This window comes from Uloborus diversus, chromosome 1 (genome assembly GCF_026930045.1).
Source record: "Uloborus diversus isolate 005 chromosome 1, Udiv.v.3.1, whole genome shotgun sequence".
NCBI classification, from domain to species: domain Eukaryota; kingdom Metazoa; phylum Arthropoda; class Arachnida; order Araneae; family Uloboridae; genus Uloborus; species Uloborus diversus.
The window spans coordinates 3,741,282-3,885,460 of record NC_072731.1 but is presented as its reverse complement, the minus strand read 5'-3'; the positions used below and the strand labels follow the sequence as shown (position 1 = coordinate 3,885,460).

Here is a 144,179-nt window from a genome sequence, read left to right as displayed (position 1 = left end):
TGGAGCAGTTTATACGTTTTTAAAGGGCTGCATGAAAACAAGCGTAGATAAATGAAAAAGCGTATTATAATAGATATACACACAAACCTGTTTTTATGCGGTGGATGGTGAACGCATAATAAAAAAAAAAATCGCACAAAAAACAAATTGTTCGAAACTTTACGAGTAGCTTTAAAAAGTTGTTCTCGCAACACGGTTTAAAAAAAAAAAAATTAATTTGAATTTTGACATCTTGAATTTAAATTATGTTTTTCGCAATCACGAGTATGTGTATGTAGGCGTGTGTGTTTGTGTGTGGGGGTATGTGTGTGTAGACGTGTGTGTTTGTGTCTGTGTGCTGGCATAAGTGTGTGGGTAGTTGTGTATATGAATGTGTGTGTGGGGGGGGCATGTGTATGCAGGCATATGTGTTTGTGTCTGCGTGCAGGCATGAATGTGTGGGTAGTTTTGTGTATGTGTTTGTGTGTGTGTGTGTAGGTGTATGTGTGTGTATGTATGTGTGCGTGTGTGTGTAGTTGTGTATGTATGCGCGTGTGTGTAGGACATGGATGCAACCTGGAGACGGTTTTCGCTATAGGAGCAGCATCGTGAGGAGCCCGTCGTCGGTGATGCTGCAGAGGATGGCGGTGGGAAAATAAAATGATAGGACATCAAAACAGTCAAGTGAGAACAATAAGCAATCGTGATTGCTCAAAAAAAAAAAAAAAAAAGAAATATGTGGTCTTTATCCACCGCATAAAAAAATCTCACATAGAAAATAACCCAAAAACTTACAAAAAATTTGTAATATTCAAACGAAATTAAAATAAACCAAGGGATGATAATTTTTGCAGAGTAGTCGGGCATAATTTCCGGAATAAGGAAGTTTTTGGGAGGTCGCAGTGACTTCCCATCGGGGTGCTTATGTCGTCACTTGAAGGTACTACCTCGCTTTCGTCAATTGAATCCCAATCTGGTTGAAATTTTAATGTACCGCACAAAAAAAAAAAAAAAAAAAAATCGCACAAAAAATAAATAAATAAATAAATAAATAAAATAAACAAAAAAATTGATTTGAATTTTGATTTCTTGAATTCAAATTATGTTTTCCGCAATCACGAGTGTGTGTGTGTGTATGTAGGCATGTGTGTTTATGTGTGTGTGGGGTGTGTGTGTGTTTGTGTGTAGGGGAGTATGCGTATGTGTGTGTAGGCATGTGTGTTTGTGTCTGTGTGCAGGTATAATTGTGTGGGTAGTTGTGTGTATGAGTGTTTGCGTGTGGTGGGGAATATATATGTGTTTGTAGGCATATGTGTTTGTGTCTGTGTGTAGGCATGAGTGTGATGAGTGTGTGGGTAGTTATGTGTGTATGTGTAGGTTTCTGTATAAATGTGCAGGTATGTATGCGTGTGTGTGTATGTATGTGTTTGTGTGTATGTGTTTGTGTGTATGTGTTTGTGTGTATGTGTTTGTGTGTGTATGTGTCTGTGTATGTGTGGAGGTGTATGTATTTGTGTGTGTGTGTGTGTAGTTGTGTATGTATGCCCGTGTGTGTAGGACATGGATGCAACCTGGAGACGGTTTTCGCTATAGGAGCAGCATCGTGAGGAGCCGGTCGACGGTGATGCTGCAGAGGATGCTGGCGGAAAAATAAAATGATAGCACATCAAAACAGTCAAGTGAGAACAATAAGCAATCGTGATTGCTCAAAAAAAAAAAAAAATCGCATAAAAAAAGACCGCATAAAAACAGGTTTGGGTGTACGTTAGTATGCATAGAACTCTGCAGAGCCCGATATAAAAAGAAAATACATAAATGATTAAAACGTATAAACGGTGCTTCACTGTATATCCAAACTTTCTGAAAATAGCACCGCGTCTTGCGAAGGTGTGCCAGAAATGAGTATAATTAAAGATATAACCAGGGTTGCCAGACGTCCCGGATTTCAAGGGACTGTCCCGTATTTTGAAAAATTGTCCCGCGTCCCGGAGACCTTCCATACGGGGCGGCTAAAATCCAGTATTCCAGTTGATAACAATATTTTACAGAACGAGACATTATTTTAAGAGAAAAAATAAAGTAAACAAAAAATGTGAAATAATGAGCAATAAGAAAATCATGCGGAGTAAACAAAAAAATTGTTTTCGTTTTGATTAGGTTTGTATGTTTTTGTTACAGCGACAGATCATGAGGATCCAAATGGTTGCTTCCTCTTAGTTCAGTGACTAATATTGGAAATATATCTCTGCGCATGAGTCGTCATTCGCAAAACGATTTTTATACCTTGATAGGCAACATTTTGTGAGGTTCAATACTTTGTTGAAATTCAGTTTACAATAACGGCTCAAAAATAAGTCCATCCTCCGCCCCCCCCCCTTTTTTTTGCTCCTAGAAGCCTGTCCCGTATTTACTGTTCCTAAATCTGGCAACCCTGGATATAATCGCTCTTATCGTCTGCTCTCGTGTCAATGCTCAGAAAGCAGCTGTCGGAATTATTGTGCTTTTTTGATCTCGTTAAAAATGGCTGTCCGCAACGAAAAGAAGAAGAGAAAGAGACATCAAACTCAAATTAAGAACGGATGCGAATGTCTTGTAAAGGAAGCGTCGGGGGTCTAAATCAATCCTCCGAAAGGAAATAATCTTATCAAGGGTGTTGCGGTGTTTGCGTACTCGATAGCATTAAAGTGAACTGTGTCTTCGTAAATAACAAGAAGTTCCGTCCAGAGCTAGATGAGCCTACTTTCTTGTATACAAACATCGACTTTCTAGATGTTCTCTTAATTGGCTGATTAGCAAATTAGCTTAATTAACAGATTATATCAACTAAAGCTGCCCCACCCCTCCACGATTTCAGAAAAAAATATGTCTCCCTCATATAAAAATAAATAAATGAACAAAGAAAGTCGTAGCACTTTTCAAGCAACGCGGCTAATGTATTTCGATACAAAAAAAAAAGAAGTTCCAATTGGTTTCAAAATAAATAAATACATAAATTAACAAAAACAAGAAGTTCCGTCCAGAACTAAGCAAGCCTACTTTCTCGTTATACCAACATCTGACTTTCCAGTATCTAATCAATATTCTCTAAATTAGACAAGACTGCAAACTATCACACATGCTTTTTTAACATGTTTAACTGATTTCCAACAAACTATACCTGGCTCATCTGATGAATTGTATACGTAGAAAATAAATAAACGAACAACAACTAGTAGCACCTTCTAAACAATTCAGTCAATGTTTTTTTTTCTTTTCACAAAAAAATCTTTAATCGCTGCCAAAAAGAAAAAAAAACAATAAAAAGTCCATGAAATTGTATACATTATATTAAATAATATTAATAACAATAATAATAATAAAAATAATAATTGTTTCTTAATTCTGTAACTTTTTTAACTCACGGCATTCTTAGAAGAATTAGAACACGGCATCCCAGTTCATCTCTGTTATATTAGGTAAGTGCACCAAATAAAGCCATTCTAAGTGCATAACCTTATAATATATATGATTATAAATGTGTATAATAATATTATAAACAAAGATTCATCATATTATAATCATATTATAAACAAGATTATAAATGTGCATAATATATATGATTGAATTGGCACCAGCTTTTGCATATTCATCACATGACTTATATAAAAAATGAGAAGAAAAAAGTGAGCATTTTAGTTTCAGTTATGTTTTTTAGCAATTTTGAAAAAGTAGGGCGATTTGGCGATTTCATCTTATTAGAAACATGGGTCCATAATAAAGCCAATTCTGGACAAAAATTACTTCAAGCAGAGTTGAAGACAAGGAAAAAGAAAAAAGGTTACGATATGCTATCAAATAAAAAAGAATAGAAAAATTCTTTAATATTAATTATAAAAGCATATTTAACCACATTTGATAACTTCAAAAACATTACCAAAAATTCAATGTTTACTTCCATGGAAAAGAGAAAGATCGGTCATCATATTCGGGACAACTGCTAATTTGTAATCTTCTGTTCGTGCACTTATGTGCAATACTGAATCATATACTGCATCCGATACTCCCGAATCCTGTAAGGACACCGGACTGCTAATAAGGAGACCCATGGTCTTTTTGGGCTACAATCTACTTTTTTTGCTATCAAATCACGGGACAAAATGACGGTACACAACATTTTTCTTTTCAATTCGTCAACTACATAAATTGGGCTTCAAGAGCAATTAACAACGTTTTTTATGCCATGAAACTACAGTGAGAGTTATGAAGAAACAAAACTTACTGTAAAATAAGATCAAGCACATGTAAAAAATTTTAGTGTATGTCAACACCAAAAATGGTGGCAACTACTTTACACCAAGTGTCGTGTAGTGAAACACCACAGATAATTTTTGGTGACCAAGAATAATCTGTGGTGTTTCACTACACGATACTTGGTGTAAAGTAGTTACCACCATTTTTGGTGTTGAGATTATACACTAGTTTTTTTTTTTTTTACAGTGAACATATTTTATACAAGTTTTAATTTCCCAATTGATTATTAACAACACAAATACATATAACTATTTTGTATATGAAAGTAGTAGCCCTGCCACTATAGTAGGCAGAAGGAGGAAAACAACTCAACAGTCCTGAAGAGGGCGTGGTCGTCCGCCATCTTGGATTTTTCTCGTAATCTTCTACGAGGGTATCTTTAGGATGACGTCACTGATTTCTCGTAGTCTTTTACGAGGGTATTTTTAGAATGACGTCACTGATTTCTTGTAGTCTTTCACGAGGGTATTTTTCGGATGACGTCACTGATTTCTTGAAATCTTTTAGGAGGTATGATGACGTCATCTATGACGTCACGCTTTTGAATCATCCGCCATCTTGTATTACGTCATTTAACATGTTTATTCATGTCTTAATTTTAATGTATTAATTAATGTAAATGTTAATTTTTAATTATGTAATTAATTCGCCCAATTTATTTTATTAAAATTATTCTGAAATATTTAAGAGGGTATTATTCTAAAATGCGCTCCCTGGGATTTGAACCGGGAACCTTTCGCTCCGAACGAGGAGCGCTAACCACTAGACAAGACTAGGCAGTTAGTAGGAAAGGATAATAAAGCTTTAAATGGATAACTTTCAGCAGTGGCGCCATCTATTGCAGGCTGTGAACAATGAAGAGATGTTATTTTTTGAGATGAGCAGAACGCTGCATGATAGGAAGACAAATATGTGGAAATATTTTGAAGTTATTAAATTTTTTTTAAATAAAGATGGTTGAACGATGGTGGTGCCATCTATCGGAATTTCTATGACTTTTTTTGTAACTTATGTTTCATTTTATTTATTCATATATATTTATTTTTGTTGAAATAAAGAAAAAAGAGTTTTTTGTTGCGATTCGACCCTGGTACCTTGAGGTTACATAAAGGATCCATAGATGATTGGCGCGCGCTTTACCAATCCTGGCGACTTCGTGCTATGTATGTTATTTATGAAAGACTTGAATGTATTTTCTGTAAAACAAAGTTTAATGACGTCAGGGTGTAGAGTGTGCGGTTGAAAAAAAAAAATATTCATGACTAGACGTGTATTTTTTATGTAACAAAGTATTGTGTTTTGACAAATTATTTTATGCTTGAGTTTAATTTGAAAAATTGGAATAAAGTAGAATGTACGGTACTCTAATTTTGGAACACAAATGTATTTAATTCCATTATTTATATGCTTTTTCCCACTTCTATCAAAAAGGACTTTACGAATCCCGAGGTTTGATCTGCTGATCTTTGAGCATTCGCTATTATTAGTAGCAATTATACAATTTAGACCAAGAAGCTTTTATCTCGTTTCATGTTACAGTCGATCTTTGGAATCATTTTTTTTTAAAGAAAAAGTTAAACTTATATTATCTGAGGAGAAATTAAAATTTTGTATTCTTAAAAAAATTTCATTTTAACAATAAATCAGTATAAAGAGGTAAGCAAATGTCTAGAATTTTTAGTAACAGTCGACTTTTCAGTAAAAAGAAAACATATTTTTTTAACTTGGATTAAAATGATTCGGTAATTTAGCTATGAGTATACAACTTTAAGAAATTAAGGGACATTTTCTTCCGAATGATACTATTGATGAAAATAGCTTTTAAGGTATTTACACCCTAGAATTTAGGTTTTATTTTGGGGGAATATATTAAATTGATAGTATATGGACAGTAACAAAAAAAAAAAATAATAAATAAATAAATAAATAAAATCATGTAAATTTTTAGGTGTTTTTATTGTTCTGCTACTTTTTCTATAATTGAGTTGGACATTCACAAAAAAAAAAAAAAAAAAAAAAAAAAATGTATAAAAATTTTAACAGGTGATCTACTTCAATTTTTTTTATATATATACTATATATAACTGTATGATATATTATACTACTAGCAAGAAGGCATATTGTTGTACTAAAACACAACAAAGAAAACTTCGATGTATTTCAAGACTGTATCTTGCAACATGTATAATCATAGTTGTTAAAACTGATTCTGCCCGTTCACCATAATCGGGGAATGTAATTGTGTTCTCATTCTTGAACCAATAATAAGTTTCAACCCATTAATAAAAATATATCCATCATAAAATATAAATTTCTCATAATTTGTACTTACACACACGCACACACAAAACACAATGGCATATACAAACGCACTGGAGCAAGCACACACACTGGCACTCATTCGCACACACAAACCCACACACAGAAACAGGTATAAATTGCTTGATTGTACACATTAAAGATAATTTATTTTCATAATAATAAGCACATTATGTCACTTATTTTTTCCGGACTTAACATTTTTAAGTGTAAGTATTTTCTATTCATTTCACTAATACATATTTATACTACATATTTATACTCTTAATCTTTTAAATTCAGAAAAAAAAAAAACCCAACATATGTTCTTATGTATTATAGATACATCAAAACTTTTAACGATACTTTTAATCATTAAAAAAACTTTTTACTTTTCAAGAACTTAGGGTTGCAACGAATGCAATCTCCGTCTCTTTGATATTTAACGTATTATTAAAACAAAATAAATAGTAATTCGCATTGGGACGTTAATTTTAATGCATAGAAAATATTCAACAAATAGATCTGTTAAAAAATACAAACATTGGTAAACATTTGTTTACCCATTTGCTTGCTTTGCACTGAGGATGGAGGCTATTGCCTCTGAAATATGTTTGCATTTCAAACTTTCCAATCTTTTATTTGTGCTTTTAAACGTTGTTTCATTACTTATATCTCAGTAGATTTGTACTTGTATATTGGAACAATAAATACGAGTTTTTCGCAGATTACTGCATAGGTGCAACTTTTATTTGTTTTAATATCCTGGCTATTGTAATTGCTTACTATATTGATTATTCATACACTATGGAAATGTAGAGAACATTCAGGAATATTTCAAACTGACCCACTGAATTAAAACAGTCACTAATTTTGTCATTAAAATGTACGAATGCTAAAGAGGTTTAAGTATTAATTTGCAAAAATTAGGAACAATAAATTTACAGAAAACATTAGGAAAATTAACAAAAAAGAATCATATAATGTTAAAAAGAAACGTTTATTGATTAGTTCCCGGTTTCACGCAAGGGAAATCATGCGAAAGTTTTCTAAATTGAGAAAAATAACATTAGTCAAACGATAAAGTAATGAATTCGTAGAGATTTTATGATTTCTATTCTTCCATAATACGCTAGAAAATACAAACATGCATACACTATTACATCATCACGTACCTAAAGTTGTAGAAAATTAAATCAGAAAAAATCATAAACTTGTAAACTTCCAAGTGGAAAAAAACTTGGAAATTTCGAAACAAAATTAACTGGTAAGCTTACTAGCGTAAAATCTTAAAAATTTGGCATATCTTCACTTGCTAAAAATTCTTTTTTAGCCTACTTTCCCAGTAAAAGTCAGAAAAAGAAGAAAAAAGCATGAAAGAAGGCTTAATGCATCTTAAAAATATCGTAAAAAACAAAAAAAAGTCAAAAATAAATAAAATAATTAAATAAATATTGAAAAATTAAAAATTGGAAAGTAGGGTATTGAGATGGGGAAAAATGTCTGTCGGTCTGTCTGTCGGTCTGTCTGTCTGTCGGTCTGTCTGTCTGTCGGTCTGTCTGTCTGTCCCCCCCAATAACTTTTGAATGAATAGTCCGATTCGAACAAACTTTTTTTTGTTCGAAAGATCTCGGCGAGGACACCTCATTTCCATATTTCACTTTTTGATTTGAACTATTTTTTGTTCAATTTTGAACAGTTCAAAAAAACTTAACATTAGCGCCTACGGGGAAATTCAAAGCAATTCCGAACTGTGAGGCGAATTTGCTTCAAACAAACTTTGTAGGAAAAAGCTTTTGATAAAAACTTGTATATAAGATATCTTTTTGATTTGAACAATTTTCCGTTCAATTTTGAACAGTTCAAATCCCTTAACATTAGCGCCTACGGAGAAACTGAAAGTCAATGTAGATTCCGTACTTAAAGGCGGATTTACTTCAAACAAACTTTGTTGGAAATAGCTCTTGACGACCTACTCCCGACTCCGACTCCGAGAATTTAGGGGGACCTGACACCGACTCTGACTCCTGTTCCCGACAATTAATCGGACTCCGACTCCCCGACTTCGACTCTGACTTCGTAGCTTTGGCAAACATTTATACACGGAGGACAAATGACTGACTCCGATTCTTGGATATTCGACTCCGACTCTTTTATCCCAAAATGAGATTGACTCCGACTCCGACTCCGCTGCTGTGGTTTTAACTGTGAAATAATTATTGTTGATATGATTTGTTTTTATTTTCACGCTAAAGTTTTAATTTAGGTATTTAGTTTTCGGTGAATAAACTCGAAAAATATGCGCAGACGATTTTTTTGTTTTTTTTTTGGCAATGAAAATTATTTCTTTAAGTTGACATTTTTTTTTTTTTTTTTTTATTTTGGTAAGTGCATTAATTCGTTTAAAAAATTATTTTCGGCAACAGGGGAAAAAGAAACGATTTTTTTTTATATGATGTATTTATTTTAATGAACTTATTATTATTTTTTCGTTTTGAAAGCTGTTTAAAAAAAATTTTTAATGGAAAGAAGTGTATTAGCTGCTTTGTTTAAAAGGTGCTGCTATTTTATTTGTTCGTTTTTTTGAAGAAAAGTAAGGAATATTTTATTCCTAGAAATCAGCTTAAAATATTAAAAAATATATGTTTGAAAAAATTTGCGATTTTAGCTATTTTTGAGAATATTGATCAGGTACTAGAAAGTAGTGTGGGTATACGGGAAAGTAGGCTCGTCTAGTTCTAGACGGAACTTCTTGTTCTTTTATGATTTCATCAATGTAATATTTCTTCATTGGCTGAAATGAGTTCGAATAATTCTACTTTCCGCATTTTTTTATGATGTGGAATATGCTCTTTCTCCAGCCAGGCACACATTTTATCTTTCTTTGAGCTCTTAGTTGGTATAGGATTCTGCACTTTTGAATGATAAGCTGCATTATCCATGACAATGACTGAATTATGTGGAATATTTGGCAGCAGCTTCTCAACGATCCATTTTTAGCCTACTTTCCCAGTAAAAGTCAGAAAAAGAAGAAAAAAGCATGAAAGAAGGCTTAATGCATCTTAAAAATATCGTGAAAAACAAAAAAAAGTCAAAAATAAATAAAATAATTAAATAAATATTGAAAAATTAAAAATTGGAAAGTAGGGTATTGAGATGGGGAAAAATGTCTGTCGGTCTGTCTGTCTGTCCCCCCCTAATAACTTTTGAATGAATAGTCCGATTCGAATAAACTTTTTTTTGTTCGAAAGATCTCGGCGAGGACACCTCATTTCCATATTTCACTTTTTGATTTGAACTATTTTTTGTTCAATTTTGAACAGTTCAAAAAAACTTAACATTAGCGCCTACGGGGAAATTCAAAGCAATTCCGAACTGTGAGGCGAATTTGCTTCAAACAAACTTTGTAGGAAAAAGCTTTTGATAAAAACTTGTATATAAGATATCTTTTTGATTTGAACAATTTTCCGTTCAATTTTGAACAGTTCAAATCCCTTAACATTAGCGCCTACGGGGAAACTGAAAGTCAATGTAGATTCCGTACTTGAAGGCGGATTTACTTCAAACAAACTTTGTTGGAAATAGCTCTTGACGATCTACTCCCGACTCCGACTCCGAGAATTTAGGGGGACCTGACACCGACTCTGACTCCTGTTCCCGACAATTAATCCGACTCCGACTCCCCGACTTCGACTCTGACTTCGTAGCTTTGGCAAACATTTATACACGGAGCACAAATGACTGACTCCGATTCTTGGATATTCGACTCCGACTCTTTTATCCCAAAATGAGATTGACTCCGACTCCGACTCCGCTGCTGTGTTTTAACTGTGAAATAATTATTGCTGATATGATTTGTTTTTATTTTCACGCTAAAGTTTTAATTTAGGTATTTAGTTTTCGGTGAATAAACTCGAAAAATATGCGCAGACGATTTTTTTGTTTTTTTTTTTGGCAATGAAAATTATTTCTTTAAGTTGACATTTTATTATTTTTTTTTTATTTTGGTAAGTGCATTAATTCGTTTAAAAAATTATTTTCGGCAACAGGGGAAAAAGAAACGATTTTTTTTATATGATGTATTTATTTTAATGAACTTATTATTATTTTTTCGTTTTGAAAGCTGTTAAAAATTTTTTTTAATGGAAAGAAGTGTATTAGCTGCTTTGTTTAAAAGGTGCTGCTATTTTATTTGTTCGTTTTTTTGAAGAAAAGTAAGGAATATTTTATTCCTAGAAATCAGCTTAAAATATTTAAAAAAATATGTTTGAAAAAATTTGCGATTTAAGCTATTTTTGAGAATATTGATCAGGTACTAGAAAGTAGTATGGGTATACGGGAAAGTAGGCTCGTCTAGTTCTAGACGGAACTTCTTGTTTAATAACATTTTTGAAACTTATGAATTTTGAACTTTTCAGTTACAAATGTACAACTTTTAGAACTTTGTAAACTTAAAGAAAATATACAAATGAATAAAAATAACTTGCAAGCTTCGAAACAGAAAAACTTACAAGCACGAAAATTTTGAAAACAGCATAGCGAATTGTTTTTGAACCATCAACATCCATAACCCGGCTAAAATTTGCAGGAGCCAAAGAGGAGAAAAATTATCAATAAAATTTAAAATAAGTTGTACAAAATAATGTGCAACAAAAGAGTGATACAACAGGACTATACGACCTTGTCCTATGGGTACTAGATTTTTTTCGTGAAAGTTCTTCTTTTAATAATAATTATTATTTATTTCTTTATTTTTTTAAACATTTTTCAGGTTTTCTCTAAATTAACCATTTTTGTAAATTACGCTTTAATATATTCAAAAATACATCAGCATAGTGCTTTTTGAAGACAGGAGACTTTACCATTTTACTTTCCCATCTACCAAGTCAAAACACAATTTGCCGAATTTTCTTTAAAAAATCTTATTATTAATGTTTTCGAACTTGTATTTTTTCACAGTAACAAAGTTTTTCACTATAAGTTAGAATTTATTAAAATAGTAACCATTCAAGAGTTAGGTTTAATTCATTTTAATTAACTCATACATTTTAATTAACTCATATCATTTTTTTTCACATTCACAATTATTTTATTTAACCTAATCATTTTCTTACCCATTTTATTATTTCCACGCATTTATTAAACTTGTAAACTAATTCACATTAGTACATTCGACATAGTTAGATTTCTTAACGCAAGGGCTTTACAATCTACAAACACAATTTTCCGAATTTTATTTAGAAAATCTTATTTCTAACTTGTATTTTTCACAGTTGCAAAGTTTTCCCCCTCTAATTAGTATTTATTGAAATAGCAACTGTTCAAGAGTTAGGTTTAATTCGATTTAATTCTTATTAATTAATGCATATTATTTCCTTCATATTCACAATTATTTTACTTAGCTTAATCATTTTAATCATTTTCTTGCCCATTTTATTATTTTCACTCATTTATTAAACTTGTAAACTAATTCACATTAAACATATTCGCCATAGTTATTTTTCTTAGCGCAGGAGACTTTACAATCTACAAACACAATTTACAGAATTTCACTTAGGAAATCTCATTACTAATGTTTTCAAACTTGTATTTTTAATTAATTTATTTATTTATTTATTTGTTTTTTCACATCACCAAAGTTTTTTCAATAATGTTAGATTAGGGAAATTGCAGCTTTTCAAGACTTTGATTCAATTCTTTTCAGCCAAATTTACTTTCTCCGTTTTCAATATAATTATTTCATCATTTTCAATGTATCATTTTATTTACACAATTTGACGATTTTAACTTAAAAAATCTTATTATTAGTATTTTCGAACTTGTATTTTTCACAGTAGCAAAGTTTTTTCACTCTAGTTAGGATTTTAACAACTATTCAAAAGTTAGGTTTAATTCGATTTAATTAACTCATATTATTACTTTTTTCATATTCACAATTATTTTATTTAACTTAATCATATACTCACCCATTTTATTATTTTCATACAATTACTGAACTCATAAAATTCATTACGCTTTAATATATTCAAAAATACTTCATCATAGTTCTTTTTTAACACACATATCATTTTCCAGAACACAATTTATCGAATTTCACTTAGAAAATCGTATTATTAATACTTTCAATCTTGTATTTTTTACTTTATTCATTTATTTATTATTCTTTCACAATAGCAAAGTTTTTTCCAATCAAGTTTGGCTAGGGAAATTGCAGCTTTTCAAGAGTTTTACTCAATTCGATTTAATTCATTGAATTGACACAGATATTTTTTTCCTTATTCGCAATTATTATTTTTAACTTAATCGTTTTCTTATTCGTTTTACTACTTTCACGCATTTATTGAACTTACAATGTAATTTACACACTGTTATGTTCGAAATACTTCATTATTATTATTATTACCAATATTATTTTACCATCTACAGACACCATTAACAGAGTTTTACTACAATATTCAAAAATCTAAGTAAACCTAATGTTTTTCTGAACTCACATTTTTACTTTGTGTATTTTCCACACTACCAAGATTATTCTTTTCAATTATTCGAATCAATTTAACTCATTTAACTAACGCAGATTTTCAAAGCAACTACAGAGATAATTTATGACTTTCAAATCAGAACGAATACTCAGAAACGATATTTTTACGAAACTTAAGTAAGTAATTTCAAATGCTTCCAAAGCGTTTTTAGACTATACTTAAACATAGAAAGTCCTGGCGAAAAGATATTAAAGTTTGTTCAACACAATTTTCAACTTATTACAATTATTATTTCCATAATCACTTTTAAGAATTTTTCAATTGAACATTGAAAATATTTTAATACAACTTAGGCGTGAATCGGTGTCGCATGCGGGAAAAATTATTTCAGTTATGACTGTTGGTTTGATTGAAATAAGGGCTGAATTGAGGTTACAATATTTTGATGTAGTGTATTTGATAACGACTCACAGTTTGTAACTTCTTTCAGTACTTTTATAAAAAAAAACATCATTTCAGCAAACTTGGGGTAAGTTTCAAATACACTACATCAAAATATTGTAACCTCAATTCAGCCCTTATTTCAATCAAACCAACAGTCATAACTGAAATAATTTTTCCCGCATGCGACACCGATTCACGCCAAAGTTGTATTAAAATATTTTCAATGTTCAATTGAAAAATTCTTAAAAGTGATTATGGAAATAATAATTGTAATAAGTTGAAAATTGTGTTGAACAAACTTTAATATCTTTTCGCCAAGACTTTCTATGTTTAAGCATAGTCTAAAAACGCTTTGGAAGCATTTGAAATTACTTACTTAAGTTTCGTAAAAATATCGTTTCTGAGTATTCGTTCTGATTTGAAAGTCATAAATTATCTCTGTAGTTGCTTTGAAAATCTGCGTTAGTTAAATGAGTTAAATTGATTCGAATAATTGAAAAGAATAATCTTGGTAGTGTGGAAAATACACAAAGTAAAAATGTGAGTTCAGAAAAACATTAGGTTTACTTAGATTTTTGAATATTGTAGTAAAACTCTGTTAATGGTGTCTGTAGATGGTAAAATAATATTGGTAATAATAATAATAATGAAGTATTTTGAATATAACAGTGTGTAAATTACATTGTAAGTTCAATAAATGCGTGAAAGTAGTAAAACGAATAAGAAAACGATTAAGTTAAAAATAATAATTGCGAATAAGGAAAAAAATATCTGTGTCAATTCAATGAATTAAATCGAATTGAGTAAAACTCTTGAAAAGCTGCAATTTCCCTAGCCAAACTTGATTGGAAAAAACTTTGCTATTGTGAAAGAATAATAAATAAATGAATAAAGTAAAAAATACAAGATTGAAAGTATTAATAATACGATTTTCTAAGTGAAATTCGATAAATTGTGTTCTGGAAAATGATATGTGTGTTAAAAAAGAACTATGATGAAGTATTTTTGAATATATTAAAGCGTAATGAATTTTATGAGTTCAGTAATTGTATGAAAATAATAAAATGGGTGAGTATATGATTAAGTTAAATAAAATAATTGTGAATATGAAAAAAGTAATAATATGAGTTAATTAAATCGAATTAAACCTAACTTTTGAATAGTTGTTAAAATCCTAACTAGAGTGAAAAAACTTTGCTACTGTGAAAAATACAAGTTCGAAAATACTAATAATAAGATTTTTTAAGTTAAAATCGTCAAATTGTGTAAATAAAATGATACATTGAAAATGATGAAATAATTATATTGAAAACGGAGAAAGTAAATTTGGCTGAAAAGAATTGAATCAAAGTCTTGAAAAGCTGCAATTTCCCTAATCTAACATTACTGAAAAAACTTTGGTGATGTGAAAAAATAGATAAATAAATAAATAAATAAATTAAAAATACAAGTTTGAAAACATTAGTTATGAGATTTCCTAAGTGAAATTCTGTAAATTGTGTTTGTAGATTGTAAAGTCTCCTGCGCTAAGAAAAATAACTATGGCGAATATGTTTAATGTGAATTAGTTTACAAGTTTAATAAATGAGTGAAAATAATAAAATGGGCAAGAAAATGATTAAAATGGGCAAGAAAATGATTAAAATGATTAAGCTAAGTAAAATAATTGTGAATATGAAGGAAATAATATGCATTAATTAATAAGAATTAAATCGAATTAAACCTAACTCTTGAACAGTTGCTATTTCAATAAATACTAATTAGAGGGGGAAAACTTTGCAACTGTGAAAAATACAAGTTAGAAATAAGATTTTCTAAATAAAATTCGGAAAATTGTGTTTGTAGATTGAAAAGCCCTTGCGTTAAGAAATCTAACTATGTCGAATGTACTAATGTGAATTAGTTTACAAGTTTAATAAATGCGTGGAAATAATAAAATGGGTAAGAAAATGATTAGGTTAAATAAAATAATTGTGAATGTGAAAAAAAAATGATATGAGTTAATTAAAATGTATGAGTTAATTAAAATGAATTAAACCTAACTCTTGAATGGTTACTATTTTAATAAATTCTAACTTATAGTGAAAAACTTTGTTACTGTGAAAAAATACAAGTTCGAAAACATTAATAATAAGATTTTTTAAAGAAAATTCGGCAAATTGTGTTTTGACTTGGTAGATGGGAAAGTAAAATGGTAAAGTCTCCTGTCTTCAAAAAGCACTATGCTGATGTATTTTTGAATATATTAAAGCGTAATTTACAAAAATGGTTAATTTAGAGAAAACCTGAAAAATGTTTAAAAAAATAAAGAAATAAATAATAATTATTATTAAAAGAAGAACTTTCACGAAAAAAATCTAGTACCCATAGGACAAGGTCGTATAGTCCTGTTGTATCACTCTTTTGTTGCACATTATTTTGTACAACTTATTTTAAATTTTATTGATAATTTTTCTCCTCTTTGGCTCCTGCAAATTTTAGCCGGGTTATGGATGTTGATGGTTCAAAAACAATTCGCTATGCTGTTTTCAAAATTTTCGTGCTTGTAAGTTTTTCTGTTTCGAAGCTTGCAAGTTATTTTTATTCATTTGTATATTTTCTTTAAGTTTACAAAGTTCTAAAAGTTGTACATTTGTAACTGAAAAGTTCAAAATTCATAAGTTTCAAAAATGTTATTAAAAAAAGAATTTTTAGCAAGTGAAGATATGCCAAATTTTTAAGATTTTACGCTAGTAAGCTTACCAGTTAATTTTGTTTCGAAATTTCCAAGTTTTTTTCCACTTGGAAGTTTACAAGTTTATGATTTTTTCTGATTTAATTTTCTACAACTTTAGGTACGTGATGATGTAATAGTTTATGCATGTTTGTATTTTCTAGCGTATTATGGAAGGATAGAAATTATAAAATCTCTACGAATTCATTACTTTATCGTTTGACTAATGTTATTTTTCTCAATTTAGAAAACTTTCGCATGATTTCCCTTGCGTGAAACCGGGAACTAATCAATAAACGTTTCTTTTTAACATTATATGATTCTTTTTTGTTAATTTTCCTAATGTTTTCTGTAAATTTATTGTTCCTATTTTTTGCAAATTAATACTTAAACCTCTTTAGCATTCGTACATTTTAATGACAAAATTAGTGACTGTTTTAATTCAGTGGGTCAGTTTGAAATATTTCTGAATGTTCTCTACATTTCCATAGTGTATGAATAATCAATATAGTAAGCAATTACAATAGCCAGGATATTAAAACAAATAAAAGTTGCACCTATGCGGTAATCTGCGAAAAACTCGTATTTATTGTTCCAATATACAAGTACAAATCTACTGAGATATAAGTAATGAAACAACGTTTAAAAGCACAAATAAAAGATTGGAAAGTTTGAAATGCAAACATATTTCAGAGGCAATAGCCTCCATCCTCAGTGCAAAGCAAGCAAATGGGTAAACAAATGTTTACCAATGTTTGTATTTTTTAACAGATCTATTTGTTGAATATTTTCTATGCATTAAAATTAACGTCCCAATGCGAATTACTATTTATTTTGTTTTAATAATACGTTAAATATCAAAGAGACGGAGATTGCATTCGTTGCAACCCTAAGTTCTTGAAAAGTAAAAAGTTTTTTTAATGATTAAAAGTATCGTTAAAAGTTTTGATGTATCTATAATACATAAGAACATATGTTGGGTTTTTTTTTTCTGAATTTAAAAGATTAAGAGTATAAATATGTAGTATAAATATGTATTAGTGAAATGAATAGAAAATACTTACACTTAAAAATGTTAAGTCCGGAAAAAATAAGTGACATAATGTGCTTATTATTATGAAAATAAATTATCTTTAATGTGTACAATCAAGCAATTTATACCTGTTTCTGTGTGTGAGTTTGTGTGTGCGAATGAGTGCCAGTGTGTGTGCTTGCTCCAGTGCGTTTGTATATGCCATTGTGTTTTGTGTGTGCGTGTGTGTAAGTACAAATTATGAGAAATTTATATTTTATGATGGATATATTTTTATTAATGGGTTGAAACTTATTATTGGTTCAAGAATGAGAACACAATTACATTCCCCGATTATGGTGAACGGGCAGAATCAGTTTTAACAACTATGATTATACATGTTGCAAGATACAGTCTTGAAATACATCGAAGTTTTCTTTGTTGTGTTTTAGTACAACAATATGCCTTCTTGCTAGTAGTATAATATATCATACAGTTATATATAGTATATATATAAAAAAATTGAAGTAGATCACCTGTTAAAATTTTTATACATTTTTTTTTTTTTTTTTTTTTTTTTTGTGAATGTCCAACTCAATTATAGAAAAAGTAGCAGAACAATAAAAACACCTAAAAATTTACATGATTTTATTTATTTATTTATTTATTATTTTTTTTTTTTTGTTACTGTCCATATACTATCAATTTAATATATTCCCCCAAAATAAAACCTAAATTCTAGGGTGTAAATACCTTAAAAGCTATTTTCATCAATAGTATCATTCGGAAGAAAATGTCCCTTAATTTCTTAAAGTTGTATACTCATAGCTAAATTACCGAATCATTTTAATCCAAGTTAAAAAAATATGTTTTCTTTTTACTGAAAAGTCGACTGTTACTAAAAATTCTAGACATTTGCTTACCTCTTTATACTGATTTATTGTTAAAATGAAATTTTTTTAAGAATACAAAATTTTAATTTCTCCTCAGATAATATAAGTTTAACTTTTTCTTTAAAAAAAATGATTCCAAAGATCGACTGTAACATGAAACGAGATAAAAGCTTCTTGGTCTAAATTGTATAATTGCTACTAATAATAGCGAATGCTCAAAGATCAGCAGATCAAACCTCGGGATTCGTAAAGTCCTTTTTGATAGAAGTGGGAAAAAGCATATAAATAATGGAATTAAATACATTTGTGTTCCAAAATTAGAGTACCGTACATTCTACTTTATTCCAATTTTTCAAATTAAACTCAAGCATAAAATAATTTGTCAAAACACAATACTTTGTTACATAAAAAATACACGTCTAGTCATGAATATTTTTTTTTTTCAACCGCACACTCTACACCCTGACGTCATTAAACTTTGTTTTACAGAAAATACATTCAAGTCTTTCATAAATAACATACATAGCACGAAGTCGCCAGGATTGGTAAAGCGCGCGCCAATCATCTATGGATCCTTTATGTAACCTCAAGGTACCAGGGTCGAATCGCAACAAAAAACTCTTTTTTCTTTATTTCAACAAAAATAAATATATATGAATAAATAAAATGAAACATAAGTTACAAAAAAAGTCATAGAAATTCCGATAGATGGCACCACCATCGTTCAACCATCTTTATTTAAAAAAAATTTAATAACTTCAAAATATTTCCACATATTTGTCTTCCTATCATGCAGCGTTCTGCTCATCTCAAAAAATAACATCTCTTCATTGTTCACAGCCTGCAATAGATGGCGCCACTGCTGAAAGTTATCCATTTAAAGCTTTATTATCCTTTCCTACTAACTGCCTAGTCTTGTCTAGTGGTTAGCGCTCCTCGTTCGGAGCGAAAGGTTCCCGGTTCAAATCCCAGGGAGCGCATTTTAGAATAATACCCTCTTAAATATTTCAGAATAATTTTAATAAAATAAATTGGGCGAATTAATTACATAATTAAAAATTAACATTTACATTAATTAATACATTAAAATTAAGACATGAATAAACATGTTAAATGACGTAATACAAGATGGCGGATGATTCAAAAGCGTGACGTCATAGATGACGTCATCATACCTCCTAAAAGATTTCAAGAAATCAGTGACGTCATCCGAAAAATACCCTCGTGAAAGACTACAAGAAATCAGTGACGTCATTCTAAAAATACCCTCGTAAAAGACTACGAGAAATCAGTGACGTCATCCTAAAGATACCCTCGTAGAAGATTACGAGAAAAATCCAAGATGGCGGACGACCACGCCCCCTTCAGGACTGTTGAGTTGTTTTCCTCCTTCTGCCTACTATAGTGGCAGGGCTACTACTTATGAAGATTCTCACCTTTTTATTTTTAATACGAGGAATGGACATTTATGCCTATAAGTTATTCAAAAAAGTATCTTTTAAAAACACTTAAGAAAACAAAAATTATCTGTATATTAAAACAATAAAATTAACACTTTTCAAAAAACAACATAAAAATGGAACAGTTTAAGATTTCAATCAAATTTATTCAAGATTTCTTAATCAGTCTTAAAAGTCTGGTATAAATAAAAACGAATTACAAAAACAAGCAGAATATAAAAATTTCAAAAATCACCATACAATAGCGATCAAGTTTCTCGCTCCTCAAAAAAGTTATATTACAAAAAAAAAAAAAAAATGTTTACTAGGCCTTACCGTTTTCCCGGAGAGCGCGCCACACACATACACACACAAACATGTTATTTTATTATGAATTGATATACCGTAAACCCAGCCGTAAAGCAGCCATGTTGAAAATGGCTGCTAAAGTTGTAACGATCATTCATAAAATAATATATTCGTTAGTTTATCTTTCGGATGGACTAAAGACTTTTCTAACAATGGTGCAAAGTAGCTTTGGTTTACGGTAATTGACATTTCATTACAAATAAAATTTAACCTACCTTTTGAAAACTTATATCCTGTGCTTACGACGATTGTGTGTTGACGACATTGCAACGTGCTTGAGACTGCTTAATGTTACGTGGCCACCGGCTGTTTTCCAATCTTACACCAAAGTTGGTGTCAACGGATCCTCAAATGGTGTTTGCGCATGTGACGTAAGTGCAAGAATTCACCAATATCGGTGTTTGGTTTCAGTTACACCATTTTTGGTGAATGGGAAAGCTAGATATGGTGTTGACTTGAAATAAAGCGTTGATTTGCACAATTTTTGGAGTTTCTTAACACCAAACTCGGAGTATCATTACACCTCAATTTTTACAGTGCAGTTTTGACATCACTCTTCATTATAACTTTTGCTACACTGTTGTCTAGTAACTAAAAACTATTTTTGATAATGCTTTATCATCAGTTAGGCTTTCTGATGATGATGAAGTCACATCTAAGCGGAGTTTTTGTTATGCTACATCATAAAATGGAGCGTCTGGTGACCTACATGGTTTTATTTGGTACACCCAGATTACATGCATATTGATACCATATACTCATGGAAACTTTCTGGCACCCCATTCATCCTCCTAAGGCACCCCAGGCTGCCGAGGCACCCAGTTTGATAACACCTGGTTTAAGCTCGTTCTTCCTGTATTGTAAAAATAAAGCGTCTCCGGTTTTTTTAGAATCTCGGTTTTAGATGTGTGTTACAAATAGCTTATTTGATTCGCTAAAGTTATGGAGTGCGTGCGTAAATGCTATACAGTGGAGTCCCGACTTACGCGAGGGATGCGTTCCAAGACACCTCGCGTAAGTCGGAATTTCGCGTTGTGGAACAAGGTACGTTTAGTAATTTTTTATAAGCATACCCAATTGTTTCAGACGTTTGTAAACACCCTTCATATTGTTTCAAACCATTTATTAACTATATATTGCAGTATCTTTTACAAAAAAACCGACTTTTTCTGTATTTTAGAAAAAGCATTATTTGACATAAAATTCTGTAATTTAGCACAGAATCAATGATTAATGAGGGAGAGAAGCTTAAAATAAAGCAGTATGGTACTTACAGTATGTACACTACAGCATTATTATAACACTTAACAGTATAGATATAGTAAATATATTTATGATTTAAAAAATGATGAAGGTTTATGCAGCACGATCAGAATGTTATCAGAATGTATTTTATTAAGTTCATATGTAAATTGAAAAAAAAAAGAAAAAGTTAAGAATCGGAGCGGTTATTTGTATAAACTAGAGCAAAGCGTTGTTTAGACTAATACAGTGGGTGAACTTCCGCTTTCAGTGATGCTAAAGGGATGAAAGTCCATTCACAAAACCAATATTTAGTGTCAACGAAGCCCATTCTAACTCTCCGCCGCTCTTTTCCGAAAAATTTCATGTTGCAGGCGAGAAATTTGTGTCCGCACTAAAAAATTCATTACTCATGAAAAACTCGCGTTATAGCCATTTCGTGTAAGTCGGATCGCGTTGTAGCGGGATCCGACTGTACTGCAGTGCTAAGCACTAAAGCCGTATATGCACTTTTTATCAAAATTGAGTTACTGTCACCATATGAGGCAGTGAGAAGCAAAGGGATGTAAGTGAACTTATTAAAGTTTTGAGTAAAACGCGATTAAAGTTCAGATCCTAGGTAGGTTTTCACAGGGCGGATTTAGGGGAGAAGGGCCTCCACAACAAAGGGGCCCCCACAATAAAATTTTTACAAATTGTCCTAACTTTCACGGGTCAGAAAATTTTACGTTTTTTCTCCCAGACATTTCTTTCTTTTTTTTTTTTTTTTCTACAAAGAATGCTTGCACAAAAATAATATTATTATCGATATAATTATCGATAATATTAGAATCAGATATTTTCGAAAATATGATGATCTTTTCGAACCCTGATAAGGGGCTTCCACTCCTTCGTTGCGCCGGGGACTCCACACTTCCAAATCTGGCCATGGGTTTTCATTGAAAATACTTTCTAAATCTTGCTGTATAGCTGCACTTACCAGGTCTACTAGTACCATCTCTTGTCCCCAGTGGCGCACACAGGAATTTTGCAAGGGGAGGGTTCAAGATCGAAAGCCTCATTCTCATATCATAACCCCAATACGTCGTCAAACAGATTGACTCGATTTTTTTTATTCTCGAGAACGAAATACAGTAAAACACAGTAACTTTTGAACAAATAATTAGCATTATTGAATGAAATATACTTAAATAAATTACCAGAGGGCAAAATAATTATACGCATTAACTTTTCTCATAATTAAAAAAATGGATTCAAGAAATCAAATTCATCGTTGCAGAAGCACCATATGATTATAGAAGCTCATAGAATCTCATTTGATGTAATCTGTAATTACAAAACTAAAAACTGATTTTTTAGTGTATTCAATTTATAATCGCCATTCTGCTTGTTATAGGCAATTCGTTATAGGAAAAGTGCACAATATTTTTAAAAATCTTTTATCATGAGGATTTTTTTTTTTTTTCACTTATTAGAACTGAGACTTTGAGTATGACCTTTGGGAGGGGTCCGGACCCCCTGGACCCCTCCTTGTGTGCGCCACTGCTTGTCCCATAACAGAGAAGACGTTCTCCTAATATTTGCTCTAGTAGTCTCGAAATTTTTAGTTATGGCACTTGCTTCCCTTTGTCATACCCACTATCATTGTTTGTCATCCCCCTTTCTCACCCCCAACCTTTGTATCCCCCACTATCTCATATGGTTCTTTGTAAATAGAATGTTTTATGGCCATTGGTCAATGGGAAATATTTTTAAAAAGATTCTGAAGAAGGTGCATCTCTGAATCAAATCCATGGAGGCGCTATACTTTAAACGGCATTGAACTTACCTGCAAATACGACTTTTGCGCATAGCACGGAAGTATAGTAATTGTAAAATTAAATGAAAATGCGTTGCTGTCGTCACTGTGTCCAAACGTGCTTACCCCATTCGGAGGAACACTGGCAGATTTCTTATTCCTATTCCTATTCAGAGTCATAACTGACTACACTCTCAGAAATGGACTTTCAAATTTGACGAAATTTTCTTCGTTTTTGACGAAACCACTTCCAGGGATATGCTCCGAGCGAACATTTCGTCAAATTGAAGAAACTGCTTTTGTTAGTGGTTTGAGGATGCGAATTTCGTCAAATGTAACGAAATATTTCTTCGTTTTAATTTCATCAAATTAACAATCATTTTCGTAATTTTGAGAGCATTAGTTTCGTCAAATTAATTTCGTCGTATATGAGGACGTTAATTTCGTAAATTTTTAAGAAAATTTATTTCCCTTTTTTTTTCTTTCTTTGAGCACATTAGTTTTTTTTTTTTTTTTTTGAGAATACAGTCGAACCTCGTTAATTCGAACACGCTTAAAACAAATAACTGCTGAAATGAACTTTTTTGCAATCCTTGTCTTATTGTTTATTGTTTTTTGGATAAAGCGAACCACGTTTTATAATAATCGATTTTAATGGTCCCTTTAAGTTCGTTATAACGAGGTTCGACTGTATTTTATAAGATTTGTGTGCGCGTGGTCAAATCCTAACTTCAAAATCTTACCACCGTAGTTTCCCACTTTATTGCGTATAGTCACTTTCACAGGCCCGTCATTTACGGGGTCAGGGGGTCAATTGACCCCCTCCCCCCCTCCTGTCTTGATTTTTGAAAATTCATGTTTTTACACATGATTGGCCGTTGTTTTAGTTCGTTTTCTGTAAAATTTTTATTGAGTACAGACTCTTTGTCATATTTGGGAAAAAATTGAAACAACGGGTCTGCAGCCCCCCCCCCCCCCCCATAAAAAAAAGACAAGTAATTGTTAAAAAAAGAGGCACATAAAATATGTAAAGCAAATTTTTATTTATGTAAAAATGCAAACAACTTCTTAAAAAAGGTAAAACAAATCATTGCAGATTGAACTACCCATGGTATCTAATTAACCTCCCCCCCCATAATGGGGTTTTCCTTCAAAAAATCTAATTTTTGTCGGATATTTTCCAAATTTGGCACAGAGGTTCGTTATTTGAGGCTCGGGAATTCACACAAGGTCGTTTATGTCCCTCTATGTGGGGGGGTGGGGGGGACACACGACCCTGCATTGGGGGTTCTCCGTATTAAAAAAAGTTTTTGTCCGATCTTTTTTAAATTTGCCACAGAGGTTCTTAGATGCTCAAGAATCACGCAGGGTAGTTTTCATCACTTTATAAGGGGAGGGGGGGGGGGGGGGTCCTTGAAAAAATCCAATTTTTGTCGGATCTTTCCAAAATTTGACACATAGGCTCTTTGATGCTCGGGGATTCACGCAGGGTGATTTTCGGCCTTCTATGGGGGGGGGGGGGGGCAACCGCTATAGTAGTTTTCCTACAAAAAATTCAGTTTTTGTGGGATCTTTCCGAATTTGGCTGAGTTTCGTTATTTGATGCTCAGGAATTCTCATAGGGTGGTTTTCTTTCCGCAATGGGGGGCAACCCCCATACGGGAGGGGTTCTTATAAAAAAAGTTTTTATCATATATTTTCCAAATTTGGAACAGAGGACCTCTGATGCTCGGGAATTCACACATGGTAGTTTTCAACCCTCCATGATGGGGAGGGGGGAGCAACCGCAACCCCGCATTGGGGGTTCTCCTTATATAAAAAAAGTTTTTGTCCGATCTTTTCTAAATTTGCCATAGAGGTTCTTTGATGCTCAGGAATTCACGGAGGTTAGCTTTCGTCAGTGTATGGATGGTGGGGGGCAACCCCGATGGGGGGTTTTCCTTGAAAAAAAATCAGTTTTTTGTCGAATCTTTCCAAAATTTGGCATAGAGGTTCGTTTATTGATGCTCAGGAATTCTCATAGGGTAGTTTTCGCCCCGCTACGGGGGACAACCACCAAATGAGGGGTTTTCTTACAAAAAACCAGTTTTATCATGTCTTTTCCAAACTTGTCACAGATGTCCTTTGACGCTCGGGAATTCCCGTTTTCGTCCCGCTATGGAGTGGGAAACCACGTGTGTGTATGTGGGGGGGGGGGGGGTCTGATCTGTTCCAAATTTCGTACATTTGTCTTTTAACGTTTCGGAATTCTCAAGTGTAGTTTTCATCCCGCTATGTATGGCAAACCCCATAGGAGTTTTCCTTATAAAAATTCAGTTTTCGTCGGATCTTTTCCAGATTCGGCCCAGATGTCCTTTGATGCTGGAAATCCACATAGGATAGTTTCCCATGGGGTAGTATTCATATGGGGTACTACCCCATGTGATTAAAGAACCTATGTGTCAAATTAGAAAAAGATCTGACAAAAGCCTGGATTTTTGTAAGGAAAAACTTCCCTAATTGGGGAGGGGGGTGCCCCTAAAGGGGAAAGAATATTTCAAACTGTTTGAACTACATCGCTACACCGCGATGCAAGGATGGCGATGCATCACGATGTAGAAATTCCTACATCGCCCTGCCCCTACTGAGAATATAAAAGTGCTACTTCCTCAGCAGACATTGGGTTCTGGAAAAGTAAATCATGTGCTACTTTTATGCACAGTTAGATCGATACATGCTCGAAAGAAAATTGCTGAGAAGTTTCTTCTTCATTGAATCGCATGAAAAAATTCCAGAAAAAAAAAAAAAAAAGATTTTTATCCAACTTATACCACTAATTTCAAAGAAAAAGTACAATAAAATGGACAACTTTAAGTTAGTACATATTTGTTCTAAAATTAGATACAGAAAATAAAATTAGATAATCTTAAGAAAAAGCTTACCTTTTTCTTTTTCCAATTAATTATTTGTTTTATTAATTTTGTTTGTATGTAGAATGTTTATTTGGCCAAATTTATGTTTAATACAGGAACTTTATTATTGCATGCATTTCATACTTCATACTTTGAAAACAATTCTCTGCCAAAATTGCAAAAGGTATTTGAAAATATAAATCTTAAAAAAATGCAGATGTGAAATAAATCTTTTGGTAAAATTAATTTAGTATAATGTTTGTTAAATAATTATAAAAATATATCTTTGCTTTTTACCCCTAAGTTTTTATTTTTATTTCCAAACATGTGTAACATGAAATCAATGTATAATATACGAACACTTAGAATATTGTTATAATTATGAAAAAGTCTTCGTCTGTCCTTGTTCCGATTATCTCCGTGATGTTGGATCCATCCTAAAAAAGTTTTAAGAAGAGAATGTATACATAATAAGTAAAGGTTTAAGTCGATGGGTGTATGCCCTCATGCACATGGATCTTTTTTCTATTTCGAGGAAAGTTTTACGATTAAATTCAGCAGTTTATTTCTGAAATAAAACATGTTTTCACGATTTCTTTCAAAATCTGAGGTTTTTTTTTCTTAAGTTAAAATGCTACGATTCGCTTGTGACTTTGAAAAGCATCTGATTTAATTTTCATATTTTTCAAAATATATGATTATTTCAATGCTGACAGCTTTTTTTCAAGCAAATTGCAAGAATGAGTTATTTTTACAGCGGATGAACAAAATTTTTATTTAGGCAGCTAGACTCTCAGTTAGTTTCTGAAATTAATTTCTGAATAATATTCTAGAATTAGAGTTTCTTCAATTTATCGAGAATTATCATTATTTAGCCATTAAACGAGTTAATTCTTTTGCACATCAAGTCGTGAATTTTCATTTTTTTTTTTTTTTGAGTTATAAAAAAAATCAAAAGTGCGAAAATTGTTGATCTGTGATTTTTTTAAAATTTATTTTTTATTTTAACCGATAGCCAAAATACACCGTTTTTTTCCGATTCTCGTGTTCCGTTTTCTTCACGAATGTTTTCTGAAGTACTCTCCCCCCCCCCCCTACCTAAATTAGTTCCAACAAAGAGTACTTATGAATTAAGTAGTACTGAAACTGGTGATTATGATTTTATTTGCACATTTTTCAGAGATTTTATTGTGCTATGTTATCAATAAACAACATTTACTACCGAGCTTTACCTTCTTAAACCATTATCAAATTAGAATCAAAAAGCCAGGGCTCCAACACTCGAAGCCACGCTCCATTTCATAAGATAACTAGTAATTACATAAAGCTACCTTCTAGCTGATGGATAGGGATTTAGTAAAAAAAAAAAAACTGATTTTTCTGCTATACTGGGGATAGAGTACTTACAAAATGAGGCGTAGTTTAAGGGCGTGTGTACTTCGGATTTTTTTAACTCAGCTGGTAATGATTTTAAGAGGGAATGCTTGCCAAGTAAAGTTGTTAATTGATAGTATGGTACCTTGAAATCTTTAAAAAATATTCAAACAAAATCATAAAATCATCAGAATCAATCACTAGTACAAAAATATTCAAACGTAGCTCTACTTACTAGTTTGGGACGGAGACGAAGGGAGTATCACTTTTTAACTAAGCATTTTTGATTTTTAAAATATGCAATTTTCACGCAGTAAATAAAAAAACGCCAAGGAAGAAGAGCTGCCAAAGATAGGGGAAACCCAATAACAAAGTGCACTTTCTTATTTGTTTGTGTCTTGAGAACTAATTGACTGATATCAATGGATTTTTTTTCAAAGGTATATAATGAAAAGAGGGACTAATGTGGTGAGCTAAGCTTGTTACATATATAAAGCTTATCATATATTTTCATTATCCTTTTAATTTTTCATATATTTTCATTATCCTTTCAATTTTTCAATTGAAGTTCGGTTAAATTTTCAGACATTTTACTTTATATCCAGCAAAATCACAACTCCAACTAAAAGATTTGGATTTATTGGAAGTTCATCTATAAAATGCTTCTTAGTCTGATTTAATGTAGACCGGGATTTCTCACTTTTTGTTGACAATATCTTGAGGCGGCAAATATGGCAATAAAATAAATGCTGCATTTATTTTAGCTGTAGAAACTATGTATAATGGAAAAATTCATAATTATGACAAATCATGTAACGCAAATTGACATAGAAAAACTTATAAATTTAGTGCATGAAGTGGGAAAATAAACAATAAAAAATGCTTATTATTGTTATTACAATTTTCAAACATGCTATAGGATCTTTTCTTTTTTTCTTTTTAAATCGAGGTTAAACATTAAAACTTCACTTCAATAATTTATTTTAATTTGCGGAAAAATTGAAAAAATATTGAAAATATTCTGCTGAAATATCAAGCACAAAGATAGAGTTCTTTATGGAAATTAATATTTTCTCTATCTTAAAATGATTTCATCAATTTGATATTTACTTTACTTCATGTTTTATGCAAGTTAAAAAAAAAGGCTGCACAAATAATGAACATAAGCACCTATTGCTAGAAACATCTGCCGCAGGGAAAGAGATTATATAAACAACGTGGGGTAAGCTGGTAAGCATATTGGGGGATTGGTATATAGTATTTGTTTAAGAAAATAAAAATGCAGAATGAAACAAATTTGAATTATTAAACTAAAAAATACACTTCGTTTAACATAATTATTTTTTAAAAATTCATTGAGGAGAATGAAAACACATAACCATGTAATATATTCCATGTTGAAATTAAAAGCTTCAAAGTTCTATGCCTTTTATAAAAGCGCTGTATTTATCATCTGTGTTAGTTAAGCTACGGTGGAGGTTTTTTTTTTTTTTGTAAGTTTAAATTCGTACAAACTCTTTAGTCGTGTTTGTAATTTTTTGTAACGAAATAAAGGAAGTACGCTTTTGGAAACAAATGTCAACAAACCAGCATTTTCTTTTATAAATAAAAAAAACAACGCTAGCTAAGCCTAACGTGGAGGTGACTCAAAGTTAACACACACAGAATTCTAAACCTAATCGAACCGTTCGTTTTCAATTTTAATGTGTTTTAAATACAACTATAAACACAACACTAAACAAAAATGTAACAATACACAAAAGAAGGCACATTGCACATACAAATTTCAATAAATACTAACCTTTTTTATGAATCCTTTAGAATAAATTGAGGTAAGATAATTTAACGAACAAGTACAAGATTGAAACGAAAACTCCCAGAATGCACTGCAATGTGACGAAATCGGGACGAAATAATTTCGTGAAAAATTTGAGATTTCTGGTTTCGTCAAATATCACGTGATTCGGTGACGAAAGGATCGTCGAAAATAACGAAATAGTGCTCGAGGATTGCCGGATCGTCAAAATTGAGCGTTTCATTTTTGACAGTGTACAACTGTATTTATGTCAAGGACTGCATATTAAGTGCCTTGCCTCCATTATTTTATACACCGATAGATGGCAGCACCATCACCGGATCGAACAGTTAATGAGAATTTAGAACTAGTCCAGGAGCTAATAGCTACCTGGTGCTAGCACCACCAGAGGTATCGTTTCACTTGGAGGACATTGTGACCACGAGCATAAACGTCGCCCAGTCACTGGCAGATTTGTTTTTCAACTTCTAGCGACCAAGGCAGTTGCCCAACTATGTTTCATTTTATGAAATCTTTATTACTAATAATAAAGCTGAAAGTATCTCTGTCCGGAGGATGTCTGTAGGATGTCTGGATGTCTGGATCTCTGTGACGCGCATAGCGCCTACACCGTTCGGCCGATTTTCATGAAATTTGGCACAAAGTTAGTTTGTTGCATGGGGGTGTGCACCTCGAAGCGATGTTTCGAAAATTCGATTTTGTTCGTTTTCTATTCCAATTTTAAGAACATTTTCCCGAGCAAAATTATAAGATGGACGAGTAAATTACCAAGTTATCATGCCGTCGAACCGTAACATGGGCAAGCCAATTGGCGAGAAAGTCACCATACATTATTTGCAAATATACAGGCGAACCAAAAGACCTTTTAATTTTTCTACTACGGGCAAAGCCGTGCCGGTACCACTAGTAATGAATGAAATAATTTTGTATATTTTTTTTATCCAGAAAAATCACACTTTTTGCAGTTGTGTCAATGTTCCAACGGAACAACGACATGTATACGTTACAATAAATACCTCACCAGTTCACGGGCGATAGAAATTAGCCTAACGCTTCTAACAATTTTGTTTCGAAGAAAATACATCAGTTAAGTTCATAATATCTTTTTTTTTTTTTTTTTTTGAGCAATCACGATTGCTTATTGTTCTCACTTGACAGTCCTTGATGTTCCGGTTCCTTTTTCAGCTTGGACCAGGGCTGCAGCACCACCATCCACCGGCGGCGGCGCGGCTGGTCCTGAGCACTGTCCCCCGGAATCCACTTTTGCTGGGCGGTGGCGTCCATGTCCTACACACGCATGCGCATACACAGTCGCCTACGCGCGCACGCCTTTACACACATACACACGCCTACGTACACACACGTAAGCCTACACACACACGCACACAACTATATACACGTAAGCACCCAGGAGGAGGGACATGCTTGGGCGGGGGAGCCATTTCTAGAAACAATAACTCTAACCAGTAGAGTCTTGTCGCAACTCGTGATTGCGAAAAACATAATTTGAATTCAAAGTTTCGGAATTCAAATTAGAGTTATTTTTTTTTTTTTTTTTTTTGAGCAATCACGATTGCCTTACTTGACCGTCTTTGGTGTCCGTGCCTTTTTCAGCCTGGACCAATGCCTCTGCGGCACCACCGCCCACCGTCCTCTGCAGGCGCGGCTGCTCCGATCTTGAGCTATCTGCTTCTCCTGTCCTACACACACGCACGCTCACACACACATACACACACACGACTTCACATACATACACTCACACATGCCTACGTGCATACACACAGGTCTACGCGCACACACAAACCTACACACTTACACACACAACTATGCACACGCAAACGCCCAGGAGGAGACGCAGGCTTGGGGGGGACAGGAGCCGTTTCTAGAAACAATAACTCCTATGAGTTGGGTCCTGTTGCAGTTCGTGATTGCGTAAAACATAATTTGAATTCAAAATTTCAGAATTCAAATTAATTTTCTTTCTTTCTTTCTTTCTTTCTTTCTTTCTTTTTTTTTTTTTTTTTTTTTGAGCAATCACGATTGTTTATTGCTTTCATTGACTGTTTTTGGCGTCCTATGATTTTATTTTCTCACCGGGAACCTCCGCACCATCACCGTCGACCGGCTCCTCACGATGCTACTCCTATAGCGAAAGCCGTCTCCAGGTTGCATCCATGTCCTACACACACGCGCATACTTACACAACAACACACACACACGCACGCACACACATACACACACAAACACATACAAGCACATACACACACAAACACATATACACACGCATACATACAGACACCTATACACATACAAACACACACAAAAACATACACACAACTACCCACACATTCATGCCTGCACACAGACACGAACACATATGCCTACACACACATACACATACCCCCTACACACAAACACACATACCCCCACACACAAACACACACGCCTACATACACACCCTCGTGATTGCGAAAAACATAATTTGAATTCAAGATGTCAAAATTCAAATTTTTTTTTTTTTTAAAGGAATAATCCCTTTAGCATCCGTTTGGACAAGATGCTCTTCAATGTTTTTGTTTGTTTCGCATTCTCATTTCTTTTTGGGCATCAACGAAGACTTGCAACAGAAACCAAATACCTGTAATTACAAGCAGCAATCACGACTATCCACTTAAAATGTCGGCACCTTCAGAAATGATTGGCATCTGTATTATTACACCGTCTGTTTAGAGCCGAAAAGCTCAGTTCAAACCAGATGGACACAGTGTTGTTGAAAGGATGGACGTCGTGATTGGATGATGTTTGATTCAAATATTTGCAGCTTATGTGAAGCTTTTTCAAAGCAGTACTGCAAATTACATCAAAGTAGAATATTTCTGTTGTAATTTTGTCGTATTTTGGGTATTCGACAGATTTGGTTAATAGCAATGGTATTATAGAACATGGGCGCCCATATACAAAATTATAAAGGGGGGGGGGCTCAGATATTTTAGCTGTGGTTTAGCAGGATATTTTCCTCATGGGAAACCGATTTCAGTACAGATTAGTTATTAAAATTTGACATTTTCAATAACTTATTCATTAACGGCTGGAAAAGAAATGTTTTTACATTTTTGCAAAAAAAAAAAAGTACAGAAAGCAAGGAAGCTCTAGTTTCTGGGGGGGGGGGGGGTAAACTTTTAAAGAAAGATTGAAATATTAATTCCTTTTTAAGAAATTTTCGCGTTGTATTTTATTGTAAACCTAAGATGTAAACCTAAACAACGTTAGAAGTTCAATTTAAAAATCAAAGTATTCAACAGTTGCAATTTCTAAAGGGAGATTACTTTAAAATTCCATTTTTTAAAAATTGAAACAGATTAATTTGCTCCACTTTGATGTTTAACAAATAGATGTTGATTAAATCCTGTGCTTTCAATTTTTCAAAGCTGTAACTTGAGAGAAAAAAAAACTTTTTTGCTAAGTCAAAAAAACTTTTCTTGAGAAGGGAGATCCCCCGCCCCCCCCCCCCCCCCCCGGGTGACACCCATCTGGTGAGTGACACCTCAAATTAATTTCAGTCTATAAAAATTGAAATTCTGAAAAATTTCCCCAATAATAAATCTTAAATTTCATCTTGAAATTTTCAACGGAAATATTGCCATATATTGCGGGGAGTGGTCGAGTACATGTACGTGTGGAACAAATTTTACACAAAATGCGGCGGTATACAGCTTTGTGCGAAAAGCGTTAACAAAACCTACAGTTCTTCGCTCAATTTTAGTTTTACTTTTATTGGCAGCTTTAGAATTAAACTTAATATGAAGATTTTAAGATTAACTACAATAATTATTGAGTGTTGAAACCATTAAATCATGTACTGATTTTATTTTGTACTTTTTAGGGATAACCAGCTTTCTTAGATAAAGTCTTTAGATTTAAAGAAACATTTATATTTTATCCGGTCTTTTAGGTTTGCGCTTTCGTGCCAACACCTATTTGGTTGGTTGGTTCGTTGGTTTGATTTTTATAGCGCAAGAGCCCTTGAGGGCTATATTGCGCCAAACAATTTTTTGATACATATTATTTATTTTTCATTTAAGAATAAGTTAAAAAAGTAAAAAAAAAAGTAAAAAAGTATATTTTGAAGTAAAAAGCATAAATTTTCAAGTACTAGTATTAAAAAAGGACAGCCTTAAAAATATATAAACGTTAAAAACATATAAAAAAAATAGATGAAACAATATCTTGAAAAATAAGGAAAGGGCGAAATCACATAATGGTGAGACGAACACTAAATTAAAGAGGAGAATCCAACCTCCTGGAGGAAGAAGTACAAATTGCTACGGGGTGGGTCCCCCAGCAAGTCTTTCAAAGATGGATTAAAATCATTAAAATATTTAAAACGTATTTGATTAAAATTTAGGCTGTAGCATTAAATATGCAAATCTGTTTGGTTGACGTTATACATTTAATACAAGTTGGCGCTGGTTCACAGCATAAGAGGTATTTATGGGTAAACCTGATATGACCGATGCGAAGACGAGTAATTAAAACTTGTTCTCTTCTGGAAAGTTTTAATGATTTAAAATCTTTAGCCCACGGTTGAATCGAATGCAATTTTTTTAGTGTTTCAAGATTCCATGTCTGCTGCCAATGTGTGTTAAGACACTCAGAAATTGCGTTTTTAATGTCATCAAAAGGAACACTATTATCGACTATGATGTTTGCGGTTTTGGCGGCTGCCTCATTGACTGCACACTTGTTTGAATTTACCAAGCACCGTCATAATGTGTGTCTGGGACCGCACTGTGGTAACACATACAGTTGACTCTCTGTTTAACGACTTTCAAGGGACCACAAAAATTCGTCCTTAAGTAGAAAGTCTTTAAATAGAGAAAGTCGTTAAATAGAGCATCGTTGAACAGAGAGCCAACTGTATTTGAGACACCCGACTCCCCAAATGAAATGCTGAAATGTCGCCCCTGCCTTTGCCCTCCCCGTCCCCTCCCTGGAAAATTTTGAAATGACGCATGACGTACCTGTGCCCTTTGTGCTCATGCCTTAATCTCAGGCAACTGCCCTCATCTATATATGCCGATGGGCAGAATTTTTTTAACTGAAAAAGTGACATGAAAGCTACTGTAATCTTTCATTGACTGAATGGGTTTGTTTCTTTCAGTCAAAAGTAGTACTTTGTGTCACTTAAATTGATAGAATAAGCAAAACAAATAACATGGACTCAGAAAATACTTTCATTTTCCCAACAGTTATTTTTTAATTAATTTTTTTAAGTGTCCGATTCTTCAAACAAGGCGTGGTCTTTATGACGTCACAAATGATGCACTATGGCGCATCTTTCTACCGCATTTCCATGTTATGATAATCAAGAAGCGAATTACGATTGCGCTCTGCTCTTGCTATCAACCATATCGTTGCCAGTACACGTGAGTAAAGATGCGAATTAAATATTTTGGACCGTGAATGGCAACACTGATTGGCATTTCATCATTTGTGATGTCATCCGCAGAAGCGTTAAACGATGAAAGAGCACCGATTTAAGTATTTTTTTAAAAATATTAAACTTAAAGAAATTATTTAAAAAATGGTCCGATTCTATGTTTTTAAGCATGCTCTTTCAGAAAAAATACTTTTACAATTTTGGAAACGACCCCATTGCAGAAAATCGAGATTCCTCCGCGTTACCATGAATACGACAAACATCCAATTTCAATGTAAGATAGCCCCTCGGTTGCCTTTGACAAGGGATGTAATACGTCTTAACATCGTTACGGGAATCCTCCTCAAAAAGACCTCTAAAGTGTCTATTTCTGACACATTGCCGAAGAAAAGACACACCTACTTGCCAATTCTCACCTAAACGAGCACTTCTCGGGCACGCCCGCCACAATTCCCTCCTCCAATCGGAGGGACGCACCTCACTTTGGCGACGAACTTGAGCAGAAAGTAGAAGAGGGGATCCTCCGTTGGCAACAAATCGCCCCGTCTCTTTTTCTTTTCCTTCTCCACAAATATTTGTTGTATAGAGGCAAATTAAGGGCATTTTGCTTCTTCGCCTCGGAAGTCTTTGAGGGTGTTTTTTACGCTCAGCGGGGTCTCTTTTGAGCACGAGAGTCAACGCCCTTCTTCCTATTAAGGATGGACAGTTCCTCTTGGAAGATGCCGTAGTTTTATGGCGTCATAAACTCGCGTTAACACTAAACAGTTGTGTGCACTTTTTTTTCTCAAAAGGCGGTATGAAGGTTAAATGCAAATGTGCATCATCGAACTGTGATACCGCAAAGATTTATATCAAAGTCGATCCACATGAAGCGAGTCACTAGATAATAAATCAAGTGTCCGTTTCAGTCATAGGTGGCTTATATGGGACGGGGGTGGAGAGGGCAAAGAGAACAACGGCGCTTTCACTTACAAAGGTAAAGGGACTCTACTCTCCCACTTTTCCAAGTTCCAAATTAACTATCGATCGAAAAATATACTCGAGAACTACCAGACCGATAGACCGATTTCACTCAAATTTTCACAGTTTGTTTTAGCATCGAAAAGGTTAGCAGACCAGTTAGGAAAAAAAATCGATTAATAGTTCTTTTTTTTTAATTCCAATTTAGGACAATTTTCGTATTAAATTCCCGAATACGGGGGAGGGGAGGGGTTGAGGATTGCTTGCACATATTAGTATTATATTTCATACGAAAGGGCATATTGTTTTGAGTTTGATGAAATTTTTACATTAACCATTACAATTTTAACAGATGAACATAATTACGGCGGAAGTTATTCGCGTTTTTACTTCTATTTTTTTTTCCATCTTTGCTCGATTCCATCAGGCACTACTTTCTTCGTTAATACCATCAGTAAAAAAGTGTTCCTTTTATTTTTTTTTTATTTTATTTATTTTTTTATTTTTTTGCGACATCATTGGAACGAGCAATGGTTTAACCCCAGACCTACCAGACCTATGGCAGAAAATCCAAGCTTCTATCTTAATTAGAAAAAAAGCTGCAGCGTTTTAAATCGAGTTCGAAAATCTTCATTCAATTCAAATTATTACTGTTTTAATTTTTGACATGGTTACATATTTTAGCTAATTTGTTTGTTTCTTCGTTCTCATTTTAATTTCTTAAAAGTATTTTATTTCATAGCGGTTCACACATTTCTATGTTGATTTTTACTCGGAAAATAACGCCTTTCAGATCAAGGCAATTCCATGTATGACGGAATGACATTTTTGATTAAAAAAAAACAAACAAACAAAAGTTTTAACTACTACAGTGAACTTATTTTTCATTAAAACTGATATTTTGCCTCTGTATTTCATCGTCACCAATTAAACTATGAAAAACAGAACAGAAAAAAAAAATCCTCTCTCCCCTATTGCCTGTTTTTGAGCAGTCACGATTGCTTATTGTTCTCATTTGACTGTTTTGATGTCCTTTGATTTTATTTCCCCCATCGCCACCCTCTGCAACATCACTGTCGACCGGGTCCTCACGATGCTGCTGCTCCTCTAGCGAAAGCCGTCTCCAGGTTGCATCCATATCCTACACACACGCGCATACATACACAACTACACACACACGCACGCACACACACACACATACACAAACACATACACACAACTACCCACACATTCATGCCTGCACACAGACACAATCACATATGCCTACACACATACACCATACCCCTCCCCCCCCCCACACACGTTCATATACACAACTACCCACACACTTATGCCAGCACACAGACACAAACACACATGCCTACACACACATACACATACGCCCTACACACAAACACACACGCCTACATACACACACTCGTGATTGCGAAAAACATAATTTGAATTCAAAATAACAAAATTCATTTTTTTTTTTTTTTTTGTATTGTGACGAAATGACATTTTTGTGAATTAAATTTGTTTGGACAAACTTCATATTAGACAAGAAGTTTCGTCCAGAACTAAACAAGCCTACTGCAATATCTACTTTCTAGTATCTGATCAATATTATCAAAAATGGCTAAAATCGCAAATTGTTTCAAACATAATTTTTTAATATTTTAAGCTGATTTCTAGGAATAAAATATGCCTTACTCATCTATAGAATTAGATGCTTAAAAATAAATAAATAAATAAACAAACAAACAAATAAAATAGCAGCACCTTTTAAACAAAGCAGTACACTTATTTCCATTAAACAAATTTTTTTTAACCGTTTTCAAAAAGAAAAAATAATAATTAAAATTAATAAGCTCATTGAAATAAATAAATCACACAAAAAAAAAATGTTTATTTTTCCCCTGTTGCCAAAAAATAATTTCTTAAATGAATTAATGTAATTTCAAAATAAAGAAATAAATAAATAAACAAAAACAATAAAATGTCAACTTAAAGAAATAATTTTCATTGTCAAAAAAAAAAGAAAAAAAAAGTCGTCTGCGCATATGTTGATGTAGAAACATAAAGAACTCCGAATTTATCCGCCAAAAACTGAATACATAAATTAAAACTTTAGAGTGAAAATAAAAACAAATCATAATAGGAATAATTGTTTGTCAGTAAAAACCATGGCGTCGGAGTCGGAGTCAATCTCATTTTGGGACAAAACAGTCAGATGCGGGAGCCGAAGACTCGGAATTAAAATCGGTCACTTTCCTTAGAGTACGCAACTCTGCCAATGTTTGCGGAGTCGAGTTATTTTGGGATAAAGGTGTCGGAGTTGATCTTCCAAGAGTCGGAGTCAGTCATTTTTCCTCCGTATATAATTTTTTTCCAAAGCTACGAAAACAGAGTCGAAGTCGGGGAATTGGATTTCCGACTAATTTTCGGGCACAGGGTTGGAATCCAAGTCAGGTGCCCCAAAACTTACGGAGTCGGAGTTGGGAGTTGTTCGTCAAGAGCTATTTCCAACAATGTTGTTTGAAGTAATTCCGCCTTTAAGTCCGGAATCTATATTTGACTTCCAGTTTTCCCGTAGTCCACAGTTCAAGCATTTGAACTGTAAAAATGAACGGAAAATTGCTCGAATCAAAAAGATATTTTATGTTTTTGATCAAAAGCTTTTTACTACAAAGTGTTTTGAAGCAAATTCACCTCCAAGTGCGGATTGCCTTGAACGCGTAGGCGCTAATGTTAAGTTTTTTTTTTTTTTTTTTTGAACTGTTCAAAATTGAACGAAACATTTTGTTCGAATCAAAAAGTGAAATATAGGAATGAGGTGTCCTCGCCAAAATCTTTCGAACAAGAAATATTAGTTCGATTCGGACTATTCACTCAAACATTATTAAGGGGGGGCAGACAGACCGACTAATAACAATGAAAAATACTCTACATGGTTCATATAACGTTTTCGTCTCTACTAACAAAAAAAAAATAAACACTCGATAACTAGAAGTCCCAAGGAACCGGTTAAAACGTTCCAGTTAATTGGTAGTTCAAGCTATGGGACTTTTTCACAACAGTCTCAAGAGTTTGGGACCACATGAAAACTTTGAGAAAAAGGAATATTCGAGTTATAGACTGTAGTGTGATTGAATGTCTGGATGCATGTCTGTAACGCGCATAGGGCCTTGACCGTTCTACCGATTTTCAGGAAATTCTAAACATAATTCGTTTGCTGCACGGTGGTGCGCACTTCGAACAGAATTTTCGAAATTCGATTTTATTCTTTTTCTATTCCAATTTTCAGTCCTTTTTCACTTAAATTTTAAAATATCTGGAGACGTATTTCATGCACATTTTAAGTTTTAGGCCCTGCAAAAGCTTGGAATTTTCTGCATAAGATGAAATGTGTTCCACGTTTCCACGAGCATTAGGAGAGCTTTAAGAATTGTTTTCACAAAACCGGAATTAAAGACTTACCTAGGAGCGAATACAGGCAGGGAAGTGTGGAATTTGGAAGTGTGGAAGCCCCGGAGCAATGATGGAGTTTAGTCCCCTAATCAGGGTGCGAAAAGATCATCGTATTTTCGAAAATATCCGATACTTTGATATATATACGAATGTTTTGATATATATATGTATCTATCCGATATTTTCGATCAGCACTTTATGAGTAAATACATCCTGAAGTTACTGCTATTAATTTTTTTATATTATTATTATCATAATTTATAGGGGAGAAAAAACGTAAAATTTGCTGACCCGTGAAAGTTAGGATCTTTTGTAAAAATTTCATTGTGGGAGCACCTTTGTTGTGGAGGCCCAGGGGCAGTAGCTCCGCCTGCCCTCCCCTAAATCTGGCCCTGGATACAGGATTTCATTTTAGGGGGGATCATGCTCAAAAACGTAGTCTTACGTACAAAAATTTTCTCTTCAAATAAACAACGCAATCATAAAAGCTGTTCAAATATGCTTTCAAAAATCATCGAAATTATTGATAAAAATTATTTTAAAAGCTTCTTTTTTTTTTAAATATTTTTTCATTTTTAGAGTGTAAGCCGAAACTTTTCGGAAACGACAACTCAAAGTTTTCGGAAGTTTTGGATTACAAAACCACTGGTTGATTAAATATTTGCATAATACTAGACAAATATCCATCTTAGATTATAAATTTGCATGATACTCGACACATCCATCTTGTATGCAGAAAAATAACATCACTTAAAATAATAGTAAAAAATGTGACGAAAATCAAATTCAAAATTAAATATTCTGTAAATATAATTCGGACTTGATAAATTACTCACCGACTGATTCATTTCAATTGTAGAAAATCGGCGGTTGACGAAGACGTCACAGTCTCAAACTGTGACGTAAACACACTCACTGACATCACAGTCTGATACAGGAACTCCAGATATGTTTTCACTTCTTTGTTACTTTTCATTACACTGGCTACTGAATACTGAGCCGCAGACTGTCTCAAGAAAAGTTATTTTACTGTCTACATATTTTAGATACATATACTATAAATAGAAAAGTGACAGTTAATACGCCCCCCCCCCCCCCCAAAAAATAACGAAAACTATTTACTGTTTCTTATTATGGTTTTGGTCCGGCATGTTTTTTTTTCAAGCAGTCATTTTTACTACTCATATGCAACGAACCTTAAAACAGATTACTAAATATTGTTTCAGATTTCGATGGGGGTATCAAACACCCCATGACACCCCCTTCTTGTGTCCACTTTTACGTTTTCGATCAAGTTTTTTATTTTTTCGAGCAAACATTCAAATACAGTAGCGAGTTTAGGGGAAGGGAGGTCATGACCCCCCCCCCCCCTTGTATCCGCCACTGGACATACCTCGAGCAAACTAAACGATTCTCAAGGTTTGAGCTGGAGAATAGGATAATAAAAAATTATTAAATAAAAACAAAAAACCCGACTGCGTAAAAACCAAAAGAACTAAAAAGAAAAATGTATAAGCCCAGTTGTTTAGAATGTTATTAAGTACTACTGAATAACTACACCGTTGAAATAGTTTTATAACCGTACACAGATAAGACAAACCATAAATTCAAAAGCAGAATAGAAGGATCAACAGTCGGGGCCCATTCAAATTTTACGGGGTTCTTTGAATCAGAGAGGAATTTTCATTGACTTAGTTATTATGATTAAAAGACGGTACATTTCGCAACCTTGTCATTTCATTGGGATAGTTTGTTTCTATCGTGAGGTTTATTAAGTAACTTGCGGTGGTCTAAACTAGTGATAATTAGTCCCTCTACGGACCTAACTCGGCTTAAAGCACAAAAAATTTCAGGCAGCTAGAACTATGTCGCTGCATTTGTGGCATGCAGGTAACCCCCCTTCCCCCCCCCCCCCGGGTTTGCTACTGACGTGAAATGAAATTGAATCAAAACTAGAGTATTTGATATGGATTATATTTTAGTACCCAGATTATTATTTTTCAAACAATTTTAAAACTGCAGAAAGCTATACTTAAAAACGGGGGGGGGGGGGAGCTTAATCCTTAATATTCAATAAGTATAAATTATACATTTACTTTGTTAGATTTTATCATGGTTTTTATGTGTGACATTAATACCACAGCCTTTATTTCATTTAAAAAAAAAAAACTGACGTCATTCATAAATGAAAGGGAGGGGGGAACATATCAGCGAGTTATGCTTATAGTTTTGGGAGGAATCAACTGTCCACTTTAATCGCTGCTCATTACTTATTTTTCCCTCTTAAAAATCATAACGGCCCCAGAAAACGATTATGCTTTAATTCCTGCAAATAAATAAGCTGTAGTTTTTTTTTCTAGTGTCTCAACAAAAAACGAAATTACGCGAAAGACACCCCTTAAAGGTGCTCTGACGAAGCCGTACGATATGCAAAATGCGTATACTACGCATTTTGTCTGTGTCGTCTGCTATAGCAGACGACACAGGTTCGTTGATGCATTAAAAAAAAAACATTTCTATCTAAATATATAAGCTTTTAACTGCTTTCTCAGGCATGATATTAATCTACAGTATGGCATAGTTATCATGTGCAAAAACTTAAATTCTATTTTCGCAGTTTTCAATTTTTCCTGGCGGAAATTAAATTTTCAAATTTACACTAAAATCACCTACATTCTCGTGAAACTAGTATATAATGTGGCAGCAGCGCCCTCTAGAAAAGTAAAATTTTGTTGCCACATTTCGGAAGCGGAGATTTATCTCCTTAGTCTATAAACTCCACGGTTACGGAAAGTTCAAATGAAGCATTGAATAATAATTTGAATGGAGGAAAGCCTTCGAAAAATAGGGATTTTATTTTGAAATCTAAGAGTCATAATTAATAGTTTTTAATTGATATCTCCGCTAATTACTATCGGAGGATTATGTTAAATAGCCAAACATGAAGACGGGAAGATTGCGAATCCATCGATACCTGGTTCGATGGTCAGATCACTGTCGTTTGGGAGAAGAAACTTGGACATGCATCAAAAGTGTTCGTACACCTTGAAATTTTGTAGCAAAACAAAAATAACGCGAAACTGAATTCGAATATGAAGACCAATATTTTTTCACATCATGCCTATGCCATTTTAAATACAACCCAGTACTTTTTTCAAAATATTGACTGATCTTCTTTTTGAAATGGGTCAAAAAACGAAGAGACAGAGAAATAACGCGGCACAAAAGTCATCGCACACTCAAATATTTTCGAATAAATTCATAATTAAAATTATCATATGTTGTTTTTTTTATTGTTTTTGCATTGTGGTGACCCTTAAAAGTCATTTGGCTTTAAATTTTTCTTTATTTATTCCTTAATATTGTGCTTATTTCTTCAAAATGGCTGGTATTCGTAAAAAACAACAAACACCATTCAAAATTTGATTTTTTTTCCTTACAGTAGCAGTAAATTGGCTTGAAGTGTCTCTAAATTAGTTAATTTATTCCATTCCATTACAAAGTGCTGGATAAAATGCTTTAAAGAAAGGAATCGTACCGAAAACAAGGTAAGAAAAGATCAACCAGCAAAGTAGACAAAGCGTGATCGGAGATTTAAAGTTAAAAAATGTATGAAAAATACACGTTTGAGTACTGTAAAAGTTTCTGCAGAGTTAAGTAAAACATTTTACATTTAATTTTCACCTAAAATTGTTCGCCAAGTTCTCTGAAAAGCTGGACTAAATATGACCTCTTCACGCAGAAATTTTCTTGATCGTGCGAAAAATAGAAAGCTTATGCTTTTCACCGTAAAATTAACGATAAATAAGGTCAAAACGTTTTAGAATTACGTCTTACTTACACACGAAAATAAATTCAAGATTTTTAGTTGAATTGTTGCATAATTGTAAATAGAAGGGAAAAAATGAGGAACTTAATCTTGAGAACTTAGTTGGATCAGTTAATCAGGACGGTGAAGGTGTTCTTGTGTGAGGGTGCATATCAGCATCATCAGGACTTGATAGTTTGGAATTTTTTGATGAAATAATAAATCATGCTGTTTATTTAAATATTTTAAAAACTAATTTTAAATTTTTAGCCAAAAAATTGGTTATCGGAAACAACTTTTTTTTTTTTTTTTTAAATCAAGATAACGATAAGAAGCACACGGTTTTCAACGTTTGCGTCTAAGTGCCTCAAAAATTGTCCTAAAGTTTAGAAAATACCTCTTCAATCTCCAGACTTAAACTTAATCTAACATATTTAGGGATATCTGGAGGCTAGATTACGAAAATACGGCTTTGAAACGAAAGTAGAGCTAGAAACAGTAAGACTCGATGTGTGGTTGAACACTTACTCAGAAATTACGCAAAAAAAAAAGAAAAAAACAATGAACTATATTCCCAGACGTTTAAAAGGTGTTCTTGATACTGCATGATATTCTACTAATTAATAACTTAATAAAAAGTTAGATTATTCAATAATATATAGACATTTTTTAAAGTGTATAAAGACTTTTCTGAGATAAAATTTCCGGCACTTATTGGTTTTTTATTAAAACAAAAATGAGTTTTAATATTTTTAAAAATAATTTTATGTAGTTTTGTTGGAAATTGATCATAGATCTTACAATTAAATACCTGTTCCGAAATATTAATTTTAACTAAAGGATAGAGGCCTATTTCATTGAAAGTCGTAGGTGTACAAACACTTTTGGGAGGCTCATCAATTTTTAATTATATAAGATGTTCAGTAAATTAATGAAATGCGTCTTCTGGGCAAATCCACGAAACATGGGAACTAGGTGTTAAAAAAATCTTGAAAAAATATCCCAACTTTTTTTGTATGTTCTTTGAAATGAAGTTTACAAGTTATTATCAGGTAACTCCAGGTGTACCATTTTCTGTTCGTAAGAGAGCTTGTTTTATGACATGAGCTCACATTCGGGTGAATTTTCTCTCTGCGCTAGAATCAATTTTAAATGAGCATATTTTATTTTTTTCAGCCTGTTTCTGCGAACTAATTACATTTTTTCTGAAAGATTCATTCCATAAGAAGACAATTATTGTAGTACATTCTAAAATTTCTCCTTAAAATATTTGAAAGATGTTGATTGTTAAATCATTGAATTCTACACAACGTGAGTCACGAAAAAGAAAATTTTTTAATATTTATAAATTTAAAAGGTTATAAATTTATTAGGTTTAAAAAATGTATGCATTATGAAAACACATATTTTAAGTACAAGTATGTCTGATTTTATTCTTTTAAGTATTTGAGTTGAAGAATATAAGTAACCCAAAATAAGTGTTAGGGTATATATGCAGTTTTTATGTGTCATACCTTGTTTACCATTAGCAATTTATTAAAGTATATTTAATTGAACATTTATGCACCAAAAATTATGAGTTTAAAGGGTTTTAGTAGGGAAATTCTCAGATTTGATGGTTCATCTTTAAGGTTGAATGTTTTCATTCTCTTTGTTAACAGTTCTGTTCCTCCCGCTATTCTTGCCTTCTGTGTTAGCTACTTTTACTATTTTGAAAACTGAAATTGCATGAGATTTGATTTTCACCAAGGCTGATGGTGCACCCCTCCCCCCTCCTCTAACAACCTTAGAACTAGGTACTTCCCCAAACGGGGCCCAAACCCCCTCAGAAATGAAACCTCCATCAAAAAACTTCAACGTGATACAACCAAAGTGACACATGATTCTGCCGTGGGAAAGTGAAGAGCAGTATCTTCAAAAAGTTTTTGTGATATTTGAAGCCCAAATTCAATATTTAGTATGCATTTGGGATTCCATGCTTAAAACAGGGAAAAGTGGGAATTTGGCGTCTTTTTCGTGCTTTTTTTTTCAGCAGATACCAAATAAGCAAGTTTGTACAATAAAGCCAAAGTATAATAAAAGACTAAATGCAAAAAAAAAAAAAAATTGAATTTTGACATCTTGAATTCAAATTATGTTTTTCGCAATCATGAGTGTGTGTATTGTGGCGTGTGTGTTTATGTGTGGGGGGTATGTGTGTTTGTGTATAGAGTGTATGTGCATGTGTGTGCAGACATGTGTGTTTGTGTCTGTGTGCTGGCATAAGTGTGTGGGTAGTTGTGTATATGAATGTGTGTGGGGGGGGTATGTGTATGTGTGTGTAGGCATATGTGTTTATGTCTGTGTGCAGGCATGAATGTGTGAGTAGTTGTGTGTATGTATATGTGTATGCTTTTGTGTGTGTGTGTGTAGGTGTCTGTATGTATGCGTGTGTATGTGTATGTGTGTGTATTTGTGTGTGTGTGTATGTGTTTGTATGTGTTTGTGTGTGTATGTGTATGTGTGCGTGTGTGTGTAGTTGTGTACGTGTGCGTGTGTGTGTAGTTGTGTATGTGTGCGTGTGTGTGTAGTTGTGTATGTGTGCGCGTGTGTGTAGGACACGGATGCAACCTGGAGACGGCTTCCGCTATAGGAGCAGCATCGTGAGGACCCGGTCGACGGTGATGCTGCGGAGGGTGGCGGTGAGAAAATAAAATGATAGGACATCAAAATAGTCAAGTGAGAACAATAAGGAATCGTGATTGCTCAAAAAGGGAAAAATTTCCAGTTTCTGCGCTTTACCTTCCTGCTGCAGTATTGTTTCCAAAAACAAATACTCGAGAGAAAAAATATTTACATCCCTGTTCGGTTCGTGCTTTTATATTTATTATTCATCACTCCACCTCTTTCTGTTTAAGAACATGCGCACGTCACGCGAAGAAGGGCGTGAATGCACTGAACTTTTCCCCCGCGCATCACGCATCCCGATGATGTGATGACGCTTGTTAAATCGACACGCCCCCCATGATCTTGGCGAAAGAAAAAAGCGCCAAAAAGTTTCTGACATTCTCCACGGCAACCCTGAAGTTCGAGACTACAGCTGAGAGCGAGTTCAAAACATACCCGCACCCGGCAGGAGCCGAAACTTGGGGGAAACGGCTGATCCCAATTTTCTCAGTATACCCACTGACACGACTTGATTACAACTTCAGAATGACAACGTTACTAACCTCGCGGTTTTTCATAGAACTCGAAAACTCTAATTTTACATGTCGTAATACTATCGAGTGATATTCTAAAATTTGGGTTGAATAGTTGTTGGCAATTTAGCTGCCGACTAGTTTCAAGCACAAGGAACAGTAGAAGATAGTGCAATCTCAAAGAAATATTGCTAAAGCTTTCGTTTCTTGATGCGTCTGCGGCGGACATTGCTACTGTCTGACAGACGAACCCTTTAGTTTTGTCAACAAGATTGTCCACAATGCAGCGAACGAGTTCCTTCAGTATTGACTCTCTCATATCCGGCAATCCCGGATTTCGAGCCCCTGCTTTCCAGTTGCCCTTCTTTTACAATGGCTATGTCTTCGTCCCACATTCGGGACTGTATTCCAACCTCACAGGCCCGGGACCCCTCTGCCTGCCAGACCCGTTAATTGGGGGTCCCCGAATACCCCATCCGGACTTGCCAATGGACTGTCGCGGCTCACCAGCAGGATACACAGCAGCAGCATCACCTTCTTCTACTGCAAGCAATAGGTCTTCGCTTGGAGATCCACAACATAGTAAGTTCTACTTTTTTTCTCCCCCTGTTTATAAACGACTAGCTGCGTTTCCCGGCTTTGCCCGGTCCACCTTGAAAATAAAAACTGTGTCAAGTGACGTATGTTCAACAATCAGGCGTAAAAAAAAATTAAATAAAAAAAAGATCATGATTTCCCTTCCAAACAGTGACGACAGATATTAAATACTTTTAAGAAATTAAGTCCAGAAAGATGGATTTAAAATGCGTAACCATGGAAACACAAAATAAAATAAGTTTAAGGAATTAAAATTCGAAAGAAAATAATTCACAATTTGAATGGAATCGAGATTTCTTAAACTTGATTTAAAATGGCTTGTAACTTTTTTTCCTTTCGAGATAAAAGCTTTTTTTTTTTCGACCATTGGTCGAGTTAGATCTGGAGTAAAAAAGGTTGCTTTTTCGAATGGCGTCAAAAAGAAAGCTGTGGGACAATCCCTTCACTTTTTATTGATTTATTTAATGAGGAAAGTAGTGCCTAAATTTCAGCTAAACCTAAAAAAATTCGAGCTAAAAACCCAAAAAACATTGGAACAAATTGTGTAGAACGCGGAAAATACATAATATTATTATTTGCGAGTAATTTTTCACCCTCATATTCGGGAATTTATGTGAAAGTTGGGCCTAAATTGGAATAAAAAAAGAACTATTCATCGAATTGTTTTCGAACTGGTCTGCAAACCTTCTCAGGACTTAAAGGAACAAACTGTGAAAATTTCAGCAAAATCGGCCGGGTAGTTCTCGAGCTTTGCGAGTTCAAACACACAGACACTTTTTGGAGACTTCATTTTATACTATGTAGTGATGCTCGAGGTTTTAAAAGAGAAATCTTAGATTAATCTAGATGAAACCACGAGGGTTTCTATTTTTGCAAAAAGGTTCTAGCATGTGGTGGGATTATAGCTGGATGCGGTACGAAATTGTGACGTTTGGTCTACAGGTTAGTGATAACTGATAATAATAAAAACAATAGTAATACGTTAATTATTCTCATTGCGAATTCACTAATCGAGTAACGCTTTACGTCACCAACGATGAAACTCGTGCCATAGCATGATAATTTGAGAAAATTTTTGTTTATGTTTGTCATGCAGGGAAATGGTTTATTTTAACAAGGCTGAACTGGATCCGGTAACTTAACTGTTTTACTGGTAAGACTCATTTATGGAGAACGAAGAAACAAAAAAGGGATCCACAATGAACGCCATCTACTGGATTTTAGGGTCAATCCACTGGAGTTAGGGTTACAATTTCAACTATCAAAATATCGCCAAACAGGTAATGGCTTCTTTCAAATGTAGAAGCAATTTTCACCCGTCATACCTTGAGTGGCGATATTCTAGTTTTGAAAAGTGAAAACGAAGATCAACATTTATGCCTATAGGTGCTTGTTTCTCTTTTTTTTTTTTTTTTTTTTTTTGGACTAAGTTTCCAACTTACTTAGCGTAAGCCTGTTTGTTCATTGTAACATTTGTTTTTGCAAAAAAAAAAAAAGGTTTGTTTGAAAAAAAAAGAAAAGAAAAGAAACAACTTTTGGTGTTTAAAGCAACGCCGCAGAGGAGCTGGCAGCAACTTTGCCAGTATTGCGGAGTCAGAGTCGGACTGATTTTGAGGTAAATGAGTCGGAATCTTTAAAATTCCAAGACTCGAAGTCTGTCATTTTCTCGTCGACTCCGCTGCCTAGGTTTATAGTGGTTTGGGGTCAAAACTTCAGGGCCAAAACTTCGCCGATCCATAACTTCGCGCGGTCAAAACTTTGCTTGGACAAAAATTCGAGCGGTCAAAACTTCGCCTCCACAAAACTTCGCGAGGTCAAAACTTAGCAGATCCATAACTTCACGTGTCTAAAACTTCACCTATTCAGAAACTCGCGTATTCATAACAATAAACTTCTATAAACATATCATATAAAATTAGCAAACTTATCAAACAGGTAAAAATTTGTCCTTTTTAGGGAGGGGGGGGGGTTGATATTTTTCAGTGATTTTCAGGAACGCATCAGGCATGCAGCACGCACTATATGCACGCACTACTTGCACGATTGCATATTGACGCACCAGAGATTGGCAATGTGACTTATAACTGGGGAAGTTACGTATTCCGAAACCGTACACCTTCATTTTAGGGCGAGAGGTACCGTAAACGCAGTCTACTTTGGCCTACATTTTGTAGCTTTTCGCATCTCAAAAATTTGGCAACTATTCATACTTTCAAGCTGTGGAAACCTGTTTTACACAGTTGGAGTTCTTTTAATTCAATTTTTAAATATTGATTACTTTATTTCAAAATATTATTACCCTTTTTAATTGTTTTTAATTTGAGCCAATGTTACCCTTACATTTGGGTTACTTTGACCAAAAATGGTTTTCCCTGTTTAAAATCATCGTAGAACTAATTAGAACCGAAGAAACACGTGTGTTCACAGGAAAAACTTTTTTTTTCAAAGAAAAGAAAGTTTTTTTGTTTCAAGTCACACATTTTTGTTTTTAGCAAAATTAAATTTTATGTGTGCATACCTAGTTATTGTCTCAGACATAATCGACGGAGAACAGTCCCCTTTTCAACAGTTTCGGAGGTTGAATTTTGCTAAGAAAACACCATTCATGAAATAAAGGATTTTAAATTTTCGATCACTTCCAAAACTTTTTGTTGCATTTCATACTCTGAACATTAGTCGCTTCTTCTCTCGCATGAAGAGTTATCCTTGAAAACCCGAACTCAATCCATTCCAGAGTTACAGAATCCGGAAACTTTTCAACAAATTCAAACAAAATTTGTAAGAAGTAGATGCAACTGGATCGACGTTTTCTAAACCTCCAGCAACTTTTTGATCCTCTTCATCTTCTATAATAAAAGTCATATAACTGAGTCCTGGTCATTTGAGTCTATTGCTGAAAATTCCTGTTTTTTCTTGTGTTTTTCCTGTTTGGAGTTTAGTTTTAGCTTTTCTCCTCTTTTCAAAATCTCTCTGACGGAATTTTTCAAGTTTTCATGCTAGGCCAAAGTAGGTCGTTATTTTTGGTGTAGGAGATATGTTGTTATTGTAAAATAAATTTAATAAAAACCTTAACTGAAATGAGAGGTACAACTATGCCACTACATAAACTATCGAATATAGTAATTTATAAATAGGTACTTCACAAACTCTTAGCTGTTATAGAACTGCTTCTACAGGTAAAAGTCTGAGAGCTTATAAAACAAGGGAGCCCATATAGGGGGGCAAGGGGGGCTCAAGCCCCCCCCCCCTCTTAGAAATTAGAACTTCCTTGCTTTATTTTTTTCTTTACAAAAATGTAAAATCATTTCTTTTCCAGCCATTGATGAACAATTTATCAAAAATGTCAAACTTTAATCACTGTAGTCTGTAATGAAATCGGTGTATATGGGGAAAATATGTTGCTAAACCTAGGGGAAAATATCTGAGCGCCCCCCCCCCTTAAAATTTTGCATATGGACGCCCATGTTATAATGACACATGTTAGCAAAAGGAACACAAAACCAGGTGCTGTTCCTTGTGGAGAACTATCAAACTGCTTGGTATACATTACGAAGTCCTTGATACTGCTCTCTAACAGATTCGCCTGTCGACTCTTGGTTTGACTAGGCTAGAAAATATTTGTCGATTTACATTTTATAGAGCTTAATATAAATTTTAATAGAGCTGATATTTGCTAAAACAGCATAAATGAATCCGAAAATTTAAAATAATGAATTATAAATCATTAAAACCTACATTTTTAAATGAAAATGCATCAATAACTCTTTGTACTAAACTATATCTACTTAATTAAAACGTTATGTTTGTGTGAAGAAGCAAACGACTTGGGAAGAACAGCCTAATTTTCGCTTCGAAAGATGGTTTTTTTTCAGCTTCGGAACACAAGCGCAGTTAATACACAAGTTGACTGTTTCTGACTATTTTCATAATTTTAAATCTGGTAACCCTTGCACAAGCAGCAACGTCCAAATGAAAAATTTTTCAGTGCAGTTAAAAAAAAAGTATATTTTATGATTACCTTCAAAACCGGACATTTTTTTGTCTGGACATTATTCTGGAGAGGACGAGAATTTCTAAGAAAAATCCGGAGTCTGGCACCGCTACATATAACCATAACTCCTGCGCTGCAGCGGTTCGCCCCCAAACGCTCCTGTATTTTTGAAAACATTTGAGGTAAAGGGATGTAAGTGACAAAATTAAAAATTTGGAGATAACCAGTACAACTAGTAGGGGAACCTCCTCTCTGACTTGGAGCAAGAGATGATATTAGTAGTCCTGGTAGGTTTAGTTGTGCAGCATGATTTAGAAGAAAAAAAGTCAATGAAAGCCTACCTAGGACCCTATCTTTAATCGCGCTTACTCAACCATTGAAAATGTCCACTTACATATCTTTGCCTCTCACTGCCTTATTTGTCTTCAAAAATAAAAGCGTTCGCTGTCTTTTTCTTTTTGTGGGAGAATGTTCAGAGTTCTTAGTTGAACTTAATAATTAAAAGTGATTATTCTACTTGTACGGGCAATTCAACTCATGGTCCAAAAAGTGAGAACGGCAAACTATTGTCATTATTGTTAAAAATAATAATAATAATAATAATTTGAATTTTGACATCTTGAACTCAAATTATGCTTTTCACAATCACGAGTGCGTGATTGTGAAAAACATAATTTGAGTTCAAGATGTCAAAATTCAAATTATTTTTATTATTATTTTTATTATTAATTATGTAGGCGTGCGTGTTTGTGTGTGGGGGGTATGTGTGTTTGTATGTAGGGGGTATGTGTATGTGGGTGTGAACATGTGTGTTTGTGTCTGTGTGCAGGCATGAGTGTGTGGGTAGTTGTGTGTATGAGTGTTTGTGTGTCTGGGGGCAGGGTATGTGTATGTGTGTAGGCATATGTGTTTGTGTCTGTGTGCATGCATGAATATGTGGGTAGTGGTGTGTATGTGCGTGTATGTGTTTGTGTGTGTATGTGTTTGTGTGTGTATGTGTTTGTGTTTGTATGTGTAGCTGTCTGTATGTATGCGTGTGTGTATGTGCTTGTGTGTGTATGTATGTGTAGGTGTCTGTATGTATGCGTGTGTGTATGTGTTTGTGTATATGTGTGTTTGTGCGTGTGTGTGTATGTATGCGCGTGTGTGTAGGATATTGACGCACCCTGGAGACGGTTTTCGCTATAGGAGCAGCATCGTGAGGAGCCGGTCGTTGGTGGTGCTGCAGAGGGTGCTGACGGGAAAATAAAATGATAGCACATCAAAACAGTCAATGAGAACAATAAGCAATCGTGATTGCTCAAAAAAAAAAAAAAAAAGGATTAAAAAAAGGCATGATGTGTGCTTATTGCTCTACACAAAAAACGACAGTGACACCATTTATATGGTTTTTAATTGCAAATGCATGCAATTAAATCTAAGAATACTTTGATACGTGGACATTACTCAGAACAACGCACTTCGGACTCTTAAAATTAAAATTGTAATTCGTTCTGAGGTGGGATTTTGAAATTTTATTTTGCTAACTGCTCTGCCTGCAGAAACAGCACACTGAGATCCAGTTGTCTTCATAGCCCAACGCAGGGCCTGTTAGCGCACAGGCCAACTGGACCTAGACCTGGAGCCCCATCTTCCAAAAGGGCCTCAAATTCTTCAAAAACTTATGCATAGCATTAAAAAATCATGTATTTTGCGAAAATGATAAAAAATCCTCTTTTGAATCAATGTTAAACATTATTTTGCGTTGACTTTAGAGCGATAGAATATAGAGAAGGGGGGGGGGGCACGAAAGCATTGTGGGCCTTGGGCCTCACAATTAGATAGTCGGGCCCTGGCCCAACGGATGCTGTAGAGCCAACTGGAGCTGGAATACGAGACTAGCGATTTCGTGATGGACAATCATTGAAGTTTAAACACAACGTAAACAGGTGCGAAAAATGTGTCTATAATATTAATTGCTTTTTAACACGGAAACACGGGTCTGTTACTTGTTATTATGCTCTTAACAGAATCTACCAGTAAAGGATCCAGAAATGGGTTTTGGAGGGGGCGAAGAGTGTTTTTATTTTACACACTTTCAAACTTAACGGTTAACTCAATGTCTTTCTTGATTAGTAGCAATCAATAACAGTATTTAATATCCTTTCTGCAGTTCATCATCCCAGTCCCAATACTACGAAGACCCCCCCCCTAAGGATATATATATATATATATATATATATATATATATATATCTTTACTAATAATAAAGCTGAAAGTCTCTCTGTCTGGATGTCTGGATATCCGGAGGATGTTTGGATGTCTGGATCTCTGTGACGCGCACAGCGCCTAGACCGTTCTGCCGATTTTCTTGAAATTTGGCACAAAGTTAATTTGTAGCATGGGAGTGTGCACCTCGAAGCGATTTTTCGAAAATTCGATGTGGTTCTTTTTCTATTCTAATTTTAAGAACAAAACTATCATAAGATGGACGAGTAAATTACGAAATTATCATAACGTGAAACTGTAGCATGGGTACAAGCCAATTGGCGAGAAAATTCACCATACATTATTTGTAAATATTCAGGCGAACGAAAAGACCTTTTAATTTTTCTATTACGGGCAAAGCCGAGCGGGTACCACTAGTATATATATCTTTATATATATGAAAACGGCTGTAGTATGTTCCTATAAAAATACAGATTTTATGACGGATTTTTGCCAAAACTGGCACAGAGGTATTGAATTCACATAGAGGGGGAGGGGGTTCGCCAGAAAATCTATGACAATGACTAAATTCTTTGAATTTAAAAAAAAATCCAAAGAAGTCCAAATTTGAATTTTGAGTCATAAATTGCTCTTTTCTACTCGTTGAAGGAAAAATTTACAGCATTTTTTTCCCCTTTTACTTAAGCCTGATTGTTGAGCGTGCGTCAATTGACATAACTTTTATCTTCGAGATAGACCGTACAACAACGGGCAACACACCTAATATATTTGTAGTGAACATTATGTTCTGTTGAGAAATCAATAGGTTCAAATCCACGTAAAAACATAGGTGTATTCTTGTTTTCTGTCCGGTGGTTCTCTACTTCGTGTGGGTGAAATTTGAGTCAGATTTCAGAACAAGATATTTGTAGTAGATGAAGCGCACTTTCAATAAAGCGACTTCACGAAATGCTTAAGCATGCAAAGAATTTCATTCTGGACAGTGGCGCACACAAGGGAGGGGTCCAGGGGGTCCGGACCCCTCCCATAGGTCTTGCGTTTCCCCCCGATTGATTACGATTCTATGAATTTTGTGCATAGATTAATTTCAAACATAGGTAACAATAATTTAAGATCTAATAAGAGAAAAAATAAAATCATCACGCTAAAAGATTTTTTAAAATATTGTGCACTTTTCCTATAACGAATGGCCTATGAGAAGCTGAATGGTGATTATAAATGAATACACTGTAATAACCATGTTTTTAGTTTTGTAATTACAGATTGAAATGAGATTGTATGACTTTGAATCCATTTTTTAACTATGAAAACAGTAAAAGCATCAATTATTTTGTTTTCTCGTTATTTATTTCGTTCTCGGGAATCGATAAAATCAAGTCAATATGTTTGATAGCGTATTGAAGTATGTTGCGAATAAGGCTTTCGATTTGGACCCTCCCCTTGCAAAATTTCTGTGGGCGCCACTGATTCTGGAGAAATGGTTTAACATTCTTCAAACGAATTTTTTACAATAATAACGAGCTGTGAATATTTTTTTATTATTATAAATTTGTGCTAGAAAATCGCTCGTCAAGATATGACGGATGAAAATTGCTTCCAGATTTGAACGACGCCATTGCCTGTTTGGTAATATTTTTATAGTTGAAATGGTAAGCTTAACTCCAGTGGATTAACCCTAAACTCCAGTAGGTAGCGCGTTTTTTCGTTTCTTCATTGCCCTGAAATGACAGTCTTACCAATAAAACAGTTAAGTTTCGGGATCGAGTTCAGCCTTGTCACGATAAAGTCTTTCTCTGCATATCAAACATTACCAAAACATATCATCAAATTATCACGCCGTGGCACGAGTTTCATTGTTGATGACGCCAGGAGCGTTACTCGATCATTGACTATTGTATATGAGGATTACATTGTGCTAATGAGGAATAGAATAAAAAAAACGAATCACATTATAAAACTGAAAGTAACAATACAACCGGATGGCTAAATTGTTACTTTTAGTTTTATATGTATATAGCTAAGGAAAGTTTGGAAAACTCACTTAATTTCACGTTCCACCAGATTTGGAAATGATGCAAATTTTCGAATCATAATTTCTCGGGCACAAAATCAGTTCACTGTTAATATCTTTTCAGCAAAGTTTAACTGAAATTTTCGGCGCTTGAAATTTTAAGGAATTATCTGTCTAATTTCAGATTTCTAGTAAGTTCAAACTTCAGAGAGTTGGAATAAATCAAAGTGACGTACGGAAATTCAGTTAAGAGCCAATCGTTCAAATTGCATTTTTAAATGGATGTGTATATCTTGTTAAGCAATATTACATTATTTTTTCCTCTAAAGAAATCAGTGCTAAAGAAGCCACCGACTTTACAGCTATGTAACTAGGGCGAATTCTAAACTTGGGAATAAAATGTGTAGCTTAAAAATTTCTTGACGAATTTCATTGCACCAAGGAATGTCTGTACTGTTTGGTGAGAAAAAAACCACAAGAATGTTTTTTAATCAAGTATTGTTTCCCATTAATGTAAGGAAAAGTGTTATGTTTACAGGATGATTTAAAGACGCTAAAAATTCTATCCCGAGGAGTCTTGTGGGTCTCATTTAAGTTCTCTGTGACAGTTTTATTTTGAGCGACATTGTTACCTGACATTAGTGGCACAGCGAATGGGAGGAGGGGGTGGAAACACCTCCCAGAGCCATTGGTTTTAACATATTCTAATACAGTTTATGCATATGAAAGGGCTGTTTTGATCCAAAAAAAAAAAAAACCTTCAGAAGGTTTTTTTTTTTTTAATCAAAGAAAAACCCCTTCAGATGACATTTTTCAGCACCCCCCCCCCCAGAAGGTGTTTTTCTTCACCCACCCCCTCCCCGAAGATATTTGATCGAAAAAGGACCCTTCCAGAAGATATTTCTGGCTGCGCTAATGCAGCTGTGCGGAAGATGAGAGCACGAAATAAATCAAAAGCCATCAAAGTTAATTATTGGAACATTCTTATATAGTATCACAGTGAAGACGCATTTGTTCCATCAGCATAATTACGATGATTGTCCGATCAAGCTTGAACTGCTTCTAAAATTCGGTCGAAATGAATATATGGGTCAATCACGAATAGCTTGATTAACAGCAGAGAAATTTCACCACGCAAAAGATCACTTCAGAAGAACGAAATGAAATTAACATAACTGAATAACGGAAACTGCTTGTTGACTATGGTTCATTTGAATTCATGTTGTTGATGGAGGGAGATAGTTTTTCCAATCGGTTGGAAAAGTAAATGATTTATCTGTGAAAAACTCGCCTCTGCGCATGCGTTTGGTTGTTCTTTAAGGAGAGAGGATTGGCGTATTTGTGATAAAGTGTTGTAAATGAAACCAAATCCTGTGTTTTTAACAGAAACGTCAAGTTATCCATTGAGTTTTAGACATTTAGTTCCCATAGATTTTCTGGTTTGGTTGATTTGAATGCTGGAAACTTAAAATTAAATAAGCTGTATAAAATTAAACAGCGAATTTAGAGAAATGGCATTGTTCCTTTGAATTAAAATAGATATATATTCATGAATATATTGTTTTGTTTTAAGTATAATGCTTGTTTTCTATCTCTCTCTCTCTCTCTCTCTCTCTCTCGTGCTTGTAAAATTAAGAGTTAATGTCTCAGTCAATTATGATCAGAGCTAAAATTATAAATTGAACAAAATATGTTTTTTTCATAAAATTTATCCTGGGGAGGATTTTAAATGAGTACAATTTAGTGGAAGATTCTAATTTTAATTTTGGGAATTAAGAATGAAACTTTGCGCTGGGGGGGTATATTATAACTCAAAAAACACAACCAGTGCTTATTCCATTAATGACTTTAACCGTAACTCTGCGGAGTCGGAGTCGAAAATTTCCCTTACCGTTCGCAGCTTCGGTTTTTAGACTAGATTTTAAAGGTCCTAACGCCTCTGGATTGAAAGAATGCTCTGCAAAGAGAGAATGGTTCAAGACTAGACTTTGACCAACTTCCACATAACCACATACGTTACATAAAAAACGTAGGTAAAAATATTACAAACATGATTTTATAGAGATGTCTGTAAGCAAAAGAGGTTCAATCATAGGGTTGCCGCGATTTGAAATTTCAATAATTGAGTCATTCTGCAAATTTTCTGCAGGTATCTCCAAATTAAAGTAGCCAATTTGCTGAAATCCTCAAAATCGATTCTGATTTCTTGCAGAATATTGAAAAGACAACACATTGTCTTTTCTTGCATAAATGTCGAGTTTTAAGTCGAAGAAGCGTCATTTGAGGAACATTTAAGATCCAGTTGTAAGATCTGCAGAAAATTTGCAGCTGCCTTCAAAATTTGAAGACAACTGCGGAAAATCTGCAGAACGGATGAATTATTGTAACTCTAGATCACGACAATCTTGTGATTGGAAAACTTTTGCTTACAAAGCCCTCTGCCATCATGTTCGTAATACTTTTTACTTCCTTTTACAAAAAAGGAAGTATTGTATTGGCGAAAAAATTTTCACTCAAAAATCGGCCTTAATTTCCATTTTTCTCATCCTCGAATGAATGTTGAGTTTTTTTCGACCCGACCACAAGTGGATATATACATAGGAACCTACAGACACCCGAAATATCCATTTTGACGACCCCCGAGTTAATTGCAACAAATTTTCTCATGACGTCCGTATGTACGTATGTATGTGTGTATGTATCTCGCATAACTCAAAAACGGTATGTCCTAGAAAGTTGAAATTTGGTACGTAGACTCCTAGTGAGGCCTAGTTGTGCACCTCCCTTTTGGTTGCATTCGGATGTTTTTAAGGGGGTCTTTTTCCCCCCTTTGGGGGGAAATCATTGTTAATTTCGATGTAAACTCAAGTGGTGTTATAATTTGTCGGACACTTGGCGATGTATCGCCAATATTTTGGTCACCAAGTTTTGTCGCCAACTTGGCAACAAATTTGGCGGATTTTTTTTTTTTAATTTTAAATTTGGTTTCAAGTTGGTCACTGTTGGTGATATTTCGAAAGTAAACAATATAATCACATTAAAATTGCCAATAATGGGGAAATGACATTAAATTGGAGTAAAAGGAAGTCATGTGATGCACACACCAGCTCGTTTTGTAAATAACTCATGTTGAAACTCGATCAGGGTAGGTCAGAGAGGGTAGGATAGAGAGAAGGATCCGAAAGAGCGCGAGAAGAGAAAGAGAGACGGAGTGAAAGTGACTCTCCACTCGAGAGGAGGATGTTAGTCCGCCTGCTAAGTCAACAGGTTTCTTGGCACTGGGACACCCGCTGCGACTCCCTCACCTGGCAGCGGTGGAACGCCTTCGTTTCGCACTCTCTTCTGACGCCCTGCTATGGAGTAGATACGCCGCGCTTTTGCTTTTTCGAGTTTCGGAAATGCCTCTGCAACTGCAGCGGCGAACATAAACGAGGCGACTTATTACACTTGACAGGTGACAGGATCTTACCAAAATGAGTTTCATTTTATTTTCTGTTTTAGAAGAGAACGGTAAGAACTTGATTTTCCACAAAAATAACTGAAATACGTTTCTTATGTATATACAGTCGAACCTCCATATGTAGAACTTCCACATATCGAAATTTTCTATGTATCGAAATCCCAGCAAATTTCTATGTTCATTACATAGAGAAGTTGTTTCTATATATCGAAAAAATCTCTATATATCGAATTTTTTTTCGAGACATTCGTAGATTTTTTTCCACTTCAGACTGTTTGTGTCACGAAAAATGAAAATTAGGGGAGAAAATTATGTTCACTAAAGGTTGCTAGGAAACTCATCAGGAATCTGGGGTTGAGGACTGTGTAGATAGGTCGTTGTTCCGTTCTGGGGTTTTTAAACTCCTTCAAGTTTATTCAAATCTAAGTTGTAACCAGTAACACTAAAATCAGTTTTAAGTTATCCCTTTTGTCTGTTGATTATCATTCCTAGTCTTTTTAGCTTCAGTAAAAATCATTCAAGTTAAGTAGATTGATTTTTTACTTTTCTCTCGATTACACTGTCAAAACGAAACCCCCCTAATAATGCGAATCAAGTTAATTGCCAAAGAATGAAGTATGACAGTGCAAAAATTTAATTTCTTTTAATTTTTTATTTACTTTCATTTAATCCGACGCTCGTATAAATTAGAAATTGGGTTTTATACACGAAAATTTGCTACTTCGATATATGGAAGTTCGACTGTATATATATATATATATATATATATATATAGAGAGAGAGAGAGAGAGAGAGAGAGAGGAAGCTGAATCCAATGGTGGGATGTTCTTATTTTTCGCCAATTCCCCGTTTTCGAGACGCATGTGATTGAAATACAGCACATTATGGAATATTCCAATGGTGCAAGCCTCGGTGTCGGACGGGATGCGGACAACTTTCATACACCAGTGGTGTCTCTTTTTTTGGGGGGGGGGGCGGTCCACCCTGGGTGTCACCCTCCTGAGGGGTGACACTCAAAGTGGAATTGCAAGTTTTTCAAAAATATGAAGCTAAAATACATTTTTAAGACTACAAATTAGAAAAATTTTCCGGGGGGTAAACTACCGTACCTCCCGCTTTTATTTGTGCACATTAGCCCGTTATAACGCAAATGTAGTTGTTTCATAAAATTGCTTGAATTTCGTGTTTTTATTCTTTTTTTTTTCTGTTGCGTTTGTAAATTAGATCTACTTCATTCATAGACATCGGCTTTAATGTAGGAATAGGAAACTAATACGCAATTTAACAGAATGGCAATTAGATTCAGCGCAGAGCCATGTTTCATTTTTTTTTTTTCCTGAAAAAATAAGACATTACCGTTTCGTTGCTAGCTAGACATTCTCACATTCTGATTGCTTTCCTCCCCTAAAAAGTGATAGAATCAGTTTTTGATTACTTCTTAATTTAGAGTACCTTGCTAAGATGAGATGGTATATATTTCTCCATTGATCGCATAAACACATACAAAACAAGCATGTCATTACGTTTTGTTCAAATAACGGCTCAAACATCGAAATACAAGAAAAGGCAACTGAAATTTGATTCACTTATAACATAACTTAAAAAGTAGAGGATAAATATTATGGGAATATTATTTCTGAGTCACACTCAAAGGCAAAGTTACTTCTGACTCCAATGGCGGGAATCCAAATCAATCGGTCGTTCCTAACTGTAGTTCATATTTCAGAAATTGATCGCATTTGTTGCATTTCCGATGCATCATCATCATCAATCATGTTCTCACGAACATATTTACTTTTCTAACTTTTTAGATGATTAAAATGAAAAAGCAAAAAAAAAAAAGTATTAGTATAAGAAAGTAGTCTAAAATATAGTATATTAGTACAAGATTGAAGTAGCGTACGACAGATTAGTATTCTTTACTAATAATAAAGCTGAAAGTCTCTCTGTCTGTCAGGATCTCTGTGACGCGCATAGCGCCTAGACCGTTCGGCCGATTTTCATGAAATTTGGCACAAAGTTAGTTTGGAGCATGGGAGTGTGCACCTCGAAGCGATTTTTCGAAAATTCGATGTGGTTCTTTTTCTATTCCAATTTTAAGAACAGAACTATAATAAGATGGACGAATAAATTACGAAATTATCATGACGTGGAACCGTAACTGGGCGCAAGCCAATTGGCGAGATACGAAATTATCATAACGTGGAAGCGTAACATGGGTACAAGTCAATTGGTGAGAAAATTCACCATACATTATTTGTAAATATACAGGCGAGCCAAAAGACCTTTTAATTTTTCTATTACGGGCATAGCCGTGCGGGTACCACTAGTAGTATATATAATATAAGATATTTATACCAACAGCAAAATGCTTTCAGGATGATTAAAATGAAAAGGTTGAAATTCGGTGTTTAGTATCAGTAGCATGAGAAGTATAAGATTGATAAATATTAGTATAAGATATACATTAGTATACGATATTTGTGCCAACAGTGAAGCCTTATATATCTTTCTCATTGCTTTTGAACATCGCAATAATCAAACGGAAACCATACTTTGTTATAATTTTCTGCGTAGTCTATGATTTACGAGAGGATAACTTTTATAAGCTGTTAGAGATCCTATACACGGAGAGATTGGACAACGGCGCGCCGATCAACGCCATGTTTAGTCCAAGTGTTGTCAGCTCGAAATGCTGCGCTTTGTGAATCTCTAACTTTCCCACAGAATATAGGACATGAAATCTTTAAAGAACAGACTGATTTTTTTTTCTCCTCGTATTTTCATTAAACGGAGTGAGCGCCAAGTCTGTCAATCCAGCACCAATCGTTTCGTATCTTCATAGCGCTTACAAAGAAATTGTTGCTTTGACTTGCCTGAGCACAGGTCATCTAAAAACCCTCAGATTTTCCCATGGTAATAGGACATTCCCAATTTGCACCAAACGTCATACTGAAGAGTCCACTGCACAACATCTGATTTTTTGTGTTGGTTTGGTACGCGAGGATCTACTGAAGAGACCTGATTCTGTCTTGAAGTTGATTAAGGCGAACAACCTCATGGATCTGTTCTGATTCAGAACAGAGAGATAAGTAAGAAGAAGAGAAGAAGAAGAAGAAGAAATTGTTTTTTCACCAAAACTTGTTCATAAAGAAAACAAACAGATATTTGTGATCTGCACATAGCATTTCATAATATCATAACTAACTTCCGTTTTTTTTTATACAATGTACAGTGATATTTGGGGCAGAAGATGCATTACGGCATCTTCTGCATTTTGCGACATTTTGACATAGTGACATTTTGAACATAAGATGGCCGCCGCTCCGAAGTTGTCCAATCTCTCCGTATTTAGGATCTCTAGCTAGGGGGCCCCTAGACCGAACTTCAGAGGCCTAATGGAAAATCACCCTGGCAGGAATGAGCGATTTGCTTTGCAAACTCGGAATAAGGCGGAACAAGTTTATAACCTAGTCATGAAGGTTGGGAAGTCCTTATCACGAGTACATTGCCATTTAGCTTTCCTTCACATTTTCGTGGAGGGGGGGAGGATTCTATTTTTGCTCGTGGGCAACCTGCCGAGATGCCTTTTTTTTTTTTTTTTGCCCAGGACACCGCTCACGCCTCTGCATGCGGCCGATAACAAACTGAGGTGACCCCCCGTTGTCGGAAGAAGGGCAATCGGCGGGGTGGATCTGTAGTTTCACACCGGATTTGTTGTTTGCACAGGTGACCGCGGCGGGAATTCTCAAAAGGGGTTCTTTATTTGAAGAGGAGAAAGATACGGGCTATCTTATCGGGGTTTTGTTCTACTAGCAAACAGTCAAAATTCCTGTAGCGTTGGAAATTCCCAAGTATCTTTTTTTTTCGGTCCAGAATAACCAGAATGAATTGTCGAACCTGTCTATCTCGAATTTTACGGGAGAGAAGAAAAATTCGAGATATAGAAGTTTCGAGGCACAGATGTTTTAAAAAAAAGTTCCAAAAATAAGAAATTGGAGCAATAACTCGAAAGTAAAACTTTGGAAGCAATTTTACTAATCAACAATGTCTCCTTCCTCTCAATTTCCGAATGGATATAAACTAAACTAAATGGAGAAAACTTGCTTCTTCTACATAAAGTTTTAATTCTGGAGCATTATGTGACTGCTAATATTAAGAAAATTGGTTTTTGTCTAAAAATTCCAGTTAATAAAGATCGTTGGGGATCGAATTCAAAAAAGACACTTTAGTCGAAATTCGAGATATACAGTTTTTCAGAAAATTTCATTCGAGACAAACATGGGGGAAAACATTGAATTATTACTTTATGGTACAGGGAAAATGAAAAATTTCGACATAGAGAGGTTTTCGAGATAGGCAGGTTCGAGATAAACAGGTTCAACTGTATTCCAAAAGTGAATAAAATGTAACTCCTTTTCCTTTCAACTCTACGAATGAGAAAATATTTAGCAGCCCTAAATTGATTTTAAAAAAATCTTAAAATAAACTAATTTTCTAGTAGGGTAGACCGGGGCAGGTTTACGCGGATTTTTTTCAATGAATTTTCTAATTTTTATGTTTTAACCTAAGAACTTTTAGACATTGTGGTTTCATGAAGCAGTTAATGAAGTCCAAATTTGTATATTCAGTTGTTGCTGAGCTTGTGTTTTTAACAGTTAAAAAAAAAAAAAAATGTTTTCCAACTCCAAACTAAATATCCTGAAAATACTAAAGGTTTGAGACAGTACAGAGCGAATAAAGCATCCGGGGCCCGTTTAAAAGTAAGACACACTAAGGACGTGCGTAAATGTGCCCCGATGAAAATGCGAATATGTGCCCCGTCGGAAAATTTGGATTTATTTTTAAAGTGCAACAAAATTTAATTATTTTTTGTCCATACAAATACAATTCTCGAAAAAGGATAAAGTTCTGCTATTTTTCATATATTTATTTGTTTTTAACTAAATATTATTTATTCACAATAAGCTTCAAAAAGTTCAACACAAAATTTACTCAACTTGGTAGAAAACAGATTTTTCCATCCCAATGCTAAACCGAAACTCGACTGATGCTCAAAAACTTGTGAGAATATTTGCTAGAGAGCATTTTAATAACTCATAATTCATTTTGGGAAAAGGGCACTGCATAAACGTGCCCCGGTCTACCCTATAGCAGTCAACTCTCGATAACTCAAAGTTCCAATCCACCGGCTAAAACGTTCGAGTTATTGGTAGTTCCAGTTATGGGAATTTTTCACAACTGTCTCAAGAGTTTGGGACCCAATGAAAACTTGAAGATAAAGGAATATTTCGAGTTATCGAGATTTGGCTGTATTTTGTAATAGAATAAAGATAGCTTTTTAAGAATAAATTCTTTTGTTCCAGTTCTTGGTGGGCCTAAATAGTTAGAAAATTTCTCCAATTTTCAACACGAGCATGAAGGAAATGGAATTTTATTGCAACTCTTTACAGTTTAAGGAATAAGATTTGTCTCAAATTTAAAAATTTTACTTGAAATGTGGGACTAAGCTGCTTTTACTGAGCTAGTCACCAGTTCCATTTTATTGGGCTTACATTGGGTTAAACTTCTTTCACGGTGAAACTACTATTCCAAATTTTAACGACTATAGTAAATTAAAATGAAGCAAAAAAAAAAAAAAAAACATCTCTTTCTTGGAGCTTGGAGTCAACAAGCTGTAGTCACGAGTCTCAAAACTGTAAAAATTGACTACAGGCATGGCTTGTGACACATGAAAAGTCATTCTGAGATTGACCCATTGCGGAATACAGTACAATATCGTTACAGGGAAATAGCAATGCAACGTAATATCTGTTTTAACGAAATAAATGTATAGTTTCACTTTAAATACCATTGCAGTGCAGTAGTTCCAAAACAACGAAATTCCGTAAACAGCGAACAAATCTTGCAGTCACTAAAAGTGCCCCGAATAGTCCACATTCAATCTGAAATCATTTGAAAAAAAAAAAAAAAAAAATACAAAAATGAAATGAAATAAAATAAAATAAAATAAAGAATCATATGCTGAATTTATGTAAATACACTCAAAAGTTTCATTTACATCATAGTTTAAGAATGAAAAACTCAGTTGATTCCATTCGTACAACATTTATCGGACAGATGGAAACACCTGAACTCCGCACTTCAAAAACAGCTGGGAAGGAGAAATTCATTAAAAAAAATGCTTATAGTGACCTTTCACCTGACAAGTAAAACGAGTTGAAACCAGTGAATTTGCATTTGTAGATCTGCCAGAGAAGAAAATGTAAGATCGCTCAGCTTTAGAAACAACCTTTTTTTCACAGTGTCATTTTCTAACAATGATGGGGGCACAATTGTTTAGACACACACAGAACTCTATGAACCTCTTATTTACATTACCTAGTCTACAATATCGGTTCAGTTTTAAAAATGACCTCAAGTGGGGTAAGAGAGTTTTTTTGAGCAATCACGATTGCTTATTGTTCTCATTTGACTGTTTTGAATTCCTATGATTTTATTTTCCCACCACCTCCCTCTGCCAGCACCACCGTCGCGTCGACCGGCCTCACGATGCTGCTCCTCTTGCGAAAACCGTCTCCAGCTTGCGTCCATATCCTACACACACACGCCTACACAGACATACACACACTCTTTCACACACACACATGCACATACACTCACTCATGCCTGCACACAGACAGAAACACATATGCCTACACGCACACACACACGAACGCCTACACTCACGCGCGCCTACCTACACAGCACTGCATACTCGGCACGCATATACATGCATACATACACACGCACACACATACCCACACACATGCGCCTACACAAACACACACGCGCATTCATACACACACACGATCGTGATTGCGAAAAACATAATTTGAATTCAAGATGCCAAAAATTCAAATCAATATATAAATATTTTTATTTATTTTTCATTTAATTCATGTTTTCTTTTACCAAAACTGACCCTTATCTTTTCTTTACTAATAATAAAGCTCAAAGTTTGTCTGGCTCTCTGTCAGGATATCTGTCTGGATCTCTGTGACGCTCACAGCGCCTAAACCGTTCGGCCGATTTTCATGAAATTTGGTACAGAATTAGTTTGTAGCATGATGGTGTGCACCTCAAAGCGATTTTTCGAAAGTTCAATTTTATTCTTTTATATTCCAATTTTAAGCCCATTTTACCGAGCAAATTATCATAACGTGAACGAGAAAATTACCATAACGTGGACTAGCAAATTACGAGCAAATTAACACAACATATTGGTGAGAGATTCATCACCCATTATTTGTGAATATGAAGGCGAACCGAATGAGCTTTCAATTTTCTACTACGGGCAAAGCCGTGCGGGTACAGCTAGTGTCAAATAATTTTTTTCCCATGTGGTTGTCATTTGAGACATTATGAGTAAAAATCATTTTACAATGGAGCATTACTGGCGACCTGTCACTTGTTGTTTTGCTTCATGGCATATATCCAGAATAGGTATCCTTTGCCCTCCTGTTGAAAAATTTCGAAATTGTGAGACTGGATGCAGATAAAACTGAAAGTCTTTTAAATAAAGTTTTCATACAACAACTGAACAAACTCCCTTTAAAATAAATAACAATAAATATGCGCAAGGCGAACCTCCGCTCTGAACGATTAGGAACGTCAATAAGAAGAAAAGCTCCCTCTTAAAGACAGAAAAAGATCTAACAAGATCTTAAGCAAACAAAACACTAAAATAGCACATCTGGTAGCTCTATTAATACTACTTTGAACTGTTTGTCGCCTCACATTAATTTATGACTAAAGCAATTGGCGCAAAAAACTCTCTTTGATTAGCATCCACTAATTGGGGAAAATCTCCCATCGTCGCAGCCAATCACAAAGCAGGAAAACTTCGAAGTGATTCTCTATCATTAATGAATAAATCCTTTCGTTAATAATTGGGTGGTCCTTTTTTTATTATTGTTATTAATAACGAGTTTGTAAAAGAACGCGTAGATCTGCTTCTTGGGGTAAAAAAAGCTTGAAGCAAGATAGCAATGAAATTTGTGGATTTTCTTTTCATTAGCGATTGAGGAAACATTTCAAATTAAAAAAAAAAGTGTTTTAGAGCTAGGGTTCTCAACCTTTCAGGCTCTTTTTGACTTGATTTAGAATGGATTAATACTAGAACATGTGAATTGAAAGAATCAAAAAACAAAACACAAATTAATTTGAAGTGTAAGTGAGGCTTTCACGTAATACCAATCACTTTTACATCATCAATATTCAATAGTCATTTTGTCCAGCTCGATCTTTTTTTTAAACATTGATTTGCACATTTGCGATATAATGTATTTGCACCCGAGAAATTCTTTTCTAGAACTATTTTTGAAAAATATTAAGGTTTAGCTATCGGGAAACAAGCTTCAAATTTTGAAGAAAAGGTAAAAAATAGCTAATTTCCAAACATTTTTGTGAAAATGCAACCGTTTTAAATTCTTGTTCTGATAACCATAATGCTTCCTTTTAACATTCTTTTCACATGTCTTTTATGACTAACTGCATTCCTTTACAGTTTTTAGTTCCTGAATAAACCGCACATTTTCGTAAAATTTACCTAAAATCGATTTTTTTTTACATTGCAGTTCTTTTCCTTTCATAGTCCAGTAAAAATATTTTTCACAATAAATGTGCTTTATACATTTCTTTGTCGTAAATGAAACATATTTTATTGAATTAATAATCGAGAACCCTTCACAAGGAGGTGGCTGGACTTCATGCTCCACTTTGCCCTTCTCATTCACCCAAACAAGAAGGATAGTCATTACAGGATTTACATTTACACTTACTATGCGATTTTAAACGAATTTCAATGTTTGGGCCAGGGTCTGAAGTTGAACTTAGGACGCAGTTTTGTCATTACGATCGTACGTATAAAGTTGTTCGTTAAGAGTATAAGTTTATGGCAGTAATATGAAAATTTATCTCCTGTAAAGAGTTCAATAGTCAAGATATCATGAAAACTTCAGAGCAGAAATTTGATATAGAAATTACAATAGAAAATTAGTTATGTGTGTATGTTAATTCCAGTATATTACTGTTATGGTTTGACTACTTCATGCTTCTTCCCAGAAGTACTCCATCCCTGCCCTAAACTGTAACCGTGCTATCTCTATAGTCATTGCCAGGCTGAGGATAAAACACTTCAAGGGAATGAGGATATATATCCCGATGGCCATCGAAGCTATTAGGAGCTGTCCTGTCTGCACAGGCATTGAACTAACGCTCTCCCAACCATACCTTCGACTGCCCTGCCATTTAGGTGAAGCTCTCTTCAGAATTCATCCTGCTCCCCCACATCAAATCCTCTATTCATCGGTAGTTATTGATGTGGCCCGGGCTGTTTTGGATACTTTTGGATCAGTTTGAATCCACCGCACTATTCCACAGGAAAAAACAACCACAAAAACAACTGTTATGGTTTGTGATTGGTTAATATTTAAGAAGACACAGAGGAAAAAAACGAGCAAGGTTTCAATTCTAGGAATGGGCCACTTAGTTGCCTTAATTCTCATTGTCAGAGCGGTCCTGCTAACGATAAAAATTTTGGTAGCAATCACAGTAAATGTTATAGGAGCTTTTGTGAGTAAGACAAGCATATCCGTCCCATACATGGCACAAAAAATGTGTCTTTTTGCTGAAATTCAATTTCGCAAACCTTTTTCTTATCCGTGTAAAAATTTTCCAACAGGATTTTTTGTGGGCCAAGCGGGAGGGGGGTGGGAGCAAGGCTAACCTGGCAACGTACCAGTACCGGACCTTTTTCGGACAGGGACAAAAACTTGAAACTGACGCCCTTAACGATCATTTTAAAAGTTCTTAAACCAAGTTTCAATGGAAAACCCTACAGAAATACATAGAGTAAGTGTGCCTTTCCGCAGAAGTTGACATAATCCTGTGATCAGGCTCTTTGCTTTCTTCGCAGTTCTAACAAGCTTGAGGCTCTGCTCCAATTGCAGAAAAAGACAAAACAAACTAGTATGTTGTGGCCATCACGAAACTTTCTTCTATATTTTTCTTTTTCTTTCTGATCCCTCCCCATGCTTGACGAGGAAGCAATATTTCCAATGAAAACAAAATTACACATGCAAAAACTTGACGACCATCCCAATGTCTGAATTATTGCAAAAGCAAAGCAAAGAGCGAAAATTGAAAGTTATTTTAAAAGCCTTGCTTGAATTAATTACAAATATTTTATTTGTTAACAAACATAAGATGGCAACAGTTAAAAATTTTAAATCATTGAGATAATATTTCCGATCATTTCCATGCAATTAAAATCACGAGAAATGCGCAGACGACAATCTATTACGATTTATCTTTCTTATTGTTGCATTAATAAAGCTATTTTTATTAAAAGAAAAAAAATCAACACCTCTTGGAGCGATTGGCGTCAAAATTGAACCAAAGCCTGTTTACATATGGATTCACATATATTCCAAATTTCAACCAGAACGTAGCATTACTTCTTGAGATAGGGCACTCACAATGGAAAAAAAGAACGGGCGATTGCGCCACCCCCTTTTTAGCTGTTGACACCAAAATAAAATCAGCTCTTATACCCACTAAGGACTACTTGCCGATAAATTTTTCTTTCATTCCGTTCATTATTTCTTGAGATACAGCAGTCACAATTGACGACAAAAAAACGTTCTATAGCTCAACCCCCGTTTGAGTTATTGACACCAAAATTGAATCAGCACCTGTTCCTGTTACTGGCAACATATGGACCAAATTTTGTTTGATTCCGCCAGTTACTTCCTGAGGAATAGCAATCACGCGTAACTCAAAAAACGTCCCATTGCTCATCCCCCCTTGGAGGAATTCGCGCCAAAAACCAATGGGCACAAGTTCACATAAGGGCACATATGTGTACCAAATTTCGTTCGATTTTATGCGGTAGTTTTTGCTGTAGAGCGGCCACAAAAAACTGGTCACACACAGACGTGACACACACACACATACACACACACACATACACACACACAGACAGACAGACATTTTCCAAAAATAGTCGAAATGGACTCAGCACACCTCAAAACGTTCGAATCCGTCAAAATTCGAAATTAGAAAATTTGCACGAATCCAATACTTTCTTCTATATATTAGATATAGAAGAAAGTAAAAAGGAAGATTTAAACTGTCTAGCAATTTGTAAACTTCCTTAAAAAAGAACCAATGTTTCCTTTCTTAATTTTGAATCGGCATCAAGTAGGCTAAGATACATTTTAAAACTTGTCTTTCGCAGAGTAACCGTTACACTCAACTGCGAAGCGAAAAATCACTTTTTTCTGAATCATTAGAGAGATCCAAGTTCCATCAGTCCAGTGTCACGTAGTTCCGGCGATTTCTTTTCGGATTGCGGACTAATGCACATTGTACACGAAGTAGTGCAGCGGACATTGACATTGTTGTCAGGGTGAGAGAGAGAAAAAAATATATATATTTTAGCAAAGTGTGTATTGAAATGAAAGATAACGGACTGCACTTTGTGATTTTTTTTATTTGCGACATCCACGGAATTTACGGTGTTTTCGTTTCTTGCTGTAGCTTCTTCTCTTCTGTAGTCCACATCAGGGTCTGATTAAGATATTAGGGGGCCCTTGGCCATATGCTTTTTCGGGGTCCCTGTGTAGTCAACCCTTACAATTTTAGCCATGGCGAAAACAGTTTTAGCTATTGGTTTTTAAAAAAAATAGCCATTTGGGGGCCCGTAAAAAGTGGGAGCCCTAGGCCATGGCCTAGTTGGCCTATTCAGAAATGAGGCCTTTGTCCAAATATGGTATGGAGGACAGTGGTGCATTCAGGAGGTAGGTTCTGGGGTCAAAACCCCTCCCAGAAGTCTTGGTTCAAAGATATATTGACAATCTTAATACTGTAGTTTTATTTCATACTAGTGGCACCCACACGGCTTCGCCCGTAATAGAAAAATTAAAGGTCTTTTGGCTCGCTTGTATATTTACACATAATGTATGGTAAATTTTCTCGCCAATTGGCTTGTACCGACGTTACAGTTCCACGTTATGATAATTTCGTATCTCGCCAATTGGCTTGTGCCCATGTTACGGTTCCACGTTATGATAATTTCGTAATTTATGATAGTTTTTGTTCTTAAAATTGGAATAGAAAAAGAACCACATCGAATTTTCGAAAAATCGCTTCGAGGTGCACACCCCCATGCTACATACTAACTTTGTGCCAAATTTCATGAAAATCGGCCGAACGGTTCAGGCGCTATGCGCGTCACAGACATCCTACAGACATCCTACAGACATCCAGACATCCTCCGGACAGAGAGACTTTCAGCTTTATTATTAGTAAAGACAAGTGTGGTTATGACCAAGAAAAAAAAAGCTAACTTTTGGCTGTGCTACTGTATGAGGAGTGAGGACCTCTCTTTTGTACCTCATAAAATGTAAATTATTTTTTTAAAGACGTTTCTTTATACTTTTGAGTAGAAGTTATTTTAAAATCGAAACTTTTTCAAAGTGGATTCATGTCAGCAAGAGTGTTAACAGAAATTCATTTCTTTACCATAGAGCTCAACTTGACGAGTTGGCTAAGGCAGAAATGCATAAAATACACTGCTAGTTCAGTTATTCCATCCGAAGACTGCAGTTTCGTGCTTTTTAGCACTCATCAGCCCGAAATCGGAAGTAACTGAGCTCTAGGCAAACTTACTGCGAAAATAACTTTAACTTACTGCGAAATGCCTAGCTTTTCCTACAATCCATGAGTTGAACAGCACCACTGCTGCGGTCACTCGTATGGTGTGTTAATTCTACATTAGCTACCAGTTTGTTTGACTCTGTTTTCTCCTTTAAGAGGTTTTCCGCCTCCAGCTCAGTTAATCCTATTCCGGGCTGATGGGTGCTAAAAAGCACGAAACTGAAGTTCTTGGATGGAATAACTGAGCTGGAAGTGTATTTTATGCAATTTTTCAGTGATTTGTTACCTAGGAACTGTGCCTGCGGAAGCCTGTAGAGCAACTTAAATTACAAGCCCCCTGAAGTATGGTTTTCAAACTTTTTTCTTTATGTGAAGCGTTATGTTACTACACATGTGTTCAAGTCACGAAAAGATATAATGATAGATATACAGTCGAACCTCCATATATCGAACTTCCACATATCGGAATTTTCTATACATCGAAATCCCAGCAAATTTCTTGGTTCAGTATATAGAAAAATTGTTTCTATATATTGAAAAAATCTCTATATATTGAATTGTTTTCGAGACATTCGTAGATTTTTCTTCCACTTTAGACTGTGTCTCATGAAAAATGAAGGTTATAGGAGAAAATTAAGTTCACTAAAGATTGCTACGGAACTCATAAGGAATCTGGGGTTGAAGGGTGTGTAGTTAAGTCGTTGTTCCGTTCTGAAGTTCTTAAATTCTCTCAAGGTTATTTTAAATCTTAGTTGTAACCAGTAACACTGTAAAATCAATTTCAATTATCCCTTTTGTCTGTTGATTATCATTTCTAGTGTTCTTAGCTTCAGTAAAAATCATTCAAGTTAAGTAGATCGATTTTTTACTTTTCTCTCGATCACATTGTTGAAACGAAAATCTCCTAATGTTGCGATCAAGTTGAATTGCCGAGGAATATGAAGATGTATGTTGGCGTAAAAATGTAATTTCTGTTAATTTTTTAATCATTAACTTTCATTTAATCTGATGCTCGCATAAATTATAAAATGAGTTTCATACACGAAAATTAGCTTTTATTTTAATGTTTTAGAATACTTTTATGATAAAATAAGATCGTTTCTATGTATCGAAATTTCTATATATCGAATTTTTTTCCGGCAATTTGCTACTTCGATATATGGAGGTCCGACTGTATATCTATTGTGCTTGAAGCTTCAGGTTTGTGGGAAAATTGACCATTTCATCGAGTCCTAAAGCCCTTAAAACGCTCCAGAAATCCCTGTGTCAAGTAACGCTTATGAGTTCATTTGACCAAACCACACGAGTATTGCAGTAATGAAAAGTTGAAATAGTGATAGCAATCGATAGAGCGTCTTGAGACATACTTTTGACGCAAAACTTATTTGTCCCCGTCCTTCCGTTATCGAGATTTTTGATGACTTTTGTGTGCATGTACAATGAAATCCCGTTACAACAAACTTCAAGGGACCGCAAATTTTGTTCGTTGTAACGGGAATTTCGTTGTAATGGAATTCAAATAATGTAATGGCAGTTATAGGGACTGAAAATGTAGTTCGTTGAAACGGAGTTCATATTGGTATTCGTTGTAACGGAATTTCACTGTATTTCAATGTACCCGCTGTCTAAGCAGGCTTGGTTATAATGTCATCTCTACCAACATTTGATAATTGTTTTTTTTTTTTTTTTTCATATTTTAGGTAATAACGACCCAACTAGTGCAAACACCTGATTTACCATTAGGCCAACGAGGTCCGACCTAGGAGCTCTCAAATATTACAAACTGTACAGCAAATTATACCAAAATGCGCTTTCAATTTGCATGAGCGATATAAAGTGCATAGCTGATAAGATTGTGGCTTTTAGCATCGAAACAGCCCTATTTTTCTGTCTAGTATTTTGTTTAGGTAGTTTACATCCTCAGTGCAGATTAGCCTGTACCATGTGCAAAACCAGAACATGTGGACGGTTGCAACTTTCGAGCGATTTCGTCGATTGAACTATTCGGGAAAGACCCTGCATATATCGCTCACTCCTTTCACGTCATAACTCAAAAAAAAAAAAAAAAAAAAAAAAGATTTTAAGGAGAACGATTTAAAAAAAAGAAAGTAAGGTATCATGCGGTAAAACTATGTTTCAAGCACTTGTTTGACCTTTTTCTCACGCATAAGGTCTTTTCAAGAAAGTCTGATGTTTTTTCTCTGTTTCATTGAGAAGAAGTGTAAAAGTGTAAGTTTTAAAAAGTTGCATTTTATTTCTGATGTTCTTGCACTAAATTTGAAAGTTACCATTTGAAGTATCTCAAAATATGTCATTATTTTTACGAATTGTTCTCCGGTCAATACCGACATAAATGCAAATAGTGCGTTCTTGATTAAAAAATAAGAATGAAAAATGCTCTTTATTTGTGTTTAATAATGTTTTCGGAATACATAATACCATCTTTCACGAAATGACGCAGATGTTTCATACCTAATTAATTGATCAAGCACAACCCAAGATGTGCCATTCTTGAAAAGAACATTAAGAAAATACTCGAAAATGCAAAGCTTTGCTCTCTAACGGCGAAATATTGAGTTATAGAAATGCAGGTCTTGCAGAGATATGCTACTCATTCATGGCAGTTCAAAACAAAAGGCATAACTCAAAATCGCTCATTTTTGAGACATGGCGTTTTTGAAAGGAGAGAGCGATGTCTGGCCGACTATCCTATGCAGTGGCGCACACAGGAATTTTACAAGGGGAGGGTCCAAGGTCGAAAGTCCCATTCCTATTGACTTGATTTTATCGATTCATGAGAACGAAGAACAGTAAAAAATGCTCTAATGAATAGATAATTCGCATTATTTAATGAAATATACTTAAATAAATAAACAGAAAGCAACATAATTTACGGTTTTACTTGTATCATAATTTAAAAAATGAATTCATGTTCATAGAATCTCATTTTAGTCTGTAATTTCAAAACTAAATGCATGGTTATTACAGTGCATTCATTTACTCGTATAATCACCATTCTGCTTCTTACAGGCAATTCGTTATAGGAAAAGTGCACAATACAATTTTTAAAAATCTTTTAACATGAGGGTTTTATTTTTTCACTCATTAGAACTGAAGTTATTGATAGCTTTGTTTGAAATTATTCTAGGTACAAAATACATGGAATTGTAATCAATCGGGGGAGGAAGAGCAAGACCTATGCTGCCGTGCTAAGCACAGATGTGGTATCTGCAGTAGAGCTCAAAATGAGAAATTGACGATTAAAGTTTTACAACTCGTTTCTTTGATTTATGACTTAATTAAATGCTCAACTTGCGGTAGTTGTTTCGTAAATAACTTATCTAAAGATCGTGAGAGAGTATTTTTGTAAAAATCTTAATTTAAAATTAAAAAATGTAGTTACGACAAATTTTCTTTTCAAAACCTTTTTATATACTAAGCTATTTTCACCGTAACAATTACTAAGCATTTTTAGGGGTATCTGCACAGATACGAAAAAAATAGCTTAGCAAAACGTGCTCAAAGTATTATTAAATGATATTAAATACATCTGCTTTCTTTGGACTTAGCTGTTTCGCTTTATTTTGTTAATACAAATCTAACAGAATCTACCTTCTGAAAGATACCATTTTCAAAACTCTGGACACTGTAATCCATAACAATTTTCTGTTTTTTATATTCAAAGAATGTATTTTTTATACTGTTTTATTTTCTAGATTCATTTTTACCGAGCATGAAGATAATTTTGACAGCAGACGATACTTAAATAAAAATATTACTGGCCGTAGAATGAAATGCGGTTTTTTTGCATGAAAGAATTAGATATAAATATTTTACATGAATTTCATTTTTAGAATTGCATTTTAAATAAACATTTAAATAGAAAAAGATGAATATTTACTTTCACAATTATGCAAAGTTGTATTAGTTTTTATTATCAACCTGTATCAACTATTCAATGGTAAACTAATTTTAATATTCTCTGTTACAAAAAACTGCTACATTATTAAATATGCTGCTTTACCAGGGTATAAAAGTCGTATCTACAAAAAATACTACGGAAAAAAGTGGTAACTGCGCAGATACCACTTTAAAGGCTTAGTATTTGTCACTTACGGTCAAATTGCCTTAGCAAACTACGCAAACTGTGCAGTTACGACTTTTTTCTTAAAGCTTTTTTTAATATTTCGCGTTCACAAATCGCCAAAAAATTTGACATTTAGGTAAATTAAATTACTAACGATCACCTGGTGACAATAACTCAATTTTGATAAAATGTGCAGATACCACATCTGTGCTCAGCACGGCAGTATGGGAGGGGTCCGGACCCCTTGTGTGCGCCACTGGTTCTATGATTTCTAAATCGAGCCCTGAGTGTAATTGCTTTAAAAATTACGTTTTTGTATAAGCTTTAAGTTGCCTGGCGGAACCAGACACAGTTTGAAGACCAATGGTTCACGAAAGAAGAAAGTATTATCTGGGTGTGCTTCGTTTGGCAAAGCAGCTCAGCAAGAGTCCAGGTGATTATCCATTTTTGCACCTGGCAATAACACCCTTGCTAAACGCACCATCTGTTGGCTGTGATGACGGTTTCATTGGTTTCATTAACATCTCGATAATCCGACTAACATCCTCCCATTTCCTTTGCTGTCAACCAATCGTTTAGGTCGAGAATTATTCCGAGGAGTGTTCCAAGGAGCATCGTCGCCAACCGTGCGTGGTGAAGCCGAACAAAAATTCTATGTTCGTTCGGGAAGCCCTCGGGATGGATTCATGTCCGGCTATTAGTAGCGACATCACTTACCAGTGTTCGATTTGATAGCGACACAATGCCTGGTTACGCATTCGAATGACTAATGTCCTCTCTAATAGAGCCACTATTCGGGATGCATAAGTTAGCGAGCGTAACTGATATTGTGTTCGATAAGCAGCGTCGATTATTGTTCTCTGTAATTTGGCATATAATTACACGGCAATTGGAAATAAATGAATTCTTTTATATGAGAGAAAGTTTCGGCGTGCAGTTAGATAAGGGCCATTTCGTAAAATGGAGTACCGTCTTTTTTTTCTTTTCTACATGGCACTCATTGCAGCTGTTGTAATCGCACAGCCTCTTTTCTTCTTACGCTGAAGAAATGATTCTTTGCAACCTGCAGTTATCATAGAAAATTCCCTCATTACCATTCTTTCTATTTCTGTGCAAGTGTAAAAATCCCAAAAGGAGTTGGACAGTGATCACGATGTAATTTTTCGTTGTTGTTGCCGTGTGCCAGCTAGGCTGGCGATTTGGGATGCGCTGCTTCACTTTTCCAACTGTACCGTGATTTGGTGTGAAGTCCGACTTCTACAGTACACACATGTCATGAGGACCCGTTTATAGGGTAGGCAACCATTCACAGCACAACAGTCACACAAAGAACGGACAAGGACAGGGCAGAGAAAGTAAGTCCATGCCCGAGCCGGGATTCGAACTCTGACTTTCCTGTCGCTGTCAGACTTCTCTGACCCAGGGGCGGATCCAGAAATATTTGGAAGGGTGGGTCAAGTTTTAATGACCAGTGTTATATATCCTACGTAAAAAAGCTTCTCTTATGCAGGGCGCCCATCCTCCCCCCCCCCCCCCCAATGAGATGAAAACTCATTCAAATACCTCCTCCCTATAGTTTTTCAACGGTTAAGCTGATTAGAGATAATTGTGCTTTTGAAAATGAACAAAAAACCTGAAAATAGCAATAGTCCATTCAAACGAATCCAGTCAATCCTTTGAACTGTGACGCGCTGAAGAAGAAATACCTTACAGAACGAAGCAAAAAACAGGTTAACATTGATTCCATGTACTATTTTTTTCGAATCTAAAAATTTGAAGATTGGTAATATTATCATAACAAAATTCTTGTCACAGGGGGGGGGGGGGGGGTTAGCTGACCCTTTGACCCTCCCTTGAATCCGCCCCTGCTCTGACCACTAGACAAGGCAGGCGGCATATTTCGTTGAGGCTATACAATTGAGAGATTCCGCGTATTCTCTCCCGGCTATAATATTAAAGAAAAGTAATTTTCTGCAATAATAATAATAATAAAAAATTGCCTTTCACTTTCTACTGCTGGTTCACACTATGCTCATACTTATTTACTTATTTCTACTTCTTGTTCGAACCTTGCAACTCAATTTTCGCCTACTTCTTGTGATCGGACCCTTTTGAAACTTGGTGTGCGACTCCCAAAACGATGACAATGCAATATTCTTTTATCAAATTAATTAATTAGCCATTAATTGTTAGTTTATTCCGATTTTGATCAATATTTTGGCATAAATCCTCTAATATGAGGACGAAAAATTGCTCGCACAAATTATAATTAAATATTCATAGAAATCCCCGCATCAGATAAAATTGTTTACTATGTTCCAATTCGCAACTCCAGTGCTCGAATACGCTGCCTTGCGGTGATTTACAAAATTAAAGAAAAAGGTAAAACATTGCGTTCCACGTGTGTCTGTTGGTAAACATATGCATTTATGTTTTTAAGCATATGTATTTATCAACGCATTCGATGTGTCTTAGATTGCTTTCAGCAACAGAAATTGTTTTATCCCTTAATGGAACAAAAATATCATATATACGAACAAAATTACTAGGCTTATTAGCATTTTCTACGCTGTGGCATGCGTTTGTTTTACCTTTTTCATCCTCCATTAGATAGTGTCTGCAATGCCCCCTATAGTTTGTTGGAGTTGCGAATGTAATTAGATCGTGAATTTTTAAATCGATTTAAACTAATTAATGTAGGTGAGCCTTCATTCGGAAGTTCATTGTCGATCAATGCTTTTATTAAAATGAATTTCAGATTGTTAAGGCAATATAAATGTTCGGGTGGGTCACCGTCCCATGGTGGGAAAATATTACTGATTTTTGTCGGGCACAGCGTGAAAAAAGTGCCAATTGATGTTTTGAGGTTAAACATAAAACTTTATTGTTTCATAATTGCAATTCTGTCGTATATACATATTTATATCAATTGTAATTATTTTATAAAAAGTAACTAAAATAATTTTTTTCCTTTTTTATCCTAAACAGGAATTGACTTAATTTTCTTTCCTTAAAATTACATGTTTTAAAACGTAACCGACGGTAAGTGGTGACCCAGTGGTAAAATACTCAGCATACAGTACGAAGATGCCTGGTTTGAATCTCCCAGTAGATTTGACCTTGAGACTTGACGAGGAAACGGTAGTTCTAACCTGACACTAACCAGATTCCTGATAGAAGTTCTTACTTTTTCTTCTCCTCAATGTGCTAAAACGGGACAGCTACCTTTGAAAGTGTTTTAAAAGTACCCCCATCTCTCAGACATTATTTGTGCTATAAATTTGAAAAAGAAATTAGCTGTCACCGCAGAGAAGCTCATTCATAAGTATCCCAATAACTAACAGAAATGAAGGACAGTTAAAAGATAACAAATTATCGGCAATAGACCAATGATGAAAGACATCAGTAAGTTTTCCATTCAAGATCCAATTAGATGCCATTGGTGCAGCAAAGAAAATAATGCAATCAGAAGTAAAACCGCCAAGTTTGAGATTGGTACCCTATCCAATAATGCTACAGCTCAACGAAAACTATCTTCGAGAGGGGTGTTTTAATCAAAACAGTCCAACATGTATATGAACTACTGCAGTAGAGACCTCTGGAGGGTACTCCCCCCCCCCCCCCCTGCTGCTGCGCCATTGACTCACATTAATCTGAAAGCATAGAAATAAAAAACACTAACGTTTTCGATTTTGGGTGAAATTTTGTTGTTCTCTATGAAACTTGCAATTATCACCAGTACGCCAGTCCCAGCCTTATTATTTACGGATAAATTGTATCAGGAGGACAATTGGTTATCATCTTTACTGCTGTGGGTTCACACGACGACAGCGACAGCTTTTCTGTTCCATTTACGTTATAGAGCAATTAAAAGAACATGGTCTTCCAATGGAAGTATTTCAAAATTGGGGAAGTATGACAACCAAAGAGTAGACAACAGCAAGACAGAGTATTAATTAAATTGTGTAGAACTATGACTTTTAAGCAGAAGCTCTGCGATCAAGATTTCGCCAGCCTCTCATGAAACCATGTCCACTGTCACAATGAAATGCTGGTTCCACAGCAATAACCCGTCGGTTAGTTGTGTTCGAAAAAAGCGACCGGTTAACGTGGTCTCATCAGGCACGGACCAGAAACGTTCAAATAGAGTGTCACCGGTTATACGTACTTTGCAAACGTGCTTCGGAGAGTACCTCCTGCTGACGTCATCAATCGTCGTTAGACCATATAGACAGGCCGACGCATCAGCTTGTTTAGCCATTTTGGATCGGATTTTGCATTGTTGCACTGCTTGGGTTACCACAGCAGTTTCGGTTTCGCCAAATTTGCAAAAAATAATACTTTATTTAATAAACAATTCACGTACCGCTAATAATCGCTCGCATTGAACAATCACCAAACGCGAACAATCGCCAGAAAAGACAACCAATCAAACTCGCGCTCCGATCCAAAAAGGCTGATCTTAAGCTGATGCGCCGGCTCGTATATATAGGGGCCTTAGACCAACCTAAGGCCCCTACTGTCTAACCACGGATTGTATGGAAAGGTAAACATCCGGTTTACACGCGGAAATGGAATCATCTATTAGTTTTCAGGGATGTCAGATTTTGCAGATGTATGTTAGCCTTTCAATTAAGCAGAGTCTCATTCAAATGAGCGGAATACGCGCATAAAATTTTTATTTTTCCCCTTATTCAGATGGAATCGCCTTAACTGGATGTTTGCCAATTCCATACAATCCGTGGTCAAACAGTATATATATATATGAGCCGACGCATCAGCTTAAGACCAGCCTTTTTGGATCGGAGCGCGTTTTTGAGTGATTGCCTTTTCTGGCAAGTTATCGCGTTTAGTGATTGTTCAGTGAGCAATTATATTAACGGCACGTGAATTATTTGTTAAATAAAATATTATTTTCTGCAAATTTGGTGAAATCCGAAACTTTGCTGTGGTAACCCTAGCAGTGCAACAATGAAAATCCGATCCAAAAAGGCTAAACTTATGCTGATGCTTCGGCTTATCTATATAGCGGCTCTAGACTAACCGTCCGGTTTAACCGGTAACTCGATTCGAACACGACCATTGATTCTGCGAAATTTAATCAACACCTTTTTTTGCTGTCAATCGCTTCCTCATTCGTTGTTATTTATTCCTCCATTGAAAATTACTCTCATCCTGAGGCGCATGATTTGTAGATTGTGCTGTGACGTCACACGGATTAGATGAATTATCTCTGTTAGTGCGAGATCCATAATGTAAATCTATTGCAAAAGAATAACACTTTGTTGCAGTTGCATTAGGCACGAAATCAGCATTAAAGGATTAATACGTCAACATTTTAGAAATTTACCTAATTTTCGCATTTGATTGCATCAGTTAGGTTGATAAACCATCTCCACCAAGGAATAAAACTCATCTTCCTGGGAAGAGAGAGGGGGGAGGGGTGCGAGATTTCCCGGTGGGTGCAGCCACAGATAAAATCCGCTACTGAATACTAACGAGTCAAAAAACAATCCATCGAATATCGTCGGCCATTTGAGTGGATAATGGAAGACGCGGACGCTGTGCGCCGCGGCCCCTACATTGTAATCGGCTAATTGGGATGATGCTTATCTGAGCATGACTGTGTTTCTCCGCAGTCCGCTGAGCGCCATAAAAATTCTTCGGATGGAAACTTGACGAGATACCAAAACTTGTCAGAACGTCTCGCTACTTTGTTCGCCACTGATGGATTTAAGTGGGAGCACTTACGCTGTGTGCTGACGAAACGCGTTCAACAAATTTTGAGCTGTTCTAGCAGCGAGTTTGGAAATTTTGCTGCTTGGATTGGAGGGAAAATAAAGCTGTGAAGTTTATCTTTCCATCAAGTATCATAAAATCAAGAACAGGTAAAACTGATGTCCAGTTGGACAAATACAGTCGGACCTCCATATATCGAAGTAAACGACTAGGAACGATATTTAATAGACAAAAGGGATGACTTGAAACTGATTTTACAATGTTAATGGTTACAACTAAGATGTTTGAAATAAACTTGAGGGAATTTAAGAATTCTAGAACGAAACAACGACCTATCTACACACCCTTCAACACCCAGATTCCTTATGAGTTTCGTAGCAACCTTTAGTGAACATAATTTTCTCCCCTAACCTTTATTTTTCATGAGACAAACAGTCTAAAAAAAGAATTAAGGCCGATTTTTGAGTGAAATTTTTTTCGCGAATACAATACTTCCTATTTTCTAAAAGGAAGTAAAAAGTAAACATTTTCAGGGTCATATCTCAACTTATTCGAGCCACGATACCACACTGACAATAAAGCTGACTTCTGAATGTGGGAACAACGACAGCAAAACTTCTGCAGCTCTAAGTCCCTCTGTTGTTCACTTTTCACTTCAGAGTCCCGATACCTACCACTAACCAAATGGATGGGATCCTGAAGACTGCTCTGATTTTTTGATCCAGATCAGAAACCGAGCAATCCCTCCAGCACCCCCCGGGGTATCGTTTTACTTGGAGGGCTTTGTGACCACGGTCATATTTAACGTCCCCCAGTCCTATTCCTATTCAGAGTCACAGCTGACTACAACTGTATTTATGTCGAGGACTGCATACTAAGTGCCTTGCCTCCATTATTTTATGTACCGATAGATGGCAGCACCATCACCGGATCGAACAGTTAATGTGAATTTAGAACTAGTCCAGGAGCTAATAGCTACCTGGTGCTAGCACCCCCAGAGGTATCGTTTCACTTGGAGGACATTGAGACCACGAGCATATTTAACGTCGCCCAGTCCCCTTTAATGACGACGGTGGGTCTTCGACCATCGAGGTTCGAACCCAGGACCCTCCGACCCCGAATCCGACACTCTACCGATCGGGCTACCACGGCCCTCCCCCCCCCCAGTCACCATGAAGACGGTAGATCTTTGACCTGCTAGGGTCGGACTCAGGACGCTCTAGTGAAGATTCACTACTTTCATTACGCTTGACATGAAACATTTTCCGGTAAATTACTGTCGCATTAAGAAATTCAATTTCATTCAAATTTCTTTCGCAAACCCACTTTCAGTCTTATCACTATATTTACACTCTTATTACACCTAAAAGTTGTATAACAGATACTTTAGATCAGGTCTCTCCAACCTACGGCACGAGGGCCGTATCTGGCCCGCGGGAAGCTTACAAACTCTTTTTCTTTTCGGAACAGAGACAGCCTCGTTAATGGAAATATATAATTGAGATATTATTTTTAATTACAAATAATTATTTAAAATCTTTTTACCGTTAATTTAAATCATTTTTTAACCCTTTTTCCCCGTTAACTACGAGTGCAGAACCCACCTCTGTTTTTGCTCTTTCCGAGAACAAATCTCTTTTCTTCCTCCCGTTAGTCCTCCGGCTTTTCCTGGTCCCAGGGAAAACATGCGCTCACTCCTGTCTTCACGTGTTTCATTAGTGCTCAGCTCAGCCTGAGAGGGAGGCTGACACTAGATTTAAATGTTTGTTTCCAAACTTTAATGCTAGATTCTGAATTCTGCGAAAAAACTTGATAACGGAAATCGAAAGTCTCCCACAAATAGCGTTTTAAACAGAACATCAACCATTGTAGATTAATCTCTTCGTTTTTCATTTTCATAATTTTGTTCCTTTATGCACATGTGACTTTTTATTTAGCTAAGAAGTATTTGCTTATTGTTCTCATTTGACTGTTTTGGCGTGCTATCATTTTATTTTCCCACCAGCACCCTCTGCCAGCACTACCGTCCACGTCGACTAGCCTCATGCTGCTCCTCTTGCGAAAACCGTCTCCAGATTGCGTCCATATCCTACACACACACGCATACACACGCGCATACAAACTCACACACCTACACACACTCCACACACACATACACACTCACACACCTACACACACTCCACACACACATACACACTCACACGAACGCCTACACACACACACCCACACACAGCACTTCGTACGCAACATGCACACATATGCTTACATACATATACACACACACACACATGCGCCTACACAAACACACACGCGCATACATACACACACATGCTCGTGATTGCGAAAATCATAATTTGAATTCAAGACGCCAAAAATTCAAATTAATTTTTTTTTTTTTTTTGCTAATACCATGAAGCGGTTTGGCTATTTTTTCGAAATTTTACCTACTTCCATTTTACAGTTCTCTACCAGAAAAAGACTTTTCTTTTTCTGCATTCACTTACAAGTGTGAACACAAACGTTTTCAAATATAACTTATTAATATAACACTTTAAATATAACTTAATTTAGCTAACAGCAAGTACGTATATGGAAATATGATAAATTAGAAACAAGCCCAGAAATTTTCGAAAACCACCCCTGAGAGCTTAATTAAAAAATATATATGTATATATTCGCAATACATGGCGCGGGGGGGGGGCTGGCGCTAAATAGATCATCTGAGCTAAAATATAGTTGGATTGGCCCGCCTCACCTCCAAAAATTTACAATGTGGCCCGCGAGCGAAAAAGGTTGGGGACCCCTGCTTTAGATGCTTAGATCTTATTGCTACCTGGCAAAATTTGGCAACATATAGTTCCGCCAAAAGTTCAAATTTTTCATCTTGGATTTTATAGCGGTATTGAAGCGCTAATATGTTGGACTTTGGGATGAAATTCAGCCACAAGTGATTTAGTTTAATATTATAGCACATTTGTATAGATTTGACTCTATGAAATTCAGCCACAAGTGATTAAGTTTAATATTATAGCACATTTGTATAAATTTGAGTCTATGAAATTCAGCACAAGTTTAGTTTAATATTATAGCACATTTGTATGGATTTGACTCTATGAAATTCAGCCACAAGTGATTAAGTTTAATATTATAGCACATTTGTATAGATTTGACTCTATGAAATTCAGCCTAGCACAGGGGCGGATTCAGGGGAGGATCAGAGGGTCGGCTGACCCCCCTGTGACACGATTTTCTTAATGAATATTATTCAAACTTCAAGTTTTCAGATTCGAAAAAATAGTATCTGCAATTAATGCCTTTTCTTTGCTTCGTTCTGGTTTTTCTTCCCAGTACGTCATAGTCCAAAGGATATGACTAAGTTCGTCTACTGGGCGGTCATTCCAAGCTCGTCAGCTTGCGAGATCGAGATTCTCGCTCACGTGATTGGTTGTGACGTAGAAATGTCGCAAAGTAGTATTCTAATCTACTCGAACTTAGCTTGCGGCTAGGTTCGAGTAGCTTAGAATAATACTTTGCGACACTTCTACGTCACAACCGATCACGTAAGCGAGAATCTCGATCTCGCAAGCTGACGAGCTTGGAATGACCGCCCTGGGCTACTGCTATTATGAGTTTTTTGTTCATTTTCAAAAGAACAATCGCCTCTAATGAGCTTAAAGTTTTTTCAGAGCACTCTTCCACTTCAAACCACAACTTTTTCTGTGCTATAAAATATTTATGTAAATGTATCCAACCATTTAATACGGTAACGTGACCAGCCTGTCTGCCAAAGAAATATGATTTTTAGTGAAAATTTGGGGGAATATGATCCATGACACAGATTACGCCATGGAAAAATTTAGGGGCAGAGGGTAATTTGAAAGGTTTTGATCTAATTTTTGGTGGGGAAGGGGGTGGTAACCTTTGAGGGTGTATGCCATCGCCTTTGGGGGGATTGGCACCCCTATTTAACTGATTTTTTATACGGTATAACACGCTGACCATTGAAACTTCACCCCCTCTCAAAAAATTCTGGATCCGCTCCTGCTAGCATTCACATTAGCCCTGATATACCGACATAAAATCAAGAATTCAAAATTTGCAGTAATGGAGATCTAGAACTGGGTGTACGATATAGTGCACTGTAATGTTTTTTTTTTTTTTTTTTTTTTGTATCACACACATGACACATGTTGTTTATATTACAGCCGCTTATATCGTAATATTTAACTAAACCCAGTAGCGAAACAGCTCATATGGGAGTTAAGGCCTGCTGTGCCCAACTCAGATTTTTTGACCAAGGACTCTGGGATGCAAGGCAGATGTTCTGGTTAGGTGGTCAGTCGAACGCGGAACCCCCAGTGCTTCGCTCCCAAGCACGCTTGATTCTCATTTTATCGTCCCATCGAAGGGACAAGTCGACCGTTCTTAACCCAGAAATCGAACCCGGGTCTGCGGCCTGAAAGCACGAAACGCTCCCATGAGCTTCATTATAATACAGTCGGATCCCGACTTACGCGAGGGATGCGTTCCAAGATCCCTCGCGTAAGTCGGAATTTCGCGTTGTGGAACAACGTATGTTTATAATTTTTTTATAAACATACCCAATTATTTCAGACATGAGTTAACACCCCTCAAATTGTTTCAAATTATTTCTTAGCTATATATTACCGTATGTTTTATAAAGAACTGACTTTTTACTGTATCTTAGGTTATGAAGCACAAAATCAATGATCAATAAGATACATGTACTTTAACAGTAGGGTACTTACAGAAAGAACATTACTGCATTATAATAGCACTGAACAGTAGATATCGTAATTTTAATTATAATTTTAAAATTTATGAAGTGTGGGAACACCACTATTTCTGGCTTGGCTTCCATTTTCATGATGTTTGTATTTTGCTCAGACACTACTCTGCGAGCTTCATTATTAAAACTAAGTTCTGAATTTTTGCGGGTTTCCTTTTCTTGAACTTTAATTGTACTTATCGAAGATTAACTCATACGTAATTGTCGTGCTACCTTCGAGGCACTTTATAATTGTTTAAGCATTGAGCATCTTTACCTTTTCTTTGCATTGTCAGAAACTTTCTGTTTTTCTTTCCACTTTTGCTAACTTGTGATGAAAGTCCTTGTTTGGGAACCATTCTGTTTTATCAATGCTCATAAGAAGGAAAAAAAAACGTTCAGAATCGGAGCGGTAATTTGTATAAACTAAAGCAAAGCGTTGTTTAGACTAATACAATGTACGAATTGCCGCTGTCAGTGATGCTAAAGGGATGAAAGTCTATTCACGAAACCAATACTTAGTGTCAACGAAGCCCATTCTAATGCTCCGCTGCTCCTTTCCAAAAAATTTCATGTTGCAAACGAGTAATTTGCGTCAGCAAAAAAAAAAAAAAAAAATTACTTACTCATGGAAAAACTCGCGTTATAGACATTTCGCGCAAGTCGGATCGCGTTGTAGCGGGATCCGACTGTATATAATGTATCATAGACGTCACCAAATTTGGCACTAAATGAAATTAATGTCCTTATAAAAGTCATAGCCCAGGCAGGGTAAGATGGGGGAGCTTTAACGTTTAAGGGGGTCCGGGACACATTTTAAAAAATTTTTTATTGTATACTTTAGAGTATTGAAATTTTTTGCATTGATTTACCATTTATTTAATAAGCAAAATCATAACATAAATATGAAAAAAAAAATTTTTTAATTTAATTAGTTTAAAAAAATGGGGTTGCTTTAAAATGCTATAACTCAAAATATTCTTGATCATTTTTCAATTTTTTTTAAAATGAATTACGCACAAATATCTAAGCTTTAATTTTTATTCGTCGATTTTAAAAATATTGATTCAATAAAAAATAAAAAATATTTGAAGAAAAATTTCGAAAAATTCGAAGGTACTTTTTTTTTAAATCATAATTTTTGTAGTAAACGTTTTGTTCAAATTCGCCGAATAAAAATTAAAGTAAACTGTTTGAAAAAGATATGCTCCAAGTTTCATTACTTTATCGGTTCCTGACTTATAAGAGTTTGAATGCAAGAAATCGGGAAAAATTGCATCATGGAGAAAAAGGCGTTAAAAGTTTTAAAGTTAAGTACACATTAGTTAGGTGCATGAAACAAAAATAATTATGTCTTTCGTTCTGTTTAAGATAGAAACAAGATTCAAACGTCCTCTTAAGCAGAAACACACGGAGTAATTTTTCACATGATAAAAAAAAATTGCAAAATTTGACGATTTTTGTGTCCCCAACCCCCTTAACCGAGCTTCAGTGCTATCGCGTTCTGTTCGTCTATACTCAACGTAAAAGCAAGTTCTGAGTCTGTTTAATGTATTCCGCCAGGATACGCATTTTTGAAAAGGAATATGACATGCTGCTCATTCATTGCACGAAGAAATACGATCTCGTTCCGAAAGTAAAAACCAGCGAACACGCACGGAAATAAAAGCACCTGTTCATTCAATAACCATTTTTATAAATTCTAACCAACTGCGGGCGCCATTGTGATTGGAGCAACAGTTGTTTGAGTACGTGAAGTCGTAAAACGAAATGTCCCCGAATGGTTTTACGACGATTGCAGACCTCCGAAGTCGTAAAAATGTCGCGGAAGAAGCGAGAAAAAATGTTCCCTTTATCCCAAACCGCCTTTAATTCGTTTTCGCTAACCCTTCAGTTCTAGAAGTACTGTCACGGTTCGGTTGGTATGAGAGAGGAAGGCCGATATAGATTTAACAGACCAATCGCAGAGAAGAATGGACGACGACTTCTCCCCCGTGAAATATGAATTGAACCATTTTATGTTCAATTCTATATTTCTCCACACCTGAAGACAAAGCTAGTTTAAGTTCAATTCTAATTTTCTGCGGAACAACCAGGGCCCGACTAACTAAAAGTGAGGCCCAAGGCCCACAATAATTTAGAGGCCCCCTGAAAGCTATTATTTTAAAAATGTGTGTATTTTTTGTATAGCTGTAATGCTATGCATAATTCTTTAAGTAATTTGGGGCCTCTTAGGAAGAGGGGGACCCCAGGCCCAGGCCTAGTAGACCTGTGCGGTAATCAGGCTCTGGGAACAACGCTTGGAAGAGTAAGGTTTGGAAAACTTAATCTATGAAGAAAGATAATTAGTTTTGTTTTAAATACCTATCCTCATACGAATAATAGCCGATTTACTGATCAAGTAACCCACCTGACTTCACCAACAATGAAACTCGCGCCATTGCATAATAATTTGATAATATTTTTTGCTAATGCTTATGCTTAACATGCAGGGAAAGGCTTTATTTTGACAAGGCTGAGCTAAATCCGGGCACTTAACTACTTTACTAGTAAGACAAATACAAATACAAAAGTGACGACCAGCAACAGGCTCTGGGGCCCAGCTAGACTGGTCCTAGTCAATTTACAATCCCCGATGAAGATCAATGGTCCTCTTAAAACTCATTACCACCTCTTCCGGTAAGTTGTTCCGAGGTTCCACTACCCTGCTAAAATAATAATTTTTCCTAATATCCATGTTGACCTGAGATTTAAATAGCTTAAAACAATGACCCCCTTGTCCTGTTTTCAGTGCTGAACTCCAGCCCCGTAACATCTTTCATTTTAATAAATTTAAACATCTGAATCATGTCCCCTCGGTCTCTTCTTTGCTCAAGACTGTACATTTTTAGCCAGTACACATTCATTTTAAGAGAATGAAGAAACGAAAAAGAGATCAACAAATGAACGCTATCTGGAGTTTAAGGTTAATCCACTGGAGTTAGGGTTAAAATTTAAAGTATCAAACGTAGAAGCAATTTTCACCTGTCATACCTAGACGAGCGGTTTTCTAGTACTCATAAAAATAATTGCCGATGATCGAGTAACCCGCGTGCTTTAGCAATGAAACTCGCACCAAGGCTTCATAATTTAATAACATGTTTTGGTAAAGTTTAACATGCAGGGAAATTCTTTATTGTGACAAGGCTGAACTCGATCCGGTAATTTAACTGTTTTAATAGTAACACAGTCATCTCAGGGGAATGAAGAAACGAAAAAACTTTTAACTATGAACGCTACCTACTGGAGTTTAGGGCGAATCCACTGGAGTTAGTGGTACAATTTCAACTATCAAAATATCACCAAACAGAGGCAATGTCTTCGTTCAAATGCAGAAGCAATTTTCACCTGTCATACCTCGACGGGCGATTTTCTAGTTAATAATAACTAGTTTAAACTGATGAACTCCTTTAAAGTTTAATTATTAAAGCTCATGCCGGAAGAATAAAAAAAGTCTTTGTTGCTCCCCGCATAACGTAATTTCCTTTGCCAATTGAGGCAGTGAGAAGCAAAGATATGTAAGTGCCAAAATTAAATATTTGGAGATAACCTGTGCAAATGGTAGGTGAACCTCCCCTCTGTCTTCGGGTAAGAGATAGTACTTGTTGCCCTCGAACGTGCGATACAGCATGATTTAAAAACAACTTTTCAATGAAGTCTACCAAGGACCGCAACTTCAAACGCGTTTTTTACTCAAAACTTGAAAATGTCCACCCACCTCCCTTTGCTTCATACTACCTCAATTCCAGGCGAAAACGAAATTATACGCAATAATTTGTTCGAGACTCCTAAGTTAATTAGAATATAATCAATAACTGCTTTTAGCACAAAAAAGTGCGATTTGCACTATAATTACGTAATTTTTCAATCATTAGCTGTTATTTATGTTTTGCTACCATTAATAAATGTGCTATTTTATTTTTGCTTTTTGAAAATGCTGTCCGTATTCGACTAATAATTTTTAAAGTCTGCTGACCTAACTGTTAAGGAAATTTTTAGATACCGTTGTCCATATTCTAATGAGGATTTTTAGGAGCAGTTATCTTTGTTCAGAAATTGTTACCCTTACTGTGACAAGAATTTTAGAGTCACTGTGACGGTTATCCTAGAATGTTTTTTAGTTACTGCCGTCTTTATTTAATGGAGATCACACGTAACCGTTGTTCTTATAGTCCTCTTTTCTTAATATTCTTTTCGATGTCACTGTTTCAAATATTTTGTAGAATTTTTCATCAATACACGGTCTGTCCAGATAGTACACAGAGATAGAGTACACAGAGTAGCTAGATTACACAGCGGAAAATATTTTAAGAAAATGTTTTGTCTTATAGTGAGATTTTTTTTTTTTTAAGATCAAAATCGGCATACTGCTTTCAAAACTGTAGTTAGTTTTCTTCTTTACGCCTTATTGTTTTTATCACTGTTTGTGGAAAAAAAAAGATTCATTTTAATGTCAATGCAAAAAAAAAAAAATAATAATAATAATAATAATAATTTTTAGTAAAGTATGTAAAATAATCCTTTGAACACAAAAAAGACATTTTTTTTATCCGTTGGACCGTGTCCAAGTGGAGGGTTTTAGGGGTTAAACCCCTCCCATTGGGAAAAAATAATAAGCCAAATGACGAAAATGTATATTTGACTGAAATTAACTTTAATGTGAAAGTTTGTGTGCAGCGTTTTAAAAATATGTAAATAAATAAACTTTATCTCGAAAGTTTTTCTGGAATTTACGACTGTTGGTGCTTTACCAATTGGAATACTATTTTGGAAAAACTATGCTGGAAGAACCGCTTAATGATCTATCAATACAAAGCATTAACTGCGCTAATATTGCTTATTGTAAGGAGGTTATAATGCATTTGGCAAATGTTACAGCTATGAAGATGCTTTAGTGATTGTGTTTGGTAATATAATTTAAATCCGTTACAGGCTCTTTCTTATTTCGTTTTTATCAAGAATTATTTCAGAATATAAAACCTGATATAAATCCTACATCATAAAATAATTTTTGTACAGGTTTTTAATACTTATTGAAATGTACCGCATAGTAAAAAGATTTGATTAAAAAGGAGCTGTAAAATGAAGATCACTTGCGCAGCCAGAATTAGGTGGTTGGGTGGGGAGGCGGATACAGCAGTCTTCACAGGGGGTGTGTAAATGCCATACTGGGATCGACAATTTTGAAGCAAAACTAAAGTTTGTGAGGGACTGATCACCCCCTCCCCTCGGACACGGCTGCAAAATTATTAAAGTCCCTCCCTTTACTAAAATCTGGACATTGGCCAGTTTTACCGTATTACGCAATGTATGACAAAGTAATACGAACACCCGTGGAAAAGGCATGGCACATTTTAAGGAAGCAGAACGCGCATGTCACTTTTCATTCAAGTCTGTCATCTAGTCAATGATTATAAGAGGTAATCAGTTCAACGTATATGTCAATCCCCACTCTGTGAAAAACTCTAATATCGGCTGAGTTGTCAAAGTCCGAAAACGATTGGGATTGCGATGCGATGGTTTCTCACTGTTAACAACATTCAATTATATAGGGCATGTAAAAAGTACAGTACTGCGCAGTACAGCAGAGGATAGAAAAGAAAGTGTTTTAAGAGGGATAAAAGAGAGTTGACCCACATAGTGATTCGTAAGAGCAAACAATCTCACAGAGAACGTCAGAGATAAATATTACCTACAGGATCCCATTTCAGCAAAAACTGTCCAAAGCGAGCTTCATTCTTTGAACGTTAATGAAAGACTTGCAATTCGTAAGCCATTTGTGACCTTATGTCATGCTTTGTTAAGGGGAGTCAGTACCCTAAATACTTTCAAAAATTCGAGTTTTTGATTTTTATATATTTTGAAATTCCATTTCAATACTTTTTAAAACTAACTTCTTGAGACAAACAAACAAACTTCTTGATCGTGATCATATTAGAAGTAAGGTAAAATAAGCTTTAAAAAAATCTAAATGTACTTTGCTGAGGTATGATTTTCCCCTTTAAATTGCAATATCTCGAAATGGTATTTTTGAAACTAAATTTTCCTTTTTCCCAGAAACTAAATTGTGTTAGGCTTTGAAATTTTTACCACCTATATCATACATCTAATTGCATACACTAAAGTACATTTTTTCTCATATTCGAAAAATATTTTTTTATAGAGCTGATTTCGTGTATCAAAATGGCATTTTTTGAAAAAAATACAGTGATTTACACATGAAAAGAAGAATTTAAAAAAAAACTAAGCTTTCTTTCTGTAAAATTTTACTTCAGTATAGAGAAAAGAGTCTACTTAAAGTACAGAAAAAATGTCATAATTGTATCTTTAATAGATTTTCAGAAAAAGGTACATGAACCTGTGCAAATTAACATTGACGGTATAGAGGGTACTGACTCCCCTTAACAGCGACGCCAATGGTGCAAAACACACAAAAACAGAACTTTTCTACAGTGGCAACAAATCATCTGGTCTGATGAATCAATCTTCATCTCATGTCATACAACTGGATCGATTATGTGAGCAGAAAGCACACAGAATCACCTGCTCCTGACTGTCTCTTGCAAACTGTGAATCATGGAGCTGGATCCCATAGGTAGGAAGGCTATATAGTATCCTGGGTTGCTTGATTACTCGGCACAAGAAACTATCCCTTGCTCATCATGTCGATATTCAAGGGGATCATTCGCATCCTCTTGTACACAGTTTATTTCGAGAAGAACGCCTACTACAGTAGAACCTCCATTAAGGGACACCTCCGAATAAGGGACACCTCTATTTAAGGGACATTTTTTCTGGTCCAAGTCCCTTTGAATAGGGACTTCCATGTATTTACCTCTAATTAAGGGACATTCTGTTTAAGGGACAAGGCAAAAAATGCAAAAATAATGTATAAGTGCATAAGAAATAGTGAATTTACTAGAATTCAAGTTTCACTTTTCCATCAAAAATATGATTTGAGTTAAGTTTGACTTAAACATAGGTATGTGAAGGAAATAAGTAATGTATTGTAAAAAAAAAAACTTGCTGAAATTAACATGCATGTTTTGCCCGCTCAACAACTTATTTAAGTAGGTTCAGGGTCAACGGAGAGTGCACAGCAACTAATTAGCTTTGACTATAAAACTTAAAATTTGAACATTAATTTTAATTCACATACTATTACATTGTAATTTACATAACATAAAGCAAATATATGTAATGAATTACTTCAAAATTATTTCTGTATGCACAAAACTTTGCCGTTACAAAATTTGATTAAATTTTAATTAATAAAATAATATAAACTTAGAAATTTGAATAATTTTGAATTTTATTTAGCATATGACAAACATTTTGAGTATTTAATCATAAGGGTTAATTGTCTTAGTGTTAATGTTTATTGTGATATTGTACTATTAAGTACAAGGCGATCCATCAATTCATCCACCTCCGAATAAGGGACACCTCTATTTAAGGGACAAAATTCCTGGTCCCCTTAGTGTCTCCTATTGAGAGGTTCTACTTTATATTAGGACGACAAGTTCCTATCCACACAGCTAAAGTCATCCAAAAGGGGTTGACGAGAATGAAGAGAAAATAGAACGTCTTGTTTGTCCCCTCAATCCCCTGCTTTGAACATTATTGAACATGTGCAGGTATATATAGAATCAAAACCCCATGCTCCATTTTCTCCACCATCATTGCTTTTGGAATTGGAGACTGCTCTCTTAGAAGAATGACTTCCCATTCTATCAGTTAAGTTAATTTAAGTCTTCTGCAATTACAGACGGTGATCCAACTCCCTATTTATAAAGTTCCTTTCTTATTTCGTAGATGTTCGTATTACTTTGTCATCCATCTGTAAGTGTTGCTTACCTAACAAAATCTTTTATTTCTTTTTTGTCTGATATTATTACAAAAATGTCTTATAATTTGTGAATGAGTCGCTTTGGTTCCTATGTAACTTGAAAACTTATGATGGGCTAAAACTTCATCATTCAAAAACAAGTCACAGTTTTTTTGGCTAAATCGCTGTTCCCTATAGTAAGGCTTGCCAGATTTCTGAAATGGTTGACCGTGACATTAGAACGCCCCTCCCCCCCCCCCCTCTCAATGTCACGAGTATTCAAAAGGGTACACATCACTGGCTGGCTTTTAGAGAGTTTTATAGGGTAGTTCATTCTTAATGATATGAATATATGATTACTAATTATGAGTCTGAAATTGTGAATCAGGGGTAATAATAAATTACGCAAACAGATAAATTTAAACATTTTACTTCTTACGTGTTAATATTTATATGTCATTTTAGTAAGAGAAACACTTTCAATGGGGATAAAAATTTGAACAAGATTCTGCTTTCAATTTTCTTGTAAAAATCCTCACAAGCAAATCCGACGTTAATTTTACAAGACAATGTTTAAATGACAAAGTAGTTATCTCTAATACATAGTATAAAATGAAGTCCCCAAAAAGCATCTGTGTGTTTGAACTCGTAAAACTCGAGAACTACCCGGCCGATTTTGCTGAAATTTTCCCAATTTATTCCTTTAAGCCCTGAGAAGTTTTGCACGCCAGTTCGGAAAAAATTCGATGAATAGTTCTTTTTTTATTCCAATTTAGGCCCAATTTTCACGTAAATTCTTGAATATGGGGGTGAAAAACTACTTGCACATATTAATATTACATATCGTTAGAAAGGGTAGAATTTTCCGCGCTCTACGAAATTTGTTTCAATGCTCTAACTTTATTACGGCGGGAACTTTTTGCGTTTTTAGATCGATTTTTTTTAGGCTTAGCTGAAATTTAGGCACTACTTTCTTCATTAACTAAATCAATAAAAAATGAAGAAATTGTCCCACAGCTTTTTTTTTTTTTTTTTGGACGCCATTGAAAAAAGCGACCTTTTTTTTAATCCAAATCTAACTCGACCTATGGTCGAAAAAATAAGCTTTTATCTCGAAAGGAAAAAAAGTTACAAGCCTTTTTAAATCAAGTATAAGAAATCTCGATTCCATTCAAATTGAGAACCATTTTCTTTCGCATTTTAATTTCTTAAAATTATCTTATTTTGTGTTTCCATGGTTACGCTTTTTGAATCCATCTTTCTGGATTTAATTTCTTTAAAGTATTTTAATATCTGTCGTCATTGTTTGGGAGGGAAATTTTGCATGATGTTTTTTTTTATTTATTTATTTAAGCCTGATTGTTGAATATACGTCACTTGACACAATTTTTATTTTCAAGGTAGACCGGGCAAAGCCGGGCAACGCAGCTAGTCCTAAATAATCCTTCACAGTTGATTATTGTCAGACTTTTTTGGTCATTTACAATGAAATTTATCTTTTACCGGGACGTGAAGTATAAACCAGCCAGGACACCGGAATATTGCCAGAAAACCGGTACTGTTCCGAGACTGTCTATATGATATCTAATCGATGTACGATCAAAATTCAATCTGAGGGGCAAACAGACTGAATACTGAAGAGTGAGTGACCAAATGTACGTTAGATTCAAATTCAACACTAGAAAGTAATGATTCAACATTAGCATAATCTCTATGAAATAAAAGGACAAAGAAGCTATATCTTTAAAATGCACATGTTTTCACAGCAGTGCCAAACTTCTGTAACCCTTTGTGCCTATCTGCGTCACGTTTCGCAATTAACACTTTAAAGCGGATGGTTAGTGCTTTCGAAATCGGAGTTACTCGGAATAAAAATGATGAAAAGTCATAAAACGGCAATATCCCCCCAAGATGAAGCACATCAATATGCTAAACGGGAAACGGAACAAGTTTTACGACACGAATTCTCCACAAAGAAAACGAAACAAAATGGTGACGGATGTGAGACATAAAATGCAAATTGCACTTAACTTGCGCAATGATTCTTTTAACTTCACAAAATGTAAGCATTGTTCAAGCGTTAATGGAAGAAATTAATGGTGTAAGATTTGAAAAAGAAAAGGGTATTCATTTATTTTTGTGGCTGCGGAGTTCTTTTTTCGATTGTTACCCGATTAATTTAATTCTCCAAACTTAGTAACACATTAAAATATATTATCTTGCATTTTTAATTTAAGCATCAGGTAATTTGAGGCGTGCCAGATGAATGAGTTACTGTTTTATAGTACGTTTTTTTTTTCTTTCTTTTTTTTTTTTTTTTTTGTGGCATTTTTCTTTTACCGCACAACAGCAGTTGGTGACCTAACATTCTGTTGGAGATAAAATAGTTTTTGAAAATAAATTCATAGGACAAACTGCTTAACTTTGAAAATAATTTTAAAAAGGAAACGCGTTTGCTTCGATACTAGATTGATTTCCTTCGTTTTCATTGGAAACGGCTAAAAAAAATTTACAGCAACTGTTATTCTGAAAGAATTTAGAATTACACTACATTATTTCATATGAAACATTGTTTATCAACATGACTTGCCTATTGTCTTACTAATGATTTACAATTGAAACTGAAATTCAAAAAACATTTTTGAAATTTTGTGAAAAAATACGAAACATTTAAATTAAATACTATTTTTAAAATTACATTTTATTTTTTTAAATTTTTCCAGTTGAACAGAGAGTAAAATGGAAAATTTCTGCTAGATTTTTATTCAAAATATAAAAATACAAATCATGAAAACCAGCTTGCAGAGGCGTTAAAAGTCTCTGTCTGTCATATATACATAGTTGAAAGTCCAAACTTAGTAAAATATCGACATTAGCCGTTGACTATCAACATTTACATACCAAAGACATCGGCAGAACATACAACGTTTCCGTTAAATCACCGGTAAATGTCGACATTTTCCAATTTTCGTCATTCACTATAGATAAGATGTAAGGAGGGTAGATTGCTAGGATTGCTTAGGAAGAAGCGAACGTATCAATCTTTTAAAGAAATCAACACTCTATAAACAGAGACAGCATGCTATTCTGATGGAAGGTCATCGTATGAACTTACATAACGAGTAGACAATGCTACAATTTCCTCTTAAATTGCTCTTTCTTAAAAACACCTACATCAAAGTCACATGACAGCGACAGATAGCATGGCTATCATGTAAATAGCTATTACGGTCGAGTTTGGATATGAGTAGTTTGTAGACGGTTTTGAACTTTCTCTGCAGCTCTTGAGAAATGGTTTTCTCTTGCCCAATAAAGCCCCCCCCCCCAATTATTCATTCTGGCACAGTTTTGGCGAAGATAACCTTTTAAATGATGCTGCATTGTAGGACATTCATTGACCACGCAATTTCCCATCCATTTTAGAATCAACTACCGCTGTTCTGTTTTGTTCATAACTGGCATTGGAAAACAAGTCGGATTCCTTGCTGGTTGGTGGAGTATCGTGTTTCGTACCATCTTTGGCGTGACAGCAACCCCCCCCCCCCATAATCCCCCATTCCCCTCAGGCACCTGCGATGAGCAAAGCACGTGCAAGATGGAATAAGAGGCGTGCAACATATGAGAAAAAAGGAAACGCTGTCAAAGTGCACAAGACAGAGCTTTCTTTCAAGTCCTACTCCCTTTGGGTATGTATCCGAATGAAGAGGGGCACAAAGGCCTACTGTTCAAAAATTATTTTATTTAGGGAAAGGACGGGGGAAGGGGGGTAGGAAGAATTCCTATCAGCTGAGGTTGGCTTCGTGAAGCGATGGAAGGTTAAGCAAACAATCAAATGAAAAGTATAAGAAAAAACTACATAAAGATCATGAGAAGTCTGCTTACGAAATTTCAATTTAAGAGGAAGCTGTTGAGCAAACATTTCTGGTCGTTACAATTAAGACCAGCTGTAAATTCATTAACTAAAATCTGGTAGCGTAGTGCATCTTTTGAGGTTAAAAAATTCAAAGAGCATTTTTTTTTTCTAAACCGAAACCAAAGTCAAAGGAAGATCACAAATTATTTCGAGCGGAAGTAATAAGTTGAAATAAAGTCTATATGTAAAAGATGACCGAGACTCAATTTTTGTATATATATATATATATATATATATATATATATATATATATATATATATATATATATATATATATATATATATATATATATATATATATATATATATATATATATATATATATATATATATATATATATATATATATATATATATATATATATATATATATATTATATATATACAAAAATTATCTGTACCTCGGAGGGATACAACACTATGCCCATTTTCATAACTTTATAGGAGTAATTTTAACCACATAGTGTTCTATCCCTCTAAGTGAAAGTCTCTTAATTCAAAATAACGAAAAAATAGCTCTTAAAAAGAGTGAAATCTATTGCGGGTGCATTCATTCTTTCTGAGTGCTATCTTTATCGAAAAAAGACGCTTTACGAAAAAAACCAAGACTGAAACTTTTCCGTATTGGCGTGAAATTCGAAAACACTTCTTTTGATGAGCGAAAAATAAAAACATTCTTTAAAAGAAGGACTCAAAAACATTTTCATTGGCCCGATTCTGTCACGTGATTTTGTTTAGGGAGAATCTTCGTTGGTCGCGAGTACAAAGTGGGTGTCGCCATCTAAATATCTTCATTTAATGACTTAAAACAGTTTTTGTTGCCGAATGAGGTTTCTAAAGACAACGCGCAAAAAATGCATGGTAAGTACGAAAAATTTTCTTTTTTATTAAAACTTGTAACTGTTAATATTTTTGGAACTGCACGTATGTCGTTACTAATCACCCACGTGCAATGTAACGGCGAACGTTTTGTAACTTTTTCTTCCAAATTAATGATACTTTCATCAACAATTTTGCTTCGTTCATCGAATAAAAAAAATGACATTTGAAACAGTCGTTACCATCTTTGGTGTGTGTGTACTGTATATATATTTTAAATTAATCAAATATTGTTTGTGTGTATAATAAACTTTAAAGAGTATCATAAACTTTGTATAATACACTCATTTATATGAAGTGACCATTCATTAATTAAGTAAGGATACTGAGGGGGAGGGGGTGAAAGATTTTCTACATACCTTTGCTTGGAAAGGGGGGGGGGGTTAGATCCATTCTTACGTAATATTTTCCAAGCCGATATTTTATATTAGAAATCACGCGATCAAGTGGTTTGGCAAAGATTATACTTCATCTGCTTCAGGAAGGTAAAAGGACGTATTTTTGGATGAGCTGTTTTTTACTTGTGTTTCAAAGAATAAAACGTATAAAATATAATAAAAGAATCACACTGTGTTTTGCATGTCTTATTTTTAATTATTATCGCATCGTATACAAAAATCATTTGTCGAAAAAACATTCGGTCTAGATTCCTTGCAAGTAAACATTTCTTTACTCAAAAAGGTTTAAAAAAATAATGATAGTTAATTTAAGAACGATTCAGTAGATGTAATATTTGTTATTTTATTATTATGAAGAAAAAAAAAGAATCTTACGTAAGATGGGGGGGGGGGGGGGTATCTTACATAGGGGGAAGGGGAAGGTCAAAAATTGCCAAAATTCCCCTTACGTAATTAATGAAGGTTTCCGAAGAAACAAAATTGGAATTCAAACGTATCTTGTCATAATTTATGAGTGATTTTTTAAATTAATTTGGACTGATGTAACTTTTAAAACATTATTAATCTTAAAAGGCATACCGAGAATATCAATATAGAGTTTCAAAATTTTAAATCTATTTATTTGGAACTGTATGGGTTTTTTTAATTTTATTTCAATCTTTAGCTTCAGCACTCTCAGAAATGGACTTTCAAATTTGACGAAATTTTCTTCGTTTTTGACGAAACCACTTCCAGGGATATGCTCCGAGCGAACATTTCGTCAAATTGAAGAAACTGCTTTTGTTAGTGGTTTGAGGATGCGAATTTCGTCAAATGTAACGAAATATTTCTTCATTCTAGTTTTGTCAAATTAACAATCATTTTCGTAGTTTTGAGAGCATTAGTTTCGTCAAATTAATTTCGTCATATATGAGGACGTTAATTTCGTAAATTTTTAAGAAAATTTATTTCCTTTTTTTTTTTTTTTGAGCACTTTTTTTTTTTTTTTGAGAATACAGTCGAACCTCGTTAATTCGAACACGCTTAAAACAAATAACTGCTGAAATGAAATTTTTTGCAATCTTTGTCTTATTGTTTATTGTTTTTTGGATAAAGCGAACCAACTTTTTATAATAATCGATTTTAATGGTCTATTTAAGTTCGTTATAACGAGGTTCGACTGTATTTTATAAGATTCGTGTGCGTGTGATCAAATCCTAACTTCAGAATCTTACCACCGTAGTTTCCCACTTTATTACGTATAGTCACTTTCACAGGCCCGTCATTTACGAGGTCAGGGGGTCACTTGACCCCCCCTCCCGTCTTGATTTTTGAACATTCATGTTTTTATACATGACTGGCCGTTGTTTTAGTTCGTTTTCTGTAAAATTTTTATTGAGTACAGACTCTTTGTCATATTTGGGAAAAAATTGAAACAACGGGCCTGCAGCCCCCTCCCCCCCCCATCAAAAAAAAAGACAAGTAATTGTTAAAAAAAAAGAGGCACATAAAATATGTCTAGTGAATTTTTATTTATGTAAAAATGCAAACAAACAACTTCTTAAAAAGGGTAAAACAAATCATTGCAGATTAAACTCCCCATGATATCTAATCAACCCCCCCCCCCATAATGGGGGTTTTCCTTCAAAAAATCTAATTTTTGTCGGATATTTTCCAAATTTGGCACAGAGGTTCGTTATTGGAGGCTCGGGAATTCACACAAGGTCGTTTATGTCCCTCTATGTGGGGGGTGGGGGGGGGACAGACAACCCCACATTGGGGGTTCTCCGTATTAAAAAAAAAGTTTTTGTCCGATCTTTTTTAAATTTGCCACAGAGGTTCTTAGATGCTCAAGAATCACGCAGGGTAGTTTTCATCACTTTATAAGGGGAGGGGGGGGGGCGATGGGGGGGTCTTTGAAAAAATCCAATTTTTGTCGGATCTTTCCAAAATTTGACACATAGGCTCTTTGATGCACGGGGATTCACGCAGGGTAGTTTTCGGTCTTCTATGGGGGGGAGGGCAACCCCTATGGTAGTTTTCCTACAAAAAATCCAGTTTTTGTTGGATCTTTCCGAATTTGGCAGAGTTTCGTTATTTGATGCTCAGGAATTCTGATAGGGTGGTTTTCTTTCCGCTATGGGGGGCAACCCCCATACGGGAGGGGTTCTTATAAAAAAACAGTTTTTATCATATCTTTTCCAAATTTGGAACAGAGGTCCTCTGATGCTCGGGAATTCACACATGGTAGTTTTCAACCCTCCATGATGGGGGGGGGGGAGCAACACCGCATTGGGGGTTCTCCTTATATAAAAAAAAGTTTTTTTCCGATCTTTTCTAAATTTGCCATAGAGGTTCTTTGATGCTCAGGAATTCACGGACCACGGAGGTTAGCTTTCGTCAATGTATGGGTGGGGGGGGGGCAACCCCGATGGGGTTTTCCTTGAAAAAAATTTATTTTTTGTCGGATCTTTCCAAAATTTGGCATAGAGGTTCGTTCATTGATGCTCAGGAATTCTCGTAGGGTGGTTTTCACCCCGCTATGGGGGACAACCACCAAATGAGGGGTTTTCTTACAAAAAACCAGTTTTATAATGCCTTTTCCAAAATTGTCACAGATATCCTTTGACGCTCGGAAATTCCCGTCTTCGTCCCGCTATGGAGTGGGAAACCACGTGTGTGTGTGGGGGGGGGGTCTTAAAAGAACCCAGTTTTTGTCTGATCTGTTCCAAATTTGGTACATTTGTCTTTTGATGTTTCGGCATTCTCATAGTGTAGTTTTCGCCCCGCTATGTGTGGCAAACCCCATAGGAGTTTTCCTTATTAAAATCCAGTTTTCGTCGGATCTTTTCCAGATTCGGCCCAGATATCCTTTGATGCTGGAAATCCACATAGGATAGTTTCCCATGGGGTAGTATTCATATGGGGTACTACCCCATGTGATTAAAGAACCTATGTGCCAAATTAGAAAAAGATCTGACAAAAGCCTGGATTTTTGTAAGGAAAACTCCCCTAATTGGGGAGGGGGGTGCCCCTAAAGCGGAAAGAATATTTCAAACTGTTTGAACTACATCGCTACATCGCGATGTAAGGACGGCGATGCATCACGATGTTGAAATTCCTACATCGCCCTGCCCCTACTGGGAATATAAAAGTGCTACTTCCTCAGCAGACATTGGGTTCTGGAAAAATAAATCATGTGCCACTTTTATGCACAGTTAGATCGATATATTCTCGGGAGAAAATTGCTGAGAAGTTTCTTCATTGCATCGCATGAAAAATTCCACAAAAAAAAAAAAAAAAAAAAAAAAATTTAACCAACTTATACCACAAATTTCAAAGAAAAAGTACAATAAATTGGACAACTTTAAGTTAGTACATATTTGTTCTAAAATTAGATACAGAAAATAAAATTAGATAATCTTAAGAAAAAGCTTACCTTTTTCTTTTTCTAATTAATTATTTGTTTTATTAATTTTGCTTGTATGTAGAATGTTTATTTGGCCACATGAAATGCATGCAATAATAAAATTCCTGTTTTTTAATACAGGAATTTTATTATTGCATGCATTTCATACTTCATCCTTTGAAAACAATTCTCTGCCAAAATTGCAAAATGTATTTGAAAATATAAATCTTAAAAAAATGCAGATGTGAAATAAATCTTTCGGTAAAATTAATTTAGTGTAATGTTTGTTAAATAATTATAAAAATATACCTTTGCTTTTCACCCCTAAGTTTTTATTTTTATTTCCAAACATGTGTAACATGAAATCAATGTATAATATACGAACATTTAGAATATTGTTATAATTATGAAAAAGTCTTCGTCTGTCCTTGTTCCAATTATCTCCGTGATGTTGGATCCATCCTAAAAAAAGTTTTAAAAAGAGAATATATAACATAATAAGTAAAGGTTTAAGTCCATGGGTGTATGCCCTTATGCACATGGATCTTTTTTCTATTTCGAGGAAAGTTCTACGATTAAATTCATCAGTTTATTTCTGAAATAAAACATGTTTTCACGATATCTTTCAAAATCTGAGTTTTTTTTCCTTAAGTTAAAAAGCTACGATTCGCTTGTGACTTTGAAAAGCATCTGATTTAATTTTCATATTTTTCAAAATATATGATGATTTCAATGCTGACAGCTTTTTTTCAAGCAGATTGCAAGAATGAGTTATTTTTACAGCGGATGAACAAAACTTTTATTTAGGCAGATAGACTCTCAGTTAGTTTCTGAAATTAATTTCTGAATAATATTCTAGAATTAGAGTTTCTTCAATTTATCGAGAATCAGCATTATTTAGCCATTAAACGAGTTAATTCTTTTGCACATCAAGTCGTGAATTTTCATTTTTTTGAGCTATATAAAAAAATCAAAAATGCGAAAATTGTTGATCTGTGATTTTTTTTTTTTAATTTATTTTTTATTTTAACCGATAGCCAAAATACACCGTTTTTCTTTTTTTTTTTTCGATTTTCGTGTTCCGTTTTCTTCACGAATGTTTTCTGAAGTACTCTCTCCCCCTACTCAAATTAGTTCCAATAAAGTACTTATGAATTAAGTAGTACTGAAACTGGTGATTATGATTTTATTTGCACTTTTTTCAGAGATTTTATTGTGCTATTTTATCAATAAACAACATTTACTTACCGAGCTTTACTCCTTAAACCATTATCAAATTCGAGTCAAAAACCCAGGGCTCCAACACTCGAAGCCAAGCTCCATTTCATAAGTTAACTAATAATTACATAAAGCTACCTTCTAGCTGATGGATAGGGATTTAGTAGAAAAAAAAACTGATTTTTCTGCTATACTGGGGGTAGAGTACTTACAAAATGGGGCGTAGCTTAAGGGCGTGTGTACTTCGGATTTTTTTAACTCAGCTGGTAATGATTTTAAGAGGGAATGCTTGCCAAGTAAAGTTTTTAATTGATAGTATAGTACCTTGAAATCTTTAAAAAATATTCGAACAAAATCATAAAATCATCAGAATCAATCACTAGTACAAAAATATTCAAACGTAGCTCTACTTACTAGTTTGGGACGGAGACGAAGGGAGTATTACCTTTTAACTAAGCATATTTGATTTTTAAAATATGCAATTTTCACGCAGTAAATTAAAAAAAAAAACGCCAAGGGAGAAGAGCTGCCAAAGATAGGGGAAACCCAATAACAAAGTGCATTTCCTTGTTTGTTTGTGTCCTGAGAACTAATTGACTGATATCAATGGATTTTTTTCCAAAGATTTATAATGAAAATAGGGACCAGTGTTGTGCAAACAAGCAAAGCTTGTTACTTCTTATCATATATTTTCATTATCCTTTTAATTTTTCATATATTTTCATTATCCTTTTAATTTTTCATATATTTTCATTATCCTTTAATTTTTCAATTGAAGTTCGGTTAAATTTTCAGACATTTTACTTTGTATCCAGCAAAATCACAGCTCCGACAAAAAATTTGGATTTATTGGAAGTTCATCTATAAAATGCTTCTTAGTCTGATTTAATGTAGACCGGGATTTCTCACTTTTTGTTGACAATACCTTCAGGCGGCAGATATGGCAATAAAATTAATGCTGCATTTATTTTAGCTGTAGAAACTATGTATAATGGAAAAATTCATAATTATGACAAATCATGTAACACAAATTGACATAGAAAAACCTATAAATTTAGTGTATGAAGTGGGAAAATAAACAAAAAATGCTTATTATTGTTATTACAATTTTCAAACATGCTGCTGGGCAGTTCTCAAAAGGTGGGAACAAACACAGACTTCAACTTTGAAGTTTCAACACCAAATAACTTTCATTTTAATTAACTCTAAAATTTTTGAGGTAAATTATAATGCTGTATAGAGACAAGAATTGACATAAATTATGGAAAAAAAGCTCTTCAAATGCCCTTAAAAAAACATTTTCTTTGCTAAAAGGCACAATTTTGGACATACCAAAACGTTAACTGAGCAAATGTACCATTAAAAAAAATTTTTTTTTAATTATTTCCATACGTTTCAAAAAAAAATTAAAGGTATGAATCTTACACTGAATAACTTTTTGTTAATATTTTACACAGATAACAAAAATAAAGATAGATTATTTACTTTGTAAACGATTTTAAAAAAACGTAACTTTGAAATTTGATGTATGTCCAAAAGTTGCGATCTTTAAAATGCTATTATTTGAGAACTAAGTATATGATGTTTTCGTTTTAAAGGTATTTATCGATCCTCAGAATCAATTTTTAATTGTTTAAAAGTGTTTTCATAAGCTTTTATGCAGTATCTTAGAAGAAAAATGATTTTTCTTAAACATACATGTGAGATGTCCAAATGGCGTAACGATCTTGATGCCGATAATTCTGTCCGTTTATTCATAATTTTTGATGATCCACTGTCTTCTAACCTCAATAAAAAAGGTTATTATAATGTTATCTTCTTTAATCCATTGGTATTTTGCATAATTAATACGTTACACATTGAACAATGCATAAATTACAGTAGTAACATGGCTTTCTATGATCGAACGAAAGCCATTTTGCGCTAACATCGCCAAGCAAACTTCCGCTGGCGACATTGGCGACAACACAGTATACGATACGCTCAAGGTTACCAGAGGGGGATTCCAGTTTAACAAATGTAGTTAATCGTCAGCTGCACCAGTTTTGGCGACGTTATCACCTGCGCTAGCAATTTTTTTTCCCGCCGCTTTTATTATTTTAGAATTTTTTTTTTCTCTTTCTTTTAAACATAATTTAACGATCTCGAAATAGAAATACGAATTTCTTTTTTCAATAATTTTTTTAGACATCGTTTTAATTCTTATGACATTAGAAAAAATATTCGTTATTAAAACTGATGTCATTTTTACATTCTTTCTTAAAGAATATTTTGTTTATTTTTCCTTTAAAAATATATATGTCGTATTTATTTGTTTCTATTTTTATTCCTTATTTGTCCCAATAAATCAAACTACAAGTTTGTATAATTATTTCCATGAAGCTTTTTTCTACCTTTCATCAACTTCTTCAAAATCATTCCAAAACTTTATTATATGTAAAGAGCAGTATGTATAGCCATTCAAGTACTTCATTAATATCCTCTTTATCATTAAATTGCAAAATTCAAAAAGTAGTAAATAAAATTTTCATTGGAAAAGTTAAAAATCAGATTAACAGTTGTCAAAAATGGTGAAACTTACATTATGATGATGTCCAAAATCCGTTACCTACATGACAACAATGTCCAAAATCTGTTACCTACAGATTGCTGATTTAATTTGCTAATTAACAATTTTTACAAATACCTGCTGTCTTTTCATGTTCATATTTTGTGTTCTAGGTATGCATACTATAGAATAAAAGAAAAATTGATATCAAATTCGAAAATTTTTGAAATTGCTCAAAGTTAACTTTTTTGTTCCCACCTTTTGAGAACTGCCCTGCTATACTATCTTTTCTTTTTAAATCGAGGTTAAACATTAAAACTCTACTTTCAATAATTTATTTTAATTTGCGGAAATTTTTTAAAAAATATTGAAAATATTCTGCTGAAATATCAAGCACAAAGATAGAGTTCTTTATGGAAATTAATATTTTCTCTATCTTAAAATGATTTGTATTAAATTAATATTTACTTCACTTCATGTTTTATGCAAGTAAAAAAAAAGGCTCCACAAATAATGAACATAAGCACTTATTGCTAGAAACATCTGCTGCAGGGAAAGAGATTATATAAACAACATGGGATAAGCATTTAAAAGTCTTGTCTACGAGCTTAACAAAATAAAAGACGGTATCATTTCGGATCCAAAAGCTGATATAAACGGTTTGCATTTATTTTTTATTGCATCAAGCGCTTTTTTTTCCTCGAGTTTCATCGATTTTATTCAAAGATTGCTAAACAATTATTTTAAAATATTTTCTACGAACACTTTTGTGTTATAAAGTTCTTGATACTTTTTGATTATTAATTTCTTCAAAATCAATTTTATTTTGCTACTTAAATATTTCATGAAGTTTTGTAATATTGTTTACCCATTCCAAAATATTAATTTTTACTAATGGGTATAGCAATATTTCATTGAAAATGATAAGTTTGCGAACACTTTTGGGAACTACTGTATAAATTATTATATTGAAAAAAACATTAAATGTAGAGTGGAAGAAGAAAAAATATCAATACTTACTGGGGGATTGGTACATAGTATTTTTTTAAGAAAATAAAAATGCGGAATGAAACAAATTTGAACTATTAAACTAAAAAATACACTTCGTTTAACAGAATTATTTTTGTAAAATTCATGGAGAAGAATGAAAACACATAACCATGTAATATATTCCACGTTGAAATTAAAAGCTTCAAAGTTCTATGCCATTTATAAAAGCGCTGTATATCATCTGTGTTAGTTTAGCTATGGTGGAGTGTTTTTTTTTTTTTTTTGTAAGTTTAAATTCGTACAAATTCTTTAGTCATGCTTGTAATTTTTTTAACGAAATAAAGGAAGTACGTTTTTGGAAATAAATGTCAACAAACCAATATTCTCTTTTTCAAATAAAAGAAAAATAACGCTAGCTAAGCCTAACGTGGAGGTGACACGAAGTTAACAACACACAGAATTCTAAACCTAATCGAACCGTTCGTTTTCAATTTTAATGTGTTTTAAATACAACAATAAACACAACACTAAACAAAAATGTAACAATACATAAAAGAAGGCACATTTCACATACAAATTTCAATAAATACTAACCTTTTTTATGAATCCTGTAGGATAATTTCCGTAAGATAATTTAACGAGCAAGTACAAGACTGAAACGAAAATTCCCAGAATGCACTGCAATATGACGAAATTGGGAAGAAATAATTTCGTCAAAAATTTGAGATTTCTGGTTTCGTCAAATATCACGTGATTCGGTGACGAAAGGATCGTCGAAAATAACGAAATAGTGCTCGAGGATTGCCGAATCGTCAAAATTGAGCGTTTCATTTTTGACAGTGAGGGAGGTACGTAATATTGCACATGGGTGATTTGTAACGATATACGAGTAATTCAAGAAAGATTACCAGTTAAAGTTTTAATAAAAAGGAAAATTCTCCGTACTCCCCATACAGTTTTAGTGCATCCTCTTCGTAAACACTAAAAACAGTTTTATTTTTCACATTTTTTTAACCTAAAAACTAAATTTTTTTTTTCAAATGAAACAACAGTTATAAAAACAGTTTTAAATTCAAATACACAGCAGAAGCACATGAAAACACGTTGAAAAACCAATTTCACCAAATGAGAGTGAAATAATTTTACCTGTTTTATTCTAAAAAAGAGTGAAATATCGGCTGTCCAAAACGGAGGATATTAATTTAGTCTTAAAAAAGAGTGAAAATAACTTATCAAAAGGGAGTGAAATTAGCTTATCCAAAAGGAGTGAAAATAAAAGCTCCGCAAAAGGAATGAAATTCACTCCTATAAGGAAAGTGCGTTTTCAAAACTGGAAAGGAGTGAAAATTTACTCAGAGTTAAAATTTCTGGAATTTTTAAGAGAGTGGGCTTGGTGTTTTTTTTTATTTTAAATACGCTATATCCATTAATTAATAACTGGTTTTGGACGCAATGCTTATGTCTCTAGGAAAAATGAAAAAAGTAGATTTTAACTCTGTAATGTCATTTTGGAAAAAAAAATGAACATAGTGTTGTATCCCTCCGAGGTACAGATATATATATATATATATGTATATATATATATATATATATATATATATATATATATATATATATATATATATATATAGATAGATATTAGATAGATGTGTGTAAGTAAAAGATTGAGAGACGCGGATCTAAGCGGTTAGTCACTTTTACTTGCATGTCGGCTAGTGCACCGAAAAGAGGGGGATGGGGGGGGGGTAAAATAAAGTTGGGAGTCGGAGGGGGTGTTTTTAAAGCTCATTCCGCCTCCCTTTTTTTAAAAAAAAATTGGGTTACATTATTGGACTTGAGCATTACTGATTAAATGATCTCCAGAAAATGGAATATTGATTCAAAAATCGGGATGTCCGCCGTAGACTTCCCTTTTCCAATTCAAAGTAAAATTCTTATGAAATAACATGAAGAAAAGTTCATTTATGTTAATTTTTTTATTTTATTTTCGCGAAATAAATCAATCCACCCAGTAAAAAATAATTTTTCAATCGATAATTAATTCTTAACTCTGAAAATTGAGGTGAAAGGCCCCTTTACTTTTGGAAGGGAAGAGGGAATTACCTCCCCCCCCCCTTGTACGACTATGAGACATTTCATTTCACTCGGTTTTGACCAAACCGTCATTTATCTCGGTAGGACGCGTTTTATTTGCATAGATATATGGAATGCGTTTTTTTTTTCTTTTAGTACCTAGGTATTGCTTTTACAATTGGTCTTAAGATGCCCATAGTGTGCCAATGCGGAATCAATAGGGTGCGGTGTTAACTTCTTTTCAACGTTTCGAACGAGACTGTTTCTAAAAGAAGTCAAGTCGGGCCCTTTTTCTGCCTGTCACGTGTCAGCGTGACAATCTCTTCCAGGGACGACAGCCGGATTAACATCGCAGTGCCTGACACCCGCACACCCCCTGCGAAAGCAAAAAAAAAAAAAAAGGCGGGAGCTTCACACAAAGGGACCCGTCAAACACAGGGAACGGCCTGGTGCTGAGCGTTCTCCTCCCACAAGATTAAAAAGAGCGCGTTTGTTTGGGGAAAGAAAATTTTAGGATTATATTAGTTGGGATAGACATGTGAAAGGAAAACTTCGAGCTCCTTTCTAAGTCAAACGGACTCTTTTCAGTTTTGTTGTTGAACGAAACGTGTCATGCTTGTCAGTCAAAAAAAAAAGTCTTTACACACACAACAAAATGCTAACTAGTAAGATAAAATTGTCCTGTTTATACAGTTTTTCAAGGAACCGAGAAGTTTAAATTAGAAAGGGGAATAAGCGAGGGGTACTTGCAAAGTCATGGGACTTATACTTACGATTGGAACATTTGGTTTAGATATCAAACACTAGCGCAGCCAAAAATACTTTCTAGAGAGGGTTTTTGATTTAAAAAAAAAACCTTCTGGAGGGGCTTTTTGATCAAAATCCCTAATGGAAGGGGTTTTTTGATCAAAATTTTCTTCTGGAGGGTTTTTTTTTTTTTTTTGAACCATAACAGTCCTTTCGCATTGGGGGGAAAATAGCAGGATTGTTCACAGTAACCTTAGAATCCCCAATTTGGCAATTTAAAGAATGGATACCAATAAAATAGGTCCTTGTGCTGTTGTATTTTATGATATTTCTTAATAGATCATCAAAGCAGAATGTCAGCATAAATAGTTTTGAGGCTCTCCAATGTTCATTTCTGTACGCATCTTTTCGTTTTTGCCTTTTCAGTTGTCAAGAGAAAAGTATAAATAGGATAATATGAGAGGAAAAAGTTGTAATTTTTGAAGAAATAAATAAACTTCAAAATAAATAAATAAAATAAATTGTTTGAAATAAATGTAAAACAATTTCAAACTATTTTTCGGAAATTTTCACACTATTGTTACAGAACAGAGTCTAGCACAGACAGTGCGTCGGTTCAGAATTTGAAGAGTTGAAATTAGATAGATCAGGGGTGCCCATAAGTGGGGGGAATAGCCCATATTGTGACATCAAAATTTTAATGGTGTGGGTAATTTTGGAAAGTTTTTGAACTAATTTTGGGCATGGGCTCCCATATGTAAAGTTGAAAGGGGCGGGGGAGGGCTCAGATATTTCCCCCGTGGTTTAGCAGGATATTTTCCACGTAGAAACCGATTTCAGGGCAGATTTATTAGAGTCATTAAAATTTGACATTTTTAATAACATATTCATTAATGGCTGGAGAAGAAATGTTTTTACATTTTTGCCAAGAAAAAAGTACTTGAAGGAAGAAAGTTCTAATTTCAAAGGGGGGCTCGAGCCCCCCTTGCCCCCCTATATGGACGCCCTTGATTTTGGGGCATGTACTCCATCACCCTTTGTGGTCTTGTGTGCGTGGGGGGGGGATTGATATATCGGTGGAGGGTGATGATTTTTGTACGTTATATTTGTAATTGTAACTGCATTATGGTTCCGTAAGTTGAACATGGGTCAAAACTTTAAAATGTCCATTATGGTGTCGGGGGGGGGGGGAGCAAAGAGGATTTTTTTTTTTTTTGCTTATGAGGTTATCTATTTAACATTCATTTCATAGGGGCTGGCGGATTTCCCTTTATAGACCATTTTTTATTTTTTTCAAAAAAGTCAACTGTTGAAGGATAACGAAAATTTCTCTCAACATCATTCAAACAGAGTGTTATGATTTTTCTCCTCCCCGAACAGAAATCTGGGAGCAGCTCTGTTGTTATCCTGAACCCCTGGAATCAACCAACAATGGATTTTAAATGGAAAGCATTGATTTTGCGTGTAGTTAGCTGCAAGATCGCATGATACAAAAACGGCCATCAAATCCGGAGTCAAAAGCCCAGTTTCTCAGTGAGAGGGATTAGCGAGCCATCTGATGCCCCGGCGCGACTTTTGAATTCTCCCCCGGCCTCGCTTGATCGCACCGAAATGAACCCCTTTTGGAATCGCACGCGTATTAAATGGGGCTTTACAAGCCGATGATCGAAAAGTCGTTGAGGGGCGTGTGTGAGAAGTCGGAAGAAAGGCTTTTCCCTGACAAGGGGCGTGCCCACCTACTGGGAGGGGAATAATGCCGGTGTTGCCAGTGGGAATGGATCTGAAGGAAAGGGACAGTTTTCAATTGCTGTATGGAAATTGTTTCTGAAGCCGGGACATGCATGGGGCTTTGCTAAAACAGGAGGGTAATCTTGGAATCTGGAGAGAAAGGATTCAAACAGTTTGAAAGTTACAAAAGCTCTTCCCTTCGCTCTCCACAAGAGACAAGATCACACAAGAAATTGTTTCCTTGCCCAGCTGACGCAAGCCTGATTACCGCAGGAGCACGTGGGGCACAGGCCTCTTCTATTAGATTTCAGAGGGCCCAAAATCCCCCTAATTCATCACAGTAATTAAAAATAAATGATAATTTCACTCAACATCTGGAGTACAATGATATCATTGATATTTTTGCAAATGCCAAGACAAGGAAAAAAATCTCTTATTTGTTGATAAAATTTCCCCTTAAAAATTTGATATCTTTTGCAAATCCTAAAACCCACTCCCAGTTTAGTCTGTATTTACTATTAAAAGTTATATCATAAATAATTTTTATGTTTACGGTTACGGGAAAATTTTAACCACATCTTATATAATTATAGTGTATTATCTCTTCTACTTTTTAAATGTACCTTTATACTATATTGTGATATGAGGTACCACCAAATTTAGCACAACTGTGTTAATATGCAAGTATCGAAATATTTTATTGCTTCTTTAATAGCGTAAGAGGGAATATATTGGCGGGGGGGGGGGCACAGAATGAATTTTGTGTGCCAGTGTCTTCATATTTTGGGCCCCTTCGGGGAGAAGGGGGGCCTGAAATAGAAATGTGCCCCATGTCCAATATAAGAATGATCGGGCTCTGCCGATCATTCTTATATTGGACACAGGCACAGATTCAGCCCCAGGGTCAGACTAAGAGTTTTGAAGACACGAGGTATGAAATTCATTTTGTACAATTCCCGCTTATTCTATATAATGAAGCTATAAAATATTTTGATACTTGCGTATTAACCCAACCATGCTAAATTTGGTGGTACCTCATATCACAATAGAGTATTATACATTTAAAAAGTAGAAGAGATATTGTATACGATAGTTATATACGATCTGGCTAAACTTTGCCTGTTGCATTAAATCGTAAATTTCAAAGTTATCTATGATATAACTTTTAATAGTAAACACAGATTAAACTTGGAGTGGTTTTAGGATTTGCAAAGAGATCCAGTTTTTAAGGGGAATTTTATCAACAAATAAGAGAGATTTTGCTTGTCTTAGCATTTGCACAAATATCAATGATATCATTGTACTCTAGATTCTAAGTGAAATCATTATTTATTTTTAATTATCATGATAAATTAAGGGGATTTTGGGTCCCCTGAAATCTAAGAAGAGGGGCCTGTGCCCCCTCATGCCCCTGCGGTAATCAGGCTCTGCAGGCAAAGCATCAGCAAGAATTCTAATTTTAGCGTAAGAAACGAAATTATAGACAGAAAAATAAGTCTGTCCCAAATATGTTCATATCAGCATAAACTGGCAAAGTAGCAGCAAGAGTTATAATTTGAAAAGAATTTATAGAGAGAAAAACAAGATTCTCCCAAATTTGTTCGCCTCAGCACAAAATGATAATTTTCTCAACTTATACATACTTCATCTCAACTGCAATAATTCTTATAGATAATGCGACAAAATAAGAAGATATGTTGAAGGAGCAGTGTTTGAAGGCTATTTTAAAGCAGTAAAAATTCTCCCATAAACAAAGTTAATTTTCAATGCTCATGCTATAAAAAAGAAATTCACAATGAATGCTGCATTTTGGATTGCAATTATCGAAGTTTTAACTGGATTTAATCCTTAAATAATCGAAGGCAGGAAGTCCTTTCTGCTTGCTACACCACACACACACACACACACACACATATATATATATATATATATATATATATATATATATATATATATATATATATATATATATATATATATATATATATATATATATATATACATTAGTTTAATATGTTTTTTGCAGCGATATGTTTCAAACAATTGAGTTATAATTTTGATTGATCGATTGATTACTGCCTACGGTCTGTTTTTTACTTCCTTTTACAAAAAAGGAAGTATTGTATTCGCGAAAAAATTTTCGCTCGAAAATCGGCCTTAATTTCCATTTTGCTCGCCCCCGAATGAATATTGATTTTTTTTTCAACCCGACCACACGTGAATACATACCTAAGAACGTATAAACACCTGAAGAATTCATTTTGACGATCCCCGAGTTAATTACATCGAGTTTTCTCGTGACGTCCGTATGTATGTATGTATGTGCGTATGTGTGTATATGTGTATGTATCTCGCATAACTCAAGAACGGTAAGTCCGAAAAAGCTGAAATTTGGTACATAGACTCCAAGTGGGGTCTAGTTGTGCACCTTCTCTTTTGGTTGCATTCGGATGTTCTAAAGGGGGTCTTTTACGCCTTTTTTGGGTAAAATTATTGTTAATTTCAATGTAAACTCAAGCGGTGCTATAATTTGGCAAACAATTGGCAATATATCGCCAAGCTTTTGGTCGTCAAGTTTTGTCGTCAACTTGGCGATGAATTTGGCGTTCCAATTTTTTTTTCTTTCTTTTTTTTAAAAATCTGGTTTCAATTTTGCCATATTTAGAGAGTTAACCATTGAATCACATTAAAACTGTCAATATTGGGAAAAGTTATCTGCATTAAAACGTTTTCTTTGCTTCGGTTCACAACAAACTTGGGGTGAAAATATTTGAAGTGTTTCTTTGCGCACTCTGAGGCACTATTATCTTTAAATTGGAGTAAAAGGAAGTCATGTGATGCACACATCAGCTCGTTAAATCTAGCCATAAATCTCATAGTTATTTTGCAGCCATGTATAATTTGCTTTTGTTTCAATAAATATTATTTTGTAATAGCAAATTCTCCTTTGTGCATTCATGTAAAATACGCCCTGGTAGGAATAAAAAATAAATAAAAACTGACGTTTCATTAAAAAAGTCATTTTTTTCATTAGGTCCTACTGGACTCGGAACGAGTCGCGATTCATCGTCCAGTCCCGACGTGACGACATTGGAGGACGACCTGAGCGACGGTCAGGAGGACGACGTCGATGGCAAAAGGGAACAGGACAGCGGCAAGACTGGAGGTGGCGGACGGCGGAGGAGGACAGCCTTCACCAGCGAGCAGCTGCTGGAGCTCGAAAAGGAATTCCACGCCAAGAAATATCTCTCTCTCACCGAAAGATCTCAGATAGCACACGCCCTCAAACTCTCGGAGGTGGGTGCCCTCTTCTCTGTTTACAATCTCACAAATTGAACATTGAGCACTGAAAGTTCTCCCGTTAATGACTAGGGTCAAAAAGTGGACAGCAAAATTGCTTTCACACCAATCACGACGCCGAAGAAATCTTAATCTTTTCCCAATCCACAGAGGGAGAACACTTCAGAAGCAGAATGTGTCGAAAAGAGGGACTTGCGTCGCCAAGTAAACATCTTTCCAGTACTGACTCTTCACTTTTGTCTCAAACAACCCTGCGGTAAACAAGGCGTAGGGCAAAATTACTTTTGCATAAAATACACCGCCTGCTCAGTTATTCCAATTCCTCAGTGAAAAAGCACGAAACTGCAGTCCTCGGATTGAATAACTGAGCTGGCGGTGTATTCTATGTATTTCTGCCTTAGCCCTGTCTTAGGGCGGTAAAGATTACTTTTGATTGGTTTATTTAGTTGATTTCTCATAAAATAATAAAGGGATGTTTATGAGGTCGAATGGTACCTATTTTTTCAACCCCAAATTGAATCTCTCCATCCAGAAGTTCTCCCTTTTTAAATTTTTACTCAAGCGTCCCCTAACTTATTGATTTAAATGTTGTTTTACCTTCAATGAGTCTTATAATTTCATCATCTCGCCACCCACTTTTTTTTTAGCCAGAACTACAACACTATTGGGTGTGATTGTTCGGTATAGAACAGTGCTTCTCAACCTTTTTGACTTGACGGCACACTTGATAGTTGGCTCGATCCTTGCGGCACACTGAACCAAATTTTATCAGTATGGACAATGTTTTCCTCTTTCACTAGTCAAAGCAAGGAAGAGAAGAACAAGTGCTCCCATATGGATAGAACAATTAATCCTTTGATATTTGAAATTATTTAATGATTTTAGTTTCTTTAGAAATTGAATTGAAGTTCATAATGAATTTTAATGCTTATTACGGCCAGCAAGTCCCAAACTTTAACTACTTCATCACCTGTTGCAAGCTGAGAAAGTTCTTTGCAAAAAATATAATGATCTTGAATGATGTCCTCATTAGCAAGAGTAGTGCACCTTTTATGTCCGTTGATTCATCAACTTGAAAAAAAAAAAAAAAAAAATCCATCTCTTTGTAGTTTATCAACCAGTGCTTTCTAATGTCATGTCATTAGTTCGTCGACTAATATCAACTAAAAGGGGAATGGAATTGGCACTCTCTGACCATCTCATGCATTGCGTTAGAACCTTTCGTTCCAAGTATGAGTTCTTTACACGCTGTCGCAGTTTTCAATGCATTTCGGCAATTAATTAAGAGGGTCCGGGACACAAAAATCGTCAAATTTTGCAATTTTTTTTTATTATGTAAAAAATTACTCCGTGTTTTTCTGCTTAAGAGGAGGTTTGAATCTTGTTTCTATCTTAAATAGAACGAAAGATATAATTATTTTTGTTTCATGCACCTAACTAATGTGTACTTAACTTTAAAACTTTAAACGCGTTTTTCTCCATGATGCAATTTTTCCCGATTTCTTACATTCAAACTCTTATAAGTCAGGAACCGATAAAGATAAAGTAATGAAACTTGGAGCATATCTTTTTCAAACAGTTTACTTTAAATTTTATTCGTCGAATTTGAAAAAAACGTTTACTGCAAAAATTACGATTAAAAAAAAAAATATCTTCGAATTTTTCGAAATTTTTCTTCAAATATTTTTTATTTTTTATTGAATCAATATTTTTAAAATCGCCGAATAAAAATTAAAGCTCAGATATTTGTGCGTAATTCATTGAAAAAAAGTTGGAAATTGTTTAAGAATATTTTGAGTTATAGCAATTTAAAGCAACCCCATTTTTTATAAAAAAAACTAATTAAATTTAAATAAAAAATTTTCTTTTTTCATATTTATGTTATGATTTTGCTTATTAAATAAATGGTGAATCAGTGCAAAAAATTTCAAAACTCTAAAGTATATAATAAAAAAAATTTCAAAATGTGTCCCGGACCCCCTTAAACAAACAACACTGCATTTGATCTCTTGCGCAAATAAAATACATCTCTGTTCTTTACGTGGGGCGGTAATTTACTGAGTATATCTCTGTTCTTTGTTTTTCTACAACTCCAAAAATACCGGGGCACACCAAGTACCTTCCCGCGGCACACCCAGTATGCCGAGGCACACCAGTTGAAAAGCACTGGTATAAAACAGAACATCTTCTGATCACGTTTTAGCGGTTCAAATCCTATAATTAGCATGTCTCTTACAGTATACCCAATTCTGAATTTGTAGCAATTATTCCTCTAGCTGCATACTTTTCCTATGAAGAAATTAACTCTTCTAAGGTAAAGCGTCTTTTAGTTAGAGCTTGCAATGGATGCGTCATTTTATTAATGTCGTGAGTTTTATGTTTTTTTTTTTTTTTGGTAATCGACTTATAGCGAAAGACTTTTATTTAAAAAGTTGCATTCACGAACAAAAGCCCAAAGTATAACATGGTTACTAATCAAAGATTTAAAATACTTTAACCGAGTTTACATTTTTTACCTTCATAACGTTAATCATAGTTTCGGAAAAGTTTGTGCGAATGTTAAAAGATACCACATCAGTGATATGAAGATAAATAAATACTTTACTTGACTGAAATACTTGAACCAAGTGTACTTTTTTTAAACCTTCATGAAGTTAAGTTAATCCAAATTGCAGAAAAGTTTGTGCGGTTGTTAAAAGATACCACAATCAGTGACATGAAGATAGATTCATTTTAAAGCGATATAATCATCCGGCAAACGAAGATCGCAATCTGCGAACTGTCAACCAGCGAAGTCCTTAATCATTTGAGCCATTCCATTTCAGATCAGGCAGGGTCTGTTACATGACCATGCATGACCGATTTTTTTAAAAAAATTACAGTAGTTACAACTAAGGGACATATGAAATATCCCAGAAGGATTTTGCAAGAAATTTTTTTTTCCTCAGTTACAGCCTATTAAAATTCTGGCTCTTTTATCTTCTAGACATCGTTTTTGAAAGTTTAGTTAGGTTTTTTGATAAAGAAAAAAATTCATTTTTGCGGCGAAAAAACTGCATTTTTACCCATTTCATGATTTTTTTTCCTCCATGAAAAAAAGGTTTTTTTTGACTGACAGAGATGGCAGTCTAAAGCCCTTATTTGATAGTTTCATAACATATTTTATTATAATCCTTGGATGCATACAGCCTCGGAAATAAAATTTGAAATTATGAAAATTTTCAGAAATTAGCGATTTTTGAAGTGATATTACTCAAAAAACCCATTTTTTTAAAAATCTAAAAATTGGCTCATTTGAACCCCATATAATGCTTAACAAGTGGATAGACACCGCATCCCGTATTTTTTCCCATAAAATGTTTTATGATTTTTTGAAAGTGACCTTATCGCCCATGGCATGCATATAAAATAAAATTTTCTAATAATTTCAGCCACTGAAAATCTGATTATATTAATGCCTAATAGCTACAATAATGGTGCACTTTATCAGCAACAAATAAAATTTTACTGACTTTTAATAATATAGCAGTATCAAACCGCTTCTGATGACCCAGTCAATTCGTCTTTTTGTACTTCGTTATATAAATATATTTTTCTGCTGATCACGCCTAATTGTTCTCCCATACTTCCTTATTTGTTTCACTCAAATTTTTGTATTTTTGACCGAATTCAGGCCATTTAAGCATTAAAATAAGTTCTGAAGACTATAGGGATCCTGCACTTCCTTTGTTAGAAATTGGATCCCTGGCTATAATATAGCTACCTTTGGTGAGATCTGTTTGGTTACCTCAACTTACAACCATGTTCAATTGATTACTTCTCTCATAAAACAGGTGGGCTTTTTAAATTCTTAAACTACTCAAAAATTATGTGACAACATTCGCCAATGACAACCAAAGCACGAAATTAAAATTAATGGTTTTAAATGCATTGTATTGTTCTTCCCTTTGATGGTTTCTCCTGTCGCGTAATTGAGTTGAAAGAAAGAGAATTGAAAGAGAAAAAATATGATTCGTTGCTGCATATGAAAGTAACGGTGAATGCATAGCTTTTTAGACAAAATAAACTAATATTTAAATAAAAAAGGAAAGATTTTAACTGTTACTGATAAAGTACATCATTATCGTAGCTATTAGTCATTAATATAATCACCAAAGGCTCTTCTATCTAAAGGCCTTTCACATAGTCTTACAAAAAGCCAATTGACTGGGTCATCAAAAGCGGTTTGTTACTGATATATTATTAAAAGTTAGTAAGATTTTAGTTGTTCTTGATAAAGTGCACCGTTATTGTAGCTATTAGGCATTAATATAATCAGAATTTCAGTTACTAAAGTTATTAGACATTTTTATTTTACATGCATACAATGGGCGATAAGGTCACTTTCAAAAAATCATAAAACATTTTATGGGAAAAATATGGGATGCGGTGTCTATCCACTTGTTAAGCATTATATGGGGTTCAAATGAGCCAAATTTTAGGTTTATAAAAAAAGTTTTTTGAGTAAAATCACTTCTAAAATCGCTAATTTTTGAAAATTTTCAAAATTTCAAATTTTATTTCCGAGGCTATATGCATCCAAGGATTATAATAAAATATGTTATGTAACTATCATATAAGGGCTTTAGACTGCCATCTCCGTTTAGTAAAAAAAAACGTTTTTTTCATGGAGAAAAAAAATCATAAAATCAGTAAAAATGCAGTTTTTTCGCGGCAAAAATGAATTTTTTTCTTTATCAAAAAACCTAAGTAAACTTTCAAAAACGATGTCTAGAGGATATATGGGTCCTTATTTATTTTTAGAAAAATGAATTATTCAAATAGGTTAAATACTTTTGAAATAGTGTCCATTTCAAATGGAGTGTTTTGCCAGTTTTTTTCCAAAATGGCGGATTTTGTGCAAAATTTTAATAGGCTGTAACTGAAGAAAAAATTTTTTTTTTTGCAAAATCCTTTTGGGATATTACATATGTCCCTTAGTTGTGACTACTGTATTTTTTTGAAAAAAATCGGTGATGGTCATTTGAGACTTTTCATACCTGCCTGCCTGATTTGAAATGGAATGACTCATTTACATTTTTTGAACTCATTTTTCCTCTGACAAATGATGTAATTTAATCGGTTGCGATCTAAGCTATATTTATACTTATTCGGCAAACAGTTCTTTGCACGTGATTGGGTACCTGCCGTGGATTTTGCACATTCCGGTTGTCATTTGCTGGAAGAGCAAATTCAACATTGCACATTTTTTATTCATTGACTAAAAATTAATAGGAATGTTTTCATTGTTATATATGACATTTTCAAAACATTCCCTCTTCATTTTTAGACGCAGGTCAAAATCTGGTTCCAGAATCGGAGGGCCAAGTGGAAGCGGGTCAAGGCCGGCCTTGCATCAGGACGAATCGGCTCTGGAAACAGCGGCAGTAATGGGCCCAAGATTGTTGTTCCTATACCAGTGCACGTCAACCGGATGGCCATCCGGAGTCAGCATCAGCAAATTGAGAAGACATTCAACAGGTGAAACGCTGAAGGGACCGCTTCCACCCCAAACTAACTGTGATCAATGTGAACTATTCTCCATGAGTTACAAGTGTCATGTAAGGACAGGACTCAACTGAGAGATAAGACACAGTTAAGAGATATTCAGTAAATTACCGCCCATTAGCCAGGGCTAAAGCAGAAATACGTGAACTACACCGCCAGCTCAGTCATTTCCAGCCGAGGACTGCAGTTTCGTGCTTATTAGCACTCATCAGCCCGGCATAGGAAAGTGACTGAGCTGGAGATGGAAAGCCTCTAAAGGAAGCCAAGAGTGCCAAACAAACTGGTAACTAATATAGAATTAGCAGACTAGACAAGTGACCGAAGCAATGGTTCGGTTCAACTCGAAGATTGAACGCGAGGCAAGATATATTCAGTAAATTACCGCCCATTCGCCAGGTGGGGTCCTTCCTTAAGAGGTTTTCCATCTCCAGCTCAGTCACTTTCCTATGCCGGGCTGATGAGTACTAATAAGCACGAAACTGCAGTCCTCGGCTTTAAATGACTGAGCTGGCGGTGTATTTCACAGTTAAGAAATGTTCACGCTTCCCCCACGAATTACGAGTTTATTTATAAGCAGTGAAACAGTAAATGTATACCTTGCTCACGGAAAATATGGACCGAAACTAAACCAGAAACGGATAACCAGAATGCTTGCCACTCTGGCTACTTTTGAAGATTTCCTCTGGAGCAATAAAAAATAACGTAAACCAATAATTATTCGCCGTCTGCTAGGCGCCAATTTGTGCTTGTTCAAGCCAAACACGTGATTAGTGCAGCCAATGGCACTTTTTCTTTATTTACATCTAGTCTATCTTTCCCGTGGACGGGGAATAGTACTCCTTTTAATCAGGCTGAACCCTGAGCTAGTACAAAGCTGGAGTGATGATTTCACTTGGGCTAACGAAAAAAAATATCGATCCAAAGAAAAATGGCGAAAGATTTATTTCAGCCCTTAAAAGGGCAATGAATAGACTGGGTTACCCAGGACTTAATTTCTATCAAAAGAAGTGCAGGAGCCCTATGGTCCTAAGAATTCATTTTCTTCTGTAAATAGCCTCAATTCTAAAGAGCTGAGCTCCCGTACGAATTAAGCCCTGGTTGCGTCCATAACAGAAAATAAAGAAAGGTAGGTTAAAGAGTGGTGGTAATGCTCGAAGTTGAATTATTCATCAACTACCAAACGTTGAAGTTAATTGTATCGATTGTGAATTGATGGTTTTTGATTTCCATACTTCATCCTCCCTTCCAGCAGCGTCATCTGACGGAAAAGGAACTATGCCTTTCAATTGTTACTTTTTCAGATTTCTCCAAGAATGAAATGTATGTATTTTTTCCACAATGTGATCTGAAAAGTTCATCTGTATTTCAATGTAACAAAAACATTGCTGTGTTAATCTGTGACATTAAATAATTTCTACGAATATTGTTTTCCTTGTTATTATTTACCTACAGAATTTCACACATGGAAAAAAAAAATACTTCGCAGTAAATTAATTCAATGGTATTATGAAGTTCGATCCTTACACGAAAACAGATATAAAAAGTTTTCCCTTAACTAAACAAAAAAGTAATGAGAAAACATTTAAATTGTTTTAGCGAAATATAGTAGAGGGGCTATGGTAGAAAATATAGCCGAAAACTGCATTTTGTGATAAAATCACGAAACTTGGCATGCATGTAGACAATGTAATAACAAACATTTTTGGAAGGGGAAACATTTCAATCCCCCCCCCCCACACACAAAACCCTGGCGGCCATTTTTGGTCAAAAATCCAAAGGAACTTTTATTTTTAATTTTTTAGAAAAATAACCAATGTACTTTTGGGAGTTCTATAATGCGTACTAAAGCGTAAAAAGTCATCAAAATATCTCTAAACGTCCTAATTTTAATAGTAATTTTTAAACTTTGATTTTTTTAAAAGTAACTTTAACTAGTCAAAGTCTTTAACATTTCTCGAGGGGTTGTTTGATAAATGTTATTTTATGCATTTTCATATTAAATAAAGTCAATTCATTTACAGTAGAACCAAGTAATCCGAAACCCCAAAAATCCGAAAACTTAGACAAATCGAACATATTTTTTTAAAATTTACTGATAAAAATTAATTACAAAACCAAGAAACCAAGAATAAAACTAAAATCTAAAAATCATTAACAAAGCTAGTAATTTTTCAAAACTTGAAACAAGCCTTTGAATTGTTATTTAATAATGAATACATACCTTGATTAGTTAAAACGAAATAAATTTTCATTATCGGCAAAAAAAAAAAAAAAAAAACTTCAAATACTTTGAAATGAAAGTCCCAAATATTTGGAAGTTTTATTCACATTCTGCAGTTTTAAAAATAATATTTGCACTTGCAAAATGAGGGGGAGGCGGGGGTCACGGATATCTTTTCATAGAACTCCGAAATTTGTTATTAAAAGCTTTAAAACAAATTACAAGTTTTTCTTCTTAGACGATTTGAGACGTTTGTTCTAAGTTTAAACGATGTAAGAGGAAGAAATAATCAATTATTGCAATAAGAAGTTTGGTTCTATGTAAATAAAGCTAATAAAATTGTTATTTACCGAAATACAACTCACTATTACAGAAGCTACAACTAAATTGAAATAAAAATCTGGGAAGTGATACATACAATAGTTATATAGAAGGTAATTTAAAACGTTTGTGTTTACCAGTAATTCACACAGACACATAGCAATTTCCATTGCAGCATTAACACATCGTTGTGTAGATAAATCCATTTTTGAAGCACAGAGAAGTTATTTGAGAGCAGTGTTTTCACACTTGCATGACGTAAATTCGCTTTAAGCATTAGAAACTTCGGGCAAACTCGAACAAACAAGAACGTGCTTCTCATTAATTACTGTAAAACCCTATTTATGAATTGAAGTTAAGGCTAAATTTTTAAACATACTGCCTCACAGATGTCCACCTTGATAAGCACTTAATAAGTTGCCTATAAGTACAGCTCATATGGAATTATGATATGCCTAAAATGACAGCGTCATTGTCAACAGTTCTTACACATATGCTCTAGTGGTGCGACATCGATGGCAAAACATCGATTTTTCAAAACATTGATGATAGAAATTAAAACATCGATGGTATTGATACATCGATCAAAAAACATCGATGTTTCCAAACATTGATGTTAGAAATTAAAACATCGATGGTATTGATACATCGATCAAAAAACATCGATGTTTCCAAACACTGATGTTAGAAATCAAAACATCGATAGTATTGATACATCGATCAAAAAACATCGATGTTTCCACAAACATTGATGATAGAAATTAAAACATCGATGGTATTGATACATCGATCAAAAAACATCGATGTTTCCACAAACATTGATGATAGAAATTAAAACATCGATGGTATTGATACATCGATCAAAAAACATCGATGTTTCCAAACACTGATGCAGGGGTGCCCACAAGGGGGGATTATGGCGCAAGTTGCGCCATCAAAATTTTTGGGGGGGATTTTTTTTAAACTTTTTTTTTTCTTTAGAACATGAAATTTTTGAATTTTGGAAAGAAAAAATATTTAAACTTATTCAACAAGAAATAGATGCATTAATAATACTTTTTTCACATACTCTTCAGGGCCATCGGCAAAAGGGGCGGGGGTGCTACACCCCCCAGTTTTTCAGAGGTGGGGCCGCCAATTTCATTTTAGCGATGAAAACGAACGAAAAGAAAGGAAAACTCTTCGCTGTTTTAAAAAATTAAAATAGTAATTATAAATGAACAATTGAAATAATAGTGCCAAAAAGTATTTTTTCTGTAAAATTTGAATAGAAAATGTAATTTTAAAATACAATTTAGGAACATCCACGATTTTCTTTTATTAAGAGTCGCGGAAATGTACGCTTTAAACATTTTTATTAACGCAAAAAAAAAGTATTCAGTAAAATACACTTTTCACTAGGTCGCAGAATCTGTATGCACGTCTTGTCACTCGGCGGCCTTGGTTATACAAAACTATGCTTCATGGTTCTTCAGTTAAAAAAAAACATAAATAAATAGGACAGCTTCATTGGAACAGTCCATAGAACAGGGCTCGCAGAAAAATTCCCCACATGTAATTATTATTATTATTATTTTTTTTTAATGAAAAATATTGTCCTGAAAATCATTGCTAAGTGGAGAAAAATGTATGGGTTGCCGAAATAAATTTGAAATAGAGAGGAAAAAAAATAATAATAACAGTTAAATGCAAAGAGAGATTCAAAGTATTGAAATGAATAACTCACACCAAAAGTTTTTAATTTTTGAATGTAAAAATCGTATGTAAATCACAGCTTGATCAAGAGATGCAGGTGGCATATTTAAAATAAAATAAAGTGGAATAGAGACCTAAGGTATCGCAAAAAATTACCACATCTGTTCAAAATATTAAAAGTTCTTTTTTTTTTTTTTTTTAAGGCTGCAAACGCTTGTATTGCAAGAAAGCAAAAATATTAGGGGAGAAATTGAAAGTTTTGTTATGGAAAATCCAAGCAAATAATCGTGTTTGGCAAAGGAAAATTGGAAGAAAATATTACCACAATATGTTTATCAATAATTAAAATTGACAACGAATCTAAGAAGGACATAGCCAAACTGAAAGGAAGAGTGCGGAACTCCTAACCCTTCTTTTTACGTCCCCAAAGCTGGCCTAGAAATGAGTTTTTAAAATTTGAAAAAATCCCGGAAAATGTTCTCAGACCCCATCTTTTAGCATAACGTCTAGTATTAATAAATCTTTTATGATAGCTTTAATTGAATTTCAATTTTAAAAATTTGCCAGGGGAGGACTGCGAATCTCTCCACTCATTAACATTACCAAAAATTGTCTAAAATTGCGGTTTCTACGGATCGAAATTTTTTTCGAGAGTGCTCGACAACATCATCGAAAAATGTCTTAAATCTCGCTTTCAGTGCTTCAATTACGAAACATTTCTGGTCGCGAGCCCCGTCAAAACTCCCCCCCCTTTCGTCACAATCACAAATTATTCACAATTGGGAATGCGTGCTTACAGTTTGCATTTTGAAAAATTATAGAACGATGACCCCGAGTCTCTTCCTCCCTTAACATCGCCATAGATCGTCTAAAACTGTGTTTTTCAGATAACAGTCTTGAAAATTCCCGAGGGAGAGCTCCCGGACCCCTCTTCCTGAACATAATTAAATATAACGTACGATTGTGTTGGGAACTTAAATTTGGAAAAATTATCGGGAGAGGCTATGCTGGAACTCTTCTCCCCCCCCAAATTTAAAATATAGTTTAAAACTGCGTTTTTATGTCGTCAAATTGCGAAATAATGCAAGAAGGTAACCCTCCGACACCCTGATTCTGATTGAATATTATCCTTACGATCATTTATATTACTAGTACTAAAGTCTAGTAGTATGACTATCCCTGCTTAAGGAGAAGCCAAATCTTCTCTCTCTCTGCATATTTAAACATGAGTTTGAAAAAATTAAAGGGCCGCCAAAAGCGCACCCCCCCCCCCCCCCCCCCGAGTTTTTGAACTAGCGACGGCCCTGGTACTCCTTTCCAAAATTTAATGACCGTTTCTCTTTTTCAATGAAAGGAGCATCACAGACCGCATAAAGTTGGTGTCCGTTTCAAAGTTGGATCAGACGATTTGATTTCTTTTCAGTATCTGTTAAATTTTCTGGAAGTAGCACTATTCTGCCTGATGAATACGTGTGACATTGATGCGAGGGAGGGAGGTCAAAAATGTTTTATTGATTGTTATAAGTCTGACCAGTATGCTCTAGTCTTTCATTGATTCAATCGTTAAGAACTAGTTTTGAAGTTTACGAATTACACATTTTTATCCCTCCAATTGACAATTTATATATTTTCTTCATTAACTAGCTTAAGCTTATAAAGAATTTTCTCATTTCACTTTACTCCCATCTTCTCTACCATTTTTAAACTGATCGTTTCAAATTATCATTAGATGATTTTTATTAAAACTTTCAGTGATGTTGGTTTTAAGGTGTTTAAATTATTTTTCGTAAATCATATTTACTTTCTCCCATAGCTGATATGTATAGAAGGATATTTGATTCGCTAAAATTCTTGAGTTCTGATTTTCGATGCGTGCAGAATAGTTGAGCTGAATTCATTTTTGAGGATTTCCGAAAAATATCTGTCATGGTGTGTGTGATCCATCTTTTTTCGCTATGCGACTTCAATTTTGGAAAACTTCCAGGAGAGCGCCCCCACTGTAACGCCAGAATGACACCCTCTTTATCATCAAGAGTCATCTAAGACAGCGTTTCTAGTAATGCAATTTTAAAAACTTTATAGGAGAGAACCCCTGATTCCCCCCTCTTTCCTTAACACGATCAAAGACAAGCCTAGAATTGCGTTTTTGGAGTATCAATTTCAAAAAATTGCCGGGGGAATGCCACCGAAATTCACCTTCCGCTAACATTATCAAGATATATCAAAACTGCGTTTCTAAAGCTACAGTTCGGAAATTTAAGAGAAGCGTCCCTCTCCCTCCTCCCCACTCTCGTCAATATTATTAAAAAGTCGTCTTAAATTTGGTTTTTAGGGCTTCAATATCGAGAAATTTCCGGGAGAGCTTCCGAAAACTCTTTTTCTTAACGTCACAAAGGTCGGCTACAATTGCGACTTTAGAACTTCAGTTTCAGAAAACTGCTTGTCCCCCAACCATAGATAGCGTTTTTAAGACTTTAATTTTGAAAATTTTGCAGGGACGAGCCCTATGATCTCTTCTTTCCTTACCACAGATAGTCTAAAACTGCGGTTTTAGAACTACAATTTTGAAAACAAAGGAAAGTCCTCCTTAACACAACGGTAGACTATTTACAGTTGCACTTTTAAAGTTTCAATATCGAAAAATTACCGGGAAGGGACCACCAAACCTTTTATTCCCCTAACATCACCAGAGATCGTGTAAAACTGGTTTTAAAATTAAAATTTCGAAAATTTTTCGGGGGAGAAACTACCCGCACCCCCTATTTAAGGGACAATAAATTTCCGTTTCACGGTTCATATTGTATATGCATCTAGTAATGGCTCCATCCCAAGCCAGAAAGTTGTGTCTGTAATTATTAATACGTTTGACAAAATAATAATAAGGTGTAGCTAAATTCAGGGGTACCCGAAACTTGTTTAGTCAAGGTTCACGTTTTAAAATTAGGGAAGGCAAGGCAGGTCAGCAATCCAACAACCTTCCAATTCAAATGGTATTTGTTTGCGCTACCCCCCCCCCCCCCCCCGTGAATTTGACTGGAAATTATACACTCTAAAAACTGTTATGTTTAACCCAATTCGAAAGCGAGAAAATTTTTGGGTGGGGAATTTGCGCCATTGAGCTTGGGGGGGATGGGCACCCCTGCACTGATGTTAGAAATTAAAACATCGATGGTATTGATACATCGATCAAAAAACATCGATGTTTCCAAACATCGATGTTTTAAAACATCGATCTTTTTATCAATGTATTACATACATTTTTGAATATACTACACTAATTTAAGCAATACAAAAGAATACGTACCCGACGAATATATTGAAAATACTGAACCTCAAATCATGAATATAATTTAAAAAATAATTTCGCAACATCTTGGTATTTTGTTGGACAAAAATTGATAATACGACAAGCATCGACTAATACAAACTAGTTATACTAATAAGGAAATATCTTCAAACTGAATGAAACTAAATGTAAATTTACATCGAAAAAGAATCTAAGAAAAAAATGTATCATAGCACTTACCGTCTGTTGAATGATGAGAAAAAGTTGTGCTAATTATTTTAAAAATACAAAATTAATTCTAAGAATTATTTTAAGAGCAAGAAATATCCGTTGTACTGTTAGTTAATAATAAAACACAAATTGTAAGTAATAGAGGGACGACTTGTTGAGGGAAATCGATAAGTAACCCCGAATATTGGTGTTGACAGTTTGGAGAAAAAGAAGTTTGTTTACTTTGTCCCCTAGAAGCGAATTTCCCTTTTCGCAGACTATCCCACCAGTCAGAGAAACATCTCCTTCCGATGGAACAGAAGTTGCCATCACTATCAAATACTTTAAAACAACTTTCACCAGCTCTGAATTTTTAAAGTTATAATTTTCCCCGTAGTAACGTATAGGATTTTTCCTTTAGTTTAAGAACTGGAGCCTGAAAATAGACTGCAAGTTCTGGCACCAGACAACCAGTGTCCGGTTATTCCAATAGCTTTGATCTCTTCCTCGCTCTCTATAGTTAATCTTCTACTATCTTGTAGTGATCTTTCCAAAAATCATCCTCTACACAGAAAAATTAATATAAAATGGGTGCAAAAAAAAATGATTTTTTTTTTTTTTTGGCAGTTCCATAAGTTAATTACCTAGCGTGGAAATTGGAGCTAATTTTATGATAATTTTCAATTAAAATTCTAAAACATCAACATCGAAAAAAAATCGAAGTCCAAACATCGATGGTCTAAAAACATCGTTTTGTTAAAACATCAATGTTAAAAACATCGATGTTTTAACAAAAACATCGATGTTTCCAAAACATCGACATCGATGTCGCACCCCTAATATGCTCCTTTTAATTTTTGCTCTTTCTACAGCATCTAAAACATGTACGAAGATAATGCAATCAGCTTCCTCGTGATTTGATGGCATTAGAGATGTCTTACTCAATACAAATCAAAGTTACATCATTAAGAGCAAAGTAAGATGATATAGCTAGTGCAATCATGGATAACAATTCTGTCCTTCTTATCTGCATTCAGGAGGAAATGAAGCAGTTCTTAGGAAGCAAAAAAATTTATTTTTCTTATTCCTCTTAATATGTCTTGGATCTGTATCCTTAAAATAATTCAGATACTCCACCAAAAAAAGTTTCGGTCCTAGGTCGGTATAAGTGAGCGATGAAAGAACCTATCAGAGACAATGACGTCGCATTGTATCTCGATTGCACTTATTTTAAAACTAGGATTCATCACTTTCATCTTCATCATCACTTCTCAACTTGTTTTCATCTTCTTTCGAGTAGTCTTCATCAGTAGGATATTATTATTACTTAACTCACTGAGCAGGATTGTTAATGATTAGAATTATTTCCCGTTCAAAGAGCTTCATTTATTGAAATCGATGGAGGGTGCGATTGAGAAATTCATGTAGGCTTAAATTTACGGTATTGCAAATAATGGCAAGTTTTTAGGTATCTGCATCGGATTTTAATCTTTTCAGCAAAAGAGCAGACTTACTGATTTTTCTGGAAGAATGAAAAACTAAAAAGATTTTTTTTTCTACCCGTGAACATAAAGTGACTTTCGAGTAACAATTCTTTTCTCTATAAATTGTTTGCACTATTTTTTTCCCAACTTGCCCAATCTTCATCAGTTGCTCCCAGTAGCGGATTTTAGGGGGGGCCCAGGGGGCCATGTCTCCCTCAAATGGATGAATTAATTTAACATTTTTTATTTATTATAAATTAATTAACTTCTCTATAGCACTTTTTTAACAGTTAGTTCCTAAAAGAGTCATTTCAATCCATGAAACTATTTGCAATGAAATAAATTTCTTTCTCAGCTTATAAAAAATTCAAAATAAAAGAAATCATACGGTAGTTTTTTGGTAAAACCATGATATTAATGGAAACGGCAAGTGGTATCAATATGTTATCTCAACTGCATCATGGCTTTAAGAACAATTCAGCACCTGGTTTGAAACGCACACAGAAATAGTTTTTAAGTTCTTCATTAAAACTTAAATGTTATGAAGCTATGTGTCTCTTAATTATATAATATTTTCAGGCATAAAATGAATTTATTTATAAAAACTCAAATGAAATATGGTTTTTTTTTTTTTTTTGAAGAAACTTAACCTTCTGTTAAAATCCCTATGGCAATGTTTCTAATTGAAACCGTTTATTTTATAGCATCTGCATCTAGGTGACATTATGTTGGGTTTAGTGTTTAATTGGCTTGAAACATTAAAGATATTTTGTGTCCAGATTCAAAGTGTACTATAGTGCATAATATTTATGTATTATTTGGCCTAAAGGGATCTTTAAAAAAAAAGAAAAATTATGAAAACTTTGTGATAAAACAGTGTATGGGGGGAGGGTATTCAATTTTTCCCGGGCCCCCTCCAAAAGATTTTTCTTGTCCGCTATTGGTTGCTCCCCATATTCTTCGTATTCTGCTATATTCGTCTCCAATGAGAACAATTGTTTCGATGATTCGAAAGAATTCTATGCTCAGCTACAATGAAGAATGACTCTTCAAGACCTTTCTTGAAAACGTGCTTTGGAAATTAACATTTCTTCATTGCGAATAGAAGCGTTTCTTTAAACGAGCCGAAGTAACTTTTTCAAATTGTGTAAATAAATCGGTAATTTCAAGGCCAGCCAGCCAACATCCATCTTCTTAACGCAGTTGCATCTGTGATAGACCTATAGCACCATCGTCTCCTTTCACCACCGCAATATTTTGCTTGTAAGCATGGTGCAATCCAATTACAGAAAATACGTTCATTGCTTTTTTTTTTTGAGCAATCACGATTGCTTATTGCTTTCATTTGACTGTTTTTGGCGTGCTATCATTTTTCCCACCGGCGCGGCGCCACCCTCTGCTAGCACCACCCGTCGCGTCGGCCGGCCTCACGATGCTGCTACTCTAGCGAAAACCGTCTCCAGGTTGCGTCCATATCCTACACACACACGCACACACAAACACATACACAAACACCACCATACACACACATACCCCTACACACATACACAAACACATACACACACGCATGCATACAGACACCTACACATGCACACAACTGCCCACACATTCATGCCTGCACACAGACACAAACACATATGCTTACACACACACACATACACATACCCCCCTCCCACACACACATACAAACACACACTCGTGATTGCGAAAAACATAATTTAAATTCAAGATGACAAAATTCAAATTATTATTATTTTTTTTTTTTTTGAGCAATCACGATTGCTTATTGTTCTCACTTGACTGTTTTGGCGTGCTATCATTTTATTTTCCCACCGCCACCCTCCACACCATCACTGTCGACCGGCTCCTCACGATGCTGCTACTCTAGCGAAAACCGTCTCCAGGTTGCGTCCATATCCTACACACACACGCACACACAAACACATACACAAACACCACCATACACACACATACCCCTACACACATACACAAACACATACACACACGCATGCATACAGACACCTACACATGCACACAACTGCCCACACATTCATGCCTGCACACAGACACAAACACATATGCTTACACACACACACATACACATACCCCCCTCCCACACACACATACAAACACACACTCGTGATTGCGAAAAACATAATTTAAATTCAAGATGACAAAATTCAAATTATTATTATTTTTTTTTTTTGAGCAATCACGATTGCTTATTGTTCTCACTTGACTGTTTTGGCGTGCTATCATTTTATTTTCCCACCGCCACCCTCCACACCATCACTGTCGACCGGCTCCTCACGATGCCGCTCCTCTAGCGAAAGCCGTCTCCAGGTTGCATCCATATGCTACACACACGCGCATACATACACAACTACACACACGCGCATACATACACAACTACACACACACGCACACATACACACACACGCACACATACACACACATACTACCCACACATTCATGCCTGCACACAGACACAAGAACACATGCCTACTCACACATACACATACCCCCTCCCCCCACACACAAACACTCATACACACAACTACCCATACACTTATGCCAGCACACAGACACAAACACACATGCCTATACACTCATAGACATACCCCCTACACACACCCCCCCCCACACACAAACAAACACGCACATACTACATACACACTACACTACATAGACTACATACACACACTCGTGATTGCGAAAAACATAATTTGAATTCAAGATGTCAAAATTCAAATTTTTATTTATTTATTTATTTTTTTTAAAACAAACATTGATTCTTCGAAGGCTTTGAGTACGTGTAAAATATTTGTATTGTAACGGATTCGGTGCGACTTCCACTTTCTTGAAATGAAGACACAGTTCTTGATAAAAACACAGGAAATTTATTTACACTATGTACAGGAGAAATCGTTAACAACTGCTAAAATAATCATCAGCAATTAAGCAAATATCACTCAACACCGTAAACTCAACGGTTACACACGTACAGTGGCTCCCAAAAGTGTTCGTACACTTTGAAATTTTTTAGTAAAACCAAAATAACTCGAAACTGAATTCGAATATGAAGTTCAATATTTTTTCACATCATTCCTATGTCATTCTAAATACAACCCATTGGTTTTTTCAAAATATTGATGGATCTTTTTTTCGAAATGGGTCAGAAAACGAAGAGACAGAAAAATAACACGCCACAAAAGTCATCGTACACTCAAATATTTTCGAATAAATTCATGATTAAAATTATCATATGTCGTTTTATTAATATTTTTGCATTGTGTTGACCCTTATAAGTCATTTGGCTTTAATTTTTTGTTTATTTATTCCTTAATATTGTGTTATTACTGTAAAAAGGCTGGTATTCGTAAAAAACAGCAAACACCATTCAAAGTTTGAATTTTTTTCCCACAGTAGTGGTAAATTGGTTTGAAATGTCTCTAAATTAGTTAATTTATTTGGTTGTAAAGTGCTCGATAAAATGCTTTAAAGAAGGGAATCGGACCGAAAACAAGGTAAGAAAAGGTCAACCTGCAAAGTTGACAAAACGTGGTCGTAGATTTAAAGTTAAAAAAATTATGAAAAATACACATTTGAGTGTTGTAAAAGTTTCTGCAGAGCTAAATGAAACATTTTACATTTAATTTTCACCTAAAATTGTTCGCCTAGTTCTCTGATTAGCTGAAATAAATGGGACCTTTTCCCGCAGAAATTTTCTTGGTCGTGCGTAAAACAGAAAGCTTACGCTTTTCGTCGCAAAATCACTGATAAATAAGCTAAAATCATTTAGAATCATGTCTTACTTACAGATAAACATTAATTTAACATTTTTGGTTAAATTGTTGTATAATTGTAAGTAGAAGAAAAAATTAGGAACTTAATCTTAAGAACTTATTTGGATCAGTTTATCAGGACGGTGGAGGTGTTCTAGCGTGAGGGTGCATATCAGCATCAGGACTTGGTAGTTTGTAATTTTTTGATGAAATAATGAATCATGCTGTTCCTTTAAATATTTTAAAAACCAATTTTGAACTATTAGCCAAAAATTTGGTTATTGGAAACAACTTCGTTTTTTATCAAGATAACGATAAGAAGCACACGGTTTTCAACGTTTGCGTCTAGTGCCTCGAAAATTGTCCTTAAGTTTAGAAAATACTCTCTTAATCTCCAGATTTTAACTTAATGTAACTTATTTAGAGATATCTGGAGGCTAGATTACGAAAATAGGGCTTTAAGACAAAAATAGTTAGAAACAGTGAGACTCGAAGTGTGGTTGCAACACTTACTCAGAAATTATGCAAAAAAAAGAAAGAAAAAGAATGAAATCTATTCTCAGACGTTTAAAAGGTGTTATGAATACTGTATGATATTCTACTAATTAATAACTTAATCAAAAGTTAGATTATTCAATAATATATAGACATTTTATAAAGTGTACGAAGACTTTTGTGAGATAAAATTTCCGGCACTTTTTGGTTTTTGATTTTTAAAAAATTAAGTTTTAATATTTTTTAAAAACTTTTCATGTAGTTTTGTTAAAAATTGATCATAGATTTTATAATTAAATACTTATTCCGAAATATTAATTCTAACCAATGGATTGGGGCCTATTTCGTTGAAAGTCGTAGGTGTACGAAGACTTTTGGGAGCCACTGTATTTACTTCCAAATACGAAAACAACACAGCGAAATGCTTCGCTATAAACAGAGCTAATACACACTCTCAGTACCAATTCTCAATCGAAACTAACTCTTTATCCAGCGTAACTGTTTATATACATACCGAAAAGAGAGCTCTCAAAGATTCCAGAAAATGCTACAACGTTCTACAACTACTCTTTCATTAATAAAATCAGTGAATGAAATAAGAAAAAAAAGAATAGGGGGTTGTATGCTTTAGCCATATGTTAAGGGGTTGTATATTCATTACGGGAAACTATTTACAGGTTACGTTACTACAATAATTACTTTTTACAGGATTTGTAACAGTATGTTAAAGAAGAAGATCTTTTATAGAAACTGGTAGCCATCGAGCATAGTTACTAAAGTTTATGTAGTATATCGTTTAGTATAGCGACAAAATGAGAAAAAACACAGAATCAACTCCTTCAAAGTTTCAGTAAAGATATTAAAGCTGGTTAAAAGCTGTGACTAATAAAAATTAACATTAAAAGCTTCATCTTTAATACGGAGCTCCAATATTTGAACATTAGGATGATACTTTCTTTCTCAAATTTGCAAATACGAGTAATAAAAACTTCTCTGTCAAAAGTGTCTTCAGTGTATCAATGTGAATCTTTTTAACCGACTTTAAAAAAAGGAGGTTATGATTTCGGCTGCGGCTTTTAATGTATGTTTTCGTATTACTCCAAGAATACTGGACCGATTTGAAAAATTCATTTTTTGTTTGGATGGGTATACTTTCCAGATGGTCCAATCTAATTTTTGTCTGGATATGATGACTGGTCCCGTAGAAATCTAAGATACTTTAAATTTCATACATTATGGCTACGTAGACCAGCTTCCGTCATCTGCGCGATACGTCACAGGTTACATCGTTTTGGCGGAAACGGTGCATTTTTTCGACGGAGGAATCTTTTCTTGAACAATATTCAATTCTCACGCATTGGAATATTCGATTTTCACCCCCCCCCCCTCCGACGATTTAATTTATATTCCTTAATAAATATATCGTAACTGGTGTCCGATTTCTAAAGTTTCACAAGTATTCTAGATTTAATATTTCATGACGCCGTCAGTTTAATTTACAGTTATGGCAATACTAATTAACAGACTTCGTTGGAATTTTTTTTATGTACTATGCAATCCCCAATTACTAGAAGACGCCTGGACCGATCAGGAAAATTCTTTTTCTGTATGAAACGGTATACTTCTCCCGGTCGTCTAATAGTCTTCATGTCCGGGTATGAGGAATCCGGGAGAGATCGAGGGAACTCTTCAAATTTCATACCTGCGCTTTGTTGTTTGTAAATTCATAGCGTCTCACTTAGTGAAACGATTTTTATGGTGTTTATGTTTAATCGATAGGAGTGATTTCAATAATATAAATTCGGCATAATATTTGACATTATAAGTAATGTATATTCCGAATAATATTACATAATATTCAGTAAGTTACCGCCCTATAGCCAGGCTAAGGCAGAAATACATGAAATACACCGCCAGCTCAGTCAATTCCAGCCGAGGACTGCAGTTTCGTGCTTATTAGCACTCATCAGTCCGGCATAGGAAAGTGACTGAGCTGGAGATTGAAAACCTCTTAAGGAAGCCCAGAGTGCCAAACAAACTGGTAGCTAATTCAGAATCAGCACTGACCAGACGAGTGACCAAACCATTGTTTCGGTTCTTCCTTAAGAGGTTTTCCACCTCCAGCTCAGTCACTCCTATGCCGGGCTGATGAGTGCTAATAAGCACGAAACTGCAGTCCTCGGCTGGAATTGACTGAGCTGGCGGTGTATTTCATGTAATATTATATAATATTCGGCAGATTTTAAGACCCTACATCTCGAAAACGAAGGGACGAGGACACATAAGTTTTGGTTCAAAAAATGTCTCAATATACTCCTTCGTACTTCGAATGCTACCATTTTTAACTTTTTTCATTATTACTGAAGTCGTGTGGCTCCCTGGTTAGATTGTACAGAAAGAAAATTATGATTAACTAACGCCACTACAGCAAAAATAAGTTTTTGAGACATTTGAAGAAACGCGTTTTTAATTCTCGAGAAGCACTTGTAAAATGTTCGAATGTGACGTTCTTTTCGTGCTTTTTTTTTTTTTTTTTTCAGCGGAAGCAAAATAAGCAAGACTTAGTAAAATGGATAGCAAAAATGTAAAATATGAGAAACGAAAATTTTGCACTAATAACGAAAACTTAACGAAAATATTGCTGGCACGGCAGTATCATCCCAAAACATTAGATTGACCGTGCTTTATTTAAATGACGCACATAATTAAACCAGTAGACAATGGACTTATTATTTGTGACGAAATAATGTGAGTAATTGTATCGATATTTTTGAATGTCTTTTATATAATTCTATGCAATTTATAAGCAAAATATGGGGTTTTTTTGCAATGGGCTCTTTATTGGAGAATTTGCTTTGCTTAACATCCATACTAACCAGGTTTTCAGTCATACGGATTGCTTTTGGCCCTAGTTTAGTCCGGACGAACGAGGTTCTACTGTATTTGCTTATTAAAGTATGTATAACTGTTTTTCTGGTGCACAAAACAAGCTGAACCATGAATAAAACCCAAATTCAAAATAATAGAATATTTTCACTTTTTGGGGGAAAAAAAGTTGATTCTAACCAAATATAAGTGCAAATTAGGCATTTAAATGAACGTGCCAACTTTCTAAGACCTTAAAGTGTGCATTTCATTTCATATATACTCAATTAAAAGTAATCTTTGACAGAATAATCCATAAGTTTGTAGTGATGAAGGTTTACATTGAGTCAAAAAATTAGAATATTCAAATTAAAGGGGGAAATACTTTCAAACAAAACAATATCAATACTAGAATGCGACATTTTTTTGCTGGATTCAATGCTTTAATCCTTTCACACATGGATTCTACCACCTGTTTACATTAATCGTTTCTGACAGTGTTTCCATACCCTCTTCGATGCGGCAACGAGCTCAATTTTGTTGGCGGGTACCAGGTCTTGGACCGCTTTCTTTAGATTTGACGGTACCACAAATTCTCTATCGTATTGAGATTGGCAGAGTTGCTTGATAAGTTTTATACCGAAATTCCACTTTCTCTTTAAAATCTTTGAGTCGATTTAGAGACATGGCACGGAGTAGAATCTTGCTGAAAAGAACATCTGTCGCTAAATGTGTAACTGCTGTGCCTCAGATGAAGTCACGCTAAAATATTTATAATTTCCCAATTCCTGCAGCCCTCATGCACCCACAAACCAAAAATGATGTGTGAAATTGGAGAGAACGTCTTACACAAGATTTCCCACACGCTTTCCTTTTTAAACGTCAAACCTGAACTCCTTTTTTTGTTCACAGATATTTCAAAATAAGATTCATCACTGAATATAATACTTTTCCAACCTTGTTGCGCCTGTATGAGCTTCTCTTTGCTCCAGGAGAGTCGTGTACGTTTCTGCTTCATGTTTATCTTTGGTCTTACTTCGTAGATCCGCAATTAAAACTGCAGTTTATGCAACCGTCCAAGTGGCGTGGATAAAATAATTATACATTATTTCCAACACTTATGGACGTAAGAAGTATTTTCCAACGATTATTTTAGGCGATTTACTTGAATTTGGGGTCATTTATTCCAGGTGTTACAATTTTTCTACCTGGTTTATTCGGTTGCTTTTTATTTGGTTAGTTCTTCAATATTCCTTTCAAATCTTACATACCATAGATTGTAAAACTTTCATTCCAATTGAGTCGGATTGTTTTTTTCTAACTCTAAGAAATGATGCAATATGTTACTTCGTTTTTTCCCTATTTATCTATCACCTTGACAACCCATTTTAAGCATTAAAAGGCTTTCAAAAGAGCGTAAAATTATCCGGGCGTCAAGCTCTATACTTGTGATAAACTATCTGTTAACAGGTATGCAAATATTTTCGCTACTTTTTAAAATTGATATGGACTGAATAGATTATTCTAATTTTTTGACCCATATAAAAAATCTAGCTATTTTTCCATGTTAATGATCCATAAGTTGCTGAAATAATATCTGAAAAATTGTTTAAATTGATTTACCCATTCATGAATAACGAGTTTTACTCTTTTTAATTTGCATGCTTTCAATTTTCCCCGACTCAGGGACAAGTTCTGTTCAAACAGTTCTGATGTTCTATTATTTTGAATTTGGGTTGTACATATAAATAACCAATGCTGATTATATTGTGCGATGAGGTTTTATCAATGAAGTTATCGCACCGATAACTAATTTAATTAGTGCATTATTAGTTGCAGAGTGTAACTGGAGTCCTTTTCAGAAAACAATACCTGTATTTGAAATTATGAATTTATTTCCTCCTTGGTGATATGATACAGTTGTTATCCTGGGCGAGCTATTTACATATGAAATATGATATTGCAAAGTAAGTTCTCCCGAAGCATAGATAGATTTGTAAAACAGGCAAAACCATTATCTGTAAATTTGCATTATGACAAATGAAGAATCATTTATGCAATCGAAGTTACAGTTATTTAAACTTAAAGTTTGCAGATAAAGTTTACAGTTATAAAATGCCTATTTGAGAGCATGGCGGCTAGCAGCCGACCTGGCTGACTATGAAACTAAAATACGGCGCCTTAACAGAGAGAGAGCAACTGAGCTACAGAAGCAACATATATAGTCAGCCAGAGTCATTTGCATGTGAAATGCGCATTTGCCGATATTAGAACGGCGGCCAATCAAATGGATAAGGAATTTCGTCATTTCATGACGTAAGGCACGCACGTGTCTAAGATCGGGAAATACGTTACATACATTGAAATTAGCATTTGTGACTTTGCAAGATAAAAGAAAATGGGGATTTAATTAATGCCAAATATATCAAAATAAACGTGAATCATTGATAATATTATTTGGAATTCCCAACAGATTAGGTACCAAGAAGTATGCAACACGGACACGCGACATAAGTCATATTTCGGTTCCACCCAACTGTTTTAGATACAATCTAAAATAAGCTTGCAAATATTATTCAATGTGCCAAAAAAGTGGTCAGCTATCAAAACTGCGGATTCTCTCCCCGAAAAGATGGGTCACGAAAAGGAATGAGTTGAGAAATCCTCGCCCAGGGAGCGGCGTTCATACATCTGCCAACAATCGCTCGCATTCCAGATTTCGCGGTGCCCCCCCCCCTCCTCCCTCTTCTGAGCGGGGAGAAGAAGTCGAGGTGTCGATTTTGGCAGGCCGATGCGTCGACGTGGGCAAGAGGGTCGCGGCCCATCATTATGGAAATTTCCTCCTCGGCAAAAAGACCCGATGAAAAGCATCCGCGCCACACCATATAATAAGCCGTCCAGGGGGCAGCCAGGCTTGTCAGTGCCCCTTCGATGTAATTGCGCTTCTCGCTTCGCCATTTATCTCCATTATAATTCCCCGATACCCTACACTTAGCGCACAGATTTTCGGTGAGTAACGAGGCCCTGGGACGATATTCACGGCTCTGGGTCGATCGTTTTTGTTGGCTTTTTTTTCCTTCCATCAGATTGTTTGGGGCTGGGTGATAATAAAGTGTTCTTAATGATCCGATGCCCCCCTCCCTTCTACTAATGAATACCCCCCCTTCCTCGGCCGCGAGAAACTTTGCCTCACTGTTTGTTCTTCTTTAATCAAGAATAGAAGAGACAAGGTAAATAGCCGAGATGGATCGTCGTTCTGCAATTTTCTCATAAACGGAGGCGGCTCATTTGCCTTGTCCTAATCACCGGAGTTATCTGATCCGGCACCTCTTTAATCCGAGAGAAATGTGAATCTCACACTCGATTGAAGTGGGGCGTTTCGAACCATTTGTTCCTTCATCGCTGCAGAGTGGTGGTTTGATTGCGAATGAGTGGTCGGCAGTAATATTTCGATTGAAAAGGATGCTGATCAGTGACGTGGCCAGGATTTTATTTCGGAAGGGATCGACTAAGCAAATCCAGAAGGAAAACCCAGGTCAATGGCAGATGTTCTCAAATCCAATTTTGCTCGAAACCCTCTATCAAACTGTATTTCTGCCTTAGCCCTGGCTTTAGGACGGTAACTTACTGAATACACCTGCCTTGCCTTCAATATTCGAGTCGTACCGAATCATTGCTTTGGTCACTCGTCTGGTTAGTGCTAATTCTGTATTAGCTACCAGTTTGTTTGGCACTCTTGGCTTCCTTAAATGGTTTCCACCTCCAGCTCAGTCACTCCTATGCCGGGCTGATGAGTGCTAATAAGCATGAAACTGCAGTCCTCGGCTGGAATTGACTGAGCTGGCGGTGTATTTCATGTATTCTGCCTTAGCCCTGGCTTTAGGGCGGTAACTTACTGAATAAAAGCTTTGGTTTTTAAAACAATTTTTCCCCAACCCACTTTCAACGAAATCGTTCAGGACATGCGTTGGGTTTGAAATTGACTTCTTAAAAAACTAACTACACCGTAAGAGTATTTTTCGTAAAACCATTTTTTTGTGAAACATATAGGGGAGGGTGGCCCAAAGCGGGTACGTTTTCGAAGAACGCTCGAAAATTGTAGTTTTTGGATTTTAATCGCAACAATTTCGGTTTTATTTCCTAGCAGGGTTTTTGAACTTCAAAATAAAAAGTGAAGATTTTTATATTATTTTAAATCCAATACTTATTTATTATCAAACTTAACAAACATCTGAAAAACCCGCTTTGCCCTACCATTGAGCCCAACGCGGGTAAGCTTAACTAATTGTGGTTTGGTACATTTTCCAATCAAATATGAAGTTATAAATGATTACAATAGTTGACTAGCTACCTGCCATTACATAACAAAATATAAAACAGTTGTACTTATACAATTTAAAGTCAGTACATTTGTTTATAAGACATAAAGAAATAACTGAGTTCATTAATAGACTAATTAACTGCCATCCTAAAAAATAACTTTCTAATGTTATACTTGTCCTATTGAAAGAGAAAATCTAAGTCAACACACGAGTCATGAAATTTTAAACAAATATATGATTAAATCTTACACCCGTTTTGCCCGACCCGCATGCCCAAAGGCACGTTTTTTTTTTTTTTTTCCAATAATTATAACCTTAAATTAATAACTAAAAAAAACGGAATGACCATCGTAGTTTATAGGTGGATAGTGTCAGAAAAAGTTAATATTATTGACAGTTTCAGATCAATAAGCTGGTTTTCGACTAATCACAAGTTATAAAACTTCATTTTTTTTAAAAGATGTATCATTTTTTTAAATTTTAAGCCTGGCTGCGCCGTGCCGCTTCACTGCTGCTTTGCTGGGACTGATAATAACTCGGAGGTGTTCGGGTAAACACGACGTACGTATTCATCGCCGCTAACACACCATCGGGGGGGGGGGGGGGGCATATGAAGGCCTACCCGCTTTGGGCCACCCTCCCCTACTTTTTTTTTCTTTTTTTTTTTAAATTACAAACAGGAAATAATGTGTGTTTTCAAATTCGATTTTCTTTATATTTTATAAGAAATGGGAAATATATATAACTGCATGCACTCAAATTCGAGTTTTCAAACATAATCACTTACACACCTTTGCTTCTCACTGCCTAATATGGGAAAAAAAATCAAGACGACGTTTAAAAAAAAAAAAAAAAAAAAAAAGCATTTAAAACTTTTGAACACATTTTTGAACACATTACACACACACTTTTAACACATGAGAAAGGAAACTTGTCGCATACATGAAAAAAAAAATAAATAAATAAATTGTACACATCAAGACCGCATGTTAAAAAAAAAAAAAAGATTAAACAACATTTTTTTTTCGTATATTAAATATGCAAAAAGAAATTTGTTAAAAAATGGGGGAAGGGGAAAGAAAAAAAAAAACTGCATTTACCTGTCTTATCTTCGGCTGGGTATTTAATGGACGCTGTTCTTGGAACGCCATTTGAATTATCCTTCAGTTCCAAGTTAGCAGGAAATTTGGTTCCTCGCTTCCCAGTTTCTTGCTTTTTAGAATTCACCAGTCACACCTGCAGCAATAATAAGATTGAAGAGGTGGATGATCTTACGGAGTCATAATTTATATCTATTCTAATAGGTGATGAAAAATTCATTAGAATCTATAGCCATTCAACATTCCTGTAAGGATTAACCGAGGTTTCTGAAGTATGTCATTAAAAGTAATGAAATGGTACACGGAGATTGCCATTTGGCTAATTAATTTCAGTCATATTTAAATTTTTCTAATATTCATTCCCAGTTGCCAAAATTCATTGCAGTAGCTTCAATGAGTCTTTTCAAGATAATATTCATTCTATTGCACTTCTTCGGAATTTTAAAAGTAGAATTTTCTTTTCTTTGATGATAAAAGTCTTTAATATTTATCATTAGAGATGAAAAAAGTTGGAAAAAAACGGAAAAAAAAAACGTTTTTTTTCCGAAGAAGTTTATTTTCACTCCGGAAAAATAGAAAAAAAGATTTTTTTTTTCAACTTTGTAGGAAATTTTAATTAAACTTTTCAGCTAAAAGTGCTAAGAAATTTCTCATACTTAAATTCTGATGCTATTTCCTCCCCCCTCTCCTTCCTTGTATGTTTAAATACTGTCTAACTTTGGTCAAGGGCGCCCATATGCAAAATTTTAAGGGGAGGGGGGCTCAAAAATTCCCCCCAAGGTTTAGCAGAATATTTTCCCTGTGGGAACTGATTTCACTACAGATTAGACGTATTGAAATTTGACATTTTTAATAACTTATTCATTAATGGCTGGAAATTTTTATACATTTTTGCAAAGAAAAAAACATTAAAAGCAAGGAAGTTTTCATTTCAACGGGGGGGGGGGGGGGCTTGAGCCTCCCTTGCCCCCCTATATGGGCGCTTTTGACTTTGGTAATGCAAGTTGTTCTATGATAATATAATTTGCATATAGATCAAAAAACATTTAATACTTTTTGCAAAAAAATTAATCCATTATCGATTATTCTTAGTGAAGAATTTATTTTCCTTCCTCATAAAAAAACAAGCATAACTTTAATCACAGAACTATGTTTCCGCTGACTGTGAGAACCAAATGCACAGGATGCGGCAAAACCCCCAAGCAATTTTATATTTAACTTTATTAAAATTAATAAATTAAAGAAACACAAGAAATAATAATATGAGAAGACTTTTAGCAATCAATAAATTAATTGATTTCAAACCAGGGTTCGTTGATTTAAATCAGCTTGATTTAAGTCATGATTTAAATCAAGTGATTTAAAAAAAAATCATTGATTTAAATCAATTAATTTGAGTCAAATGATTTTTTTAACAAAATGATTTATTTAAATCAGTTTATTTTATTTATTTATTTATTGTTTAGATTAATTTTGCACTTTTAGAATGTTTCGCTCTAAATTTCACTACCACTGCATAAAATATTCTTAAATTCAAAAGGCAAAACTACATGGATGCCTCTTTCTGTGTGTGAAACAGATTTCACTCTTGCAATATTGCTTTTACAACGAAATTACAACTCAATTTAGTATAGAACCAAATAAAAATTTGCAGTTTATCTAAAACACCATCAGTAATATACTTAAGAAAAGTAATTGCTCTGCATGTCCTTTTGCACTAAAACATACATGATGAAGGAAACCTTATTTTCAAGAAAAGCATAAAACAAAATCACTTCTTATCTAAGTAAAATAATGTATTTATAAATCTTAAAAATGTATTGGATAATTAAGTACTAAGCTGAATGGATTCATCTATTGTATGGAAGGTATTTTTTTAATAGGTGTAAAGTAATTAATAACTACAAATCTTTGAACATTTTTAAAAAATAAAAAATCTTATTTAAATAAAAAAAATCCGATTTAAATTTTAAAAAGTCCGACTTTTTTAATTTAAAAAAAAATTAAAAAAAAAATCCCGAACCCTGTTCTAAACTGGCCGCCTTTCGAAGTTACAGAGGTGAAATTGCTTATGAAATTTTCATTCAAGGGCCGCAAGTCCTTTAATCAATCCTATTCCCCGTAAAGCAATTGGTTCAGAGACTAAACTTATGTGTAGTTTAGGGTAGACCTTTGACTCTAAAACAGGAAAATACAGAGTAATAAATGGGATTAAGGTCTAGCGAGTAGAGCGTTTACTTTAAGAATGATAACATGTCAAAAACAATGCGCCTTGCACCACTCGTCTTTTTGGCCGTATGAACTGGCGTGGAGTCAAATTGAAATGTCCAGTCTACAT

At 34.7% G+C, this 144,179-nt stretch overlaps 1 protein-coding gene across 1 annotated transcript; it reads left to right on the top strand.

Annotated features, from left to right (window-relative positions):
* Window positions 1-45,812: 45,812 nt before the first annotated feature.
* LOC129234397 (homeobox protein unplugged-like) lies at window positions 45,813-120,194 on the top strand. The gene is made up of 3 exons (XM_054868393.1): window positions 45,813-46,459; window positions 114,245-114,507; window positions 119,840-120,194. The coding sequence occupies exons 1-3, from the start codon at window positions 46,159-46,161 to the stop codon at window positions 120,032-120,034; spliced, it is 759 nt and encodes a 252-aa protein (XP_054724368.1). The 5' UTR covers window positions 45,813-46,158; the 3' UTR covers window positions 120,035-120,194.
* Window positions 120,195-144,179: the final 23,985 nt, after the last annotated feature.

Coding starts and splice junctions, on each gene's coding strand:
- LOC129234397 (XM_054868393.1), top strand. CDS start 46,159: ATGCAGCGAACGAGTTCCTTCAGTATTGACTCTCTCATATCCGGCAAT. Junction 46,460..114,244: donor GCTTGGAGATCCACAACATA/GTAAGTTCTACT, acceptor TTTTTTCATTAG/GTCCTACTGGACTCGGAACG. Junction 114,508..119,839: donor ACGCCCTCAAACTCTCGGAG/GTGGGTGCCCTC, acceptor CTTCATTTTTAG/ACGCAGGTCAAAATCTGGTT.